This window comes from Amblyomma americanum, chromosome 5 (genome assembly GCF_052857255.1).
Source record: "Amblyomma americanum isolate KBUSLIRL-KWMA chromosome 5, ASM5285725v1, whole genome shotgun sequence".
Classification (NCBI taxonomy): domain Eukaryota; kingdom Metazoa; phylum Arthropoda; class Arachnida; order Ixodida; family Ixodidae; genus Amblyomma; species Amblyomma americanum.
The window spans coordinates 147,471,465-147,615,643 of NC_135501.1; the positions used below are offsets into that span (position 1 = coordinate 147,471,465).

At 46.0% G+C, this 144,179-nt stretch overlaps 1 long non-coding RNA gene across 1 annotated transcript; it reads left to right on the forward strand.

Annotated features, from left to right (window-relative positions):
- The first annotated feature begins 19,058 nt into the window (after positions 1–19,058).
- On the forward strand, positions 19,059–79,418 carry LOC144135139 (uncharacterized). The gene is made up of 4 exons (XR_013315388.1): positions 19,059–19,184; positions 51,391–51,490; positions 59,683–59,743; positions 79,034–79,418. It is a non-coding gene; the product is annotated as an uncharacterized LOC144135139 (long non-coding RNA).
- The last annotated feature ends 64,761 nt before the right edge of the window (positions 79,419–144,179 follow it).

The window sequence follows — 144,179 nt, forward strand, 5'->3', positions numbered from 1 at the left end:
AACACGTCTTGGGTGCTGAGATGTTGCCTGAAGCCATACATCGTCTCCGGCATCTGATCCGTTTCTTCGAGGTGCTTCTGCAGCCGGCGAAGGACCATGCGCTCCATCACGTTCCCCACGCAGTACGTGAGGGAGATGGGCCGCATGTTGTCTATCGTGAGAGCCTTGCCGGGCTTTGGAATGAAGCAGACCTCGGCGTCCTTCCATGCCTTCGGCAACCGTAAACTCTCCCATGCTTCGTTGATGTGCTCGACGAGGCCGCGGGACGCGGTACCGCTCATGTTACCGAGTAGTTTGTAAGTTATGGCGTCCGTGCCGGATGCACTTCTCTCTTTAATGTCATCTATCGCTGTCCACAGTTCTGTCATGGTAAACGACCAGTCCAGCTCTTCGTTGTCGGGTCCTTCGTACCTCTCGAGCACCGGGTACTGGCCTTTCTCTGCCTTTAGGTACTTCGCCTTCAGGTCTTCCAGGAGCCTGCGGCCGTCTGCCTTGTACGTGTTCAATACTTTGGTGAGGCTGCGATTGGTCGCAGTTTTGCTACTCAGCGGGTCGATCAGATGCCTCAAAAGACACGCCTTCCCCGTCGAGAGCTTGCCCTGAAGGCCCTCACAGGTCTTCAGCCAATTTTCCCTACATAGTTTGGCCGCATACTCGGCGATCTGTTTGCTCAAGACTACTATACGCTTGGCCAGCTTTCTGTTGTGTCTCTGACGTTTCCAAACGCCGCATGAACCATTGCCGGGCCCCCCAAATGTGGGTCAGTCTGGCGCCCACGTACGGTGCCTGCGAGGCCGTTGCGATTTCTTGGGTAAATTTTTGGAGAGCCTTCTTCTGGTCCATCGCCCATTCGGTGTATTTGTGTTGTGTTTCAACTTGTCCTGATTCTTCCCCGGACGCCTCTTCTTGTTCCTGGGTAAACTTTCTCATCTTGTCCGAATCCGTGATCCGTGGCATCCCAACACAGCCCGATATTAGAAGCCTCGGATCGTGAAGCCCATCACGCTGTGGTGAGACCCCAGATCCACTTCTTTGCTTTCCAGGAGTCATCTTGTGTGCCCGATAACCACAAGTCTGGCGTGGTGTCCCTCGCGACACTGTTGCCTCTTCTGGTGGTTACGTCCGACTCGTTCAGATGGGCCATCTCGTGATCCTCCATTTCTTTGGCCAGTGCTTTTCCTCTCTTGCACTGGAATGGATAACCCCACGTTGTGTGAGGGGCATTAAAGTCGCCGAGGATCACGAGCGGCCTGGTCGCCGCAACAATTTCACCGGGCTCACGATGCGGTCAAATTCGTATAGGTGTTGGGACGGGCGGCAGTACACGCTCGCTAAAAATAAATTGCCCGAGCTGCCAATTTCTCTCGCATGAATTTTGACCAGTGTATGCTCGCATCCGCCCGACGCGGGGACATGTTGAGTTGCCGCCACGTTGCTGCGGACGAGCACAGCCGTTCCGTTCTCCGTGGGGTCCGAGTAAGTGACGTACCCCGGAAGTCTTTGTTTCCCGTTTGTCTCCTGTAGACCAACTACATTGGGCTTGTTTTCTTGCCCGTCAATGTATAACATTAGTTCCGCTTCTTTGTTGTGAATCCCGCGGCAGTTCCATTGGTAAATTATGGTGGTGTCCACCCCAGTCTTGTTCTTGTGCTTCTTACTTGGCTTCTGCATCATACTTTCCGAGCGTCTTCCGTCGACGGCGCCTTTTCGCAATCGCGTCAGATTTTTTCCGCCCGTTCCTTTTTCAGGGACGCGAAGCGGTTCCTCACCGATCTTGAGGGTACTTTTGGCGCTAGGCGCTTGTGCTCACCGATGGCGTTTGAGGCTGACTTTCGACAGCTTCGAGGCGGTCGTCCATTTTGACTAGCCTTTCGTTAATATGGGAAATTGCGGCCAAAATGGCCGTCAGCTCTCCTTCTCGCGGGATCTGTGCCATTGCCGTGGTCGTGATCTGTGCGGTCGCCGCTGCCTCCCCGCTCACGGGGCTCTCTTCAGCATCCATCGCCTCTTGATTACTTGATGCACGTTGCGTGGCCTCAGCCTCTCCCTCTGCCCGCCCTAAGCGGGGCGAAAGGGGTCCTTCCGCGGCACCCTGCGCAAGCCTGCGGTGTTTGCCGCCGTGCGGTTGTTTGGGGTCTTTCATTTGCCGAGCTGCTGTTACACGCCAGCGTTTCGATCTTATTCATTAGCACCCGTATTTAGGCGGTCTGCTCCTGAATCTGAGCGTTTTGGCGCTCTATGATCCTCTTGAGCTCTATCACTTCGCTACTGTCCTTTTGCAGATTCGCTTGTGAGTTAAAGGGTTGGGAGGGGGTGAGGGGTGGGAATTCGGTGTCGCTGGTTGAAGCGACGGGAGCCCTGTTGGTCCAGCCCACCTTTTTCTCAGCGATCCCTCGGCGTCCTGTTCACTCGCTCGGGACCTCGAACTGGCCCCGGATCCCGAACTGGCCCGGAAGTGCGAGCCGCGGTTGCCGCCACCGTTGCTGCCCCCGGATGGTGTCTTCGATCGGGAGCGACTCTGGCGGCCGTTTCAGCCGCCTCTGTTGTTGCTGCTGCGGCCTGGTGTGTGTGACCTGCCCTGATGTTTGGAGGCGCTATGGTGGGGTCCGCCTGCAGGACCTGGACCTCTCTTGTCTCGGTTCCTTCTCCCGGCGTCTTCTTTCTCCGCTCGGCTCCGTTCCAAGCACTGCCGGTGGACGACGTAGGGCGTATTGAGGCGGGATTTGCAGGCCTTGTCCGCGGTCAGGTGTTTGCCTCCGCACAGGCCACACTTCGGGACACATCCGTGGTCTTCGGCGGGTTTGGAGATTCCGCACCCTCGGCAGATCGTGTTCGAAGGATGCGGGCACACGTCCATTCTGTGGCCTACTCTTCCGCACGCATAGCATACGTCAATTTATTTTCTGTGCAACGTGCACTCCGTGAGCAGGTTGGCGTTTCTCACGTAAATGGGTACCTTCTGTCCTTCGAAGGCAATGAAGACTGATCGAGTCTTACCGATTCGGTTGCGTTGGGTTATGCTTATGCTCAACATTGTCCTGAATCTCCTGGGCCGTATCGTCGAGCGGGATGCCCCTTATGAAGCCCTTCGCCGTGCCGTGGGGGGCTGCTTCGTAGGTGCTTCGTGCGCCGTGCCGCGTATGCGCGTATGTCGATCCTTCCTACTGCAGCGTATCGGTCGGCGTGCTCTTTCTTGGAGGTGCTCACCACGACGATATTCTGCTAGAGGGTGGGGCACACGACGTCCTCGCTTGCTTCCTTGGAGGTGATCTGTGTCGCCGCCGCAATTGTACTACTTAGTTAAACGCGGGTCACGTCGCTCAGGGGGAGCCCGCCTCGTAGTCGTAACACGATCTTTATGTCGCCACCTGGCAAGACTAGGATGCGCGCGCAATTCAACAATTTGCCCTTGTTTACACGTTTTGCTCTTGAGTGACGTGTATCGCTGCCAGTGGCGCACCGCCGAGGTTGTTGCTCTGGCTCTACACATCAGCCGTGGCCTTGGCGCCATCTTGGCTCGTTTGAAGTACGGGATTTAGGCCTAGCTTTCCCATGCTTTTGTGCCTATCTCACTGGCAGTTTTCCAGCCTTGCGACCTTGTGCACTGGTCTGGCGAAATTTCGATGCCATCCACCTCTCATAGCGGTAGTCATCTTAGGTCAATGCTCACTTTCGTAACCACCGATCGTTCGATGTTCCGCTGGCGGCTTCACCGAGGCTCGTGCTAGGCCTACCGCTCCCCCGTCTAAGGCTGAGGTCGACATTAGGCCCAGCGTTAGACGCTCCTCTCGGCGCACAAAAGTCTTCTAAATTCGCAAAACGCGGTCCCCTACCTCGTGATTTGGGTTCCCAGCTGTCCACATAACTTCATGCATCCGGTCGATGCACTTTCATTAAGGTGCGACTCAAAAAAACCGGCAGTTCCAAGAAAATACACCGAGACCAGGTGAGATGAGTCCGCTCGCTCCACCGGAGCTCAAGGCGGACCACAAAAGTTATGTAAGCAACATAACTTACATAACTTACATAACATAACTTATATAACCTAATGTAAGCAACTGAACTGACATAAGCTTATATAACTAGACATTTCAAAATGTCTAGTTATGCTAGCAACTTTCGTTGTAAGGTTGATGGAAAAATACAGTCCGAGAGCGGAATGTAAAAGAATGCAAACTTTGTACCAGAATGTCCGCAGTGCCAATCGAGTGGCAACTGGGAGCATAATTCCCATGATAAAAAGTCAGCAAAGCGAGACTTATCGAGTGATCTATAAAAGTCTACTTATCCACTCTCGAAACTAGGAATGATGGCTTCGGATTCATAACCTAAAATAAAGTGAAAATGGTACCAGGAAAGTGTATTTCGCGCATAATTTTCCTCAATTTAAATAATAGAAATGAATAGCGGATACAAATTCGAAGGAAACATTCCGTCTTTCAGTGTGCACAAAATATAGGCCTAAACAAGAAAACCATATTTAGGATAATTTCACGAAAGAAAACAAATGAATCGCCAACAGTGGTGAAAGGCAACCTCATCACTTCTTTTTTACCGTTCAGCAAAAGGTTCCCTCTATTATTTATAGACAACGTTTCATCTCAAAACGTTAACATAGTCCGTTATGAATAAAAAAGCGCAGATATGCTTTTTTAGTGTTTGCACAGGCTTAGTGGACATTTTGTTTCAACCGAAACAAAGTAAGAAAAGATGGTACAAATCTTCGATGCAGGCTTTTGAACCCTACATTTAAACCGCAGCAGCATCAGCGGCGAGAATAAACCACGAATAGCAATGGACAATTGAAATGGGCAAAAATCTAAATAGGCGAATGATCTTTCTAAGAAGAGAGTAAGCTTCTTTCTTTTTCCCCAACAACATGGGCCGTAAAGTTCGGCCAGCAATATGTTGCAATAAATGAATAAATAAAAACTGATGGCGGTCTGGCATGGCTAAACAAGAAAAATTGTGCGAAAGCTGGTATTTCAAATGGACACCACCGCCATTTGATGTTGCTGCGAAGGCCCAGGCGCGTTGTCCATGTGGAAACAGACTAAGCCGCACACGGATTATAATGCTCGTTTCATTATCTCCGCCGCGTTACTCGTCTCCTCTAAATGAACTGAGCCTCTTAGTTTTTTCCTCGTCATTTCCATTTAGTCAAGGAAAGCCGGCGAGCCATTGCTCAAGGGCAGCGTTTTCGGAACAATGTTGTCAACGCCAACGCATTTTGCTTCAGTGTCGCGTTTCTGCCAACGCATGCAGGGCACTCCTTTCTCTCACTATGGCAGCGCAGCTCAAAGCGCGTGTGAGGTGTCCACTGACCCCGGGAGTCAGTGACGCGCGGTTCCTTTCCTTTCGTGACCATCTCAGAGGCTTCACATATACCTGCGGATTTTGCGGGGTAGGAGGCTAATGTGGTGCTTTTTGCACTGGGGTGGAAGTTGATGGAGACCTCGTGGAATTGCACATCGCGGAAGTGTGACAGTTTAACACGATGTGTGAACATTTGTGGCCATAGTATAATTCTCTCGTGCAGTGGCCGGCGAAGCTGATTTGTGCAGTGGCCAGCGAAGCGCGTTCGAAACCCAGTAGGGACAATATTTATTTTATTCCTGCAGGCATTTGAGAGGCTTCAGACAAATATCGCCTTTTTCAGGATTACTAGGCTTGGCAGCACCCCAACCATGACGACCGCTACTCACCTTCGACGCTTGTTCTTGCTGCAGGTGTCCATCTGCCTTTTACGGTGCGACGCCCACTGCGACGACTGGAAGGATGCCGGAAGGCTCTCATGGATGCCGGCCTGGACGCCGGAACGGCGCGGTGCCCAACATGTGCGGCAGCACTGCATCACGCCCGCCACCCCCACGTCAGCGACAGCGTTGCGCCAGTGCCCGGCACCACCACCGGATGGAAACGCCCCCTGTCTATCACCGCTACTTCCGATGATGATTCGCCAGCGATCAACCTCCTCCCCACCTGACCGATGTATAAACGCGACACTAGCCACCGCCGCGCTCTATGGGCTTGGCAGCACCCCAACCATGACGACCGCTTCTCACCTTCGACGCTTGTTCTTGCTGCAGGTAAATTCTCAATACTGCTTATTTGCGCGACGCACGCGGTATGCTGGTTTACTGGTGCTGCCAAGCCCAATGTGTTGCATTCATATTGCCTCTGATTGTTACCATGTCATAAAGCAGTTACTAATCTTATCAGGCGATATTGAGCTAAACCCCGGTCCCCCCACCCTTCGTTCCGGTGAAAATGGCATTTTCGAAGCACTGGACGAAATCCGAGCCGGCCAAGCCTCACTTCTCGCAGAAATGAAGGCTATCCGCGTCAGGCTTTCCCAAAGTGACAAAGCATTTGAAGAAATTAAAAACCGACTGGCAAAAATTGAAGCCGACTGTTCATCGATAACAGCTGTAAAGAAACAAGTGAACGAAGTACAGGCGCTCTCCGAACAGAACTCTGAGCAGGTTGCTGCTATTAAAAGCAGACTTGATGATTCGGACGACAGGTCGCGCAGATCAAACCTGGTTTTTTTTGGCCATAAAGATGACGAACGGGAAACGTGGGCGCAGTCAGAGGCCCTTATTATCCAACACTGCAGCGAGCAGTTAGACACCACTCTTGCTTCCCTAGATATCGAGAGAGCTCACAGGCTAGGAAAGTTTGGGGCGGACCGAAACCGACCAATAATTGTTAAATTTGCGCATTTTAAGGTTAAAGAAAAGGTTCTTTCATGTGCCAAAAAACTGAAAGGCACAAGTTACAGTATTTCTGAGGACTACTGCCCAAGTACTCTTGCCGCTAGAAAGCGCCTTGTGGAATTCGCGAAGGCACAGGAAGAAACTAAATTCAAACTCAGACATGACAAACTAACCATCGGAAAGAAAACTTACACTTTCGACCGCAGTAATCAGATGGTTGTCCCCCACCCTTTACACACGTAGGAAACACTTGTCTGAAACCTAGCCGTTCTTACTTATCCTTTATATATACTAATATCAGAAGCCTTTTGCCTAAACTTGATCCTCTCAGCAATATAATTCACACAACAGAGTCTAACCTTGTTGTTCTTACCGAGACGTGGCTCACATCATCAATCACCGACTCTGAAATTCTCTCGCTTTCTTCCGACTTAAATATTTTCCGGCGGGATCGAACCGACAAGCGTGGGGGTGGCGTACTGATAGCAGCCCACCGAAATCTCCAATGCATCGAATTAAAAATATCATCGCCCCTAGAAATTATATTTGTTATTTCCAATGCCTCTTACCCGCCTATAATAATCGGCGCCTGTTATCGCCCCCCCGACGCCAACGCTTCTTTTGTCGCCGAATTCCACGCAGTTCTTCAATGCGTAACTGCAACGCACCGTCAGTCACCTATTCTGCTGTTCGGAGACTTTAACTTTCCTGCTATTACCTGGTCTAATCTCGCCAAAACACTATCAAAGAATAACATTGAAAGTGACTTCGTAAACACGTGGCCAACCTTTGGACTAACGCAAGTAGTCGCCCAACGAACACGTCATAGCAGCAATTCGTCTATAATACACTCGATCTGATCCTTACCTCTGACTCCGATAAGCTCTCTTCGCTCACATCTTTACCAGGTCTTAGTGACCATTCCATCATGCACGGTTCGTTTCATTGCCATCTACCGGGTACGACAACAATAATGAAAACAATAACATTATATGACAAAGGAAACTATTCCGCAATCAATCCGCAATCACTTGAGGAATTTTCCGTCTGGCTTCTTGAGGACCTTTCTAAACGTTCCGCTGAGACTAACCGGTTACTTTTCAAGGATAAAATGCATGAGCTGATAAAGACGTACATACCCACTATCACTGTAACCGATAAACAATCACCGCCATGGTTCAACCGCACGCTGAAACGTCTCAACAACATAAAGAAAAGACTCTTTTGCACTGCTAAACGAATTAACAACGAATGCTCATGGAAAAAATATTACACTGCGGAAAAGGAGTTTGAGTCACTTGCTAACAAAACAAAGCGTATTTTCTATTCATCAGTTTTGCCAACCATGTTAAAAAATGACCTTAAAAAAATTTTGGACCACTATAAACCCTAAACGCTCGCAACCATTACAATTACACGATCACTGCAATCGCCCGATTCCTGCAAGTCAAACAGCCGAAGAGCTAAACCGTGCATTCACTTCTGTTTTCACACAAGAACCTGCTAACAATTTACCGGATTTTCCCCATTACGATCACACTGTTAGGCCTGAGATCACTTTTAATCCTCCCGGTATTGTGAAAATCATTGACTCATTAAGGCTTTCATCTTCTGCAGGTGTCGATGGCATTAACACCAAGGTACTAAAACATACGAAAAACACTGTCAGTGTGATTTTATGCCATATTTTCCAGCAATCATTGTCATCAGGAGTGGTGCCGGAAGATTGGAGAGTAGGCAAGGTTGTTCCAGTCCCGAAAAAAGGTCCTCCATCTTTATGTTCTAGTTATCGTCCCATTTCACTAACTAGCGTTTGTTCAAAACTAATGGAGCATGTGCTTTACTCTCACATAGTAAAATTCCTGATATCTGTCACTTTTTTTCATCCTAATCAGCATGGGTTTCGCAAAGGGCTATCATGTGATACTCAACTCGCTTTATTCATTAACGACATAAGCTCTAATCTCGATTTAAACATCCCGGTGGAAGCTCTCTTTTAGGATTTTGAAAAGGCATTCGACAAGGTTCCCCATCAAAGACTTCTACTTAAACTTTCAAGCTTACACATTAACCCCCTTGTATTAGATTGGTTTGATCATAGAAGGTTGTGGCCAAGTACTACACCAGGGTGGCCAAATCCTGCTCTGGTGAGAGAGTGCGTTGTCGGTTCTGGTCACCGAGATAAGGCCGCACTCCAGGCCTGGGTATGCAATTCCATCGACACGCGGATTTTTCTTTTTTTTTTTAAACCCGGTGGAGAATTGCGCGGCACCAGGATTTGAACCCCGGTCCTCTTGCACGCGAGGCGGATGTTCTACCTCTACGCCATCGCTGCCAACTAGCCACCCTGTATACGCAATGCCTTATGACCTCGACTGCACCAGAAGCTTGGAAGAATGCAAACATTATCTTAATTCATAAGAAGGGAGACGCCAAGGACTTCAATATTACAGGCCGATCAGCTTACTATCCGTTGCCTACAAAGTATTTACTAAGGTAATCGCTAATAGAGTCAGGGCAACGTTAGACTTTAATCAACCAAATGATCAGGCAGGCTTTCGTAAAGGATATTCCACAATAGATCATATTCACACTATCAATCAGGTGATAGAGAAATGCGCAAAATATAACCAACCTCTATATATAGCTTTCATTGATTACGAGAAAGCATTCGACTCAGTGGAAACCTCAGCAGTCATACAGGCATTGCGTAATCAGGGGTAGAAGAGCCTTATGTCAAAATACTGGAAGATATATATAGCAACTGCACAGCTACTATAGTCCTCCATAAAGTCAGCAATAAAATTCCAATAAGGAAGGGCGTCAGGCAAGGAGACACGATATCGCCAATGCTGTTCACCGCATGTTTGCAGGAGGTATTTCGAGGCCTGAATTGGGAACAGTTGGGAATAAGAATAAATGGAGAATACCTAAATAATCTGAGATTTGCTGATGACATTGCCTTGCTGAGTCACTCAGGAGGTGAACTGCAAATCATGATTAACGAGTTAGACAGGCAGAGCAGATCGATGGGTCTAAAAATTAACATGCAGAAAACCAAGGTAATGTTCAACAGTCTAGCAAGGGAACAACAGCTCACAATTGGCAGCGAGAGCCTGGAAATTGTGCCGGAATACGTCTACTTAGGGCAGGTAGTGACAGCTGATCCGGATCATGAGAGGGAGATAACTAGAAGGATAAGAATGGGGTGGAGCGCATATGGCAAATTCTCGCAGATCATGAGTGGCAGTTTACCAATTTCCCTCAAGAGGAAAGTGTACAACAGCATAATCTTACCGGTACTCACCTACGGGGCAGAAACGTGGAGGCTAACGAAAAGAGTTCAGCTTAAGTTAAGGACAACGCAGCGAGCCATGGAAAGAAAAATGATAGGTGTAACGTTAAGAGATCGGAAGCGGGCAGAGTGGGTGAGGGAACAAACACGGGTTAATGACATCCTAGTCGAAATCAAGAGAAAGAAATGGGCTTGGGCAGGGCATGTGATCCGAAGGCAAGATAACCGCTGGTCTTTAAGGGTAACGGAGTGGGTTCCAAGAGAAAGTAAGCGTAGCAGGGGGCGGCAGAAGGTTAGATGGGCGGATGAGATTAAGAAGTTTGCAGGCAAAGGGTGGATGCAGCTGGCAAAGGATAGGGTTGATTGGAGAGACATGGGAGAGGCCTTTGCCCTGCAGTGGGTGTAGTAAGGCTGATGATGATGATGATGATGATGATGATTAGATTGGATACGCAATTTTCTCACTAACCGGAAACAATTTGTGTATGCTAATAAATTTCGTCATCTTGCTCCCCGGTCCTTTCCGGTGTCCCCCAAGGCACTGTGCTTGGGCCTTTCCTTTTTCTAATCTATATTAACGACCTGCCTAATAATATCACTTCTCATATCCGCCTATTTGCAGACGACTGTGTAATCTACCGCCCCATCCATAACACCTCGGACTCTCGCTTACTTCAAGACGACCTTAAACGTGTTGAAGCCTGGTGCAACACTTGGTTAGTGTCCTTAAACACTAACAAAACGTCATTGCTTTCTTTCCATCGGCGTCAAAACTATCAACCCTTCAAGTACGAAATTAGTGCATCTGAAATAGCATCTGTTCAATCGTATAAATATCTCGGCATCACATTTTCTAACACACTTAATTGGTCAGCGCACATAACAAACATAACAAACGAAGCCAATCGCACTCTTGGCTTCCTCCGTAGGAACTTGCGACTCGCTTCTGCTTCTATTAAAACGTTAACATACCTCACATTTGTCCGGCCGAAGTTGGAGTACGCATGCTCAGTCTGGGACCCTCATCAATCTAACCTTTCAAACACCCTCGAATCAGTTCAGAATCGCGCAGCTAGATTTATTTTTTCGGACTACTCGTATCACACCAGCGTCACTGCACTTAAATCTGAGGCTAATCTTACTAATCTCGAGTCCAGACGTTGCATCTTTCGGCTCTGCCTCTTTCATAAATTTTATCACAGCCAACTTGATGTTTCAGCTATCCTGCCAGCTCATCGCTTATCAAGCCGCACCAACCATCCCAAAACAGTCTACCCTCCCCCAGCACAGACTACAGCTCATCTTCGCTCATTCTTCGTGCAAACTGCTCGAGACTGGAACGGCCTGCCATTCGACTCCGTGCACCACTCCGATCCACTGCACTTCAAGGCTGCCATCCAATCTCCCATTAGTGACACACTCAGCCCATCCCTCATGTAATACCCCATCCCTGGGGCATTTGAGGCATTGATAATAAATAAAAATAAAAATGCTTTCGCACTAAAACTATTAGCCATCGCGGTGGCTCAGTGCTTATGGCGCACGGCTGCTGACCCAAAAGACGTGGGTTCGATTCCGGCAGCGGTGGTAGAATTTCGATGGAGACGAAATTCTAGAGGTCCGCGTACTGTGCGATGTCATTGCACGTTAAAAAACTCCAGGTAGTCGAAATTTCCGGAGCCCTTCACTACGGCGTCCCTCATAGCCTGAGTCTCTTTGGGGCGTTAAACACTCATGAACCAAACCAAACTAAAACTAAGGTGATCCTCCGTAGACCGTTCGAATGCAATAGCATTATCGGTTCCTGCTCATTCTGTCGCAGTTCTAACTTAAGAGTGCGGCGCGAAAGCGTTAGTGTATTAATGTCCCATATAAGCGCAGTTGGTCATTCTGTACTTCCCATGCACAGATCACAGCGACTCCTGTTTCTCCTGAGCGAAATAGAATTGATGAATGCCTGCAATCACAGGAAGTTCTGGCACGTGATATTAATTTCCTAGGGTGTTTCAGTGAAGACTAAGTAATTCTCTAGAATTGATTTTTTTTCAGGCAAGAATATTTCTTTGTCAGCATAGGATAAGCAGTGTTGGCGGACACAAGAAAACCGATGAATCGCTTAAGCAGTAGGACAGTTAACTAAGTTTTAATAATTACCCCTTTAACTACTAAAGTGAGACGCCTAGCTGTTATTAGAGATTTGTAGCCGGGCATTAGTAATAGCCATATCAGTTTTTAACCTGTCGAGAACCCGATTATCCTCGGCACTGTGGCTAGCAAAATTTTGACATTTGACGAGTTACATGTACTCGAAACGTTGCTCTGCCTGCATGCTTTTCGAATGCGCATGTATTTTGGCACTATGCAACCTAGATTTTCAAGCCGCAGCGCAGGGCAGAAGCGCGCTTTCAAAATGGTAGAACCTGGTTTGGCAATCACTAACGACCGGCTTTATATCTCTAATTGAAACAGACGCCTAACTCAAATACATAAAAAGTTAATTATTAAAAATTAGTTAAAAAGCTCACTACTGGAAACGATTTGATTTACCTGTTTTCTGGTGCCTGCCAAAACTGGCGATACTACTCCGCAAAAGTCACATTTTATCCCCAAAATTCTATTTTTGTAAATTACTTAAGGTAGTGTTCCCTGAAACGCCGTGTATATTGCACGCCTCAGGGCATCCCAATTCCGTGAACGAGAGTGTATCCTACACGCAATTTCCCAGATCTTTGTGGGAACAAATCTTTTTTAAATGCGAAGGAACTGAAGGGGGAAAATCTGGCCGTCAACCGCTATCAGCCAAGCAAAAATGTCAAACAGCGATTCAGGCAATATTTTTTGAGCATACTTGAGCTATTTTTAAGAAAAGGTTCAGGCTGCTTTTGCCCGCTTGAGATACAAGTGCTGGCTTCGCTGCTTTCCTGCACAGCGTACTTGAAATGTCGCTGCCTTTCATGTACATCTAAAGATATAAAATTCTTGCAGTATAAAACTTGTGATGAGGTCATGAAGAAGAAAAATACTCAAAAAGTCACATCACTTACCCCCTATGACACAAGAAATACTTCAGTGAGCTTCGCTAGACCAGCTGAAGACATTGTCCTGTCGTGTGCCTTGCCGAATCAAACACCTGCTCTCCATTTTTAGCTGAGTTTCTCCGTCTAAGCCTGCCTTTTCTAAACTACGGCCTACAGCTGCGTTCTTGGTTGCGCCTGCCACTCCGTCTTGCACGTGTTCGCAGTCGACTGAGGCAGCGCGTTGCATATAAAAACCGAGTGCCTTTGCTGAAGCTGCTACGAGACGATAGAGAGTAAGGTTGGTGCATTCCACTGTGTCTTTTGCGCAGACACCTTCGGTATGCTTTGCGCTCAACCCGGTTGACGGCGGTCAACGGTCTCCGCTGGTGGGGACAGCCACCGTGATTTCTTAGAATTTCACAGTGCTTTTTATTTCTTAGCATTTTGAAGGGGAAGTTAACGGAGCGAAGGTGAAGAAAAACACTTCAAGAGCAGCAAGCCGCAACAATAAATCGCAAAATATATCGGTATAAATCACTATTCTTTCAAAGCTGCCCATGATGTAGGTGAGCAGTACACGCTACAAGGATTCTGATCAAGGCTCGAATGCCGAAGAACTTCAGACATTATGCAACTTTCTGAGTTTCTGAACTCGCGGAGGCCAACTTTATGCCACACAGTTTTTTAGTATTTTAAAATATAGACTAATGTTCCAAGCAACGGGACGCGCTGTATATTTGGTTGCCACGCGAGAGGCGACCAGACTGCTCTGGAATAATTGTACCCGCCAGAAACTGTCTCTTCAGTGTTCAAGATTGGTTTGTTTATTGGGCGTCTTATCTTAATCATCGCCAATTTCTGTTATCACCGCCAGCGACATATTCCGAATTGCGAGCCGCAGTGCACCAAGTAAATGCTTTCAGTAAATGCTTTCACACCAAACAGAGTAGGACGCGGCCGTACTTTCTAATAATTTCCCCCTGAGTACCGATTCCTATTGGACTGCACAGAATTGCGAAAGGAGGCATCATCCAACCCACGCTTTGACGTATTATGATTAGATATCTTTTGGCTCGAGAAAATTAATGTAGACAAAGGTTACGCTAGCACGGGCGCATACGTTGTAGCAGGCAGTTCACATCAGTGTACACGACCGCGTTTTTGCACAGATCAAAGTCAACACGTGCTCTTAACACAATTAATATAACACTACGCTACAAGTCGCACTGACACGTCCCAGTCGCGTGGAGCTCTTTATCGTGGCGGTCATATTGTGCTGCTGTAGGAGTCGATCAATAGTGAGGTCTGCTCGCTGGGTGGCTGTCGTTGTCAAAAATTCGCGTGCCAGAGCGCAGAATCATCCAAGGGTAAGTAAGTTTGGTGCGATACAGCAGCTGCCAATTACAAGCACTGGCGACAAGTGAGAAGGCCTTTATCAGGCCAAAGCACACCTGGGCACTCCCACTCGTACCCACCTTTCATACCCTCAACCCGTGCAGGTCATTGTCGACTCGTTCTGTACCTGCCATCTTCATTCTCTTATTTTCTTCCCGCACGGAGCCGCTGTGGAACACTGCACGTGCTGTGTCTAATCACATGCCTCGATCTGCCACCGGGGAACGGATTGGATATTTCTGTACTTATCAGTTACCCGCAGCCTTGAGCAGCGCCTACTTTTACCCGCTCCCCAGGCAACACCAGAGATATGATTCGTAAAGTTCAACCGTGTGGCCTTGTTCTACCAACATGCACGACTTTGTAAAATGTGATAAGTGTTCTTTGTTTCCGTTATGCTAACGGCAGAATGGTATGGAAAGCAGGCCTTGCGCAAAAGACCTGGTAAACATTCGAAATGAAGCTACTGGAAGTGCTCAATAGGTTTAATGGCGAAAAAATTGGTCGAGATACTCCTGTATTCTCATTCTAACCCTAGCACACAACTAGGAACGGTTCGAGACCGTTTTTGCAAATTGCCAGAAAAACTTCTCGGATCAACAAAAAACAAGCATGTCATAGGACCCTGAGCAAACTGACACACCAATACAACCATACGTCTCGAGGCACATCAGTCCACTAAGAAACAATGCCAAGGAGCGGCGACACCTTGCGCAATATTGCACAGAAAAGTTTCCGTGCAAAGCTTTGACGACAGCTTCCACCGCCAGCGCACCCTCATATGTAGAGTTCTTCAAAGGCGGGTTCACTTGACAAACCTTAGTAGTCTTTCAACATCCCTCAGGCGAGCGCTCCGGCATAAAAAGCATCAAGGCATGACCTATTTTGGCTCGGTTCAAAGCCAAATGTGCCCGATCAGCAGTTGCCGGGAGCCTTACCTACCGTGATTGCAACGCCACGGTCCCGCTTGGCTAAAATGAGAACGATGATTAACCTCCATGAAGTCCGACTCTTGGAGGGCTTCCAAACACCGTCAACATTATTAAGTGTGGTGAGGCCTTCTCCGTGAACCGAAGGATGCGTATTCTTGGCTATTCTTCTGATGTCATTGGACGTCGCTTCACAAAATGACCGCGTGAGATTAACAGAACCTATACCGATCAGAATAAATGTGGAACCGTCTCACATGCGCACTATCATTTTCCGCATCACACTTTGTGTCACCAGGCTGCAGATACCCCGGTGTCTTGCGAGCAAGATCCCACAATCCCTTGGCCTAACTGAAAATAGCAGCCTGTAGGCCTGGTGCTTCTTTGCGGAGAAATGTAGAATATTCCCAAGCGGAGATGATCCCATGCAATCACATTCTTGGCATGTCGGAATACACAGCAAAACAAAAGTCATACCTCTCAAAACTGCGAAGACTATGTGCGAGATTCGCGAATCGAATAACCGAACCAATATCAAGACTGAAGTGCTACTGGAGAACAAGAGCCTGCGCCCTGGACATGGCAAAGCCTGCGCCCTTGACATCCACTGCCATAGAGTTGCTTCAGTGGAAGACAGCGGAACAGATGTGTTAAGTGCTACCTTTCTTGCAAAGTTGATGAAAGGGATACCCGTCGCGGAAGACCGGCAGATCCGTTCTAGTAGACGACACCTGGTAACTACGCGCAATGTTTTATAATTAAAGTCATGGTCTGTGTGCCAACATGGTCAAGGATATTCGTAGTTTTGCAACAGTCGTCGAGCAACGCCTTTAAAAATGGACTTTCAGTGTCAAAATACAACTCATTATCCTACTATAAAAGATAAATCGAGCCCTTTCCAGCGATCCAATCTTATTTAAAACACAAACGCACAATGTGATGACCTCAGTTTGTTTCAGGAACTTATTGTTCCAGAACGGTGAACCGGTAACATTTCCATAGGTGCCGGGTATGCTGACAACATAAAAGGCATTGTCAAGGAGAACGAAAAGCCAAACCTCGGCACTGCAAGACATCACCCGTATTCGCACTTCCCAAGCTGTAACGCTGATTACCGAATATAAAGAATAGCACAGCTAAATTAAGGCCATGCACACTCTCCGACAAAGTTTTTTTTTTATTGCGACAATATGCCTGCTGGTATAAAGTACTATTTACATATAGTTATACCTACTGAAATCTCAAAGGAAGTCCAGTATCTTGCGGTGGTGCGGGCCAAAAATCTGTCCACTGCTGGAGGACGGCCTGTGGACAGTCCGCACCGGAGCAGGTTTTGCTGCGGGATAGCACGAGAAGAGGGGCAAGTCCAAAGCAAGTCCTTAGTATCGGCCTCGCAGACAGGAGTGGGACAGAATGGACAGTAATCAGCGAAAGGGGCATGATGCTATGCCGGCCACGACCAGGTTACCGCTGGGCTGAGGGCGACATGGAGGCGAGAGCTTCGAAGCAATACCTTTTCCCAACTCGCAAGGCCGCCAGGGAGGGCGGTGCCGAACGGTAGGAGAAGTGGTCACATGGCACGCAGGAGGTTTTCTTTTCCTTGAAGGAGTACTGTCTCTGAAGAAGTTGGGGCCGTTTGAAGGGGACGTGGAGGAGCTGATTCGTGACTTTATTTACGCACCAAAGCTTGCGTTGGGAGGGCATCGCGACCAATGAATCGTACACAAGTTGGAAGGGTGATTTTTTAATTATATGCTGCATTAGCTGTGTCAATAAATCGGTGTTCGGAACACGCCACATACTACGGACAGCGCCTGAACAGTCTACATTCAACATTACGCTATAATGATACATTACAGTAGCATTTCGAGCCTTCAGCGTGGCTGCGTCACCAACGCTACGCGACGCGGAGCAGCTGGTGGTGGCGCGGCTGGTCACGTGGTTCATCACGTGGTGCGGAGCAGCTGCTGCTGCCGGCGGCGTGGCGCGTCGGCGAAACCGAGTTGCAACAGCTGTGCGCATGCGCCGTGCTAAGAGGGACGAAGATGGTGAAGGAATTCCAAGAGAAACGGAGCGGCGATAGTCTAACTGCAATTCAACTGAGCAAATCGAACTCTCCCAGCTGTAGCTATCGCGTTCACTCCAGGTTTAACAAGCGCTCATCCACCGCCAAATCATTTTTCTATTTTATCATCCCTTAAATGAAACCTGTATTTATGTACATCTGCACAAAAGTTTTTTGTACAACATGGGCTCCCGTTTGTAACCTTTATACTCGTGACCACTTTATATTGCCTAGAGTGCATACTAGACATAGCAAGAGACTTCGCTAATACTGAGTGCCAATAATTCTTGATCAAACACCTCAACAAGTATTTTTCCTTCATACTGGAAAAGAAATTATGTCATCATTATAAAGCGACGCTGTTTATATTAATATCTCGTTTTTTATCGTGTATTTGTTTTGCCTTCCACTCTTTTTACGAAGCGGCTTTTTGTCTTTTGTTGATCGTTTCTGCGGCGGTGCCTGTGTTTTCGTCATAGCATATGCCAGTTCTGTCACCTGCTGCCGTGCGCTGCAACTCAATCGTTTTGAATCTTCGGTAGGTTAGAATTTTTTTTGTGTACTGGAAATGAACAATAGGATTATTATTACCAGTATTATTCATTCTGGAGGGCAGATAGCTTTTTAATTTTTAATTAATTTTTAATGTCGCTTTCTTGTTACACTTTTGCGTAGCCTTCTATTGGATGGAATGCTTGTGGAGTGGAGAGGTAGGCAAATTGGTGGTGCGTGGTGTTTCTGGAGGGTGGAGGTTTCCCCCACCGATGTTTTACGCAGTGTAACTACTGAAAGGTACGTTAAACGCCCTCCTAACTTTTTGATATTTTTTTTCAATTCAAATAAAGCAATGTGCGGCCGGCATGAAAAAAAAACACTTTAGAATGATGGAAGCTTTGACAAAGAAATGATAAGGAGCCCTCTCTGCGGTATACCTCACTATCTTTTTCCAAATATAATATATTTTCAACGTGATGCGAAGAAATATCTTTATCGTATACTGCTGTGTTGTGTTTAGGCGCAGGATAAAGGCGAAATGCACTGCATGTGCTGCGCAGTTAGAATATGTGGGAGAAACGAAATTATTGTTAGGTGCACAGAGAAAATGGCTGCAGCTGCGGCCGCCAACCTTTTGGTGTAGCCACTAAAGGCAAAGTTTAAATGCCGAGTCACGCCCAAATATTTGTAGCTTTTTATTTGTTTCACGAAGAGCGCGCGGAGATACCTTGACATGCAGTAAGAAAGGACAGCTTCATTTCCATTGGCTTTCTTGGGAAAGGTTTATGTGATTGAACCACACTGCTTATACGGCTGAGGGAAATTACCAGTCAATGATCTCGCACACAGTGCATTCATGGTGTAGAAGCTTTTGCAAGTTGGTGTGAGATTGTTGTTTTTCTGCAGCAGTTTTTTTTTTCTTCAGCAGTGCTTTTTCCCTGTGCTGCTGAAAAATAGTGCATTCATTGAAATCTCCAAGTCCTCTTAGAAATAAGAAATTGTTTATTGCTAGCACACACGGAGATCTATGAGTGAAGCGATGAAATGTGCCAAAAAGTTCCATGTACACCAGAATACTTTATTCAACGTCATAATTTGTATGAGATCAAGAAGACTAGATGGCTTCGTGGGTTCTATATAAGGCGCTGCCCTCAGAATCGAATAAGCGTGCATTTTGTGACTGCACTGCTCTAGGTGGAGAGGCGTTCATATCAACAGAGCCACTGCTGCTTAAAGAATTGTGCACTGCTGGTGATTCCGAACCCCACTGTGAGTACATTCTTATCACATTAGAAATTTGAAATGGCACTCGACATTTCACACGTGTACAAGGCAGAAATGTTAAATCGGGTTTAATAAGGGCTTACTACGAGCAGCGAGCATTTTTCGCTGTGGTTTATGCGGGGAGTTCTATAGGCAAATTAAAACTCTTCAAGGCACCTTTTAGGGGCGTGCCAATATTACTGTAAACCAATCATTTTCAACGTTTCATTATTGTGGTACACTTTGTTTTTTGACTCCATAATTTTTTAGTGCAAGATTCCGGTTTCGACCGATAGCGCATATCAGGGCGAAGGCTGCAGATGCAGTTGTGATGGCATGTATAGAGTGGGCAATACCATGCTAGAAAGTAAGAGCTACTCTTCAATCCTCTACCGCGTTCGCTGTCAGCGCCACCTGTTCAATCGCCTTCAGTGTCCGATGCTGTTAACAAGACGCACAGATGATGTAGTAGGTAGAATTAACTGGTGCTGAGACCAAGTATAGGGCTAAGTTTTTGCTGACGTCATGCCGCGACCACCACGGCCATCCAGCTACATCAGCAGAGCAGCAGCCATAATATGTTTGCTCCAGGCTTGCGGAATGCTTCATCACCAAGGAGCACTTCGCCATGCGACCGGCCTGCTCAAGCTAAGTCCTGTAAAAGGAGTTTCCTTTTTTTCCCTTTCTCTGGGCGTGCTAAAGTCAGCGGAACGCGAGAGCCAGTATCTGTGATGGCCAATAACATTCACCGCAGGGTATCACGGGGCACCTTTGCGAAAATCATTGATCATTATGCTTAAAAACTGTCCATTATGCTTCCTCCTGAGCCTTTCTTCAGAGCAGCATCGTCGCGGTAGCTAATTTGTTATGGCGTTGCCCTAATGAGCTCGGTAACACGACAGTACATCGGGCACGCAGCATGCGCGTTTTCATACAGGCAAAATGCGTGAAGTCGTCCGTGTGCTTTCAAGAGCCAGTGATTGTGGTTGGTGCTTATCCGTAGTGGACTACGCCCGCCCTTTATATCTTGCTGTGCTTACTTCGCGGCTCGGGTGCATAATATGAGAAAGACAATGTACCTTTGTATTACTCATAGAACTTTTTTTAGCTGTCAGTAGTACTGAGTCCCCTGTTATGCAGCATCAGCAAGCACCTTGTGCGTTCGTAGCCCGCACAGTCTTCTTGGATTTTTAACCGTTGTGGGTTCTGTTTTGCAACGTGAGCTGTTACTCTGGCTTTCCTAATACAGCCTGCATTTGGTCAGTCAACTTTAATTTCAGCGCAGCCGCGAGCTACTAACGATCTTTCTTCGACTACCACCGAGCCTGCTTGCGCTATCACCGCCGCCTAATTTTGTGCAGTTTTTGGGGGCGCTACGGAACTAAGGGATCGCATCTGTGCAATAATATTAAGCCCACTTATCGGCTTATCGTAGACGGCGTTCGCACCATTACGTCACATCAGGCGGAGGTGCGGGGTTCAAAGCCGTTGTGACCCCAAGATGCATTCTGCCACTCAACCATCATCCTTTATTCTGCAGCAAAACCGAGACCCGACAACGTTGCAAAGCCTAAGGCAAATGTGTGGTTGGTCTTGCTAGCGTTATTGGGACTGGTCAGCTTTTGGAACGAGACAAAGCTATGGAACGAAGAAACGGCTTTGTCTGCCTTGAAGGCTGAGCACCTATAGGTCGCTTCAGTATGAAAGCGCACAAATTAGTGGGTTCAATTATTGATTACTCCGCAGTTATGCTTTGTAAGACGGCATCGTCCTGCTTTCTAACTAGTTTTCGTTTTGAGATATACTACCCAAAAATCACTTGCAATTTTAGTGCAGTAAGAGCAATAAATTCACCTTTTTTCGCCAATTCCTTGTTACTTTCACACTGTGGGGACCTGAACGTGGTATGAAAACTAAGAGACTTTCCTGATGGTCGGGGATGCGCTGAAGAAAGACTCCGTGAGGCCATACGCGTTCATCTTTCGTAAAAAAAGAGTGCTATTCTCCAGTCCCGCATACACAATCTTAATGGACCTTAATATGATGGCGTTAAAGAAACGATGCTACTGTTCTGACTTGGGGGTCCTGATATACATGAAGATAAAAAAATTCAACTATCTTATGAATATGCGACAGCTTATCTCGCGAAAAATACGCAACCCACCAAAACACGGTTTTTTCTGCCAAGGCATCCACCATTCGAGAAGGCCTTTGCTGCAGTAGCTCGGCATTGCCATCGAGAGATGGAGACCTGGTACACTTGCAAAACACCAGCCATGATTACTAGGAGCAATTCCTTACGTTCGAGGAAAACTGCGCAAACCTTCCCCATCTCCAACACAGGCTAATTTCGCGATGCTTGCGTGCACGGTTGGTGCGGTAATAAAGCACTTCGACGTCTCACTAACAAATGACGTCCGCAGCAGAACATCGTGCAATAGCCTATGCAGCGGCAGTATACGCAGTCCTCGCGTCTGATGAGACGTCTCAAGGCGTCGTCGACAAGCACCTGGTGCACTTGAACCACGCCCTTATGCCGTCTCTCGCTCAAGGTAGGAGTGACGCTCCTGATCTGTGAAATGCTGCAACAGTGGGTCCTCACACAACTTCCCACTGTGCTTCCATTGCGGTGAACCTGGACGCATTCTTATGCCATCGACGCAGCACTGTCATGAAGGCACTACCCGTGCATACCGAATACATTCGCCTTCAAGCTCAGGGTTCGCATCGCCGTCGGTATTTTTTCGTCATCGCTCCATGTCGCAGGTAGTTAATCAAAATCCCCAACTAGCCCAAATGTTTTCGTTAATTCGGTCATAGCTTATGCCAGCAACTCTTTTCCGAATGTAGATGGCAAATATTTAATGAAATAGAAAGAAGGCCTCGTGGTATTCTGAAGTGTATCAAAAATCAGGCCGTACCTATACATTTTGTCTTTCAAGATTGTAAATGGTCGTCAGAAAGGATGTGCAAATATTCCTAAATTTGAAATATCTAATTGATTATTTCCGTATTCGGTTATTCTAAAGAATCAAATATTACATATACAAAATAATTCGGAAGGAAGCTAATATGCCCTCAAATTTTCTAAAACTTTTCGAATGGTTGGCGAGAAGTTCGAATAAGACTTGTCCTATATTTCTTCCGTGACTAATCCAAAAATATAGACCATGAATGCCACGTTAACATTCTGCTAGGATCAGTACGGCGCGGAATACAGGGTTCAGCGAAATAGTAGAGTCTACCCGCGTGGCGGTGTTCGTAATCTTCGTACATGGCCTCAGAGATTAGACGACACGGCAGGGCGCAGGCATGTTCAGCAAACCCGGCCTTTATGCCTTACCTCGGAGGCCATGCTTCGTGCTTAAGCTCTCGCCCGTCTCTTGCACTGATATAAAGCGCAAGTTTATTATCTGACGTTATTAAAAGCAAGATGTATTTTTCCTATGAACATAACATGACAACGATAAAATAAATTCACTGACTTCACCTTGCAGCCCCCGAATAAAGATCACGTTGTGTGTTTTAACAAACACAGCTATATCTCTTCCTTACAACTGCGCATTTCATATTAGCACATGTAGGGAATACTCGTCAAAATATTCTATTCGTATTCGATTCGGCTCCCTCAGTATTCGATTCGTATTCGATACAATTTTCAGCTAAACTATTCGTATTCGGAACGGTCGGAATGCTAAACTATTCGTATTTCATTCGACTTGGAAAAATACTATTGGTAGACTCCTAGACATCACATGATGTGCTGGCGTGCCAGTTTGAAATGCAAATCCGGCCGCATCACTCTATGGAGCTTCTGACACGCCCAGGCATTTATCACAAGCTGGAAACCAGCGTTCACGGTGGAGCTGACGCAGCCAATCCTTCACTACTCTCAGACAAGGTAGCCAAGGAAAACTGTGCGTCATCCAGGTAGAAACGATATTACAGTGCCCTTGAACAAGGACATTGCAGACACGTCTGGTATGTATCTCAAAAGTGAAACAGAGAATATGCAATATCAACCTGGCCTGCGTGGTCTTCGCATACAAAAGCGCTGCAGGAAACAACGCAGGTGACATTCAAGCTTTTGCATGTCAGGGATGTCTCGATCACCCTTGGCACAATGCTGCTGAAGATCACCTACGAAGACAACCTCGACGTCTCCACCTACCTAGAGCGCGCTGAAGAATGACCCAGCTAACACCAGGGTCAAGGGGTCATTTTGAGCGGAGCAAGATCCTCTTCAACTATTACTTCTGAACTATGAAATATTTTCTCATGGAGCGACATCCCAGCGACGCCCCGAAGGCCAGGAAGTGGTGCAAAGCTTGCGCCTTAAAACTTATTGCAGGCGCTGATAAAACCTAGTATTTGCATTTTCAGTGGTTTTTTTGTGTAATTTATTTTTATTTACGACCTCGGTCGATGCTTAATTAAGGAGGCGGTAAAGGTGCGAAGATTTGTAAGTCTTCTTTCTGCTCCAAGACAACCGCAACTGTGCTTTTACGATGTTCGGGATCGTCGAGGGTGCTTTCGCTGCCTCATCTCAAAAGCTGCTCGTCAGCGTTAAACTGAATGCCACTGCGTAACAATCTTTTCCTTGACGACTGACAAGCACTTTTGTCCTAACACCACTTGCGAACTGTTTAATTCTCCGTGGTTGCAAGTCGGCCCAGTAAAGTAGCGGAGAGCGACGAGCGTCTGCTAACCGCCGAGCCAGCCCCTGCGCCTTTCCTTCGAAAATAACGTAACGAGACGACCCCAGAAGGCATAAACAACAAAAATAAATAATAAATAATAAATACCCGACGTATAAGAAACCCCCAAAACTTTGGACCCGTTGCGACCGTCAAAAACGCATGCCTTGGAAGGCGACGCCTAGTGCTGGAAGAAAGCGCAGTAAGATTTGAGTTGGCGGGTTTTGTACACAAGCCTGAACGGCAGCCACCGGTGGTCGCCGTTTGTGATCGGGAAGACCTGCAAGGAGCAGTGCATTGGAAGATACGTTCTCGTACGCTACGTGCACGACACAAAGGCCTGTATGACGACATTTTTTTATTGATTCGATTAGTGTCACGACGTATATGTTTAGAGGAGGCTTGGAGATGACAGGCGGCTTGTTGATTCTCACGATGACATTGCAAAAAACAAAAGTCGGAAGGTCCTGCACACGTGCACAATTGGTCATTGTGAACTTTACGTTCATAGATCACTGGGAGTCGTCGTACCACTCCTGACACACTGGCACATTTTTAGTTAGTCATTTCCTGGTTCTACGCTGCCGCCGATTCGCATAAGCTCAACCAGGACTCTCAGCCAAGGTTTCTGAAATTGAGCAGTATTCCGTTCGCGCTTTAGGACGAGTAATAGAAGAGTTGGAGAGATTGGAGGGACGGAATACTGTAGCCAATTTAGTATTCAGGATGGGCTACACCTCTCATCGCTGTTTCAAAAAATAATGGATCGCTTATGATCTAAAGTGACTTCCGAAGCCCAGTCAACCTTAACCCTCTGCCTACGAGCCAAGAATTGCTCGCGAAGTAGGGCAAAGGTCGCATTTCTTGAAGTTAGACTTTACGCAGCCATACCAACTGCTTCTGGTTGACGACGACACAGCAAAGGGCTCACGATAAACAGCGTGAAAGAGTTGTACAACCTAGTTCCAACGACGGTTGTTTCAACGAGTGATAGCCACAGCCCTCACAGGCCTACCGCAAGTAGTTGTGTACCTGGACCACATTCTGGTGCCCAGCGGGACAGCAGAAGAGCAATGCCGAGAGCTCGTAGAGGTCTTAGAACTGCTTGAAAGAACAACTTGCAATCAAATTGTGAATTTAATAAAATAAATCCTGGAATTTTTAGGCCACAGGATAGGCTCGCGGGTTATCTACACAAAGAAAGCTGCGGCAGAAGCAATTCGTCGAATGTATGCACCGAAACTGAAGAAAGAGCTTCAAACCTTTCTCCTTATGGTGAATTTTTCTAACCGTTTCTTGAAAGGCCGCCCAGAGGTCGGAGAAGTTTTATACAATCTATTGGAGAGTAACTTCACGTGGAAGTGGCGTGAAGGACACTAGGAAATGTTCGAAAGCCTGACGCAGCTCCTGAAGTCTGAGTCGCTGCTGTTACGTTTTCATCCTAGTGCTCCTTTAGTTCTCTAATGCTATGCTTCACCGGTGGGCGTGGGAGCAGTACTAGAGCACTGTGACTCTCAAAGACAAGAGAGATCTATGCGTATGCATAGTGTATGCGTCAAGAGCGTTAACAAAGGCCGAATGGAACTATGCAAGATGGATGATGGAGAGGCTTTACCCATTGTTATTGGCGTTCGTCATTTCCATCAGTATCATTGTGGAAGAACGGCTTAAGTTAAGGACAACGGAGCGAGCCATGGAAAGTAAAATGGTAGGTGTAACGTTAACAGAACGGAAGCGGGCAGAGTGGGCGAGGGAACAAACCCGGGTTAATGACATCCTAGTCGAAATCAAGAGAAAGAAATGGGCTTGGGCAGGGCATGTAATGCGAAGGCAAGATAACCGCTGGTCCTTAAGGGTAACGGAGTGGATTCCAAGAGAAAGTAAGCGTAGAAGGGGGCGGCAGAAGGTTAGGTGGGCGGATGAGATTAAAAATTTGCACGCAAAGGGTGGATGCAGCTGGCAAAGGATAGGGTTGATTGGAGAGACATGGGAGAGGCCTTTGCCCTGCAGTGGGTGTAGTAAGGCTGATAATGATGATGATGATGATGTCCCCATGTTGCTCCGTTGGACTTTAAGGCTGTCAGCTTACGCTTACGACCTGAGCTATAGAAACGCGCAAGATCATGCCAATGCAGACTGTTTAAGCAGATTACCAGCAAAGGAGACGCGAGGCGAAATCGAGGCGCCAGGCGACGTTCTTCTGCTAGATGCAATGGAATATCCCCCGATGACTGCACAAGTGGCATCCTCTACCAGGCAAGACCAACAGTTATCGAAAGTGATGGCATGGATCATCGGCGGCTGGCCTAAGCATGATATACTATCGCAGTATTCTTCCTACCATGTCAGAAGGGATGCATTATCCCTCCATCGCGACTCGTTCATATAGAAAACCGAGTAGTGCTTCCTGAACGACTATGGAAACACATTTTTGGCATGCTACATGCAAATCATCCAGGAATTACGGCCATGAAAGTTCTCTCAAGGTCGCCCAGGATTGAAGCGCAGAATATTGATCTCGTTCGGCGCTGCAACCCATGGGGTGCAAACAGGCAAAGCGATCCCAAGACGCAGGCACGTTTCTGAACAAAACCCTAAAGACCTTGGAGCAAGGTTCATGTCGATTTTGCGGGGCACTCGAAGGCTTTCTGTTTTCTTGTGGTAGTAGATGCGTTTCGAGCTGGGCTGAGATCGAGATAATGTCATCCCTTCAGTCGCCTGCAGTGATCGAAAAGCTGCGCAGGATGTTTGCCAATGCACGGAACACCAGATTTGACAGTGTCTGACAATGGCACTGCTTTTTCAAGCAAGGAAATGTATGAATTCTTTAAAGTGAATGGCATGCGGTTTATGTACACTGCGCCGTATTAGAACGTATGGTTCCTGAGCCCAACTGTGTACTCAAGAAGCCGTGGCAAGGCACTGTCGCTTTTAAAGTTTCTCGCTTCTTCCTCAAACAGCCCTCCACCCCTATGTTTGAGACCGCAAAAATACCAACAGATCTCATGCTGGGACGGAACTTCTACGGTGCCTTGTCAAGACTTCACCCCGACGTGGAAAGCGCGTATCTGTGTAAACGTATGCCGTAAATGTTTTCGAGTATAGAGATTCAGCATACTTGAGAAATTTTAGCCGAGAGCCTAAATGGCTAGCCGCTTGGGTGTTACGGCATCTTGGCCACGTAATGTTCTAAGCGCAGACGTCTGACGGAAATGTGCATAGACGTCACCGGGACCATCTGCGAAATACATGCGTGTCGGAACCGGCAACTGACACTAGTGTGACCGGTCGTTTCTTCAGATTACCAGGGACTCCAAGCGCGGAGCCCGAACCCACAAGCGCTGGAACACCGCTGGTTGTTCCACGGTATGCTCGCGAACGAAGACCTGTGCAACGCTGGCATTAACTAAGGGGGAAGGGCTGTGATAACATGCAGATATGGCCATTGTCTGTGCTTGAATGATAACGTGCCGATATGGTCATTGTGTGTACCATGTTGATGTCACTGCGCATGGTGTGCTGCACAACAGCCCATACGTGCGCAGCTTGCTTCGCAGGGTGTCCGGCCCGGGCATCATATTGCCGCCAGGTGTCCCCGGGCGGCGCCTTGACGAAAAAGAATTGCGATGCGCGTGTTCTTTGCAGCTGGAACACTACTTGATTCCTTGTGACCTGTGCCTAACCTTTTGATCCTGCAGCCCATTTGTGATATTTTGTGGTGGAGTGCGCTGGGTAAATCGCTCTGGAATATGTCGCACACCCCTCCGAACACCAAGGACCGTAGACCTATCCCTGCCGACACGCCAGTGCTCCGGGTCAGCAGCCGGAATCTTGGACTGCCCCCTGAGCACAGGCTATTGGAGACAACCTCGCCGCCTGGCCGGCTGCTTGCTGTGCTCAGGCCATTCGACTTTCTCTCGGCGCCCACCCCTCAACCGGTCATGCAAGGGGCTGCGTACTGCACCCTCCAGAACCCACGGCCACCAAAGTCCTTTCACGAGACTTAACTGGAGGACGTGGAAGATTGGCTCCTCCAATTTGAACGTGTCGCCGCATTTAACCAATGAGATAACGCCGCCAAGCTGAGGAACGTTTTCTTCAGACTGGAGGACGGTGCTCGTACGTGGTACGAAAACCGTGAGGACACTCTTTCATCATGGTCTGAGTTCCGACGTCAACTGCTTGCCGCGTATGTCAGCGCTGATCGTCGGGAGCGAGCTGAACGAGCCTTGCAGTCCCGTATGCACATGCCCAACGAAACGGTTACGATGTACGTCGAAGACATGACGCGGCTCTTCCGACGGGCTGACCCAGCCATGTAGGAAGCCAAAAAGCTGCGCCACCTAATGCGCTGTGTTAAAGAACAGCTTTTCGCCGGCCTCGTGCGCAGCCCCCCCCCCCCCCCGCACTGTTGCCGAGTTTCTAACGGAGACAGTTACGATGGAGCAGGTCCTCCGGCAGCGTTCCACCGCGTACGACCGGCCAGTCCTTGCTGCTTCTGTTACGGAGTCCCTCCTGGTTGTCAACAGCTAGACCGACTTTATCGGCGACATGATCTGCGCTGTTGTCTGTAAGGAGCTAGAGAAGTTTTGTGGTACGTCGCAGCCAGCGGCTAGCTCCCTTATGAGCGTTATCCGCGAAGAGGTGCAGCAAGCTATCAGGCCTCCGTTACTACCCGCTGAACCACAGCCTACCCAGACAGACTACTGCCGTCTGACATGCGCTGAAGCTCTGCGAAGCCCTGCCTCAAATTCACCGGCATTTCCACCACCCAACCAGACAGACAACTGCCGCACAGCCTACGCTGACGCGCTGCGACACCCTGCCCTGAATCCAGCGGCAGTTTCTCCCAACCATCAAGGCGTCCTGCTACCCTCCGTGCAGGCAGGGCAGCACCGCATCCCGAGTGATTGAGAATCCCTGCGCAGAGCGGACGTCTGGCGTGGCCCTGACCGCCGGCGTTTTTGCTTCCACTGTGGGGAGCCCGGTCACCTGTTCCGCCGGTTTCCATATCGATAGATTGGCCTGCAGTGTTTTTCCCCCGATCTGCCAAGGCCCCTGTTTGGCCAGCTGGCTCGTGAGATTGAAGAGTAAGTGACCGAGCAACCCCGGTGGTCCATGGCGCGCCGTCAGTCCAGATCGCCGTCACCTCACCGATCATCGTTTTCACCGCATGAGCAGGACTCCTCGCGGGCGACAGCGGACCTCTCGCCCAGTCCTCGGCGAGAAAACTGAGGACAGCGACCTCCGGGGGCGTAGTCTCTGGATATCGACGCTGTAAAGACCCCCTGACGATGCAGACGACGCAGACATCCAATGATAGAGCTTTGGCGACGTCGATGACAGCAGCTGAACTAAAGGAGCGCTTCTCCCTCGACATAGCCGTGCTTCTCGATGGTCACAGCATTAGCGCGTTGGTGGACACAGGAACGGAGTTTTCAATTATCAGTGGCAAATTGGCAGCGCTTCTAAAGAAAGTTACAACCCCTTGCTCTGGCGTGCAGATACGGACGGCGGGGGGCCATATCATTACTCCGCATTGACAGTACACGGCTAGGGTCCAGATCAGTCCAGTTCATAGCTCAAAGGGTCCAGTTCATAGCTCAAAGGGTCCAGTTCATAGTTAGCTGCCTGGTGCTCCGCGACGGTTCTCGTGACCTGATTTTGGGCGTAGATTTTCTCCGTGAGAATGGTGCTGTTATTGACCTGCGGCACAGAACCGTTACGTTTTCGACAGCAAAAGCGGACGACACCTCCGATGTTTGACAACGTAGCTCCGCCCTTCGTATTGCCACTGAAAGTGTCTTGATCCCGCCGTGCTCCAGTGTTTTTGCAAGCGTCGAATGCGATGATGAGCTTCGTGATGGACCTGCAGTCGCCGAGGGCAACCTTTCCTTGCTGCTGACACATGGCATTTGCGAGGCCCGAAGTGTTGTCCTCCTCCGTGGCGGTCAGAACTCCTGATTACTAATTTTACGAGTGAACCTCGTCGCCTTTTCCGAGCTACTGCCGTCGCATGGGCCGTCCATTGGCCAATGTTACTGAGTGCTTTGCGTCCAAGGCTATGGACCGTCTAGAGACATCCCTGGATCGCATCGATATTAGCTCCGGGCTCTCAGCGACTCAACAGCGCGACGTCCGCGCCAAACTGCTCTAGTGCAAAACCTGCTTCGCATCCTCCTCAAAAGTGTGGCAAACGACGATCACGAAGCATTGGATCATCACTTCCGATGACGCTCGCCCCATGCGACAGCAGCCGTACCGCATTTCCTCGAAGGAACGCGACGCTATCCAAACGCAGGTGAAGGAGATGCTTACAGACGGCATTCATCATCATCATCATCATCATCAGCCTTACTACACCCACTGCAGGGCAAAGGCCTCTCCCATGTCTCTCCAATTAACCCTATCCTTTGCCAGCTGCATCCACCCTTTGCCTGCAAACTTCTTAATCTCATCCGCCCATCTAACCTTCTGCCGCCCCCTGCTACGCTTACTTTCTCTTGGAACCCACTCCGTTACCCTTAAGGACCAGCGGTTATCTTGCCTTCGCATCACATGCCCTGCCCAAGCCCATTTCTTTCTCTTGATTTCGACTAGGATGTCATTAACCCGTGTTTGTTCCCTCACCCACTCTGCCCGCTTCCGATCTCTTAACGTTACACCTATCATTTTTCTTTCCATGGCTCGCTGCGTTGTCCTTAACTTAAGCTGAACTCTTTTCGTTAGCCTCCACGTTTCTGCCCCGTAGGTGAGTACCGGTAAGATTATGCTGTTGTACACTTTCCTCTTGAGGGAAATTGGTAAACTGCCACTCATGATCTGCGAGAATTTGCCATATGCGCTCCACCCCATTCTTATCCTTCTAGTTATCTCCCTCTCATGATCCGGATCAGCTGTCACTACCTGCCCTAAGTAGACGTATTCCGGCACAATTTCTAGGCTCTCGCTGCCAATTGTGAACTGTTGTTCCCTTGCTAGACTGTTGAACATTACCTTGGTTTTCTGCATGTTAATTTTTAGACCCATCGATCTGCTCTGCCTGTCTAACTCGTTGATCATGATTTGCAGTTCACCTCCTGAGTGACTCAGCAAGGCAATGTCATCAGCAAATCTCAGATTATTTAGGTATTCTCCATTTATTCTTATTCCCAACTGTTCCCAATTCAGGCCTCGAAATACCTCCTGCAAACATGCGGTGAACAGCATTGGCGATATCGTGTCTCCTTGCCTGACGCCCTTCCTTATTGGAATTTTATTGCTGACTTTATGGAGGACTATAGTAGCTGTGCAGTTGCTATATATATCTTCCAGTATTTTGACATAAGGCTCTTCTACCCCCTGATTACGCAATGCCTGTATGACTGCTGAGGTTTCCACTGAGTCGAATGCTTTCTCGTAGTCAATGAAAGCTATATATAGAGGTTGGTTATATTCTGCGCACTTCTCTATCACCTGATTGATAGTGTGAATATGATCTATTGTGGAATATCCTTTACGAAAGCCTGCCTGATCATTTGGTTGATTAAAGTCTAAAGTTGCCCTGACTCTATTAGCGATTACCTTAGTAAATACTTTGTAGGCAACGGATAGTAAGCTGATCGGCCTGTAATTTTTCAAGTCCTTGGCGTCTCCCTTCTTATGAATTAAGATAATGTTTGCATTCTTCCAAGCTTCTGGTACAGTCGAGGTCATAAGGCACTGCGTATACAGGGTGGCTAGTTTTTCTAGCACGATGTCCCCTCCATCCTTCAACAGATCTGCTGTTACCTGATCCTCCCCAGCTGCTTTTCCCCTTTTCATTGCTTCTAAGGCTTTCTTTACTTCATCTTTCGTTACTGGCGGGATGACGCATTGTTGTGCACTGCTGTCTTTCTCATTGGCGCTCTGATTACATTGGCTACTGTACAGCTCTGTGTAGAACTCTTCGGCTACGTTAACTATCTTATCCATATTGCTAATGGCATTGCCCTGCTTGTCTCTTAATGCATACATCTGGTTTTTACCTATGCCTAGTTTCCTGTTCACTGTTTTTAGGCTACCTCCGTTCTTTATAGCATGCTCGATTCTCTCCATATTAAACTTCCTTATGTCGGCTACCTTGCGCTTATTTATTAACTTTGATAGCTCCGTTAGTTCTATTCTATCGGTAGTGTTAGATGCCTTCATGTTTTGGCGCTTCTTAATCAGATCTTTCGTCACCTGAGATAGCTTCCCGGTATCTTTTCGAACTGTCCTACCGCCTACTTCTACTGCGCACTCCGTAATTATTGATGTCAGGTTATCGTGCATTGAATGAACATCAAGATCATCTTCCTCAGTTAAAGCCGAGTATCTGTTTTGCAGCGCTATCCTAAACTCCTGTGCTTTCCCTCTTACGGCTAACTCGTTAATAGCCTTCTTCTTCGCTAGCTTCTTCCGTTCCCTCTTCAAGTCTAAGCTAATTCTAGACCTTACCATTCTATGGTCGCTGCAACGCACCCTTCCGAGGACGGCCACATCCTGAATGATGCCAGGTTTAGCGCATAGTATGAAGTCGATTTCATTTTTAATCTCACCATTGGGGCTCTTCCAGGTCCACTTCCTGTTTTCTCGTTTGCGGAAGAAGGTATTCATGATCCGTAAATTATTTCTATCCGCGAATTCGACTAATAACTCTCCCCTGCTATTTCTAGAGCCTATCCCATAGTCACCTACCGCGTGGTCGTCAGCCTGCTTCTTGCCCACCTTCGCATTGAAGTCGCCCATCAGTACAGTGTACTGCGATTTTACTCTATTCATTGCTGATTCTACGTCCTCATAGAAGCTTTCAACGGTCTGGTCATCATGGCTGGATGTGGGTGCGTAGGCCTGCACCACTTTCAGCTTGTACCTCCTATTCAGCCTAATTACTATTGCTGCTACCCTCTCGTTAATACTGTAGAACTCCTCTACGTTGCCAGCTATATCCTTATTAATGAGGAAACCCACACCTAGTTCTCGTCTATCCTTTAACCCGCGATAGCACAGTATGTGTCCGTCCTTTAGTACTGTATACGCCTCACCTGTCCTCCTAACTTCGCTAAGCCCTATCACATCCCATTTAATTCCCGCTAGTTCCTCGAACAGCACTGCTAGGCTAGCCTCACTAGCTAAAGTTCTAGCGTTAAACGTTGCCAGGTTCAGATTCCAATGGCGGCCTGTCCGGAGCCAGAGATTCTTAGCACCCTCCGCTGCGTCACAGGTCTGACCGCCGCCGTGGTCAGTTGCTCTGCAGCCGCTGGGGACTGAGGGCCGAGGGTTAATTGGTTTGATCATAGAAGGTTGTGGCCAAGTACTACACCAGGGTGGCCAAATCCTGCTCTGGTGAGAGAGTGCGTTGTCGGTTCTGGTCCCCGAGATAAGGCCGCACTCCAGGCCTGGTTATGCAATTCCATCGACACGCGGATTTTTCTTTTTTTTTTTTTAAACCGGCATTATTATTTAAGACGGCATTATTCAGCCCTATAAGAGCCTGTGGTCGTCGCCCGTGGTGCTTGTTAATAAGAAGGATGGGACACTGCGCTTTTGCTTGGATTTATTTATTTATTTATTTCATAAATACTGCCGACTGCCCTTTCGCGGTCAAGGCAGGAGTGCACAAAGGAAAAAAAAATTACAAAGTGGTAACAACAAAATAACAGCGACAAAGGGCGAATACAGTACGAGGACAAAATTCAATAAGACCAACGGGAAGCAAAAAAAAAGTACAGGCAAATCATTTGACGTCAAACAGACTAAGTGAACAGAATAAAAACAAGGAAACCGTAATACACTGTGTACTAGACGCGCTACTGCGATACATGAGGCGAAACAGCAGACAAGAAGGATTCTGAAGATACCAGGTTGGTGATATCGCTTGGCAGTCGGTTCCATTCGGAAATGGTGCGTGGAAAGAAGGAACAAGAATATGCTTTTGTTTGGCATCGTGGCATCAAGATAGTCCTCTCGTGTTTGTTACGGTTGGGGCGTGTTGTGTTGTATTGCATGTAACTCTGAAAATTCAGTTTTGTTTTATTATGTATGATATTGAATAACATTTTTAGTCGGTGCTGCTTGCGACGGGATTCAAGAGTGGGAAGCCCAGATCTGTTGAGCAAATCAGACACCGAAACCTGCCGACAATAAGCGTGGTAAATAAACCGGAGTGCTTTCCTCTGGCCGCCTTCAAGATTTTTTATATCCGTTTTGTGTGCGGATCCCATACAGCGTCGGCGTATTCGAGCACTGGACGCACAAGTGATGTGTATGCTGTCAGTTTAGTTTTGCTCGTGCAATGCTTTAGGCGGTGCTTTAATAATCGAAGTTTTTTGGACGCTGCTGAGACAATGGACTGGATGTGTACGCTCCAGTTCAGGTTGGATGTCATGGTTACCCCAAGATATTTCACCTGAGTCACTGAGTTGATCGGAAGGCCATTGATTTTGTATGTGCATTGGAGCGGTTGTTTCTTTCGTGTTACTGTCATTTTTCCGCATTTTGAACTGTTTATACCCATTTGCCAAGAACAACACCAGCTGGAAACTGCTGTTAAGTATTCGGCTAGGAGTGTCTGGTCTTCGACTGATGTGATACTATGGTATACAACACAGTCGTCGGCGAAGAACCTACAGCGTATGTGTGAGTTGAAGGACAGGTCGTTCAAATAAATAAGGAAGAGAAGCGGCCCAAGGACTGAGCCCTGGGAAACTCCTGAAAGTACCGGCGCTTTTGTGGAGTGAGATTCAGATATCTGGACAAACTGATGCCGCTGTGTAAGGTAGAAATCTAACCATTGTACTACTTGCCGATTATTTAACCACCACCTTATTTTTAACAAAAGATTGCCATGCGATACCCGGTCAAACGCTTTTTCGAAGTCAATGAAAATTAAATCTACCTGTCCATTATTGTCTAGTGACATCATAATTTCATTTGTGATATGAATAAGTTGCGTCACTGTCGACAAGCCTTGCCGAAACCCGTGCTGGTTTTCAATAAAAAAACTGCTTCCCTCTAGGAATGAACTTATGTGCTTGAAAATAAAATGTTCTAACACCTTACTGGACGTACATAACAAAGAAATTGGCCTGCAATTCTTCACGCAAAGCTTGTCTCCTGATTTGTGAATGGGTATCACCTTTGCTGTTTTCCAATCGTTTGGAATTTCTCCTGTCCTGAGACTTTCAGTAAAAATAATGAAAAGGTATTTAGCGCACCACTCAGCATATCTGTACAGAAAAGCGTTAGGAAAATCGTCTGGTCCAGAGGATTTTTTTGTGTTTAACTGCAATAGAGCCGAAACAATACCCTCCTCGTTAATAATTAGGTCTGGCAGATTGAAATGGCTAGTTCGAGATTCGGAGACTGAGTTGCTGTTACTCAGGAATACAGAAGAAAAGTGCTCATTGAAGGCAGTCGCTAAGCAGAGGGAGTCGGTAACAACTGTGCTGTTAAGGAGAAGTTTGTTAACCGGGTCTTTTTTCTGTGACAGATGCCTCCAGAACTTTTGGGGGTCAGTTTTTAGAAAATTGTGCATCTTGACATTAAAAAAGTGGTACCGTGAAGATTTTATTTTTGAACGCAGTTCAGCCCAAAGAGCCGGCAAAGCACCACCAACTTTATTGCTTGACCTTGATAAGCGCTTCACGCGACGTTTTAACTGTATGATCTCGCGTGTTATCCAGGGACACGCCATTTTCAGCTTCTTATGTTTAAGCGGCACGTACTTGTTGATACAGTGATGAACCGTACTTTTGAATTCTAACCACAAGTCGTTCACACTTGTACGCCCATCAGTGTATTTTTTAGCAAAGGATTCATACGTCAGTTCAAGCTGATCTAGAACGCTTTCATCCTGAGCATTATAAAGTCGCGAAACGCTTTTCCTTCCTGAAGAACAAGTACTGGTCGCATCAATCCGCTTTTAAAGAGCACCGCTTCATGGTCTGATATTCCGGGAAAGACATCTGTGGAAAAGCCCAATCGACTAACAGTGTCTGATATAAATACCAGGTCAAGAAGAGAACTCGTATTTGCTGTAATGCGCGTAGGTTTCTGAACAACCTGGTTTAAGTTATAATTAAAAGCTATGCTGAGCAAAGCATCCGAGTTAGCACAAAGTTTTAGCGCACAGAGAATCCCAGTTGATGTTTGGCAAGTTAAAATCGCCGCATACGATAACATGGCTATAGCGCTTTGTATGTTCATTTAAAAAGTCGTGCAAGTTGTCCAGTACAGAAGTATCAGCATTCGGTGGTCGATAAATAACACCTAATTAAAGACTAAGCTGAAAAAGACGGAGAACAACCCGGACCATTTCAGTGTTGGTGTGATGCGGTATCAGCGTATGCCTTTCTTTATTAGAATAGCGACACCGCCCCCTCTTGAAGTGCGGTCGCGACGAACGATTTCGTATTGCTCGGATGTGATAACTGCATCATTCGGAATTGCATCAGGAAGCCATGTTTCTGTTAGAACAGCGGCGTCAGGATCGTGTGTGAAGAGGAGGCTTTCAAGTTCGTCGAATTTATTTACTATGCTTCTAGTATTAATATTAAGCATTGAAAAGGAATTCAAAGATGGCTGTGCTCTTAGTGCTCCTGAGCTCTGTGTGTTACTCTGTGCGGTCACGGGTTTGGAAACAGACCATCACTTTGAAGCGCAGGGAACTCTTTCATTGCAGGCGTCGTCCCATCGATACAGTTTGCCATTTATTTTAATTTTGTAAAACTTGAGCATGACCTTCTCTTCTTTCAACCTTTGCTCTTTCGCACTTTCCCAAAGCTTCTTTCGTATTGATTGAACGCGAGGGGAGAAGTCCTCGGATATACTATAGCCAGTGTTTTTCAGATTTTTACAGCTTTTGAGAATTCTCTCGACCCTCCCGTCAACTAGCTTAAAGATAACCGGTCTGCATTTGTCCTCAGCCGGCTTTCCTATTCTGTGGATACGTTCAATAGCCACATACGAAATTTTCAACCGGTTCGGAAGAACATCTTTGCAGACCGTGTTCTCAAGGTCTTGGGGCGTTTCGTCCTCGGTTTCCTTAACGCCAAACACAATTAGGTTGTTCCGCCTGCTTCTATTTTCTAGGTAGGCTACTTTCATAAGTAGACTGTCGACAGTTTTTTCCAGTGATTCTACTTTAGAGGTGTAGTCATAACCGTTGCGGAAATATCGTCTAGCTTCTTTTCGATAGCAGACAGTCTGGTGTTAGTAGAGCTTGTATTTTGTTTCAGCTGTTTAAGATCTTACATTATTGTGCAGCATTTCCTGTGTAGAAGGACCTGGGTTTGGTTCTATGTCACCACACATAGCAAGCACGTCAACAAAACAATGATACATGGCTGTAAAGAGCGTAACTAACGACCGTGGGCACGGCAAAAGCAGTAGGCACACATTGTCACTGCGGTAAGAGTAAACAGGCTGTTTGTCTCTTACCTGGACAAAAAACAGGAACGGATTTGTTAACCGCATGGTTCCAACGCCTCCGCCGTGCCCACTGGTCGCGAACCGGGCAGAAGCTTCTCTTTTAAGCGCTGTGACTGGTGACGTAGTCGTTGGTGGCGTGCGTTGCGCAGGCAGTAGTGGTGTCCAGTTGCGCAGTCCTATCACTTTGGTCTTCGCGATGCATTCCGATGAAGAAATCACGCCGGAAACACGATGGTCGGTCCAATTTACAGGGCTGTCGTAGTACGCCCCCTGTGATGTGGGTTCCACGTTCACGAAAAACACGGCCTGGACAAAAAACACGAACGGATTTGTTAACCGCATGCTTCCGACGCCTCCGCCGTGCCCACTGGTCGCGAACCGGGCAGAAGCTTCTCTTTTATGCGCGGTGACTGGTGACGTAGTCGATGGTGGCGTGCGATGCGCAGGCAGTAGTGGTGTCCAGTAGCGCAGTCCTATCACTTTGGTCTTCGCGATGCATTCCGATGAAGAAATCACGCCGGAAACACGATGGTCGGTCCAATTTCCAGGGCTGTCGTAGTACGCCCCCTGTGATGTGGGCTCCACGTTCACGAAAAACACGGCCTGGACAAAAAAACAGGAACGGATTTGTTAACCGCATGGTTCCAACGCCTCCGCCGTGCCCACCGTAAGCTGAACGCCATCGACGACTCGCTCGACAGACTTCGCCGCGCCAACTACTTTTTCTTCTATCGACCTAAAGACCGGATATTGGCAGATTGAGGTTGATGAACGTGACCGCGAAAAAACGGCTTTATTCACACCCGACGGCCTATATGAATATAAGGTGTTGCCCTTCGGCCTTTGCTCTGCGCCAGCGACGTTTCAGCGCATGATGGATACTGTGCTGGCTGGCCTCAAATGTCAAACCTGTTTAGTTTACCTAGATGCCGCGGTGGTGCTCTCAGAAACCTTCGACCAACGCCTTGAATGCCTGCGGACCGTGTTGCCGACCCGATCCCGAGAAAACTGCCGCCGTAGCCAAGTTTCTCCGTCCTACTACAAAGAAAACGCTCAAGCGCTTCTTGGGTTTGTGCGCCTACTACCGTCGTTTTATCGTCGACATCTCCAAGATCGCTGAACCACTCACCCGTTTAACACGTGACGATACACCGTTCGTCTGGACTGCAGAGCAACAGGCTGCTTTCACAGAGCTGCGCCAACGGCTGCGCACTACCCTGTGCTGGATCACTTCAATAAGGAGGCTGCTACCGAGATAAACGCCGACGCTAGCAACATCGGGCTTGGTGCCGTCCTCGTTCAACATCAAGATGGCGTGGAACGTGTGATCACGTATGCGAGTCGCACTCTCGCGCGCCCCGAAATCAACTACTCCACCTCGGAAAAGTAGTGCCTCGCTGTCGTCTGGGCCACGATGAAATTTCGGCCTTATGTCTATGGTCGTCATTTTAAAGTGATTACCGACCACCATTCGTTGTGCTGGCTTACCAATCTCCGGGACCTGTCTGACCGCCTAGCACGCTGGAGCCTTCGCCTTCAAGAATTCAAGAATTTGATTGCACAATTGCCAATAAGTCCGGACGTAAACACGAAGACGCCGACACGCTCTCACGCGCACCCGTCGAGCAAGCGGATGATAGCGCAGAGGATGACAATCGTTTCCTAAGTGTGATCAGCAGTTCGGACTTAGTGGCAAAGCAGCATGCTGACGCTTACCTGCGGCCTGTCATGGTACACCTGGAGGGCCATGCTTCCAACGTACCTCGACACTTTTCCCGCCACTTGACCTCTTTTTGCATTCGAAATGGCGTACTGTTTAAGAAAATCTCCAGCAACGGTGACCGGCCCTACCTCCTAATCGTGCCATCAGACCTACGCGACGACATCCTTTCGGCGTGTCTTGATGAGCCCACCTCTGGCCATTTGGGATCTGTACGCACGCTCGCTCGAGTGTGTCAGGGTTATTTTTGGCCTAAACTTGCCAAGACCATCCACCTCTACGTCAGAGGTTGCCGTGAGTGCCAGCGTCGTAAGTCACCACCGCTCAAGCCCGCAGGTTTGCTCCGGCCAATTGCGCCACCTCGCACACTTTTGGCCAAGTCGGCATTGATTTTCTGGGCCCATTCCTGGTGTCGTCTTCTGGCATTAGGTGGATTAGAGTTGCGACTGATTATTTTACGCGCTATGCGGAAACCCAGGCGCTGCCACGCAATACATCCACTGAAACCCCGCGCTTTTTCATACGCGACATTGTTCTACGACATGGCGCCCCGTCCACCGTCATCACCGATAGGGGCACCGCGTTTACAGCGCAGCTCATGCACGAGGTGTTCCAGCTGAGTCCCACGAACCACCGCAAGACTACTGCATACCACCCGCAGTCAAACGGGCTCACGGAGCGCCTCAACAAAACCTTAGCAGACATGCTCACAATGTACGTCGACGTACAGTACTAGACTTGGGACGAGATCCTCTCATATGTGACGTTTGCCTACAACACGGCGATTCAGGAAACGACTCGATTTATGCCGTTTCGCCTCGTCGGCGGGCGTGATGTCCAAACGATGCTCGACGCCAAGCTTCCGTGCCCCCCTGACGACCAGGCGCTCACGCCAGACGACGAGGAATTTACCCGGTACGCAGAGGAAGCCCGCCAACTGGTTCGTATGCACATCCGCCGGCAGCAGGCAACGGATGCAGAACGCTACAACCAACGACATCGCCACGTCGAGTACCACCCCGACGACAAAGTGTTGGTATGGACCCCAGTACGTCTCCCCGGCCTGTCGGAGAAGCTCCTGAGCCGCTACTTTGTACCCTACAGAGTGCTGCACCGCATCACGGATGTGACGTATGAAGTCCTTCACTATGGCACTCTGCCCAGTTCGCGCCGTCGACCGCAGCCTGAGGTCGCACAAGTACTGCATATGAAGCCATACTTTACGCAGTAACAGGCACCTCGTTCGCCCCAAGTGCGCCCACGTTTTTGCTTCCTTTTTTTGGATGTGGAGGGGGAATAGTGCCACCAGGTGTCCCCGGGCGGCGCCTTGAGGAAAAAGAAGTGAAACGCGCGTGTTTTTTCCAGCTGGAACACTGCTTGATTCTTTGCGGCCTGTGCCTTGCCTTTTGATTCTGCAACCCATTTGTGACAATATTAGGCAGTCTTATTTTCACGTACGTACAGAGTTCACTTGCGCAAACGTCGGAGATCTACATAGCATACGCGCATTTCATTTGAAACAATTTTAATTGCACGTACGAGACAGACGCCGCGCGTTGTTCCTAGCGCTATCTACTGACAGATGCAGACACTGCTGTAGGCACTCTAATACGAGTCAAAACCAAGCCAGTCGAACTGTGTCGCAGCGCTGCCTCGTTAGGCTTAACAGCTGGGAAATCGCCTTTGTATCTGAAAATCAAAACCTATTTGTCGCTTGAAACTTTGTGCAAAAGGTAAGAAGGGGGAAATTGAAGGCGAAGACAGCAGATCAGAGCACGATATCGCGACGAGGGATTAGCGGCAAAGCTGTTATCGCTGCGAGGCGGGCGGGCAGGGCGCCGCTATGTTGTGAACGCTACGTACGCAAGTAACACAAAGATCGCAACGTAATAATCCGAATCTCATGTAGGTCAGTCAGAACCACGCAGACTCTGCCTTCTGCGCATGCGCACTGGTCACCCGTAAGAGCTCTACGTGCGTGAAGCTTCTACATACGTGAAATTAAAACTATTACTTGCTGCGCCTTTTTCTCACGTGTCTGTGTGTGCCCTGATCTAAGTTTCACCGAATAAACAGTTTCACTCCGGCTTCTGTTTCGCCAGCTTCGATCATTACACCCCCCATTTTTCTTCTTCAGCGTACTCAATATACCGACAACGCAATATTACGGGCTGCATATAACGTCTTACGCATTATGTACAAATCATATGGGAGCCGTTCAAAAGCAGTTTAGAAAGGATATAAGAAACGTAATTAACTCTTAGAAATTTTTTAATAGTTTTCATATCTTTAGGTTTTCTTTTTAAAGATTCCACATGACGACTAATATCGAAAATTCCAATAGGGTTATCATGGCGTCGTCGTGATGCTTTGAACGTGTATTGCTCAGGGCATTTGCTTATATAATTCCGTAACCGACTTTATCACTTTCTTCCTTACCAGCAACAGGGAATATTAGTTGCTGGAGGAAATAATCCTTTTCCTTAATATCCGCTCTGCTGTTATCTGTGTATGTCAAGGGCACGCTGTCACTGCATAATCCCTAATTTCCTCTCACGCCATTTTCATATATGCAGACCTAACTTAAGTTCCTTTTGTGTTATCTAGCCTGTTATACGAACAGAGCGCTAGATGTTCAGCGCGGAGCTACGAAAGACACTGGAAGGGAGACAAAACAGTGATTGTTTTGTTCTCCTTCCATTGTCTTTTGTCCCTCCGCGCTGAATTTTCTGCCGAAATGAGACACAGACAGACAGACAGATAGAGACAGACAGATAGGCAGAGAGACAGACAGACAGACAGACAGACAGACAGATAGATAGATAGATAGATAGATAGATAGATAGATAGATAGATAGATAGATAGATAGATAGATAGATAGATAGATAGATAGATAGATAGATAGATAGATAGATAGATAGATAGATAGATAGATAGATAGATAGATAGATAGATAGATAGATGGATAGATAGATGGATGGATAGATGGATGGATAGATAGATAGATAGATAGATAGATAGATAGATAGATAGATAGATAGATAGATAGATAGATAGATAGATAGATAGATAGATAGATAGATAGATAGATAGATAGATAGATATAGATAGATAGATAGATAGATAGATAGATAGATAGATAGATAGATAGATAGATAGATAGATAGATAGATAGATAGATAGATAGATAGATAGATAGATAGATATAGATAGATAGATAGATAGATAGATAGATAGATAGATAGATAGATAGATATAGATAGATAGATAGATAGATAGATAGATAGATAGATATAGATAGATAGATAGATAGATAGATAGGTAGATAGATAGATAGATAGATAGATAGATAGATAGATAGATAGATAGATAGATAGATAGATAGATAGATAGATAGATAGATAGATAGATAGATAGATAGATAGACACAGACAGATATAGATAGATAGATAGATAGATAGATAGATAGATAGATAGATAGATAGATAGATAGATAGATAGATAGATAGATAGATAGATAGATAGATAGATAGATAGATAGATAGATAGATAGATAGATAGATAGATAGATAGATAGATAGATAGATAGATAGATAGATAGATAGATAGATAGATAGATAGATAGATAGATAGATAGATAGATAGATAGATAGATAGATAGATAGATAGATAGATAGATAGATAGATAGATAGATAGACAGACAGACAGACAGACAGACAGACAGACAGACAGACAGACAGACAGACAGACAGACAGACAGACAGACAGACAGACAGACAGACAGCCAGACAGCCAGACAGACAGACAGACAGACAGACAGACAGACAGACAGACAGACAGACAGACAGACAGACAGACAGACAGACAGACGGACAGACAGACGGACGGACAAACGGACGGACGGACGGACGGACGGACGGACGGACGGACGGACGGACAGACAGACAAACACGGAAAAGAATTAACCATAATATTAACCAGATATAACCATCAGACAGACAAAATTTGTTGCTGCAGGTGCAAAGGGAATAAAATTAATATTGACCACATAGAGAGACAGACAAGTTTGTTTTGGCAGGTGAAAAAATAAATATAACGTGGCACTGATACACAGAAGAGAAGATAGACGGACGGACGGCAGTTATGCAGCCGGCCAGGCACGCAGCTAGGTAAGTAGATTGGAAGCCAGACAGGTAGGCAGGTAGTCGGCCAGGCATGTAGGTAAGTAGGTTGGTGGCGAGGCAGGTAGGAAGGTATGTAGGGGGCCAGGCAGGTAGATTAGTAGTTAGGTGGCCAGACAGGTAGTTAAGGTAGGTAGGGGGCCAGGGAGGTAGGTAGGCAGGCGGCCAGGCAGGTAGGTATACAGGTGGCCACGCGAGTAGGTATAAAAATCGACAAAGAAGTGCCTTGTGGGCAGGCAGATACGTGGGAATATAGGTAAAGAGGCGTATAGACAGATATTTATATAAACGATTCGCTAGATAGATAGGCAGCTCGATAGATAGGCTAGTAGGCAGGAAGGCACATACATAGATAGGAAGGTAGTTGGAGAGATAGGTTGGAAGGTAATCAGACATGTATATAGGTAAAGACATAAATAGGTAGAAAGATATGGAGTAAGATAGCTTTATATATACAGAGGTATATGGGTACGTAGAGAGGTATATTGATTCGCAGTTTTTGTGTCTTTCCACAGCCGACTAAGCGAAAACGAGTTCAAATTAATTCATGGATTAGTGCCAGTAATTGACACTCAGAAATGGGAGCATGAGTACATTGTACGGGCGAAAAAGAATGACTTTCAATGACAGCACAAAGCAGGAAAGTAAAAAAAGGTCAAAAAATACAGAATGTACAGAAAAAAATAGCCACGCTTAGCTTGGTTAAGCCAAGAATGCGTTGCATATCTCGATGGAGTTTCGTGCTGCTCCGTTGACTCGATAGGCTATTGACTCGATCGCCATTGAAACTGCCCGTGTAGCAGCGCTCGATCGCCTTTGAGTCGATAGACTATCGGTTCGAGGGCCCTCGAAATGCCCGTGTGACAGGGGTATAAGACTGTCCCGGCGAAGGAGCGCAGCTCTTTTATACATATGCCGTGACGTCATAGCGCAGCGCCCCTAGCGGGAGGAGCGGGATTCAGGTGGTGGCTGCGGAGCGCGCGACCGCGCCAGTTGGGGCCCACCTTTTCCTCCGTGACGTCACGCGCCGGCGCAGCGCCCCTAGCGGGAGGAGCGGGAGTCAGGTGGTAGCTGCGGCCGCGCGTGACCGTGCGAGTTGGGGCCCAGCTTTTCCATTCCATTCCATTCCAAAAACCTTTATTTCCACCAGAGAAGAGGCTCCCCTACTCCCCATCTCTGGCACTCAGGCCTAGGGGTGGGGGCCGGGAGCCTCGCATCTAAAGGCAGGCATAGAGTTATTGGTCTCTTGCGGCCTCCAGTGCCAGGTGAATGACTTTTTACTGCACGGCGGGGTCCGCGCTTTGCAGAAGGGTTTCCCAGGCTTCCTTGCTATTTATTCCTTCTTTAATCCCTGGGGAGTGTGTACATTCCCAAATGATGTGATCTAGGGTCCCCCTATTCTCACATTTTTTGCATTTTTCCTCTATTTCCTTTTCCCTAAATACGTGTGATGCCCACACCGGGTTTATGAAGTTCCCAGCTTGTAGTCTACGCCATGTTGTAGCTTCTTTATTCCCTAGTGTTTTGTCCGGCGGAGGGAAAATCCTCCTTTGACTTCTATAGCTCTCTATTATTTCTGCATAGCTGATCAGTCTCTCATCCAGGTCCTTGCAGTCGGGCGGCTCTCCCCTGGCTCGGAAGTAGAGGTCTCGAGCCAGGGTGTTTGCCGCCTCGTTTCCAGGGATGGATGCGTGAGCTGGTACCCACACGATGCGTACGTCCCTCCCAATTTCCTTCTTTTTTAGAATTTGTGCTGCTTCTAAGGCAATCCTCCCTCTGCCATAATTGTAGACTGCAGTTTTGCTGTCACTAGCTATAATTTTGGCCTGCGTTCCTACGCATGCGAGCGCTATTGCGACTTCTTCCGCCGTTTCCGGGTTGCGGCTTCGAATGGATGCTGCTATCTCAGGTTCCCCCTTTCCGTTGACCACTGAGGCCACGGCTGCTCCGAGCTTCCCACTTGCTGCATCTGTGTATGCCACTGCTTTCTTATCTAGACTGTCCAGTCCTCTGGCCATGGCTTCTGCCCTCTTTTCCCTTCTTTCCTTGTTGAATTCTGGGTGCATATGCTAGGGAAATGTGCTAGGGAAAAGATCAGAGTAGACCCAGCTTTTCCTCCGGCTCTCGTGACGTCACGTCACGTGGTTTGGTGGCTGCCCGGCCGCGCCCAAGGGCTGAAGTGAGTGATTGCAATATGCAACGCATAAAAATATCGCAATTTGAGAAAGCTTAATTATGGGAGCATTGTTAACCAGTCGTTTTACAATTGGCGTGCATGTTGGGCAAAAAATGTACCTAAATACCTGAATTTTGAAAAACTTTGAATGGTTTGGAAATGCTCAGCCCCAGGTAACAATTTATGTTCGGTTTATGTTCGTCTTCATGTTCAGATTTGCATTGGGCCTAGCGCACCCTGACGTTTTCGGACTATATTTTGCTGAACTGGTGAGAGTGCAGCAAAAAGCATTTCATGCTGAAAAGCACTGCATAAGTTGGAGCTCAGTCGTTCTCTTAATTCAACTTCCTACTGACTCAAGATGAAAAAAATGCTCAGTGAGAATTCCTGCTGCCCACTTATACTCGACCGCTACAGGGGCATTTATATATTCAACGCCTAAATTCACTAGGCAATTGGGCTTCACGGACACCTTCAATTCAAAAAGGAGGCTGATAACTGGCCTCTCTAAACGTTTTCGAAGTACATACTCAGGGATGTAGACCGCACAGTTGAGTTATAGTTATCGAAGTGCCATTCTCCAGGACCGTGATGGTATGCGTCAAATATCGACTAAATGTTTTGAAAACTAATGGCTAACTCAATGTGGTTTGCGCAAGGTTGTGGGTGATATCCTTGTTAAACCCTATCGCCTGAGCGTAAAAGAAGAATAAAGTCAACAAAAATTGCACGAAATGCCAAGCAACTCAGCTCGCATTCTGAAGTGAGTTTTTGGTGCTGCACGTGGGTGATTTACAGCGAGGCTACAAAATCTCTATCGAAAACTTAAGCACTGTCTCAAAGCAATGGCGGTGATGGGTTAATGCCCATATATGCGGAATTCTACTTTATATTCATAGATCTCTGGGAGCCTCACAACTCTCCTGGCGTAGTGTTGCCGCTGTTGAGCGATGCGCCACTTCCCTGCGATGGCAGACGCTGTCACCGGTGGCATTTGTACTACCGAGATTGCTCTTCCCGAGTAGCCTCTCGCAAACACTCATTATTTCATTTCCCACCTGCCAAGGTGGTCCGTTTGGTCACAGTTCGTTGGGCAGGTTGTGATGACACCACAAGGTCACGTGGCTAAGGTAGCCTTCCTAGGTAGCCTAAGCAGCCGATTGCTCCGCCCGCTACGGCGCGAAACTTCAAACGGCAGCCAACGGTGACTCCGGGAAACTTTTTACGGCGGAATCACTGCTTAACACTGTTCCAACCCAGAATCGTGTGTGAAGCCTCGGAGTAATGCGGGTAATCTTGGATTAGTTCGGAGAAGCGTCGCGCAAGCTGCAGCCAGTTGGAGGGAGCTCGGTAAGACCGGAGGAACGACGCATCAGCTGTAGCGAATGGGAGGGTGACCTTGAGGATGGCATTGGTACCCTCAAGGTTCCTTACTTTCGCTCCTTTCAAGCAAGGGTATGAAGCACCCCTTCGTTTCGCACGTCAACTCGATTTAACTACGTTAAAATCCTACCGCTGTTGCGGCAGGGGGGGGGGGGTGTACTAACGCTCTCGCGTTAAAATTTTTGTTTGGGCGTACCGCTGATTGAAATTAATTTATATTTTTTTTAAAATGAGGGAACCAATTACAAAGCAACCAGGACGCGGCAGGGAGCTTCTCTGAAACCTAGGGAGCAGTAAACTTGAGCAAATGACGTTGGAAAGTCATTAACAGTGAGTGCTAAACGACCATAAAACTCTTTTTTTTCCTGCATGTTGTAAAAAAACTAGTGTGTATTCCTAGAAATGGATGCCACAGTGAAGCCGCAGCTACATGACAGCCGCACTACGCTTGTTGGGTAGTGGCTCTTCCACGATCATGACATGAAAATAGCAACTCTGAAATTGACAGATGATCAAATTGAGCTTTCTCTTCGCATAAAAAGCATTGCATATACTTACTGAGAATGGTAATGGCATCGGAACAGCAGATCATAAAAGTACTGACCGTAATGCTCAAAAAGAGATACTTCTCTATTTATCGCAATTTTCTGCTAGTAAACAGCAGGCGTTCTTTTTTACGGGCATTAAACTCTCAGCAGCAGCCGGCTATTATTGTAGGCTAGTTATTTTTTACCGCGGCAGCATTCAGGCTCCTGTTCAGCTGAAAATACGGCGTCGTCCTGCGGCGTCTGCACGATAAGTTCACCTCACGTGTGACGTATGCCTTGATGTCTGGAGCGAAAACAGTTGCAAAGAGGACTTGTAATGTTCGTAAAAGGTCAGCAGCTTGTCTCATATGGCTTAAATTTATAATGTATTTGATTTTACGAGAAAAAAAAAGATTTACGTAAGCACCAGAAAGAATTCGATCCCACAACCATTTGGAAGCCCGCCATGCACGCCACTTACGCCGGTACTTAGATATTTTTATAAGTATTTATTGCGCTTAAATTATGTTGTTTAGATAAAATATTTACAAATACGCCGTTCGTGGCATAAACGATACACAAATACGCCGTTCGTGGCATAAACTATATACACCGTTCATGCAGTTTCCTAGACCTCATAGGCACGTTTGTTTAGCTGAGATGGAAGGGGGTGCTGTCTAAGCGGTTATAGCTTAATTTGAAGCTTACTATTGTGATAATGAGGGGAGTGACTTTGAGATGTTTTCATTATTGAGATACTATTTACCACTAGATAATAAGCATAAACTGCATAGTTGCAGAGTTCAGGGGCAAAAATGAGGAGGCTTCGTTGTGACCATTGGAATAAATGCACGGATATGAACAAGAACAGTGATTGTGCGCGAAGAGAATTAGCTGAAAAGAAGCAATAACGCTGTCACGTCATACCCTTAAAAAAGAAGCTTAAGAGCCGCTTATTTTTAATAACAGAACGTGTGACATGCAAAGACAATTTACAAACACATTTCAACAGGAAACGATCTGGCCACAGGCTGGTGTCAAATGCAGAATACTTAGGGTGAAAATAAGACATGCTATAGCTAAAAAGATCTATAGGCGTTTTAGAGAACGATAATGGTATCGTTAGTAGTCCGAGAATTTTTTTGATAAGAAGACTCATGCGCTGTTGGATGCAAAAGCTGTTTTTCGCTGAACATCCTTACTTGGATATGAGAGTATCCAACACCACGCAGATCGAGCAACACTTTCTACAACGAGCTCTCGAAAAAGAACTATGCTTTTGAAGAGGGCTTAGTTTCGGAGAGCGTACCGACTAGAGATAGAAGCGACTTTAATTTATTAACTCAAAAATACAAAAAATAATTAGTTGTAGTTTTCACGTTTTCTATTATTTCCTGTTTTTGGGGTAAGCTAAACAAATTGGCGACCGGTAACGCCATGAATGATCAAGTTTTAAACAAGAAAACACTTATTGAGCCAATAAAAAGTGTTCTATATCCCACGGCTCACCGCACTTCTCCTCCTTGAAAAGTATTTTCATATATTTTCATCGCCAAACAAGCACATTTCTTTACGAATCAGCTTTGTATCTTGCTTAGCCTCTCCAATGTCCAAGGAGCCATACTCACTGCCCATTCCCCACGGACAAAATGTTTTGGAGAACATTAGGGCCAGCGAATCAGTGATATGCATAAAAATTTAAACGTCTGTGTCATCCAAGGCCACTCACCGGCTTTGCTGTTTATAAAAGACTATGTATTAAGGATGAAACAAACATCCTGATTCATAGATTTTGCAGCATGTTGTGCGAAGAGCTCGTGAAGCAGCGCTGCATTCTTTGTAAGATAAGATGCAGAAGATGATATGATGCCTCCGTGCAGAATGTGATACGGAACTGAACCACTGGGATACACACACAAAAAAAAAGATTAGTTTGACATAAGGCAAAATGTGATTGAGGATATCAATGTTCCGTGTTCGAAAAAGGTAATCAATGCCTATAGTTCTCCCCAGTGGTGCCAAGAAAGGGCAGATTGTGTAGTTACATTGCAACCCAAAAGGCTTCAAGAAACCGCACATAGAATCCAGAGGCATTTGCGCTCATCTCGCTCAATCTAAACTATCACACGTCTCCACAAAAACAAATTATCTAGTAAGTAGCTTGCACATAGGGAAGCTGAAAAATTAATTATGCCTTGAAATGCTTTCATAAATAGGAAAATGATTTCTTCAGCAGTGTGTGATTTGTTAAAAAGAAATACTCATGCTAATCCTGTCGCTAGCAGAGAGCTAAAGCCGTTGAACGAATTGCATTTCTGGTGGTGGTGGATGCGATAGTGAAATAATTTTTATAACGCTTTTCAATATCAGTTCTTTATGATAGAATGTTCTGTCGCCTATGTTAGGAATGCAACAGACACGATAAAAGACTTAAATGAACCTTTGTTGAGGCCGTTCTCAATAAATTGAAACTGAATTCTTTTTTGATTTTATACCGCAGGTGGGAAATAAATTTCTCTTTCTGCCACTTTGAATTTTTTCACGAAACTGCTTCGCCGACGGGACATGCACATCAAAGAGAAGACGACAAGGCGCTAGAGTGCAGAAATTTTTACAGTGTTTAATTAAGCTGCGGGTATAGCTTGAACAAAAAGCTGCCGATAACATTCGTTCATTCTGCATACTCTGCACATATGCTGTGTAGTTAAGTTTCGGATTTACAGATAAGCGCACGATGACATCTAAGCCAACCAGCGCCTTCGAAACCTTCCCCAGAGGATTCCCAAAATTCTTTGGGCTATCAGTTTGTTTTACATTGAAACCCTAAAAGTTATGGAGTTTATGTGGACTATGCGGACAACGCGCATGGAGTCGAAATTAAGCCGTACTCTTTTTGACCTCGTATTGGTAATATATAAATCATAAGTAAATAATATAGAAAGAGTTTAGAAACCATACCGGACCCGCATCGAAAGCTTATAGGTTTCTTTCTATTCTCTCCATCATATCGTCTCCCTAATCCCACAACTTCATATCAATCATTTTAGAAGAGTGACCGTAGCATTGGTGTGGCGGGTCTATCATGTATAGCAGGAAGCTTTTGCTCATCTATTGCCGCCACCAATGTCCTCACCATCCTCCTTAGCCGCAAAGCCAATACTAGCTGCTGGACGACAACGATCAATTTCACTCATGTTCTTATCTATTTTCGACGTTTGCCGCTATCACGCTTTCGCCGCATGTTCCCAGTTTCTACTCCTCTCCCTTGGTGCTTCTTTAGAACCTATGGTCTCCTTAACTTAACGTTATGTATGTACCTGCTATGCCGGTAAACTGCTGGTTATCTTTTCCGGGCATAACATTCTCCGCGCAAATTCATTTTTTGGCATAATTTGAGCACGGATACAAGCTGGGCCTTCATGCCTAGTCAGTGCTGACTTTGTTTAATAACCGTAAACATTTTTTTTATCTGTACTGCATTGTACCAAGTTTAATAAATAGCTGCTCCTTTACCCTTCACTCCTTAGTGAAAGAGCGCATACTGGCAAGGTACACCGGTCACCACAATTACTTTAAGAAAGTTTTGCTAATCTCTGGTTCTCAAATACAGATTGCTTGCCGAATACAGTCGTACACATTGTTGTTCTCTGCATATCTTTTTTACTGTACGCATGACATCCTAGCCGAAATCAAGAAGAAATGGGCGTGCAATGCGAAGGCAAGATAACCAATATCATTAAGGGTCATGAAGTGGATTCCAAGGGAAGGCAAGCGTAGCAGGGGGCGGCAGAAAGTTAGGTGGGCGGATGAGGTTAAGACGCTTTCGAGGACAAGATATCTGCGATTGACACTGAATAGGGTTGGTTGGATATATATTGGAGATGCCCTTTTCCTGCAGTTGGCGCAGTCAAAATGATGGAGATGATCATGATGAATCGGCCTTCGCAATGCGTGAGGAGCTCATACCTTATGCATGGCGAGCTGTTGATCGAATTGAACCAGCATAATCTCGGCTAAAACATTTTATTTTTTGTGCTGGCTGGTGATTTCGTGCAACTGAGAGCAGTAGCGTTCGCATATTTTGCATTGTTTCAGAGCAAGGAGCGAGTTAGCAACCACTGAAAAGACAAACTATGCGCCGTCATCTGATGTGGGCAGTCATCTTTCTTCTCTGCGTGCACAGCCTAATGAAAAGGTATGTAGTTTGGAAGCTCCTAACCTGATTCCTTGTGCATGTATATTGCGACGGATGTTGGTATACATTCGTAGTGGTAGGGAAGCTTCTAATGGCACATAGCAGACTACTCCACAGAACGCTCCCTATATCTTGCAGTTTAGCTGTCTCGACTTTTGCGTACATAGCCGGTGGCCAAAAAGAAAAATGTCACGAGGGATCTCACACCCGTGCCGAGAACTGTGCAACAAACACTTGTTCTATGTAATAAACAGATAAGATGCAAACGCCGTTGTTTTATTTCGCTGTTTTGGTCCGGAAAGAATAAGGTGTATGCATAGCCGCCGGGGATAGGTTGTGAAAGGTAGTAGTCCCTTAAAAATTCAGTATAATAACCGTCTTCGTATGGATAATCCAACACTTGTAAGCAGCCAAATTCAGAACATGCATAAGAATTGCATACACATACAATTAATTCCCATTAAATACATGCTCGAAAAAAAAAAGAATTTATATTTATTCACCGAATTCATTAGCCGGAATTCAGAATCCAACCCCCTCGCCGAACTCCGCGAGCGCGCCGACGACCGAATTGTATTCGAGAAGGTGAGCGTCTTGGCCGTGGAGCTAAACCTGTTAAAGAGCCGACATGTGGAGCCATGGCACATCCGGCTCACAAAAACGGCGATGAATACGCCCCAGTTACGCTCCCCTCCTCGTACATTAGTGGACTGCGCCAAGTGCTAACAAAGGAAGAGCAAAGGCAGCAAACCGCTACTGCTGCTGGCACACTTTAGCCACCCCTGAACAAGGGACCGAGTTGGTCCCGAAATGTTGGGCAAAAATAAAATATTGGTTGGCGTCAGTTTTCGCTCAGTTACTACTTTTCCACTTCTCTGCCTTACGCCCTGTCCAAGCGTGACGGTTCATCACATGTGGCATTCCGTTTTAATGCGAAAGCATTCAATGGCTATGTTTGCGCTTTCATGCCATCACGATTACGTTCGAACGAATTGAGTTATAAGAAAAGAATGGTTGCATTAGAAAGATCATCAAAAATATCAGAGGGGAAATCATGAGGTGCATGTAGGATAATTAGTTAATTAATTGGAGCCAAAAATGTCCAAAAAGTGGTCGGGCCCAGAGAAAAAGTGGCGACAAATTTTAAAACACCGGAAGTCGGTGGAGCCAAGCGTAGCGCGAAATTTAAAAACAAAGCGCGCGCCATGTTTGAAAACTCAAAACGGGCATTTTATGGAAGATAGGGAAATAGGGGTGAGGAGGCGTAAATGCTTTCGCACTTATCTAATGCCGGTTACCGCAGTGATCTCGAACGTTTTTTTCTAATCTCTGCCTAATTACAGGGCCTGTAGGAAAGAAATTAATTGTGAGAAAAAGGTGCCTCTGCACAAGCGCCGGTTGCTGTGGCGCCAACGATCAAAACAGTGTACTACGCAGGTGGATGCGAGTACGACAGTGGCGCTACAGAACGGGCATGAGTGCTGCAAAAGAAACACAGCACTTATGTGCACTATTTGCAGGCGCGTACCTTACTCCTGGACCATGAATGATAGGCGCTTCGGTGTGAAGTGGGAGATGAGTACTTCGGAACGAAGGTGACTGTCGAGGACAACGTTTTTAAAACGCCATTCGCGCTTCTTCATTTTTCCCGCCAGGAGCCTGCCGTCAGGGGGTTTATAATCTGCCCCCAGTCTTATAAATCCCGAAAAGGCAATAATCATTGATATGGGCGCTACGAAGGGTTTTGTGCGTGACTTTACAGCCAACGCTGAGCAATGATATTCTATAAGAGTCTGCGAAGTAGGTTGGGGTACAAAAGATCATACCAAAGCAATGCAAACCTGACAGGACTTTAAAATAAATGGAGGCCTTACGACCGCATTCATCCTAAATAGCATCATAAGCCTGACCACTCCCATTGCATGGCAATCGCCTCTGCCATGTCTCTCCAATTCTGTCTTTTACCACCTGTGCCCAATTTATGCCCCCAAACTTCTTAATCTCATCCTCCCCTCTAACCTTCTGCCGCCCCCTGCTACGCTTCCTTTCTCTTGGAATCCATGCCGTTACCCTCAAGGACCAGCGGTTATTTTCCTTCCGCATTACATGCCCTGCCCAAGCCCATTTCTTTCTCTTGATTTCGACTAGGATGTCATTAAACCGTGTTTTTTCCCTCACCCACTCTGCCCGCTTCCGATCTCTTGACGTTACACCTATCATTTTTCTTTCCATAGCTCGCTTCGTTTTCCTTGAGCTGACCCCTTTTCGTTAGCCTCCATGTTCCAGCACCGTTGGTCAATGCTGCTAAGATAAACTATTGTAGACTTTTCTTTTTAGGGATTATGCTAAACTACCACTCATGAACTGAGGGAACCTGCCATATGCGCTCTCCCAATTCTTATCTTTCTAGTTATTTCCATCTCATGATCCGGATCAGCGCTCACTACCTGCCCTAAGAAGATGTATTCTCTTACCAGTTCCAGCACCTCACTACCAATTGTTTATTGTTGTTCCGTTGGTAGACTGCTGAACATTACTTTGGTTTTCTGCATGTTAATTTCTAAACCAACCCTTCTGCTCGGCCTGTCTAACTAATTGATCATGCTTTGCAGTCCATCTCCTTAGTGAATCAGCAAGATAATGTCATCAGTGAATCGCAGATTACTCTTAACTCTTAACTCTTATTAACTCTTATTCCCAACTGTTCCAAGTTCAGACCTCGGAATACCTCCTGTAAAATGGCGGTGAATAAAATTGGAAACATCATGTGCCCCTGTCTGACGCCTTTGTTCACTGGAATTTTATCACTGACTTTATGAACGAGTATGGTAGCTGTGCGTAAAGAATGAAGGCTATTTATAGGGGTTTGTTATATTCTGCGCATTTCCCTATCACAAGATTGATAGTGTGAATATATATTATGTGGTCTATTGGGGAATATCCTTCACGAAAGCCTGCCTGATCCTTTTATTGATTCGACTCTAAGGTTGCCCTGACTTTATCAGCGATTACCTCAGTAAATACCTCTTTAGGCAACGGACAGTAAGCTGACTGGCCTCCAATTTTTCAAGTCATTTGCGTCTCCTTTCTTATGGATTAAGATAATGTTAGCGTTCTTCCATGTTTCTGGTACAATCTAGGTCAAAGTGCATTCCGTATACAGGGTGGCTGTTTTTCGAAATCTCCCCTCCGTCCTTCAACAGATCTGTCGTTAGCTTATTCTCCGTAGCTGCCTTTTCCTGTTGCATTGCTCCTAAAGCTTTATTTACTTCCTCTTTCGTTACTGACGGGATAACGTATTGCTGTTCGCTCCTGCCTCTTTCATTAACGCTCTCATTACATCATCTACTGAACAAACTCGTGTAGAACTCTTCGGCTACATTAACACGCTTATTCATATTGATAACGGCATTGCCCTTATTTTCGCTTAACGCATACATCTGGTTTTCACATCTGCCTAGTTTCCTCTTCGCCGCTTTTAGGCTACCTCTGTTCTTAAAGCATGCTAGAGTCTCGTGTTAAACTTCCTTACGTCGACCGCCCTGCGCTTATTTATTACCGCCAATAGATCAGCTAGTTCGGTTCTGTCTGTAGGTTAAGACGCCCTCATACTTTAGCATTTCTTTATCACATTTTTTGTCTCCTGAGGTACCTTGCCGGTATCCTGTCCAACCGTCCTATCGCCTACTTCTACTGCGCACTCAGTAATGATAACTGTCAGATTATTCTGGATTGCATGAGCATTAGGATCATCTTCCTCTGTAAAAGCCGAATATCTTTTTTGTAGCGAAATCTTGAAATCCTCTACGTTCCTTTACCGCTAAATCGTCAATGGGCTTCCGCTTCACTAGTTTCTTCCGTTCCCTCATCAAATCTGGTTAATTTGAGACCTTACTATTCTGTGGCCGCTGAAACACACCTTTCCGAGGACCTCCACATCCTGCACGATGCCACGTTGAGCGCATAGTATGAAGTCGATTTCATTTTCAGTTTTACCCTTAGGGCTCTTCCAAGCACAATTCCTGTTCTCTCTTTGACGGAGGAAGGTATTCATGATCCGTTAATTATTTCGACTGTTCGAAGAATTCGAAGGAAGAGGACGTGTTTGTATTTCCAATGTACAAATCTTACTACATGAATCGCCAGGAAAGAGGGGTGGTGTCGTAGCAATAATAATATCAAACTCAATAGATTCTGAACTTATGTTCGAATTTTGCTTCATCACCCCTTTTTACGAAACGCTTGCTATTAGATGTGGTACTTATGTTTTTGTGTTTCTTGCCACCATCCCTCAAATAATCTTCTTGTGTTCTTTTCTTTTTTAGACTCTCTTTTAGAATATGTGAGTGAAAGAAAATACGCACTTATTAGAGGTGGTGACTTCAACATCAACATGTTAGCTGATACCAGTGCTAAGACCAAGCTAGAATCATTACTAAAGTATCATTCCTGTCAAAAATACATAAAGTCGCTGACGCGAATCACCCCACAATCATCAACACTTCTGTGAACTGTTTATAAGCAATTCAGATCTTTCCCTTGTTAGAGCTGGCACTTTAATTAACAATATTAGCGACCACTGGCCTATAATTTTATTCGTCAGTCAAGCTCATAATATACCTAAACAACTGCGTTCGGAATATTCCTAGACTCATAACTCCTGAAACGTTATCTGCTTTTAGAGACTGCTTTATCAAAATAAACTGGACTGCTATGTTTACGGAGAGTGACCCCAACTTAGCATACGATTTATTTATTGAAAAGTTCTCTGAAACATACATTGTGTTTCCCGATCAAGGCGTTTAAACAATGCAAAAAAGTCGGAAACCATGGGTAAATAAAGAAATCCTTAAGCTTATGAAACATCGGGATAAAGTTTTCAAGAGATTTATAGTCAGTAAATCTCCCGAAGCGCTCAAGGAATTCAAGAAGTACAGAAATGTTTTCACTAAACACCTTGGTGATACAAAAAAGCAATATTATTCTAACCTGATCAATTCAACACAAAGACGCACAGACAATGTATGGAAGGCACTTAAGGCTGTAATTAATAATGCATCAGAAGCGGTGACTAATATAGTTAAGAATAGGACTGAGATTCAAGGCACTGAATTAGCCAATGCATTCAATGACTTCTTTCTGTCAGTTGGCGGCCCTAGCACTAGCACTTCTGACCTAAAATATATGAATGATTGAAGTAATCCAACCATATTTCTAGAGCAAGTCTCAGACAGTGAGGTTGTAGCCACTTTTTTAGCCTTGAGCAATAGCAGGACCGCGGATGCCGGCAATATTCAAATGAAGCCTGCAAAACACGCAATTGATTTACTGGTTCCTTGCTTTACCCATATTTTCATTACTAGTTTGTCGACGGCGAATTTTTCTCCGAAGCATGCAAATTGCGAAAGTGAAAGTTCCAGTTAAAAAGGTTAAAAGAAATGATTTGTCAAATTATCGTACAATATCGGTTTTACCTGTGTTTTTCAATTGTTTGGAGAAAATCTTTTTGAAACACCTGACTTCTTTCACTGACCGCTTTAAGTTGATAAGCTCCTCACAGTACGGTTTTCGCAAAAACAGATCTACTGAGGTCGCACTACTTGCCCAAAATGAATTCTTTTTAGGAAAATTTGAATGCAGAAATACGGTACTTGGGCTTTTTCTAGATTTTTCAAAAGCCTTCGACTTAATTAATCATGACCTTCTGCTACAAAAGCTTGATCATTATGGCATAAGAGGCATCGCAATCAAATTAATTATGTCCTACTTGCAATACCGTTCTTAATTTGTCGTCATTGAAGGAGAACATTCCTCGATAATATCTATTAAAGCAGCATTATCTATGCTGGTGGCACGAGTTTGTTCTTTTTCGGTGAATCATGTTCAGATTTAGCTAGTCGAGCAAATAGCGCACTGTCCAAAATTAATGCATGGGCACAAATGAACTGCCTTAAAGTTAACAGTAATAAAACGAAGGCTGTTTTATTTCACCGCTGCCATACGCATGTGCAGTTGTCTCCTATTTTGTTAAATAACACTGAAATTGAAGTGGTCAAAGACTTTAAATCACTGGGCGTATACTTTTCAGAAAACATGACATGGGATCATCACATGAACAATATTATTAGCACACTATGCAGAACAACCGGCATTATGCGCCGTCACTGCTACTCCTTCCCTACGTCTGTTAAAATGCTCATATATAATTATTTATTTTCTTCTTTATTAAGTTACGCGTTTCTTGTGTGATCAACAACAACCGCTGGAAATATTAGTAAACTTTCCGTCTTACAAAAAAGAGCTTTACGCCTGGCCTGTAAAGTCCCGTATCGCGCTCACACTGCAGGTTTATTCAAGAAGCACCACATAATTCACGTTACATCATTGTATGACTACAAGCTATGTCGTTTGTATAAACTCTGTTTACGGAAAATTAATGATGCCATAACAAGCTTAGCACGGCTAGCGGAAAACTCCCCTGTTTATAATGTTCGCCCTCCCGAAGTGTGGTTCGTCGCCAAATGCAGAGCCAGTTATGGACAACAAATGCCGAAGTTTCTACTTCCCACACTTCTAAATCGCGTAATAAAAAAACTATCATTGGCATATCTGGTATATCATTAAAATAACTGCGTGAAATGTTTGTGTAATGATCTCATACACTGAACTTTATTTTTCCCCTCTTTTCCTGGTGCTTTCATCTTGGAATATTTTGCCTAACTCATGTATATGTTTTGTCCAATTGTTCTTCCTTAGCCGCCCGCTTCTATGCTGCCCCTTTTGCTAGGGGGTCAGGGCTCCTCAGGCTGTTTCGCAGAGCTTTCACCTGCTCTCCTCGTAACTTTTTGTTGCGGAATAAAATTTGATTTGAAATGATTTGATTTGAACTCTCCCTGCTATTCCTAGAACCTATCCCATAGTCACCTACCGTCTTGTCGCCAGCCTACTTGTTGCATACCTTCGCATTGAAGTCGACCATCAGTACAGTGTATTGTGTTTTCATTGCCGACTCCATGTCATCATGGGCGCTTTCAATGATCTCGTCATCATGACTGGATATAGGCGCGTAGGCCTGCAGCACCATCTCATTAATACCGTTAAACTCCTCTATATTGGCAGCTATATCCATACTGATGAGGAATCCCACACCTGGTTCTTGTCTATCCTCTAATCCGCGATAGCATAATATGTGCCCGTCCTTTAATACTGTATGTGCCTCGCCTGTTCTGCTAATCTCACTCAGACCTATGCCATCCCATTGAATACCTGCTAGTTCATCGAACAGCGCTACTAGACTAGCCTCATTGAATGAGGTTCTAGCGTTAAACGTTACCATGTTCAGATTCCAATGGCGGCCTGTCTGGAGCCAGAGATTCTTAGCACCCTTCGCAGCGTCACAGGTTTGACCACCGCCTCGATCAGTTGCTCCGCAGCCCCTGGGCACTGAGGCCAGAGGGTTAATTGGTTCCTTCATTAAGGTCGTGGACAAGTACTACACCAGGATGGCCAAATCCTGTTCTGGTGAGGGAGTGCTTTGCCGGATCTGATCACAGAGAGCAGGCTGCGCCACAGGTCTGGTTATGCAATTCCATCGACACGTGGAGTCTTTTTTTTTTCACACCGGGTTGAGAATTTTGCGGCACTGGAATTCAAACTGCGGTCCTCTTGCCGCTAGGTGGACGCTCTACCTCTACACCAACACTGCTTCTCTCAGTCTATGTGAGCCTGCTTAAACATGTTTTTCCTTCCTGCCTGTCAAAAATCTCTTTTTATAAAGCTCAAAAATAAATGCCATAGCTCCAGCTCACTTCACATTCGAGATCAGATCTTTTTGCAGTATTTAGTAAGAATGTGTTAATTACCGTTAGTATCACTTGAAGAAAGTCCATCAATTTTTATCTGATGATGATCTGAACCTTTTTAATTTAGGTCTACCCACCATAGGACAATCTCGTCTGGAAAGTAGCAGAAACATTGTTTTATATTGGGTCATTAAGATACTAGATGTTTCCTTTAATTATTTGTAAATTAAAATAAGCATTTTTGTGGCATGCTTCCAAAGCTATTTACAGAGTCCTGTTGCACCCAGACTGTTAAGGCATTCTAGAATTCGCGGATGTCTGCTGTGTAAGCAGAAAATTGCGATGTTATAAAGATGAAGGTTATAAAGCCTTACTTTGTACTTCATTTAGCGTGGACGCCTGCGACCCGACGAAAAGAAAAAAAGTTCGTGGAAAGCCTTGTGTAGGGATGGTAAGCTACTAGCCCCCATATCCTCCTGATTGTTTACCCGTCAGCTGCTGTAGCCGAGGTTTTGCAGCTGACGTTATTCCGCGGTTACGTGTTGAATGTTTTATGCTTTTACTTGTTACAAAGCCTACAAACGTGTAGCCCATGTGTTGAAAAGATTTGTCATGTTAATTGAAGACAATATGAATGGAACGAGTGAGGGCAAACAGTAAATAGCCTATGCCGTTGACTACTTACTAACCGCTGCCATTTCCAAAGAGGCTGCATTTCGTGAAATAAATATACCTCAGATGCAAGGCAGGCGAACTCAGCGTCGGCTGCTGCAGAAAGTAGATTAGAGCGACACGAATTCAATTTTAAGGCGAAAGCCTGCATAGGCACATAGCTCGGCAGCGGGGATAATCGCAGAAATGTGTTACATTAAAGCTGTAAATCAAACTGACGACGTCATCGAGATAAGGCACCAAAATAACTTCAACCGTCTGAAACATGAAGAAGCAGTTGCCCGCAGCCACGATCAATCGCGATAAATCTGGTGGCATCGCAAAGAAAATGATAACGCTGTGTGGTTGACAACCGTGTAAGGTCATTGAGAGGCGCCACCATCGTTCGTGAGGACCGCTCCCCAGACAATCTTGCCAGACGCCCCCTGAACGCTCTTTGTAGTCTTTAATCAACATCTTCATCACACATCAGCGACACAAGCAGCAACACCGCGCTAAAAGCTTTCGCCTCACCGCACTTTAGGTCAACAAAGTGCCGCGTCGAATTTTTTTGTGTGTTAAAAGAGAAAATAATTAAGGATTGCGTAATTGAAAACTGAACTACTTTTTGCATCCCTCTCATTCGTGTAGTTGCAGTGCCAATATAGTGCAGTTTCTTACAGAACGAAGAGGGAATAATAAAATTGACCGGCCATTACGCTTCTCGGTATTGGGATTTTTAAGCACGACTGCTGCGATATTTCAACCATATTGAGACCACGGACCGACATGCTTCAGCGGCGCGCACGGCGTTCGGCCGCCGCTGAACTTGTGAGCTGAGCCTCTTCTCAGAGAGTCCTGCCAGGAAACATTTCCAGTTGTCATTGCAGCTTTAGTCACGTGATCACGACGGAGGCAAGGATTTCAACTCGGGCTAATGACAGTCGTCGGAAATCACATTATTGTCGCCGCCTGACAGAGTGCTAATGCCGTTGCTCTGAATTTTATGTGCTCTGTAGCACAATTCAGTGCCTTATTCGCCGTATCCCCTGTTCTCCTTGAGATTATTTTATTTAAATTTATTGATCATCAATCGCCTGCGAAGCTGCTCATGTAAAACATCAGTTACTAACTTTTCCTCTGACGCTTCACCATTTAAAGTAAAACGTCACACATCACTTTTTGAGTAAAAACGATCACAAACGGGAGCACGATTCCGCACAAGCTAACTAAAACGGCGCGTGGAAAATGACACGGGGAACGGAAGGCACATTTGCCCTTCAACGTTATATTTTCTTAAAGAGTCTATTCAGAAAAAGTGGGGAAAGAAGGGCGAGATGATAATGACATGCCGAATGTGGCAGCGCATCATCAGGCCGTCTACGCGTGAGTACGATCCGTATAGCGCAATCAAAAAGAAAGCTTTGGAATCGGGTGGCGGCGTCGAGAAGGGAGTAGGCGCCACTGCTCGCGTCAAGATGCGTCTGCTTCCATCTGACTTCTTGAGAAGGATAAAACCACCCCGAACCGTAGGTTCGCGCACTCCGCTATAGTCCAAGGTTGGGGAAGCAGGACCCGCGCCGTGAGCATAGGTGCGCTACACGTAACTCGAGCCTTCAAACCTGCTCGACAATAATATTTTTCTACTTCTTTTTTTTTTGCCGTGGGTCGCCGCCGCGTGACCTGCTTCTGCGCCCTGCTTTCGTTCTCTTTTATCACCGATGCTCTCATTCAGTCGGTCACGGGCGCCTAAAACCTGTGCTTTAATACGAAACTTGGATAACTAAAGGAAGCAAACACAATATATTCGACGTGCTCATCAACGTTAAAAGTCTTTTAACTTTCGGGATGTATATATTTTCCAACTTTACAATTTTTGGTATGAAAACGACTTTTTCTGCCAAACTGGCATTCACGATGTCACAAAATGCCCATTCGTAGCACATTACCAACGCAAACTGATCGAAATATGGACAGTGTTCTCTTAATGTCTTACAGTGATTTGTCAGGAGTAAAGCTTAGGGGACGGGGGTGTGCGGGAAAAAAAATTACTTTCCGTATTCCCGCAAGGTAATCATTTGAAATACCTGCAAGTGTAAATGCGCGGGAATATTTAGCTTGCTTGCATAAAAACCTGCCTTAAACGTGGCTGTTTCGCAGACTTCGAATCACGTACGAGCATAAAGCAGCTGAAGATGATATTACAGATGAACGATGTGCGCACAACATTAACAAGCTATGTACACGGGAGAAACACAAGGACAGGTGCAACACTAAATACTACTTTATTCTTCTAAACCAATGCAAATATATACCTTTTACCACACCTGCGTAAAAGTAGACATTTACCAGTATTTTTTACAGCGAAAACGCGTAGGCAATACTTACTTTTCAGAACGATTATCAGCAAGTCTGCCTGTTGGCAGCACTGCGTAAGGCAATTCTTGCAGAAGAATGTGAATTTGTTAGCGGTGAGCGACCCGTTCCGAAGCAAACTATCACATGATGTTGTGCAGTTAATGCACAACAATGAAAATATTGGTTATGTTTTTTCAGTAGATATAGAAGATTTGTTCTATTCAGTGCCACAGGGTGAAATTTTGAGTACCGTAAAATCATGCACTGAATAAAACGATATCATTACGTTCCGGAATGCTGCCGGACTTTCTGTGAGGAATGTTGAATCTTTTGGAAAACTACCTTGAGGTGAATTTTTTTTTAACGACCAGCCATTTGTGCAGAGGAATGGCATTTGTATTGGTTCATGTGTTTTTTCGGTTCTCTGCGATATGTTTCTGGTTGTACTGACCATTCCTTAGACCATGTTTTTGAAGCAGGGATGATTTTTGAACATTTTTAGGTGCATTGTCGAATATTTTTATTGATTTTAAAGACTGACCTCTTCCTGCCTGGATATGATTAATGAAGTTTTAGATGATTTAAAGCAGCACGGAAAAATCCTTGTTTTTCCCCAAAATCTACCCCACAAGAACTTTTTGGAGTTTTTGAACGTTAAGCTCGAGGTCTGTGAACGCCATGTATGCCGGGAATACCACCCACGAGCAAAGAAGGAACTCTTGCCCTCAAAAAATCATGTGTGCATAAATTACAAGCAAGTTTGACAACCAGGTGCGCAGGTTTTTTTGCAGCAGGTTACCTTTTGTCGCTTTGGCAGCTGTGGCTGAGGCCCTGATCCTGATCCTGAACCTAGAGGCCGAGTCTGAAACGCACAGGCCAGTGGTGATGCCTTACCTAATAAGCTCTCACACCACCTCAAGAGAATGGCAAGCAGACATGCAGTCCCTCTCGCGTTTTCTGCGCCGAACAAACTTTCTGAGCTATGCTCCCGCACGTGCGGTGATGGAAGGCATGGCTGCCAAATCAGGCATGGGACAACCTTTGTCCCATGCTCCACCGGACTTGTGTATGCTTTCCCACTCTCATGTGGAAAGACGTACATTGGGCAAACAGGGCGCTGCATAAATGAGCGAGTCAGAGAGCATGCGTTAAATGTAAGGAACGAAATTGACAAAGGTGCGCATCTTGTGTCCCACATTATTGACTGGAGCAATTGAGCACCACTATTCGAAGAGAGGACGATTCCGGGCACAAGCAGAAATGAACACGCGCGGCTGGGTCTCGAAGCATTTTGTATTAAGGAAAAAGCTGAAGGATGCATCAGCGATACTTCCATATCTCTATACTCAGCCGAGTTTAAGTTTCTGTGCTCGCGTCGTTGCCTCTAATTTCAGACGACTTGAGTTTTTGTTCGCTTGCGCAGGTTTGGCAACACACCTATATATATATATGTGTTGGTTTAAGCACAATAAAGAAGTTGTTAGTGTTGCGCCTCCCCTGTTTCTCTCGTGTACGTGGACTGTCTAATATTTTGCGCACATCGATCTTCTCTAGTATTATCATGCACCAACTAGGCCCAACATAAGTGTAATTGAAGTTCCAACTCTTAGAGCTTTCAAATGCGTAGTTTTGAAGTTCGATGTTTTGGAACACACCGCCGACTATGAAAATTTAAAAACACAGCTTAGCTTCTGTGATGACGGCCATCAGTTTCGCTATATAATCTTGTCCCCTAAAATAAAAATAAAATATTTTTAGTTATATACATTTAGTTGATACTTTATATATTTATCAACACTAGGTATTCTCATATTTATAGATGATGTATTGTCGAGAACATTAACATTCACCTCAGCAACACAGTGGTTTCGCAATAGCAGCATGACTGCTCAGGTTTCGCCGAAAGTCAAATGCTTTCTCTCTATGGTGGCTATATACAGGGGATGGTCTTATTGGCTGCAGGTCTCTATGACCTCAGAAACAGTGTGACTATGGAGTATCGTTGAGTGGCAGTAATGAACACCAGACTACTGTCTTGGCTGACTGAAGTCTAAGGTAGTCCTGATTGTATTGCGGCAACCTTTATAAATACCTAGCAGGATACATGGAGTAAGCTTACCAGCCTGTATATTCTGAAGTTCTTGATGTCCCCTACCTTATAGATTAACATAGAATAACAGTTCTTCCAAGATATCGGTACTTATGAGGTGGCGAAGTTTTGCATACACAGCGTGGACAATTATTTCAGGAGAACTCCCCCCGTCCTTTGACCGTATTGACAGTTACATGCTCCTGAGCAGCTTTACTCTCTTTGCATTGCTTGTAAGAAATTCTTTACTGCCTCTATCGTTGAAAGCGAGATGTTCAATTACTCTGTAGTGCTTCTTGCGCATACGTGTGATATTTGCCCCTGGCGAGTTTTCTTTTGACCATTTCTGTGGCTAATTTCTTTCTCATGAGTATGTTCAATTGTCCGCATATTATACTTTCTTGAGTCTTAAAATTATGCCTATTTATATTGATAGCTCTGCCAGTTCCTTTTTATTTCTCGTGTTGCAGGCTTTCTTCCTTGCATTTTCTTAACCAAATCTTTTATTTTCTGAAAGTGCTTACCGGTATGCTGCCTTGATATTCTACCCATACTTCTTATGTACACATAGATATGAATTCAGTCAGTTTATCATTTACTGGTACAAATCCAAGATTATCGTCTGCCCTCAAAATGGAATATCAGGTGTGCAGCGATGTCCAGCATTCCTGTACTTTCGCTCTTACCGCTAACTTATTGAGTGGCTTCATTACTAGCTTTTCCGGCTTCCTATTTGTTTATTTATTATACATACTTTCAAGGCACGTAAGCACAACAGAAAGGAACGCTTAAGTTATAACATTTGCAGTAAAGAGTCGGAAAGAAGTTGGAGTAATAGATAGATAGATAGATAGATAGATAGATAGATAGATAGATAGATAGATAGATAGATAGATAGATAGATAGATAGATAGATAGATAGATAGATAGATAGATAGATAGATAGATAGATAGATAGATAGATAGATAGATAGATAGATAGATAGATAGATAGATAGATAGATAGATAGATAGATAGATAGATAGATAGATAGATAGATAGATAGATAGATAGATAGATAGATAGATAGATAGATAGATAGATAGATAGATAGATAGATAGATAGATAGATAGATAGATAGATAGATAGATAGATAGATAGATAGATAGATAGATAGATAGATAGATAGATAGATAGATAGATAGATAGATAGATAGATAGATAGATAGATAGATAGATAGATAGATAGATAGATAGATAGATAGATAGATAGATAGATAGATAGATAGATAGATAGATAGATAGATAGATAGATAGATAGATAGATAGATAGATAGATAGATAGATAGATAGATAGATAGATAGATAGATAGATAGATAGATAGATAGATAGATAGATAGATAGATAGATAGATAGATAGATAGATAGATAGATAGATAGATAGATAGATAGATAGATAGATAGATAGATAGATAGATAGATAGATAGATAGATAGATAGATAGATAGATAGATAGATAGATAGATAGATAGATAGATAGATAGATAGATAGATAGATAGATAGATAGATAGATAGATAGATAGATAGATAGATAGATAGATAGATAGATAGATAGATAGATAGATAGATAGATAGATAGATAGATAGATAGATAGATAGATAGATAGATAGATAGATAGATAGATAGATAGATAGATAGATAGATAGATAGATAGATAGATAGATAGATAGATAGATAGATAGATAGATAGATAGATAGATAGATAGATAGATAGATAGATAGATAGATAGATAGATAGATAGATAGATAGATAGATAGATAGATAGATAGATAGATAGATAGATAGATAGATAGATAGATAGATAGATAGATAGATAGATAGATAGATAGATAGATAGATAGATAGATAGATAGATAGATAGATAGATAGATAGATAGATAGATAGATAGATAGATAGATAGATAGATAGATAGATAGATAGATAGATAGATAGATAGATAGATAGATAGATAGATAGATAGATAGATAGATAGATAGATGTGTTTATTTGTGTGTGCCTCAACAACCAAGTGGCCTAAACGAGCGCACACTAGGTCAGATACATCAAAAACACCACTTCAAAAGATTTAAAAGAAGGCACGAAAACAACAATTAGGCAAATATGTCCATGTCATTAAACGTTTTGTTATATAAGATTTGTAAACGAGTCATTCGACAGATGGCGTGCAAATCGGGATAAAATGTGTCGAAACATTTTGCAGCTTTTGCATGCGGCACACGAAAATTCAGCGACATCAGTAAGGTCCCACAGTTAATGTAACCGCGCACGACGTTTTGCAGAAACTGCATGTCACGTATGCGTCGCCTGTCGCCAAGGGTAGACATATTGAGGTCTGCCAAGAGAGAATCATAGTCGTAGAAACGACGGCGACCAATATATCGATCATAATAGATGCGTATGAACTTACGCTGGACATTTTCAATTTTCGTGCAATAGGCGACAGATGCGCTATTCCCGGCTACTGACGCGAACTAAAGACGCGGTCTCACAAGGGCACAGTATAGAGTGCGTAGACATTCGTGCCGTCGAAATTTTTTTGTTAATCTAGAGATAAGACCAATATGCCTCAATGCGCGTAACACAATTGAATTTACATGCAGTCTAAAATCAAGCTTTGAATCAACAACAACACCAAGGTCTCGTACATGAGCCACGCGAGAAATCTCACCCGCCAAAAGTGTGTAATCAAACGTAACTGTGTCGCGTTTCCTAGTTAGAGACAGAACGGAAGTGTTCTTAATATTCAGTTTTAAGCGATTCATCAAACACCAATTCTCAACGTTGTTAATGTCAGCTTGCAATTGGCGGCAGTCCTCAATATCTCCAATATTACGGAATAATTTGAAATCATCTGCGAAGAGCAATATTCTCGAGTTCTTGACATGTAACGGCAAATCATTAATAAACACTAAAAACAACAGCGGTCCTAAGTTGGAGCCCTGAGGCACTCCCGAAGATGACAGAAATTCGTTGGAAACACAGCCGGAAAATCGTACCATGTTACGGCGGCTGCCAAGGTAGCTTTTGAGCCACCTGCAGTATATGGGGCAAAGTCCGTATCTTTCCATCTTCATCAGAAGTACCTCATGGGAAACCAGATCGAAAGCTTTAGTCATGTCAAAGTAGACTGCATCTACCTGACCACGATTAAATACATGTGGCCCAGTATAATCAAGAAAGCTGCATAAATTCGTTTCCACAGAGCGACCTTTCAAAAAACCGTGCTGCAGAATCGAGATCTTCTGTTTGAAGTATGAGCCCATGCGTTCGCACATAATCATTTCAAAAACTTTCGCAAAAGAACAAATTAGTGACACAGGACGAAAGTTGTTTACATCACAAGCATCGCCAGACTTGAATACAGGAACAACTACTGACAACTTCCAATGACGAGGGAAAACACCAGTTCGCAACGATAAGTTGAACAAATGCGCCAAAACAGGGCCGAAAATGTCAGCGCATCCTTTGATTATGAAGCTGGGAATTTCATCAATTCCTGTTGAAAGTTTGGGCTTAAGTTTCTGAATCGCCGAAAGAACCTCATGCTCGGTGACAATATCATAAGCTAAAGAGTCAGCGCTGTCTTCAAGAGTGATAACAGCAGTTGTGTTATCATGGCGCACAAAACAAGAGCTGAAGTGATCAGCAAAAGCTTGGCACACATCTTGATGTTTAAAGCGCTTCTAACGGCAATCACGGTGAAATTATTTCATTAATTTCAGTTCAGCAAAATAACAAAGCGATAAGACCCTTCAAGGCCTCATTGAAGTTAGTGGTCTCAGAAATGGAGGCTGGAGGCATGATGCAGTGGCATTCTGTGGTGGTTCCTGGTAAGAAGGAATAATGGTACATATGAGTACAAGATGGCACACCGCAATTTTGCACATGTTCCATGCGAGATAAAATGTGTAGTGATAAGGGTGTAGTGAAAAAGATGTTACGTCAGCAAATGATTAAATTAATATAATTTTTGAAACACACAGGAAAGAACAATTTTGCCACATTGAAAAGGCAGGCAGATCTACCGGCTTTTTTTCAAGATGGGGTGCTAGAATCATATGAATAATTAACGACAGTGAAATAGGCAGCGCAGTTCTTAATGCTTTTAAGGGAAGTTAGGACATTAGTATGGAGCAGCGTCCCATAAGACACAAGCATATTCCAGTTTTGAACGAACGAGTCTTTTGTGTACAGTAAGCTTATGTGGCATGGGTGCTGATGCAAAGTGCTGTCTTATGTACCCCTGCATTGGGTTAGCGTTGACTTTAGATCACATGTGTTTAGCTCATACAGTTAATGCCTATTTAACTCACATGTACAATGAAATAATGCAAGTAATATGCAGGCCACGATATTTATAGGAGTTAATTACAAGCAGAACAGCAGCAATAACTGATTCATTGAAGAAATTTTTAGCGCTAAACAACGACGCAGAAAGAAGTACACCTGACTGGTACTGACTCCAAATATTTTTAATGATGCAGATACCTTCTACATTTATGCTAAATGAAGGACCAGAGCGTACGCGGGTGAAAAATTTCCGGTAGATTAGGGTAGATTTCCGGTAGACAAGTAACATTTCTGATGCGCTTGAAAGTTGAGTTCATTTGAGTGGTTGTAAACTACCGGTGGGATTAGCCTTGCAGTTGCTGCCAGCAATTGCTCCACCGTAGTGACACTTAAATAGAAATCACAGAAACACTGTCCGCAAAAACCCAAATAGACACACCTGAGGTCACCATGTGGAGGCCAAATCCGTGCCCTGCAGGTAAAGTAGAAGGCGAGAAGCATCCCTTCTACTCGACTGGCTCCCGCGCGGGAAAACAATGTCCTGAAGAGAACTGTGAGAAACTCCTGCCTTCTTGAGGGATCCGAATAACACAGCCCGTTCCGCGTTGTACAAAGTACAGCACAAGAGGTAATGTTCTGTCACCACACGCACCACACGTTGAACACAACGGAGACAACGCTAGGCCAGTCTTATACATCCACGCCGGCGTACGCCGGCGCTTGAAAATCTACCCACCCACTGCCGCTCCTGCAAAATGAGAACGATAAACAACTGTGAGCCACTACTTGAGCCGCTACGTGAGCCACTACTAATCAAAATTCTAGGCAGAAGCAAGGAGAGATTAGCATGCGAATTGTCCGAAGCGTTTTATTATCAAATAAACGGCGACACGTGTGTCAGCACCACATTAGTCTCCCTGCCAGGCAGCGAATACAGATTATTAAATAGAAGATAGGATGCAGTCTGCGCTTCCTAATATACCGAAAATTTCCTATCCGCATGTGCTCTGGTCGCCCATTGTGTATAAATGTAGAATATGTCTGCTTCATTAAATATAGTAGGAGTCAGCGCCAGTCCCTTGTACTTTTTTCTGTGCCTTGTAGTTTATGTAGCGCTGAAAAATTTCAAAAAACCAATCTTCATCAACTAGCCCTACAACGTGTTTTGTTAAGTGAACCAATACTTTAATAATAAAAGAAGGTGCAGCTGGAGGAAACGATCATACAATAGCGTTTAGTAGTGTCGAGCCGCATTGACCATTTTCTAAACCAGTTGGATTCATTTAAAAGGTGTTTTTCAAGCTTGTAGAAATCACTGAGGTTGGTGATTGTAATGCAGATGACAGTCCTACATGAACATCCTAATAGTTGAATTAGTCATACAGTCAGAAAGGTCTGATGTAGATTATATAATACAGGGAACCGGGTACCGATTATTGTGCTACACCAGAGGTCACTGAAGAAGGTCTAGATGTAAATTCATTGCAGTTACATACTCGGTACTGTTAACCTTTTAATAGCTAACCCCGATGTGTGCTCGTCATGGGAGATTGTACATATATTGCCAAAGACGAATCACACACGTCCGGCCCGATGCTGTGCTGCTACGACTGCCAAAGCCGCGTTATGGTCTGTAATTTTGTTGGTTGCAATTTTCTACGCTAGATGGCGGTAGGTGTCTATTAAAAAAAGCACGTCTCAGGCCTTTAGGGCGTTGTAAACGTGACTTGGCATTTTCGCAATAATCACCATTGAATTCGGCATTTGGCACGTTTTTGTGCAAATAATTTTGTGGTTAAAGGACGAACTGGTGGGCTAGTTCGTCCTACATAACAAATGATTCCCGGCGCACAAGAAAGAGACGAAGACTGACAGGAAGCAGACCACAAAGCGCCACTGGTACAACTCTTTGTGGTGTTTTCTGTCAGCCTTCGTCTCTGTCTTGAGCGCCGGGAATCATGGGGTTAAAGGGTTAAAGAGGATACCCCTGAGCCATGAGAACACTTTTCGGTCAGTATTAGAAGGGAAAGTTTGAAAATCAGTAAGACGTGAGAAGCAGAATGGAAAGACTGCGAGAAGTCGCGAAGGAAACGGTTGGCATCAAGTTATGAAATGCTTCAGTAAACAAAAATCATTCGCAAAAGAAACGAGTTGTTTCTCAAGCAACTAACAATCTAGAGCCATGTTCTGCATTCTTAAAGAAAGAATTTATCTCGAGAAAATGAATAATTTCTGCCTAGTTCTTATATGCTCTAACATTTTGCCAGGAATGCATGATAATTACATTGGGCGGTAATTATTGAGGAACAAATATCACCTGAATTATGAATCTGACCCACCATTTTTATCTCCCAGTCTTTTGGCAGGTCAAAAAGCTAGAATCTTTTCATGTGTAATCTTATTGGACACCTCGTAATCATGTAGTCACTACAGCTCTCCGACCGAGCACCTCCACATCTTGATAGGACCAGGATGAACGCACCATATCAACTCTATTAGTCTCGCAATTCGGGTCGCACGTCGACATCCAGTTCTCCCGCGTGCGGCAGTTGGGATGGTTGGGAGTGGGTTGGGATGTTCCTTAGGGCAAGTAAAATGATTTAATCTCAGCTATGCAATCTATTCGCTTCAAATGAGTGCAAGACTGAAGGATTCAGGACGCTTCGTCCGCTAGTGTCAAAACAGGCAAGCCAATCGTTTTTAGTACAAAGTAGTTCTTCTAACGAGGTAACGAATCCTGTGAAAGGTGTCGTTATTCTGTTAGTAGCTCTCTTTACTGCTTGATAAAACGGCGCAAGGGAACAGTACATAGACAGAGAGAACAGACACATCTCTTTTTAGCGCGAAGACTTGTGCTGAGCGCGTTGTCTGCTTTGAACCTCTTTTTGTGTGGCTGGCTACTCAAGAAGCGCCTGCGCCACCTTTGCTACGCATTTGAATAGCATTTTTCTGCTTGCGCTCCTGGTATGTTGAATTGAAGCCACGTCTCTAGGATCCATGCTATTTGCAGTTTCGCTATGGGTCTTCCTTCTAACCGAAGATCCAGGTTGATGGGCTCGTTATACCGGGCTTTTCGAATGCTGTCAGTATTCATTTTTTGGTGAAGCAGCGTATTCCGCATTCCGTGCTTTTAGGACTACAGCGTTGACTACTGCATGAAGCTTTAGAGTCTCTTCGCAAAGCATGCACTTAAGGATCCTAATAGCTAAATCATGTGCGTAAAACACATCTTTAATGATTTCTTTTTATGGCGTCTGGCCCCTTGGGAAGGCTGACCACAACAATCTTCCTTAGCAGGGGTGACACGGCTGAGCATTGCGGAGTGCCATTTGTTGAGTATCCTGAGGCGATCAGTTCTAAGGTCACTATTTGCGATCGTCGCCATACGGTCAGTCAAGAAACCGTGGGCGTATTTCTAGATTCTTCTTTCGAATCCCAAACTGTTAAGTCCTGCCAAGAATGCATCTCGCCTGACATTGTCGAAGGCAGCCTTTACGTGCGTCAATTTCCAGGACTACATTGTACAGTGGTGGCGACAACGCCGGTGATGGTGGACCAGCCTGAACTAGTTTCTAAGTGAACTATATATTGCACAAACTTCGGCCCACAAATAAGTGTGCAACTCGGTTTCTATAGAAGAGAGAGGGCAGATCATTGGGTTCTTTGTTGATCACTGGGTTCTTGATACGCACAACGTGAACAAGGGAGGGAAAACTCTCAGGGTGCTTGCCATTGTTTAGAGAACAACATTTGTCATCGCCTGGCAAAAGCTTTCCTGTCGCTGCAGGACGCACAACTTTTCAAGCCCACCTTCGCATATATCTCCATGCTCCACAACCCGGACTCCTTTCCGCTGAAATGGCGAATATCTATAGCTCTGTTTTGAAGATCAGCCTGTCGATCTTCTTTAGCCGGTATCGTACCTGGACAAGATTTTCAATCTTATGCTCCCCACCCTGACACCCTTCCCATATCACAAACTGCTCCCCCCCCCCCCCTCCCCCCCCCCCCGGGCCTTTCTCCTCAGAATGAAGGCCCTAAATAAACCCCGCCAATGATGAATGCTTGGTTCACATGAAGACAAGACCTCTTCTTTTCAACCTGAGGCTTTCCCCTCCATTGTTCACGTTTTTTGTGGCAACTCGGTGACGGCGATAGCAACAAACATGCTCGGTAGCTGTCGCAGAACATTTCGCATTGTTCTCGACCACACTCAATTTAAAGCTCAAAAAGCACTTTATAAATAAGTAGCCAGAGCCAACTAGCACAACCGCGAACAAGTAGACGCACTTGCGCGCTGCTGCGATTATCTCGAATAAATCTTACCGCATCTTTTCCGACAAAGTTATAAAGCCACGTGCCGGTGGTTTTGAACGGGAACAAACAGCAGCTCAAAGCTTTACGGCATTACTCCTCTTTCAAAGAAACATCACTCCGATGCTTTAAAACAAGGAGTGACTAAGAATAATAAAGGCAGACTGTACATAATAAACGCCGAGGATTAAAGACCGGGTACTTATGCGCGGCGCATCATACAAAAGATTCTGAGCGCTTAAGGTAGGCGTCAACATCGAGGTTGTCTTCGTCGGTGACGTTTAGCAGATGGGGTCGACTGTAGTTTTCAACTGCCTCCTGTGGACGAGACTAAATGATACTAACTGGATGGTCTCCTGCACTGCGGCGTTGTAGGCAAAGACAACATAGGGCAGCATATGGCATCCCAGGTATTGTGCTCTTCGTCGACGTACATAGACAGCATCTCCGATATTCTTGTTCAAGTTGTCCGTGAGGCTGTTTGCATGCTCATGGCATGCGGTTGTCATCTGGGTCTTGTGTGACTGTACCGCAGAATTACTTTGGTGAACTCAAAAGTAAGTGCAATTCCTCTCTCCGTGATGAAAATTTCCGGGGTGCCATGGCAAAGGAGGGTGTTTACTATTATTAATTTGGCAAAACAGGCTTTGCAGCCACGCTGTGGATCTTTTGTTTCCGCTGGTAGTCGGCGAGGGAAGGGACTTAGCAGTTCCATTCGCTGGTAGTTGAACTGGTTGTATAAATCCGGCTAGTCTTGTTGGCAGTTACAAGAACTCTCGAAGTTGTGTCTTACATCAGCGGACCGACGGGAGTGGTAACACTTGCACGAAATTCAAAGGAGAGTACGTCAAAAGCCGGAGTTCAAAGCTGTTCGCTCACCGTGCGAAGCTTGTAGAACTATCGACGAAGTTTTGTAGGGACGACAAGAAGGACGGCGTTTTCTTAAGCACAATTTTTTTGTTCTCTAGAACTCGTTGCTCAAGACAAAATGAGGCTTATCAACTGTTTGGCACTATGGGAGTGATCGCGACATGCCTTCTAGGTATACGCGGAGGCGCTGCAGCTAGTCTGAGCTTTGTTGTTGCGCGAAGTCGCTGGTGGTTATCAGTTACAAAAAAGGCGTCTTTATCATCCCATTCCGGCGGCGTTTCCACAGCGCCTCGCCATAGGCAATCTGTCCCGTTTTGCTGACGTGCAGACTTGCAGACGACGCTAATGTTGAGCATAAGGAGGCAGATGCTCATCGAGCGAGGCGACCGCATGCGTCTTTCAAACTGGCAAGCCGGAATAGCGCGAGGCGATAGATGGAGTGAAATGCTCATCTGTGCAGACAAGGACGGAATTTTGATTTAGCCCAGATGATGACGAGGCATTCCTTCTCGGTTGTAGAATAGTTAGCCTGGGAATTCGACAGAAGACAGCTGGCGCGTGCTATTATATTGACAAGACGGTCATTTATCTGAACAGGTATGGCGCCTAGGCCCACGCTGCTTCCTCCTTCCGTATGCGTATAAATGCCAGTCCCAGCGTCTTTGTCACAATTTCCTAAAACTTCAAGGGCGTCTAAACGACGCTGAACCTTCTTGAAGCATTCAGCTTGCGACGCTTCTTATTTGAATGGCAGGCTTCCTTCGAAAGCTTAGTCAGATGTTCGGCGATGCGTAAAAAGTTCTTGATTAAGCGTCTCTATAATGCACCTGAACCCAAAAATCTGCCGACGGCTTTCTTGTCATCAGGTTGCCGGAACTAACAGCTACTGGTAGGAAAACAGGCACCAATTCTATGCCTTTGAGATTAAATATTGAAAATTGCCGTCAGCCTGTGCCGTCAGTAGTGCCGTTAGCCTGTGCTGGGATTTGTCGAATTTCATCGTGTAGACTAAGGGGCCGTCACGATACCCAGGTAGGTTTGCAACTAGAGGCCAGCCAACACAATGTCTATTACGCGTTCAAATTTTGCTGGTCCTGAATAATTCTTGAATGGCATGTCTTTTAACTAGTATAGCCCACCCGGAGTGATGAAGGCTCTTTGATTGACGCTTGATGATCGCTTTATGCTCAGTAAAAAGTGCATGGCTAAGCTATCATCTCAAGAACAGTGCTGCGGCGTTACTAACACCACCGAATTGACAAGTCTGCTGATGGTCACTCGTTTGGTGCATCATGGCAATGGAGAAAAAAGGTGGCGTCCAGCGGTACGGACTCGCGACCCACCCCAAGTGGTAGTCACTTTCTTGAGCTGAGCCGCAAACGGTCAACTCCTGTTCCTAACAGCGCACTTACTGCGCAACCGTCGAATGCCACTAGAAAGTCGATGGTTTGTATCTTTGTGTTGCAAGTTGGCTTTGAAGTTCAGTCTCGGCTTTTGCGAGCGCAGTGATTATGGCTGGGGTACGCGCTACGATTTTATCTTCGGATGGCCGCGTCATTACAAAGTGAGGTCGAATCGTCATCGAACTTATCTTTGCATGCAGAGTTGGCGTAGTGAATTCGGCATCATCATAAGGCATGGTCCGTGGAGGATCTTCGGTGTTTCGATTGTAAGGAACCTAGCCTCTAAAGTTGCTCTCTTTAGTTTACCCCGCGCGGGCTGGAAGATTTCCTTACACTGTGACTGCGTAGCTGTGTCGTGGTCACGCGTATCGTGAGGCTGACGGCGATGGTTGGTGCGAAACGTGTATATATATACACTCGAGTGTATATATACACTCGAGGCACGCCGTCCTTTCGCGCGTTGAGCGGAGCATGGTGATGGTGCAGCCCAGACGGACATGTTGGTACATTGAGAGGCGAAGAACATGGCAGGAATCACAGCAGTGGAATAAGAGTGGGCGCTTGTCAGAAGCACTCCAGGCGTCCCGTTCACCGGAGTTTGAGGGTGGCTCGTAGGATGGGTGGGGGCGTGGGCAGTGGAGTAATGATTTCGAACACCTCTTTTACGTCGAAGTGCACTGTGGAGGTCTCGTTTGCCCGGGAACTGAAGGCTACATCGGCGTAGGTCATTAGTTCAATTTCTGTTGGAGCCGTCGGTGACACGGAGCCAAGCGCATGCTCCATTTCTCCGCAGACAATTTCTGACAGAGTGGCTACTTGAGGCTATTAGGAAGAAGGTAGGAGGCGACACAACTCCTGGACAGTGCTGTGTGTCGCATTCCACAGGTTGTATATGATATCGGTGCATTCCGAAATGACTGCCGTGGTGACATGGAGCTGTCGCGGGTAATGTCTTGTTATGATTCTGCTGTTTTCTCAATCGTGCCTTCTTTACTAACGAATTCAGCGACGAGCTTCGTGAATTGTGGGTAAGATCGGCAAAAAATGCCTTCTTAGCAAATAGCATCAAAATATCAACCTTAACCTCTTCCATGTAAGGATCAGCTCAAAGAAACAGGCAATTAATTTTTTCTACTTAGCCACTTACTTCTTCGTTCGGGGGCTCGATTCCTGAATGCAGAAGCAGCTGCACTCTTTCTTTCCAGACGACGCCTCTATAAGTCTTACAAATCTCGCTCCTGAATGATTCCCACGTCGCCGGAGGACCTTCGTGATCTTAGTACGAAATTATAGTTCTGCCTTCCAGGGCAAAGAAAACGTGCTTTACTTTCCTCTAGTCTTACCTATTGTTGAATACAGCCACACTCTAGAAGTGCTCCAGCCATTCTCCTGAATCCTCGCATGGGCAGTAGTCGAAGCTGTTGCAAAATAATTGCGGCTGGTGTCGTAGTGATAGGCGACGTCGGAGCTAGGCTGTCGTTCTGCGCTCAGGCGCGGTCCGAAAGCACTCCGTGTACTGGCGGAAACCTCTGAAGACGGTAGCTGTTTCGCAGTTTGTTTTCAATCGGGGTGGCCTCGGCCGGGTGGGGCGGGCGCGATGAGTATCCTCAACCTAGCACCTCCACTAAATGTAGCTGGTGGTGACAACGCCATGCACTAGGACCGGAAGACTGAATAGAATGGTCAATGGAGTCTTTATCAGGATAACTTGAACCCGAAAAAACTATTAGGCCGCGGCCAAATCAACAAACCTACACGAGGTTCATTGTGGTACAGAATCCTGCCTGCTCTCGGCTCCGCTCAGTTCAAAGCTGACAAGGAACCTTCGAGATAAGGAGCGAAAACCAACGACAAAAATTACCAACAATGCGGAAGCATTTGGATGTGGCTACGATTGTCAGAAATAAATCTGATCTCATCTCTTCTCACAAACAAAATGATAAAGCCTCGTGCCAGCGAGTTTGAGCGTGAACTAACAAACAGTACCTAGAGCAGGAAGGAATACAATACTCGCTTTCGACATTACTTAGGCATTTCATAACGTCACTTACCTACAAAATTTTGTATATTTTAAACGCCCTCAACCCAAGAGAACACAAATTTCAATTTGGCGCTGCTGTCTAAACAGAGAAACTAAATTGGATCCGTAACCTACACCGCATATTTTCCGCGTTGATATCACACCTCTAAACCACGCTAGGCAGCGGCGCAGACATAGAACGTACCAAACGAGAAGAGTTCATCCCTCAAGTTTCTGCCATCAGAGATTTTGGTTTCTTTATTCAAAATCATGACGAGAATTTCACAATCTCAGCTGAACTCAACAGTACGGTCTCACAAATACTTCGCCTCATTATACGTATCACCAATCGTCTTAAAGCGATAAAGGAAGTCTAACTCACGCGCACCCTCGAAGCCTTCGTAAACACCGTGATCTCGTAGAGTCTCCTATACCTCTTCCAATTCAAAGCGAGAAAGGAATAAAGAAGATACCCTCGTCCGCTCAGCCTAGAAATTGTTCTAGGTCTACCTCTATACTGGAACTCCAGCGGGACATTTCATCGCAAATGGACATGATAAGTTAGATAAGTTAGACGAATAGCGCTTGAGAGCACAGTACAAATGCTTTACGGACACCCCTACTGATCTTCACTTACCGCTGAGACATCACGTATGAAAAGATTTTCCCAGAAGAGGCTTCACCGCTCAGGCATATTCACAGTAGGCTATCCATCGCTCCGATACCCAAGAGCATGGATCCGACTCAATACACTGATTGGCTACAAGGGAGTGCCAGGGTTCTCCCCAGTAAACACCAGGATCGCCACTGAATATCTCAGCAGGCAACTTTAGCTAAGGGAGCTACATCCGCTACTGGCTGTCTCCTTGTGTCCGTGATGGTTCGAACTTGAACCCGGGAAGACGGGGAAGAATGTGCGTTAGCCATCATGCACATCACGTACTACTATTCTCAATGATTCTCAGTCTGCACAACGTAGTAGCTTTGCCAAAAGCCGGGTTACTCCGCTGCTCTTGTCATCCTTAGGATAGATCCAATCCATACTCACACCATTTCCATCATCTAGATCCGCGCTCAGACTGCACACGCACCTGGAAACAGGGTCACGCACGAAGCTTCCCGAAGTCTCAATTACCGAGCAAGGACTTTGGCCGACTCCCACTTGGAATTTTCCGCTAAGAACCACTTGATCACGTAGCACGTCATCATAATGCCTTATTGACACGTACGCTGGTTCACACTGAGCGGTAAATATTTTGGAAAATCTGAAGTGGTGCTTTGGCGACAGCTTCAAACGCTCTCTTTCCCTACGCCAACCCCGCATGCCGCCATATTTCTAGGTAGCTATAGTAGACTTAGCACCTTCTAGGGTCTACGTGCCGATAGACCCAACATCTTATGGACTTGCCCCGCTGATCTCCCTATATCAATGCTTTAACTGAGTACTTCTGAGCACTGAGAGGCGGCGCTGCTCAGATAGGCCGTCCGGGTGTCCAACGCCGGGCCCTCGAGCGAGCTGCTAATTTATCACGACGCAACGTCTTCTGATCATCAAGCAAAACCTCATGCTCTGGTTTCCTTTCTTTTGAGATAATAGTTTTTCCTCCTCCACCTGCGTGTTCAATTATTATTGTTTCGCAGAATTCTGTAACCAGAGAAATTTAGCTCTGCATTCATGAGCATAATGGTTTTATTTCCAGGACTGCGACAAAGGCACATGCAAGGCAAGAGGATGCACAGGCTGCACAGGTTCTAATCCATGGTGCGCTGGATACTGCACCTTGCAATGAAATACTGAAATTCATCACAGCAAGCGCGACTCTGCAATGACATCTGCGAATTTCTCTTTCAATGAGCTGGTAGTTTTTCTTCGTCTCATTTGTTTTCTGCCAGCACATTACCAATCTTCTGGGTAACGTAGTGGAAAAGCTTACTATTTTTAAGGTCTCAACACTGTCGAACGGCCTTTGCCTTAAGCTTAGTAAAAGCTCCTGAAGAGTGGAAGGAATCGGGAAACATCAAGTTCTTGAGAAGGTGCTGCTTGAACGATGCGGTTCACCAAGTCGAGTAAAGGTGGCATCCATATCTCTTGCCTAGTTATTGTGTTCACCGTACCGGCATGGTCGGAAATTTAAAGGCACATATAGTTTTGAAGGCTTCAAGTGACGCGTTTATTTCAGAGACCGCTCTTACTCCCTCTACAAAGCACTGCCCACGGCGACATACCATAAATTTCACGGCCTCAGAAAAACTGGACATTCGCCTAAAGACAAACGATTCCTAGCAGTGCATTAAGAAAAACGGAATGACGCCTCAAAGGAAAGGGAATGTATTCGCTCTATCTTGCTTCGTCAACGAGACAGCGCTTTTTATGGTCTTCGGCTGCTGATAAGTGGTCCTGAGGAAAAGAAAGACGCAGTGTCTGTCTTACTTCACGGTGGAACCTTCCACCGCGCCGTGAAAGATTAGGTGAAGAGGGAGTGAAATAAGAATGAATGAATGAAACCTTTATTACTAGGGAGGATCGGTTCTACGCCACTATTAGGGGATCAGGAGGAGTGAGGTTCCAGGTGCATATGCAGCTTTTAGTTTGTTATTTTCATAGCCAGTAGAGAGCTATGCTTCGTAAGTCAAAGACATACACTACTTGAAGTAGGCCCCTCTCCCTTCCCTATGGCGCAATGGCATGTTGTGCTGCAGTGCTTGGTCGTATTTGGTGTGCTAGTGTGGTCCAGACAAAATCATGAATTAGGCGCTGTATTGGAGGGCTGAAGAATAATTTCAATTAAAAGAAGTTCTTTAGCGTGTTTTGGTATTGCGCCGTACATGAGTGTCTTTAGAGGCTCGCCTGCGTTGGAACAGTACCTTTGCTAGCTTGAATGAATCGGCTGCAACTTACGTAACGAAAGGCTGCAACCCTGGCCAGCATGGCTGCATCTCTACAGAGGCGAAACGCTAAAGGCGACAGTGACAGCCTCAGCAGAGAGGAAGCTGTCACTTGGAGACAATTAGAGGCAAGTTCTTACTCAAACCCACACATACAAAAAATGCACCTTACGATATAGGCAGACCAATTTCCCTGGTGGGGCGAAAAAACCCACACTATATCACGTCACATGGGCCTGTTAAAAAAGAGACGTGGTCCCCAAAATACAAATCCCGAGTGTGCAGTAATAGGAGAAACTGCTGTCCAGCGACCGATGTGAATATCCACAAGGTTTGGTACAGCGAGCTCAACGGGCAGCAGTGGCCAGCGGAGCCCTGGACTAATGGCAACCGACCATTGATTAAAAGTGAATGAGGTCGACAGAGAAGACTCCTGGGAGTACTATCAAGGAGAGAACATCTCTGAAGATGCTCCAAAACAGCACAGTAGAATATATTTTTTCCTCCTCGTCGTCCTACGACATAGCAGTTCACGCTAAAAAATTGCGTCTTTCTCTGCAAGACCAATCACTGCGCTAGCAAGCAGTTAACCACACTTACGACTGTTTGGCTAGTTTACAAACCACTGCAAACGCCTTTCGTTAAACATTGCAAACAAGTTAGTTTTCTTTTTAAATTTCTTACTCTTTTTTTAGATTTTCAGTTTGGCATGAGGCCGATGTTACTGGTCGACACGCCGAGGTTTTACAAGCGAGCGCATGGTAGTTTTTTGTGATATCAGCAGAGGCGGAGTTTTTATATGTCATGGACCTTCTCTTCGCTTAGACCACCTGGGATGACGTCAGGGAAAGCTTAGCTGCCACTACTGCTGCCTTGCCCCACAGATTATCCTTTCCTCTATCCAGCAATAAACAAGGCACTCATCGTGGCAAGCAACCGCCCCTTTCTGCTAGCGGTGCTTAGAAAGCGACTGGGTTGTCGTCGGCATTTAATGTTTGCTTCGACTGGTCATGACCGTGAGTAAGCTTTGTGGAGTTTCTTGAGGAAGATTGCTGATAGCTTTGATTTCCTGGCTGTGCGCTTCTCTTTTCAATATTTATTCCACCTGTCAAGAAGGAAGATTAGAAGAGTACTGAAAGAATTTCTATTCTCTGTGCCCGTGCATTGGCAGCCTGACCTTGTTTTTATAGGTTCTAGCGCATTGAAGCGAGTTCAGCGGATGTAGATTCAATCAGCACCGTGATAGACTGTTTTTCTGAGAGATATTTCAGATGACAATAAAAATAGAGATTGAAATATCGCCTTACCCTATAAGGTTCTTGCCCGTCCTGGATGACTCCGGGATTCCGTGTGATCGGTTAATGCTGAGTGGACTGTCTCGCCAGCGGAAGAACCGCATGATAGATTGCCACGCGGAACCATCTCGTCTATCTTAGCCTCTATGCAATGAAGTGTGCCTTGGTGCCGGTGTATTATGCTGCGTAGGACCGGCCGCCTGAATGATTGCCGGTTCTTGACGCATGTGTATGTCTCCCGCAATATTGATGTGCAGGTGGAGTGCGGTGTACGAAGGCGTGAGAATGTGTGCCTACATTGGGGAACAGTATGTGTTTACGCAAGCATTTCATAGCTGAGCGGGATTTGTTTCCATGCAACAAAAAAATCATTCGCGAATATAAGGTTCCGTACTCGCTTCTAACAAGAAATTTCTGGCTTCCAATTCGCCTCTAGCAACTTCTTGTTCTAGTTCTTCTTTCTGTTTGTGCGACGCAGAAGGACCACACAGATATCGCTGAAATCGCTCAACGCGGCCTATAAGCCTAGCAAATTCAAAGCTGCTTCTTTCTCGGCCTCTTTTAATCGCTTGATAACGGGGTGATTGAGATGGTCACCTGGTTTGAAAGCTCTTAACTAGGCTCTCCTTTGCCCAAAACCGATTTTTATGCGGGTAGTTGCTAAATTAAGGCTACATGGTTTCTAAGGAAAGGAAATGGCGCAATAACTGCCTAACTTCTCGGTGCATACCTCATCCGCGTTCTGAGGGAAGGTAGGAAGGTGGAAGTTAAAGAGGAAAGAGAAAATTGAGGCGCTGGAGTGGAGGGCTCTTGAATAATTTCGACTACTTAGGGAATGGACACATCCACAACGACGTGAGGAAACGAATGCAGGAGGAATTGAAATAAGAACGAGGTGATAGGGTCTCGTAGTGAATAAATGGGAACAATTTTCGCCAAATGGTTTTCTTTAACATGCTTTGGCTTCGGAAAGGGTCCAGATGCCTGCATTTATTCTGCCGCAGGGGGATGAAGGGGAAACCATTGCAACATCAAGACGTTTGGTGAGTTGCTACACTACAGGTTCCTGAACATCCGTAGGACATCCCCGCAGGGGGATAATGTTGAGTAGTGGGCTACCACAGACCCGAGCACCCGCGCATAGCCGTGCATGGCAGCGCCGTGTCCGGGGAAAAGATGATCTTGGTGTTTGAGCCGATGCCGAGCGTTTGGACATTTAAGGCCCCTCGGCAGAGGCAACACACCACTTTGGTCCCCGTTTCCTGCAGACGGCACCTCCGGTCTGACCCGACCGGGGGAAATCGGCAGACATCTTTTCCTGTCGTCCTCTTCACCTTTCACTTTCCAATCTCTTCCTCACAACTCTCCTGTCTTCTTTTCGCTTCTTGAGCTGCGTCATATTTGGTTATAGCTGAGGTGTACAGCTGGTGTAGAGAGGAATTGCTTACAAGTTCCTGTTGCATCAATTCATGGGGCTCCGTGGTGGGTGGCTGGCACCACATTCGAACACTTCATATGATTTATGGTTCCTTGTTATCCACAGAAAGGTCACATTCACGAAAGAGGGCGGAATGAGGCAGGAGGTTTTTTTTTTCAGAAAAGAAGGTAACAATTCCTAAATATGATATTACACACATGAAAGTAGATGAAAAACCAGCTAGGATTTTTTTCCCTGTTCATGGTATCCGAAGACCTTTAGAGATGCCTTCGGCTCAGGTTGCAAATTAACGGAAATGACGGCTGGTGATTTGCTGCTTGAAATCCATAACCACGTACAGCGCTCAAATTTTCCGAACACTTTGGTCATATATGGGAAATCCCTGTTTCCATCACAGCACTCAGATCTCTTAACACAATCCATGGTGTCATATCTGAGAGCAACTTTCTTGATTTGAGAGAGGAGGAACTGCAGGAAGGGTTAAAAGACCAAGAAGTAATCAACGGGCACATAATTAAGATCCAGAAAGATGGCAAGGAAATCCCTACCAAGCACCTTATCCTGACGTTCAAATCCAGTACACTTCCTGAAGCAATACAAGTGGTGTACATCAAACTTCATCTACGCCCCTACACGGCAAATCCCAGGAGATGCTTCAAGTGTCAGAGATATGGTCATGGATCACTGAGGTGTCGAGGCCACAAAACACACGCAAAATGCTCATCAAAAGAGCGGCAAACAGACACTTGTGAAGCCGCATCATATTGATACGCGCCACTGTGGAAGAAGAAGGAAAAGCGCCTGCATACGTGGAGAAACAATATGTTGCTCTCTCCCGCTCGCGCGCTCGGACCTCTTAGAGACCACCACAGTTTTACGTTTCGTCTCCGGAGGTTCTCCTTCGAATTTCTCGTAACAATATTGTACAAGCTACCAAGGCAATCGCCCGGCATATTTCAGGGCATTGTCATCCTAAAAAAAGAAATCATATCTATAAAACCAAAGAAAACATATCATTCAAGAAGCACAAAGGCGATTCCGACTTTCACAAAACTCTTTCTCTTTCACTGCAGGAACAAATTTCGCTGATGTGGTGCGGAGAAGCGCTGCACCACAAAGCACTCCGGCACCTGCCGTGGCCACTCTAAGCGAAAGAGAGAGAGAAAAGGTTTGCTGACAGAAAAAGCAGAGATGTTGGCCGGAAAATGAATATCCGTCCTCCTACTCTGCACTGGGGAGCGGGAAGAGGAGAAAAAAAATGGAACCCAATGGGGGACGATGATGATGGGAGGTGGCAGAAGAAAAAAGAGATAGAAGACAAGGCACATTTTCTAACATCACAAATGCGAGTCTAGGACACGGTTCACGCACAAAAGTAAAAAAAACTGCACTAAAGTGGAAGAGCTGCAATTAAGGGAAGTTCGGTACCACCACTTCATCCACTTTCATCGAGCATATGGAACGGACAGCGAAGGCTTCTCTGCTATCTCCAAAGCACGGAAGGCCGAGCCGTGGGTCAGCTTCCCGTCGGGGAAGGTCTTAGATCGACACACCCGCGGCTTCCCCGCGGTACTCCAGTGCCTGTGGTGAGGTGATGCATGTAACTCCCAGTACGACTGCTTTGCAGCAGCGGAACGGCACTTATAATGGGCCTTATAACGGAACCAGAACATAAGTACGCCCCCTTTAATTCATTCCCAACATCCAATATAAACATGGCTTTTTAGTCCAGTGGAACTGTACAGAACTGTTGACGAATAACAGGAGCATAAGACATATTTTGGAGTCAATGTTCCCCGTAGCCTTATGTTTTCCGAAAACCAATCTCGGTTCATAACATGTGTGTATCCTGAAACATTATAACGTTTAGACACGATCGCGAGCAGGCAAATTGACTCTCGGTTGGCGCGGCGATTGTCGCTCAAAGCGGCGTCCCTGCCCAAGAAATCAATCCTAAAACAAAACTTGAGGCGGTTTCAGTCAGCATCGTTAGCTACAAAGCACCAAAAATTTGTTCTTTATGGCTAATGTATACGTCGGAGTTCCAAAAAACGTAATGGTAACATTATGTGTCTTTCAGAAACAGCACACTAATGTGCAAAAAACGTGGCAGCAGGTCGGAAAAATATATGGAAGCTACTCCCTATTCACACTTCCTCTGCTGAAAGACCCTTGTACACAGGGAAGTATTAAAGAATAATCAGACAGTTTGGGTCAACAATTTTCTGCATTTTCAAGTTCCTCACTCTACACACAAAATACAAAAACACAACAGAACAACAATGGTTCCCAAACAGGCAGCGCAAACTAGGTGATCCTAGACACCGGTTTTTGAACACCCTAGTGTCCGGCCATAATGGCGTCATGTCCCAAGCGTAGCACTGTCTCTCGCATATCTCTTAGTAACACCACCTGTTGGACCCGCCTGCCTGAGCTAAATATGCATTCCCTGTGCAGAACACTGTTTACCAATTGATATTCGAATGACGTATGATTCTTCTTTCTTTTCACTTTTTCTCCGACTCTCTCGAAGCAGGCATTCAAGCTCGGGTCTTCTCTTTGCCTAATTGCAATTTCGCCTGGTGTTACGCTGAGACACATCGTAACAGGTGTAGAGAGCGGACGTTGCGTTTCTCGGGTTGTCACCTGAGCTCTTGCCTCTACTGCCGACGAGAAACTGACTGCCTCATCACCCGTGTGAGCTGTCGTGGGCCTTTCCTGCTTTGGATGTTCTTCAAAATCGAGCATCCTCCACTCAGGATCGTGGTCTTCGACACAACTTGCACCCAAAATGTTTGCCAAGTTGAGGTCGTATATTCCCACAGTGGGGCGTCTGCAGCTTGCAGGCGCTGGTGAGTGGCGACACCACGGGTTTCCGAGCATCCGCAGGATCTCTGCAAGGGGATGATGGTGAAAAGTGCATCACAACGGACCCGAGCATCCACGCGTAGGCGTGCGTGGAATTGCCGTGACCGGGAAAAAGGGGATCCTGGTGGTTGAGCTGATGCCGAGCGTCTGGACCTGTAAGGCCCTCGGCAGAGTCAACACACTACTTTGGCCCCAGTTTCCTGTAGGCTGCACCTCCGGGCTGACCCGCCCGGGGGCAATCGGCAGTCGCCTTATCATACCCTCCTCTCCATCTTTCACTTTCCTATCTTTCTCACAACTCCCTATATCCTACTCACTTCTTGCTTTTTCCTTTTTTCCTGGCGGCCAGGGTTAACCTTGTGTGGCCAACCACCCTGAGTTGCGTCATATTTGGTTATAGTTAGTGTGTACAGCTGCCGTGGGCAGGACTTGCTGGCAAGTTCCTGTCCCGTCCCAAAGTTGGGCTCGATGGTGGGTGGCTGGCACCGTAGCCGAAAAACACATTTGTTCTATGGCTAACCTTCTCTAAGCAGCTGATCACCCTCACAAGAGAGGGTGGACCGAGGTAACCGAGAATTTCATAAAAAAAGAAACAAAGTTTCCCTCAGTTTCCGGGTTTCAGATGATTCATAGGGACCAAACTGATAAAACTGCTCCAATAATATCCCCATTCATTGTAGAAAAATGTTTGACCGGTGCTTTGGCCTTTGATTACAAGGTTAGAAAAATGGCCAGTGGAGACCTCTTACTGGAACTGCGAGATAGCGTCCAACACTCCAAAATTTTCCAACATTGTGTCCATGGGTGACATCCCTGCATCCATAACTGCCCATCGACGCCACAATACAGTCTGTGGTGTAAATTCAGAGAATGATTTTCTCCACCTTACTGAACAAGATATCAAAGAAGGGCTTGTTGAACAAAACGTTGTTGATGTCCACAGGATAAAATTAAGAAAAGAGGGCAATGAAATCTCAACAAATGCCATAGTCTTGACATTTGCACATAGTACTCTCCCAGACTCAAAATAAGTGGGTTATCTAAATATAAATGTGAGACCCTACATTCCTAACCCTCGACGATGCTTTAACTGCCAAAGGTTCGGCAACGGTTCAGTGAGTTGCCGCAGTCGAAAAACTTGAGCAAAATATGCTTCAAAAGATCAGTCTTCGGAGGACTGCGACGGCGCATCACGCTGCGCAAACTGTGAGGGAGACCATGCTGCATACTCCAGGGCGTGTCCGTCCTGGAAGAAAGAAAAAGTAATAATCACACTCAAAACTACTGAAAACAGTTATTTTAAGGAAGCAAGAAGGCGATGCACAAAAACAAGCACTTTCTCCTTCGCAGCAAAAACAAACCTCGCCGATGTGGTGCGTGGGCGCGCCGCACCACACCAGTCTTCGGCACCTGCCCAGGCCACTCGCAGTGAGCCTGTGGCGGGGCCATCCGCACCCCAGGTGGAGTAGGCAACACTACCCGCCAACCCAAAAAGAGGCCTCGCAGACCCTCGCGTCCATAGACCCAAGACCTCTTCCCACAGGTCGAGGTCCAGCTCTAACGTTCACGTGCCCTCTGCACGATCGTCCAGTGCCTCTGCAGAGGCGATGGACACTACCCAGGGCAGCCCCGCGCCATCCACATCGGGTGGCCGGCGGAGCTCTCTGGATCAGTAAAAAAAAAACAGGCCCCGAATCAAGGGGCCATAAATAACGTGATCTTAAATTTATCTACATAGCAAAACAAAATTAAGGTGGCTTTCATAATAGAATGGAACTGTAGAGTTCTTATAGATAACTACAGTGACATAAAAGATATCCCAGGAGCACACGCTCCGGTTGCGGTGTGTCTACAACAAGAAACAAATTTAGGGCCTCAAAACGGTAATTTTCTGAAGAATTATACTGTTTTCCGTCGCGACCGAGAACAGGCGAGCAGGCTGTCAGCAGGTGTGGCAACTATAGTGAATAACGGTGTCCCGGCGAGTAAGCTTAAACTAAAAACAAGACTTTGGGCTGTAGCAGCCACTCTGTTTGCGCATAATACCATTACAGTGTGCTATGTATATATTGAGCCACAGCTGAAAATAACACTCCTTGGCTTAGAGGGTCTTTTAAAGCAGCAACTAGAGCCATACCTGGTAGTTGGCGACATTAAGTCACATTCTCTTTTTGGGGGAAGCGAGAAAACGTACGCTAGAGGGCAGCTCATCGAGGATTTTATTCTATTCACTAATGTCTTTTGCTGAACTCGGGTAAACCCACATACTGTTCCCCATCCTCGGGAATAATTAGCGTTTCGGATTTGTCTTTTAGTTCACCGTCTGTTTTTAGCGATTTTAACTAGAGTGTTTTAGAATATCCATATGAATGCGATCAACTCCTTTTTATAATTGCTCTGTAATCCTCGCCAACAGTTATTCCAACAAAACCGTGGGGTTTAGCTGATTGTGCATTGTTTAAAGAAAAAGCCAGTTTACAGGATATAATTTTAGAAAACGTAGCTTATATGAGATAAATGAAATGTTCACAACATGCATTCTTTCTGCTGCACATGTATGAATTCCAAAATCCACAGCAGTGTGCGCCAGAACCACAAAGTTTGGTACACACGAGAGTGTAAGGAGGCAGAAAACTTCAGAATAAAGCTTGGGGAGTCTTTCGCAGATACCCAACTCATGAGAACCTTATTTGTTTCAAAAAGGCGAGAGCGCATGCGAGGGCTATCGGGCGCAAGGCCGAGAAAACATCATGGCAAACTTATGTATCTTCTATAAACAGCTCAACCACATCAAACAAAATGGGGAAGCAAGTTCTCAAATTAAATAGCCGCTACTCACCTTTTACAATTCCTCCTTTTAACAACACCTGGTACACAAACGAGTTTAAGGGAACAGTCAGACATATTAATGAGCACTTCGCTGTAGTTTCCAGTTCAACACATTATACGCAGTCATTTCTAAAACACAGAAATATAGCCGGAAAACAAAGGCTCCCAACAAGGTGAGGTGTTAATGAAAAATACAATAGCCTTATTACACTCCAAGAAATCAACACTGTACTGTCTGCCGGTAAGAAAACTGCTCCAGGACCCGACCAAATACACTATGAAATGCTTGCCCATCTTTTTAGGCCTGCTTTAGAGACACTTTTAAGATTATTTAACAAAGTATGGGTTTCGAGGAAAATACCTGAAGCCTGTAAAAAAGCTAATATTGTACCGTTCCTTAAACCTGAAAAACCCCCAACCTCTAATCGCAGTTATATACCCATAGCCCTGACTAGTTGCCTCGCAAAATCCTTTGAAAGTGTCCTTAATATAAGATTAACGTTTTTCCTTCAATCCTGTGAACTTCTTGATGCCCATCAGTGTGGCTTTAAAAAGAAATGCTGCACGACAGATCACCTAGTCGTGGTGAAAATACTGGTCGAGAAGCTTTCGTTCATAAGCAACACTGTCTGGCTGTATTTTTTATTTAGAAAGGGCATACGATACGGCCTGGCGGTTCGAGATTCTTCAAGACCTTGCCGAGCTTGGCATACGAGGAAGAATGTTGAACTGCCTACTGCCTAAAAGACTTCTTATCTAACCGTTCATTTCATGTCCGCCCGGGTACAATCCATTCGAGGAATTTCATTCAGGAAAACCGAGTACCTCAAGCGTGTATTTTAAGCACAACTCCCTTTGTTGTGGAAACGAACTCTCTTACGAAAATAATCCCAAGGTCCGTTATGTACTCAGTCTATACGGACGACCTTCAAATAGCTTTTATATCCTCCAATATATCAACATGTGAAAAACCAACACAACTTTCAATTTCAATTCAATTGTATTTGTATCTATACATGTACAGATGACGGGAGTACAGACAAAAGCCACATGAATTCGGCTTGACGGGGCTTTACCCCGTACAGAAATGGCACTGTGCAAAATAAAGAAAACACAAACAGAAAATACGGGATAAAGGAGAAAAATACGCATTAGTGAACATTGTATAACAAAAATACATACGGGTAAACAAAATCAACGATAGAATGCTGCTAGGAATTATATTCCTGAAAGCGAACAGTATAAAATGATACAAATAATACAGCCTTGAAACTCACATCCATAAATGATAAGTTATTTACAAGCAGAAAATATTGGTTAAGCATTCATGGCGTCAGTGTATACCAAAGCAAAAAAAAAAAGGAATCCTCAATGAGACCATTAAAAGACAGATAGGGGAGAATTGAGTTTCTAAAGAGTTTACCAAAGATTGCAGTGCGTGGCGTAACATTTGTTGACCGTAGTTAGTGCGCGCTTTAGGAACGTACTATGTTTCTCTGTGACGTGTGTTGTAAATGTTAGAAATCATTGTGAATAGAGATAAATGCTCAAAAAATTTCGTGTTCTGTTTTTTCGCAGTAGTGAAACGCTTGAGTAAAATACTAGGATATATGGAGGTGACCGGTTGTAAATTAAGGGCGCAGAAAAGAGGCTGCGTATGAGCGTCATATGAAGAATTGGCGATAGCACGCGCTGCTTTCTTCTGCAATAGAAGTTTTGTGATGTTAGACATCGTGGTGTTTCCCCAGACTAAATGACAGTAATTCATATGGGACAGGAAGAGAGAGTTATTAAGCAGTTTTTTGACGTTATAGGGAAGAAAAAATCGAAGTTTCGTTAGTATTCCCACAACACGAGCGATTTTGTTAGAAACTGAGTCTGTATAAAGATTCCAAAGTAAGTTTTCTTGAAATACGATCCCGAGGTATTTAATGAATGGCATAAAGTTGATAATCGAGGAACCCTGTAGAAAATGACCGTCAATGGTGACATTTTTGATTTTAGGTTGAAAAAGTACAGCCTTTTTATTTTTGTTATTTATAGACAATGAATTCATTGAACTCCATCAAATAAGTTCCCTTAAAGCAGGGTTCGCAAGAGCCAACAGGTCTCTTGCACAACCAGATGTAAAGAACAGACTAGTGTCATCAGCTATATATGATGAATCGGGCAGTGGTGTCAATATTAATTATGTAGTTACGTAAATATTAAATAACAAAGGTCCAAGAATGCTTCCTTGAGGTGCACCAGAATTAGTGGGTAAGTTATCGGAAATACAGTTATTGATTTAAATCCTCTGACACCTGAACTGCAGATAGCTTTTGATTAAGCCAAGGAATGGGCCCCTGAAACCGTAAATTTCAAGTCTCATTACCAGACTGGTGTGGTTAATTGTGTCATAGGCCTTTGAAAAATCTTTAAAAACGCCTAGTGTCAATAAATTTTGGTCAAATGCTTGTAATATTAGTTCCTTTTGCGTTAGTAGAGCTAACTCTGTCGAGCGACCCTTTCGGAAACCGAACTGACAGTCAGTTATATTATTGTGTTTTTCGCAGAAAGTGGTCATTCTGAGTGTTATTAGTTTTTCTAGGCATTTTGAAAATACAGGCAAAATGGATATTGGTTTGTAGTTAGGTTGTTTTTATCAGCGGCTTTGAAGAGGACTGTAAACTTTGCGAGCTGCATGCGCTTGGGAAATATACCGTTTATAAACACAAATTATACACATGCTCAAGAACTGGGCATAAAAAACCTGAAACGTGTTTTACGCGGCGTATTTGCAGGCCATCAATATCGCAGCTTTTACTATTTCGCAGAGCGAAGAACGTGAGATACATTTCTTCGGTGCTAGTTTGAAGTAAAAAAGCACTATCACATTTTCCGGAATTGAGGTACTCTGCGGAGCGTGGATCGTGAAATCTTTTTGCAAGGGACAAAAGATAATTATTAAAAGCGTTTGCTAAATGCGCGCCTGATGAACGTTGCCCGTTAATTACCAATTCTCGTACGCCCTCTGAATGCTGACGTCAAATGTTAAGCACTCTGCTAAGGTTTGTGCACGTGATATCCGTTCACTTAATAGATTCAAGATTAAACAACCTATGAATGTAATCTTTCTTGGCTTGTCTGAGAGTAGCAGTTAACTTATTTTGAAAATTTCTAAATTCGTATAAATGACACGTGTCTCTTGTGTCCAAAAACGTTTGAATAAAGCATATTTTTGTTTGATTAGTTTCAAAAGTGCATTGGTTATCCAAGGTTATCTGGCTTTTCTAGGCTTCAGTGTTTAAGGATAAAAAGATTCCGAGTAAGCCTTTTTGAAAAGACGCAGAAATGACTCGTACGCGGCATCTACGTCTGACTGATTGTGAACCTTGAGCCAATTTATTTTTTATATTTCTGCGCGGAACTCATCAAGTGTAGCCGGATTAATATCTTGTATAGTCAATGGGGGACACTGCTTTGGTTCTTTAGCCGAGACATACGATTCCAAGAGAAATACTGGCAAATGATCACTAATATGAGCGCTGATTACTCCGGAGTTAATAGTTCGAAATTCAATGTTTGTAATAAAAACTTTCACAGTCGTTGCTAATGCGAGTCGGAGCAGTAATTGTGTTAAAACATGCATTGGCTTCTACTAGTCGAGTGAAATGAGTACGTAGCTGTGTTTCGTTCAACATGTTATTATTTATATCGCCGCCCAGGATGAGTTCATAACTGTTTTCACTTATCCAGGATAAGAAGCTATTCATATATGCAAAAACTTTGCCACGTTCCCGCCTGGAGGGCGATATAAAACGTAAAATATGCATTTTATGAATGACAGTCAAAATTTCAAATTCTGGTGTGACCACCGTAAAGTCGTCGATTTTTTCACACTTAAAACTTTCTCTGGCCATGAAAAGTACTCCTCCACCGTTGTTGACTGAGCGATTTAAGTAGTCTCTTATGTAACCCCGGATCTGTATTACTTCGTGTTGGTGTCAGTAGCATGTTTCACAAAGCATAAAATCAATTGGAAAGCCAAAACATGAAACCAAGGAACACAGCTCATCAGAATTGTTCCGCGCTGACAGAGTGTTTAACAGGAAAAAAGATGTGCAGAGCTTCTTACAATCAATTTTAGTCACTTCCGTAAGGTTCAGCAGTCTACTAGCCATCGATGTGAATGGTGGTTGGAAAAATGCTCGCATTCCTAGATCCTCATTTCATCTTATCGATGTCCGCAACGCAAGATATGCGCAGTACATTAGAAGTGTCTGTTTTGCGAGCAAAAATTTTGCCGGCCTTTTGTCCACGCGTACTTACATTATTTTTCCTTCTTCCACTCAACAACTTGTCCAAGACGTTTCTTCAAGGCGGGGCAAAGGTGTTCATTAATAAATACCGGGGGAAGACTGGAACCACCAGCGCTCTCGTAACCAGAATCAGAGGTTAACATTGTGTTCTTCCTGGCCTTTTCAATCACCGCTTCCTGTTTCGCACGAGAGCGGAACTGCACGACAATGTTAGGACATCCTTTGTCTTTCCTTGGCACACGATGGCATATGTCAACATTGAAATCAGAAATGGGTTCACTTATGACGTCGCCAAGTTAAGTCAAGATTGAAGGCAGGTTCTCATCGACACTTACCGTAACACCTTTAATCTCAATGTTCCGGTTTCTTGAGTACTGTTCATGGTTTGTCATCCGGTCTTCAAGGTCAGATATTTGTTGTTTCAGTCCTTTGCATTCCTGTTATAGTGCGGCATTTTCTTTCTTTAGCGTTGTTTCCCTTTTCTAATTTTTCACTGCGCTCAGCTATAGTATCAAACTGTTCACAAAAGAAATCAAACGATTTTTTCAGATCTTTATATTTTTTCGAAGTTCTTTCTCTAGTGCGCTGCGCATATCTCGCATTTCTTGTTTAAAATCTTTCAACCGTTTTGTCACATCAGAAGGCGTTTCTAATTAGTCTTTAGCAAACACTTGTACAAAAGCTTGGCAGTAGCGGAAAAGATCAAAAAGAAAAAAAAAGGAAAAATTGGCTACAAATGATTGCACAAACCTGTGTATAAAATGCGCAGATTTTACGAACCAGTCGGTACAGCCGCTGCTGCCAGGCGAGAATCAGTGGTGTGGCACAGTTTCTTTTGTAGTCGGCGCCTCTTTCAGGCAGCCAATCCTGATCCACGGCTCGCTGACGTGACACTGGAGGCCACGGCAGTTTATAGATGAGCGGCGAAACGTGCGATAGTCGAAGAGATACGGCACGTGCAACGGTGATCCGCCGAAGATGCACACCCAAAGCCACCGGGAAAGGCGGTAGTGTCCTGTGTATAAAATGCGCAGATTTAGTGAACCGGTCGGCACAGCCGCTGTTGCCAGGTGAGTAGTAAAGTGAACAAAAAATAAACTGGCAACATGGGCAGACAAAAATGGTTTCCGGTTTTGCCCACAGAAATTGGTGGCAATTTTGTTCTCACTAAGACGAGGCATACATACAGATCCTATGCTACACCTGAACGAAATAGAGTTACCAGTAAAAAATGAGCATACATTTCTTTGTATAACATTTGATAGAATGCTCCCTTTGCTACCTTACATAAAGGCGTTGAAAAATAAATCTTCTCGATCTGTAAACATACTCAAAGTGCCGTCGAGAAAACACTGGGGAGCCAATAGGAGATGTCTCTTAAAAATTTACCGCTCTGTAGTACGCTCCACCCTGGATTACAGATGTATAGTGCATGGGTCAGCAAGGCCATCATACCTTACACGCCTAGATCCGGTACATAATTAAGGCTTGTGTCTTTCCACTGGTGCATACAGGATGTCGCCCGTGAATAGTCTTTATGTAAAAACGAACGTAGCATCACTTACAGACAGAAGAACGTTGCTCACGTGTTCCTACATTCTAAAATCCGTTCACTACCTAAAAACATCTGTCACCAAATAGTCACAAAGTGCCCATCCAGAATACTGTTTAAAAACAAACCGCAAAGTATCAGGTCACTGCTCTTGCGTTTTGAATAGATGTGCCAAAATCTCGGCGTACTGGACACATTGCCTGGCATTGCTAGAAGACGAGATCCACTACCGCCATGGTACAATTTCCTGGAAATCTTTGATCTCACTCTTACACATTTCGGCAAAAAACAAAATCCACCACAGCATATAATACAAGAATTTTTCGCACTCCAGGAAAAATACAGTACTTGCGCAGCTTTTCAACACATGGCTCAAAGCAGATTCTTACGTTGGAAGTGCAGTCGTACAAGGGAATCGCATTCATATAGTGAGGCTCCACAGTGTGCATCAAGTTTCACTGCCTAATGTTACGCCGTATCTGTAGCCATTGAACAAATAGTAATAGAGAACCTCACAAACAGTATTATTTACACAGACTCCCTAACTAAGAAAGGTGAAGGTTCGGGCTAGCGGGTAGTCAACATGAGGATCCATAGCGCACACAATTGATGGGACACAATACGAGCGCTAAACTTCCGCTGAATGAACTTTATTTGACGCTGGCAGCCTTACAAAGCTCACGTAAGGTACAGGTATAACCTACAACAATGATTATCTTGTCAAAGTCAAGATGTGTCAAAGGAAGAGATAAAAAAACAACAAAAACCACCAATCAGTGAGCAAGTTTAACACTATCGCCCACTCCTTGAATCTAAGAAAGCTATGTCTTTCCTTGATAATACCACCGAAGGATCACTGATACAATATTCCAATTCCTCTTTTTCCATAGCTACAGCTTCAGTTATTTCCCTTGTTTTCTTATCCCTATTTTTTCCTAATACTGAACACTCCTCGAAGTTAGGCATACATTTGTTACTACGGCAGTGACGAACCAAATTACCTGGCCCCTGATCTCTAACATATCTGTGGTGCTCGCTGAGTCGCTTATTCAGGCACCGGCCTGTCTGCCCTATATACATACAACTTGCCACATGAAAGCGGAAAGATGTATATAACGTTATCAGTGCAAGTTACAAAGGGGTTCTGATGACGTACAGAGCAGGCTTTCCTATCCTGCTTGCCTGGGAATGTGTTCATACACATGCGAGATAATTTTTCTGGAGCTGACATCCAAATTGTAACACCAATTTTCTCTGAAATCTTTTTGAGGCCGTGGGAAATCCTGTGAATATAAGGCATTACTTCAATTTTGCACAAAATAATTTCATTCAGCGGAAGTTTAGCGCTCATGTTGTGTCCCCTCAATTGCGTGCGCTATGGATCCTCATGTAGACTCCCTATGTTTACTTACTGCTCTCCAGTCTAGAAATGCCATCATCCCTATACTTGGTGATGTCATACACAACATATTAATAGCCACAGATAAAGTGCAAAACCTAAAACTCTTCTAGGTACCGAGGTGTATCGGAATTCGAGGCAACGAGACAGCACACTTCTGCGCTGCTCGACCACGTGACAAGTAAATCAAGAAAGTAAATATTCCACTAAACGATTGCATTAACTCGATACATCGTAGCATAAGACAGAAATGGCAGTCCGCGTGGGACATCGAAGTAACAAAGCAAGCTACACATTGTAAAAAGAGTTATAAGTGAATGGAAGTCCTGCCCACCAGGAACGTTTTAAGGAAGTGATTATTCTGCCGTCTTCGTATAGGACACACGCACCTCACACACAATTTTCTGCTGACAAAACAAGATGAACCTGTTTGCGAAGAATGCGGAGACAAAGTTACGATTAACCACGTTTTAATTTCTTGCATGAAATTGGAAAAACTAAGGAAAAAGTACTTTAATCAGTTTTATAACGAATACATTCCTTTTCATCCAGCACTGATTTTAGGAGATGATCCAATTGTTGATTTATCATGTGTTTTAGCGTTCTTAACGAAACGGGATTTTTCAAGGCTCGAAATTTTTTACCTACTGGTTTCTTTAAGTTTTAGTACACCTCAGCCACTTTATCATGCCTGAGAAGAAGGCTGAGGCTTTTGTTTCGATTGTTTGGGAGCCTCAATATCATTGCGCAGCCAAGGAAGGCCACTGAGGTCACTTAGTCCTCTTTAAAGCTTTTACTAGTAGCCATTTCTAAAAATTTCTGTATCTGTTCACTGGGTAGTATTAACGTTTGAGGCACTCTACGACAGGGAGGATTCTTACATTTTTATAATATTTAAGAGAAGACTTCTCCTACACCTTGTTCTTGGCGCATGATGGCCTCAGTTGCCTATGTGCCATAAAACCCAACACAATAAGATTGTAGATGGGTTGCTCTACGCATTTTGCCACTACCTGTCCAGTATATTATGGCGTGGAAACTAGAATCCTGGCTTCAGGAAGGTACCTTACTGTGCTATCTACAATAGTTACGGCAGACGCTTCCCCTCTAAGGCCCTCGTCCTTCACCAGGCTTCTCCGAAGGATAAATGTGTTGGCTCCGCTGCCTCTAAGAACCAAAAGGGGACGGTCCCATATTTGCCCAACCACCACCGGCATTGCTGCTTTCGGCTTGGGTGTTCCACTCTCCACCTTAATTTCCAGCGGCGTTTGCTCTCCTTTCAGCTGTGAAACTTCAAGTGGTGTGAAAAGTTCTGCCCTAGAGTCGACAACGCATCCGGCTCGGTCCTTCGTTCTGTATCGGCACTCATCCAGAGCATGACTCCTCCTCTTACAACCTTGACACACAACCTGTGTTTTTCGGGCAACGCTACTAGTCCGACTGTAAACTGCACGGTGTCCCACCTTGCCACAGAGAAAACACCTTACTGGCGCCATATGCTCTTGGGTTTGTCGAATCTGTCTCTAGGACCTTTTGTATTTCCTCTCTTGCCTTCCTTATATTTCTCAGGTCTCGATCCTCGAGGAATTGGTCTGCAGTGTCGGCGAACTCTTCTAGTGAACACAACTTTCTTCCTTCAGGAATAGCGCTAGCTTTGGGCTGCAACATGCTAAAAACTGCTCGGTCACTAGCATGGCACGCACCCCTTAATAACTCTTTTCTCTGTTTGATATGTCAAGCCACCTATCGAAATAGTTTATCAGCCTGCAGGAAACCTGCTAAGCGGTTTCAGAATCCTTCTGTTTCGCGGTGCGAAATCTCTCCCGAAAACCCTCCACCGTAACTCTGAATCTTTGAAGGAGTGCCTTCTCGACTCTCTCGTAGTGCATGGAATCGGCCGCAGGCATCCTCCCAAACACATTCAGTGCCTCCCCGACTACACACATGCTCAACGCCGTTGCTCATTCATTACGCTCCCAGCGTTTCCCTAAAGCTATCGAGTTGAATCGTTGCAGATATGCGTCCAGATCATCTCTTTTGTCAACAAAAGAAGCCATCAGCTTCCTTGGACAAACTCTGGCCGGTCAAGGAGATTCTCTACCCGCTAAGGAACGCTGATCACTGTCCGTGATTTCTTCATATGCTCCCGCGACATGCGCCTGTTTCCACAAAAGAAACTCCTTCTCCCCTTCTATCTTTCTTTTCACCTGTTCTGCCTCACGAGCGTCTGCGCGTGCTCTCTCTGCCTATCTGCCTTCTCTTTCTGCCCCTCTGCCTCCTCCTCATAGAGACGCATCGCCGCTTCCTTGTTTAACCTTAGCTTGAGCGCCAGTTCTACCCTAGTTGCCAAATCCATACTTTCTGTCGTCGAGAAATTGGAAAGATCCGAGACAAAGCAAAAAGAAAAAGAAAATGAATCCTGCAGGCTCGCCACTTAACTTTGCCACAGATCTCCCCGGGGAACACACGTATCGAAAGAATGAACTAAGCGACAGGTGTACCCACACGGACGCACATTTTATACACCCTACGTGACGCAAACGCTAGCACACAAAACTAACACAAAACACAAAGAATATAAATACACACGACCCGGACACACTGCTACCAGCATCTACTACTAGCGTTCTACTATTATCGGTCGGCGTTCGTGCTCATGGTTTGTTCGGTGTGGCTGTGGTGTTGTATGGATCCAGCAGAGGGCGTCGAGATGGCGTTTAACGAGCTCAGGCTGCCGTCGCTGGTAGCGTCGTGGGCTGCGTCGTACAAGCTCCCGGTCCAAGCGCCCATAGAGGTGTTGCCGGTGACGTTGCCATTGGGGGCATCACCCGGATGGGTGGAAAGAGCGCTGGAGACACCCCTGGCCGTACCAGGTGGTAGCGTATTCAGTTAACTGCCCGGAACGGGCTCTGGAATGGCAGGGAGTCCACTATGCGAAGCCGTAGAACGCGAGCTCACCGGAGCAGTAGCCGGCGTCGCGCTTTTCCACCCGAAGCGTCCCTGACCCACCGGAGCCTCCACTTCGGCCTGCTTTCCCCCTCCCGTGCCTCGCTCTCCCTCGCCCTTTTATAGCCTTGGCGTTAGTCCACGTAATCCTTGCCGTTGGCTTCTCCTTCTTCTCTTCTCCATCAATCGTCTCTTCCCACCTTACTGAATACTTCTTTTCATCTTCTTTAGTCTTCGGTTAATCCACGTCATCCTTATCACAATCCTCTTCTTCTTCTTCAAACCTCTTTCCTTCATACTTTTATTTAAGACTCCCTATTATATGTGACACTCGGCTCCCAATAACTTGATTACACTTCAAGAAACACAGATAGTACTCTCTACAGGTAACCAAACTGCACGAGGGCACGACGAAATTCACTAATAAATGCTGTCCCAGCTTTCTGAGCACTCTGTAGATGTTCTGTTAAATTTTAGACCAATATATGGGCACTTGAAAAATACCAGCGCCTTGGAAAAAGGCCATTATTGTTCCATTCCTTAAACCAGAAATCCAAAAACGTCCTGTTAGTTGCAGGCCTCTAAACCTTACAAGCTGTCTTGCCAAATGTTTGGAAAGTGTTATCAATGTTAGGTTAATATTTATTCTAGAATCTCGTGACCTTCTTGATTTCCACCAATGTGGTTTAAAAAATATGTTCCACACTTGACCATCTCGTCCGCCTGAAAAACACAGTCCGAGAGTATTTTAAGACAAAAAGCGCCAAAAAAACATACGGACGCCAAGAAAGATGAGGGACAAGCGCTTGGCCTTCGTCTTTGTTTGCGTCCGTGTGTATTTCCGCGCTTTTCTTCTTACAATGCATTACCAACTAGCCCGCACCCACACCTTACACTCCGAGATGCCTTTATACACAGACAATAGTGCCTTGCAGCCTTTTCGACATGGAGAAGGCATAAGACACGACCTGAAGGTTCAGGACTCTTAGGGACCTGGCAGAGCTTGGCGTCCGTTAGAGGATGCTGAAATATTTGAGCGACTTTCTGTCCAATCGTTCATTCCAAGTTCGTCTCGGTGCTATCTTCTCGAAGCATTTCACTCAGGAAAATGGAGTTCTTCAGGGATGCATTTTAAGCACTACATGTTTCATATTAAAAATGAATTCCTTAGCCACCATAATTTCAAAGTTCAGTATGCATTCAGTCTACGTCGCTGCCCTTCAAATTGCATGCACATCTTCTAGCTGATCAACTTGGCAACTTGCTCTGCATTTACAATGGGTGCCCTCTAACATAGGAGTGAGCGGCAATAACGTGGCAGACAGTCTCGCCCATAAAGCTTGTGGGAATCCCAGCCTTCTGCTCTTGCCTTTGCGCGGCTGTTGCCGGCGTTCCGCGTTGTTCTCGTCTTTCCCTTTCTCCCGCCTCACGCGGCGGAGGGGCGCCTGGGTGACTAATCACTGTCATTCGGCCGCAGCTCCGCCCCGGCTTCCCAATAGCCTTTGCCATTGGTGGCTTTTGGCGGGATTTCAGGACACACTTGGGCGGCCTCGAGCCGCGCGAACGTCCGAGCGGAGCCCAGAGAGCGAGACTCCTCCGATACTGCGAAAATTGCGTACGCTACTCTTTGTCCGGGCCGGCCTTTGCCATTCGGGCCAGTGCATCGACCTACGCATCCAGTGCATCGAGCCGTTCGGACCAGTGCATCGAGCCACGCCGGGTCCTCGACCTGCCGTGGCTCGAGCCTGCCGAGGGGTCCAGCGACTTCCGACCGGCGCACCTTGCGTTGACTGCCCACTCTCTTTCGCAAACAGCCCAACGGCCGACACTAGGGAGATCACAGCACTGCCGCGGGGACAGTCTCCTGCAGTGGTGTGCTAGTGGCGCGAATAGCTCTTATCGCTCCGAGCGCGCAACGGAGCTTTGCTCCTTGCGCGCCCCGGGACGGGTTGACTGTTGAGTCTGTGTACCACTGGAGGACGGCGTAAATAACCGTCTTCTTCGGGAACATGGAGGCCGGTGTCATTGCAGTGAGTTACTCTCCTCTCCGCAGACGTCGAGTGCTCCGCAGCGGTGCCAAAGGGTGCATGTGGTGACGGTTGATCGGGGCCATTGACTCGCGCGAAGCCCGAACCCGCGGTGGTTAGTGGCCTGTGCCCACTAAGAAACCCACAAGCTCTGTCAAAGAATCCATCAAAAAAGTACTTCAAGATGAAAAACGACTCTACGGGAAAACGGTGCTCGATCAATTCAGTACCCTGTGGAGTGCGCGCGAACAACCATGTGTGACCAAAGGACTGAGAAGATCCCAGGAGACTTTACTACATCGAATTCGCACGGCCTCTGCTCACACTCCAGTGTGGATGCATAAGATGGGCATGGTATTGTCTCCTCTATGTTCTTTATGTGGTGTGTGCGGGGATATCGAACATTATATCACGTACTGCCCAGAGCACAACGTGGAAAGGCATGTGATGTTCAGTTCAGGACATTGTCTACCCGAATGGAAATCAGACACGCAGAAGAGAGGCTGCACGAATTCTTGTAACATTTTTGCAGGACACTGATCTTGTTTCTAAATATTAACAGCAGGAACGGACTATGGTCTACTGCGATTGAATGTGTGCGTAGACGGTGTATTCTGAAGGGGACTGCGTTTTACTGTGAGTGAGTGTGTGTATGGATTGTGGCCCTGCAATGGACTATGTTCTACTGTGACTGAATATGTGTATAGATGGTGACTTCTGCAGTAAACTGTGATGTGTACAGTGTGGAGTGAATGTGTGCATAGATGGTTACAGCGGGAGTGAAATATGTGCTATTATAAGAGATTGTGCGCATAGGAGCGGTAGATCCCACAGGTTTTAGGACATTATTAACATAGAAGTGAAGCTACGGTGGAGCAATTGCCGACAGAATAAGCAAGGCTAATCCCACCTTCAGCATTCCGCACCTCATCTCAACTGTCAGCTTGTCACAGACATATACAACTCATAAACGAATTAACACTTTCGCAAGATAAAAATATATATCTGTTTTCGCCACAAAAAACAGTTTCTGTTCTTTTCTTGCTCTAAAAACGATCGACTACACATTGATCCCACCTTCCACTTGTATAAGACCGCACTTCCTGTATAACAAGCACAAAAAGTTTTAGGCCTAACTATTGACAAAACCTCACGTTCGTACCGCACATAAACTGTCGAAAAAAGCAACCCAATGCTTTATTATACTCAAAGAACTGTCACAAACGAGCGCTTGGTCCGATAGGGTGTGCGTATTGCAGATCTATCCCACAATAATACGCTCTTCCTTAGACTATGGATGCAAAGTGTACGAATCGGCGATGAAATTATATCCTAAAAGACTGGATCTAGTACGAAACTTCGGTTTGCGCCTTGCGCCTGGTGCTTACGGAACAACCCCCGTAAATAGCCTTCACGCAGAAGCAAATGAACCATTCCTCGCCGATAGGAGAACGATGATTAGACCGCCAGGTGGCTGCCGGAGGACAAGGACGCGTCTCAAGTCGGCTCCGGAGTTTTCTATTGTTTTCTGTGGTTTTTGGACTGTTCATGGACTGAAAGTGCTGCAAACGGTTCGCGAAGGTGTTATGCACCATTTTCGTCCAGTTTTCAGGACTTTCGAGCCGAAATTCACAAACTTGACACGGAGCGCCCTACGCTTCTCTGGGCCTCGCAATAGGCCGAGATGCAACCTGCCGCGCCTAGGCTAGGTTAGGACCAGCCTCACCGTGCGCACATGGCTTCGCCAAACGACAAGCCAGCCTGCAGCAGCAGAGTGTCCCCAGTCGGCGCAGAAGCAATCTCGCTTGAAAAATTCGCCACGGAGTCTAGATGGACCAGGGCCCTCACAGCCCGTACACTGGTGCACCCAGCACCGCTCCACGAGCCCGCCCCCTCGAGCTTGCCTCGCAAGCCACCGGACAGACCCGCAACACCGGCTCAGCCCAAGCAAGTCGTCTCTTCCACCAACTATAAAACATCAGGCTCCGCTGCCCAAGCTACCTACCTGAGGCCTAAAATCATCTACCGGCCAAGCGGGGGCCCAGATCTCCGCAAACACAATTGGGGCTACATCCTATCCCGCGTATGCACCGCCCTAGAACACCCCATAGAGGCAGTACTTCAACAAGACGCCATTCGCATAAATCCTCGAAACAACTCCGTCACCATCCGTACCTCACAGAGAAGAGTGCGGAACGCTACATTAGGCTACAGTCTCTTCAAATCTCCAACATGACCTACCCATTAAAAGCCTACATCACCCAGCCAGACAATGCCATCCCAGGCGTTCTCTACAACGCTATCAACGACCATACGCCTGAAGAAATAGTTCAGGAACATCGAACTTTCAACTTAAGTAGAACGTATTACGTACGCCGGACAGTTGGGCAAGACTAAGTTTATACTGGTCACTTTCGTCCACACAAAGTATGTTCCTAAGCAACTACGTTTTTACGGAGCCGCATACAACTGCTACCCCTTCCTGGCTAAAGCCGAGGCATGCCTCAACTGCCGGAAAGTCGGTCACATAAGCAACGTCTATTTCACACCCAAGCAAAATTTCTGCCAGCGCTGTGGAGAGACTCATTCACCAGTCGAGCCACCCACGTGCGCAGCCAAATGCATCCGCTTCAATGAATCCCATTTCACGGGCTCCAAGGACTGCAAGCAGCGTTTAAACCGACCGGGCAACAAAAGGCCGACACCCAAAGAAGATACGACAAAGAAAGCAGCCCTCCAGGAATCCCGCCGCAGGCAGCAATCAAGCTCGAGAAGCCGCGCCAACTCCCGTCACCGGTCTCTGTCCCGGTCCGAGTCCTTCCCACCCCTTAGCAGATAGCCCACGTCTGAGAAAGAAGGAAAGACCGGAGAGTCCACATGTGACAAACAGGTGTGTTGGGGTCCGCGATCTGCTTCCCTTGTCCTTGAGAATAATCAACTTAAAGCACAGCTGGAACAGCAGAGCAAGCAAATCCAACACCAGAGTCAAGAAATCGATAGCCTTGTAAGCAAATTCAATTGCTAGTACAAAGAATCGCACCAGAAGAGAAAATAGAAATCCCTCAAGATATCCTCTCTCCCATCCTGGCAGCTAGCACACCAAACTCACCCACCCAAAGCACACCTGCCCAGCACAGAGCAAAAGAAAACACTACTACTGAGGACATCACAACGTTGGAACCCTTATCAACGCGATCACTATTCTTGAACAGAAAATGAAAAAGAAATTCGAAGCCATGATTAAAGACATGTGCACATGGACCAGCAATCTCAACAACAAAATGATGACGCTCGAACATAGATCTAGCTCGCACGACGCCGTCGCTGCTCACGTGTAGAGCAAATAAGACCAAGTGTTTCCCGCCACTTCTATCGAATTCAACCCATTCGCCTTAATACCAGTGATTGATGGCAGCAAACCACAAGAAACTTAAAGTGTGGCAGTGGAATTTCAGAGGATATCGCTCAAATGGAAGCAATCTGCAACTCCACATTCAATCTCTGTCCGGCACAGAAGTCTCCACAGTCATCGCATTGAAGGAAGCTCAAGCGTCTGTCCTATTAGTCAGCTACATTCCCCACACGCCAATGAACTCACACAAAGGATAGCAACCCTAGTTCACATACCATACACCTCTACAGATCACCGCATGGAGGTTGAAGACAGATTGTCACCGAATAGAGCTCCTTCCGAAAACTATAAATAGCACTAGCCTATACATCCTCAACACATACAGAAGCCCGAAAGGCAAAGCAACCCCCTCCTCGCAGCCATACGCAAAGCGCTTCATATAAGCGCTGAACACCCACTTATAGTGCATGCAGACTTTAATTCCAGGCACGTCAGCTGGGGTTACAAATTCAACTGCAGGAAAGGAGCACAGCACTGGACACTAATTTAGGACGTGGGACTCACCCTCATAAATAATCCGCAGTAGCATACGCGCATCGGTAGCAGCGTGCAACACAACACCACCCCCGATCTCACACTGACAAGGAATATAACACCTGGTCAGTGGTCGCACCCCGAGACCTCCCCAGGTAGCGACCACTACATAATTCAAACCTCACTCTCGCTGAACTCAATCACCCCCTTCACGAAAAAAAAGTTCACAGAGTGGGACAAGTTTCGGAACCTCCGGAACTATTCTCCCACCCAGATCAAAAACCTTGCGAGATGGGTGGCAGAACTCACAAAGGACGTCGCTACAGCGCCGTCTGAGATCCCGAGCAATCATAAATCGGACGCGGTGGACAGCAGACTCCTCCACATGTGGGAGGCTCACTCCGGCCTGCAAAAACTAGAGCTTTGTAACAAACACAACAGATCACTCAAGTTAATGATATTAGCCTTGATCAAGGAAATAGAGACATGCGGCCAACTAACCCGTCAACAGTAGGAAAAGTTCTGCAACCACATGGAGGGCAATCTGGGCCTAAGAGACACGTAAATTTCTACGCTTCCTCTTAGAACCTCCCAACACGAAGAGCATCCAGCAGCGTAATGTAACGCGCTTCAATCACACACTAGGTATGGATGATGGTGTCCTGATCCAAAACCGCAAAGAAAGGTAAATCACGACCACTCCCAAATTACCCCACTTTTTCTACTTTGGCTTAGAAAACCCCGAAATCGACGCGGACATAACAACGTGGGAGGTTAAAGCAGCAATGTTAAAACCTCGCACAACGTCTCCACCAGGTGCAGGCAGGATCACGAACAAAACGATACGAAATTTGCACGAGGACACCATCCAAGCCCTATCTGAACTTTTCAACAAGCACTGGAAGGAAGGTACTCTTCCCTCCGAATGGACCCATGCGAGGTTCGATTTCATCCCCAAGCCGGAAAAACCGCTGGACCTGTTAAACCTCAGGCCAATCTATCTCACCTCGTGCTTGGGAAAGCTATTTGAGCACGTAATCCTAAACACATTGCAAAATTACATGCAAACAAAAGAGCTCTTTCCCCACACAATCAAGACAATACATAATGCTTCAAATCTAAGAACAAATCCTAGGCCCCACACATCGCAAACGCACACGAGCACTGCTGGCCTTAGACCTTACTAAGGTGTTTGACAATGTAAAATACACAGAAAAACTGGACGCCTTATTCAATATAGGAGTCGGGCCTCGAACACATACCTACATAGCACCTTTCCTACGAGCCGCAAAGCGAAAATCAAACTAAGCTCTATAGAGTACCCCTCGTTCCCTCTGGGCAGCAGGGGATACCACAGGGGTGAGTCTAATCTCCCCTGGTCTTCAATATCACTCATCCACATGGCTATCAAACTAGAGGGCATTCCAAACCTCTCCTCCTCCTTCTATGCAGACGACATTACCTTATGGACCACCATGGGCAATGTCGGGACTATTGAAGAAACCCTTCAATCAGGTGCCGACGTGGTAGTGGAGTGCGCAGCCTCTACAGGCCTCGCGTGCTCCTCTGCTAGGTCGGAACTATTCCTACTCCACCCTACCCCGAACTGCAACAGGAATAAAAACCCTTCCATGCACTTCGAGGACAAGGGTCTACCAGTGCAAGAGTAAGAAAAGATACCATCCTAGGCATTTTCTTACAAAACAATAGACGCGACATGGAGACCGTCACCAAGCTACCAATCACGACATATCAAACCACCCGAATGATTAGAAGAATAGCCAACGAGCAACGAGGCATGCTTGAACATGACCTGATGCGGCTGTGCAGGCTTTTGTGATTAGTTGGATGGTTTACTCCCTTGCCTACCTTACCTCACCAAGGCGGCAGAGGAGAAGGTAGAAGCACTAATAAGACAGGCATACAAGTAAGCCTTAAATCTCCCACCACGAGCTCCCACCACCCATGTCATACGCATGGGAGTACACAATACACTACAAGAGCTACCTGAAGCTCATCGCACGTCTCAGATTGACAAACTCTCCTCCAAAAATGCCGGTAGACACATTCTCGCCTCTAAAGATTCAGCCCGCCGGTCCACCCCCAACAACACCCACGCCATCCCAACACACATCAGGGACAGACTCGTAGTTCACCCTCTGCCCAAAGACCTACACCCAGCTCACAACCAGGCCAGACACGAAGCTCGTGCCAAGGCTTTGCATTAAGCATATGGAAACGACAAAGACGAGGTCTACGTGGACGCGGCAGAGTAGATACAAAGTTTGGCCTACACAATCACTGTAACATCGCATGACCTCAAACACATTACCTCGTGCTCGATCAAGACAACAACCTCACTTGAAGTCGAAGAAGCAGCCATAAAGCTTGTCATTTCCTTTTCCGCTGCTACACTCATTCTGAGAGACTCTAAGACAGGAATCACGACTTTTTCACCGGGACAGATTCATTCTACCACCCGAAAAAGTCTGAATTCTTGCTCCGCGGAATCCCGACAAATTCAAATAGTTTGGGTGCCAGACCACGCAGGCGACCCCGGCAACGAATTGGCCCAATCTCATGTTCGAGCGTACGTCAAATGAGCAGGGCACACCGTAGACCGGGGTAGCGCTAGGGGGCCGGCTCGTCACCAATAATGAAATAACCCTCCATTACAGGGAGCAAAGGCTCGTCTATCCCGCACCACACATCTCCCTATCGAAAGAACAACAAACTACCTGTTGACAGGTCCAGGCTCGCACATTCCATTCACTGGCTTTGTTAGTCCTTATCCACCCGGGCCAATACATACCAGAATGCTCTCTTTGTGGGGCTCCGAGAGCCAACTTTGACCACATTTTATATATCTGCCGAGAATTCCAACCACCATTTCGCTGGAACCTCACGGGCAAACAGGGTTGGTTGATCGCGGTCGCCAGCTACGAACCGGCCTCACAAAGGCGGCTGGTAAAGTGGGTTGGACAGATCGCCTCACGTCATGGACTGTTGTCCACCACCCGGGATCAATAGCGAGACCAACCCTGGGCAGTAGCTCATACATAAGGCTCATCAGTAAAATTTTCACCTACCTACCTTACCTCTGCCTATGTGTCAGGTGCGCAACAAATGTTCAGGCGACTTTCGAGTGTGGTGCGTGGACAGTGGTGCGTCGATAGTGCTGGGCTGCCCGTGCCAGCCCAGCGTGCGCGTGTGCACGTGCGAATGGTGTGCGAGGCGATGACGATGAAGAGCGCGGCGAGCACGAAGAGCGGAGAGCTGACGTGTAAGAAAACCGAGGTGTGAAGGGAGACAGCCCAGCGTAGGTCGGGTTATTCAAGCGTGGAGCTGCTGCACTTGCAAGGCAAGGAGTGCTTTATAATGGGTTTTCTGTTGGCTTGCTGCAGTCATCCGCTACTTTAGAGCAGTTTTTTTTCTTCCTTAGGCACTCGATGTTCAGTAAAATTGGTAAATGTTTTAATGCGTAATAAACGCATTTTTAATATTTGTCTGAATTATGGGCATTTTTTACAAAGTCTTATTTCTTCGAAGGTTTTATTGACCTAACCAGCCGTACAAGATTTATTGAACGAACTATTCGTGACGAAGTCCTTCAAGCTCATAAAATACATCCGGCATTTCAAGTTCTTCGTTATTGTAGGGTTAACCTGCACTGACATTGTAGAGTACACTTGCGCCATTCGCGTACACTTGCGCCATTGAAACGCTATCGTTGCGCTGGAGTTTTATGTCCTATCCTCAAATGCCAGAAAGTGAATATGAGGGATGGCAAGTGGCCGAACAAACTGAACTATCGTGTATGAGGAGCGTGGCTTCAGCGGAAGGATTGTCTAGCTGGCGTCGTCATTTTGCTTTACCTGCGCGACTCGTACGAAAGTACGTTTGTCGCGCTGTCGCTGCTCATCCGACTCAGGCACGCCTACAAAGGGATATCGTTGGTGGCATCCCAGTTCCCCTGAACAAGTGGCATGCCTGGCTGCTTATGAGCCCTTCCACCCACAATGCAAGCACTGTTGTGTGAAGCATGCCACTTATCTGCCACACCGGTCACTGATCTCGAAAAAGAGCAGTATCTTTCGAGAGCGACAGGTGATTCACGAACACGGGCACTCCATTGGTCTGCTCGTGCACTTTTCGCGGTATGGTCGCGCTGCTGTCACGGCACGGGGCTCGCGTTGGGGGCGCTGGTCAAATGACATGCTGCAACAAGGCCCACGCGGGAAAAGGCACGAAAGATCATGAATCGCTGAGCTGTAGAAGATCGAGAAATGAGGCATAGGAGGACAGGGGCAATGCCAGTAACAAAATTCTAATAAATTACCAATAAATAAGTGAGGTGAGTAATAAACTTCCTATAAGGAAGGTCTTCAGGCAAGGAAACACGATCTAGCCAATGCAATTGGCCGCCTGTCTACAGGAGATGTTCTGACGCTTGGATTGGGAACAGTTGGGCATAAGAGGTAATGAAGACCACCTAAATTATCTACGACTCTTTATTTATTTAACAATACTGTTAACCCTCAAGCGAGGGTCCTTACAGGGAGGGTATGAAAACTTCGTAGAAAATAGAATTATTCACAATCACTAAATACATCAGCAGAAGACAGTACATTCGTTCAAGCATCAAATAGCACTTTCAAGCAGATGGTCATCCAGAGATCGCTCAAATTCATGCAGATCATTCTGTTCCACAACACTCATAGACAAGTCATTCCACATTTCAATTACATGGGGGAAGAAGGAATTTCTGAAAGCTTGACTATGGGTTTAGTACGGCTGAATTATCCGACTATGATTTGTTCTAGAACTCCGTTTGCCTGGCGCTTGTATGTATGTTTCCTTTTGAATGTTTAGCTGTCCTTGGAGCATCTGGAATAGTAGCTTTAGGCGATTTTTTTCTCTAAATGACATTGCTTACATAAGTCACTAAGGAGATGAACTACAAAGCATGATGAATGAATTAGACAGGCAGTGAAGAACGGGCAGTCTAAAAATTAACATGCCGAAAACCAAAGTAATGTTGAACAGCCTAGCAAGGGAACAGCAGTTCACAATTCGAAGCGAGGTGCAGGAAGTGGTAAAGGAATTATGGAAACAATGAATAACTGCGCATAAAGGACGAGACAAGAGAGAAGAATCACACGAGACAAGCGCAGACTAACAACTGGTTTATTGCACCAATGCCTTTTTTGCGCAGTTGTTCATTGTTTCCATGTTGTCGTACCAACTGGCCCGTCACCGCATTCTTCCGGTAAAGGAATAGGTATACTTAGGGAATATAGCGACAACTGATACGGATCATGGGAGGGAAATAACTAGAACAATTTAAATGGTGTTGAGTGCATATGGCAGATCCTTTCAGATCATGAATGACATTTTACCAATATACCTTAGGAAAAAAGCATATGACATCTGTATCTACCCCGTGCTCACCTTTGGGGCTGAAATGTGGACGCTAACAAAAAGGGTTTAGCTCAAGTTAAGGACAACGCAGCGAGCCATGGAAAGAAAAAAATTATGTGCAACGCTAAGACCTGGAGCGGGCAGAGTGGTTGAGAGAACAAACGCGTGTTAATGACAACCTAGTCGAAATCAAGAGTAAGAAATGTGCTTGGGCAGGACATATAATGCGCACCCAAGATAACCGCTGGTCCTCAAGGGTAGCGAAGTGGATTCCAAGAGAAATGAACCGTAGCAGGGGGAAGGAGAAAATTAGGTGAGCGGATGAGATTAAAAAGTTTGCGGGCATACGGTGGCCGCCGCTGGCAAGAGACAGGGTTAATTTCAGAGACATGGGAGAGACCTTTGCCTTGCCGTGGGCGTAGTCAGGCTGATAATGATGACTTTTACATTATCTAGGACCGAAGACATTAAGTAAAAAGTAATTCCTGCAGTACATTTTGCAGGAAGATAATGTTGATGTTTTTGGGCCTGGGCAAGTCAAGCCCCGGCATCGTTTTCCCACTACTCTCCGGACGGCTCTGGTAAATCTGCGGCACGCTGCGAGAAGGGGCTAGATACGTCTTCAAGCACTTTTTTGCGCATTACACAGGTCAAAGCAACTAGAGCCCGACTGGCAGATCTGAAAAGCTCTGTTTCTCACAATCAACGAATCGGTTGTCGAATTTCGTCCGTGCGAGATGTTTGTCTGCGTCCCTTTCCCTGGTCAGACAAGAAAAAAAAGGACCGCTTAATAAACCTGTACATCTAAACAGAGTTCTTGGTATCATCTCGTCAACCAGTTTTGAACGACCTTTGAGACAGTCACTTGTCTGCGCTCAAAACTAAACAAATCAATTACACGCCGGTGCCCTCGAAATTTGTATGTAATTAATCTGCATTTTGTTAATAAACGATCAGTTCAAAGTCAGCGCTTGTGGTTGCCGTTCATTCTACGTCCATCGTCTCTCGCGATGTTTTTTTCCCAGTGGCCCTCGACGTATTTTCCCATCGAGCACACCACGAATACCCTATTCCTGACACACACAATTTTGAACGAAAAATAGTTTATGAGCGAAATGTTTTCATATACCGTAAAATTAGATACAACAGTCAATATATCATCACCTTAAATATTTATGCACGAGTGTCTAGCTGTTTTTAAATTTTCAAAAGTCTTGTCAAAGAATGTTTAGCATGTACATTTCACGAAGCCGTTCCCGCTTTTAGGCGCATATAGTTACAGCATAACCACCCAAAAAAAGAAAGCGACACCATAAAGGAGACGATCACGTGTAAATGTGGCATTGATCATATTAGTGCGGACGCGCTTCCTACGTGTGCCGCAGTGTGTCTCTGCCGAACTGCCATAGATACACACCTAAAGCAGTAGCGTCCGTGCATCATTTCTTCTAGAGGAGAATGCACTCTTCACAGGACATATGCTCCTCGCCGCCGACCAAAGCTAGACCGTGCTTTCCAGTGTCTACTAAAGAAAGGAACAAAAGACCACGCCGGTGGCATGAGGAGATGCGTGAACGATGGGTCGCTGTAAAAAAACTAAAGCTAAAGCTCATGGTGTCGAGAATGACAGGTCTTTTCAAGGCAGCTCGGCAGCCTAAAGCAGCCATACGACAAAAAGGAAAAAAAATACACATCATCGTGAACTGAGAAATAAAAATCTCACATTAAAAGCACAAGCCAAGTGCGCGCCCCATTTGCCATCAGACTAGAAGGCTTGGAGAGCGACTGAATATTGCAGTCCACATAGGCACTATGAAATCGGTCCCATTCACGCATCTTGATTGAACCGCCGCTGTGGCTCAGTCGTTATGGTGCTCGGGTGCTGGCCAGAAAGACGTGGTTTCTATCCCGGCCGCTGCGGTTGAATTTCGATGGAGGCGGAATTCTAGAGGCCCGTGTACTGTGCGATGTAAGTGCACCATAAAGAACTTCAGGTGGTCGAAATTTCCGGAGCCCTTCACTACGGCGTCCATCATAGCCCGAGTTGGTTTCGGACGTTAAACCCTCATATACCATAAACCATCTTGTAAGGCAACAACAACATTCCAACTTTTCGAGTTGTGTTAGACGTCGAAAGAACGATATAAATTCATCATCGCAGTCTCTGTCCTTCCTCACATCACGGCTTCTTTTAAGCGCTTGTTCCACTGGTTGAAAATTAAAAAAAAACTAACTATACAAATAAATAAAACAATTGACGCTATAACATGGTTTCTGAGTGGGAGCTAAGGTGTCCCCTGAATTTTGAAAATTGAAAAAAAAATTATTCTTGAGGCAGTAACTGCCTCACATATCTCAGTGGACACACAAACCGCGCCTTAAGGGAAGGGATAAATGACGGAGTGAAAAAAGAAAACGAACGAAAAGGGTGCCGTAGTGGAGGGCTCCGGAATAATTTCGACCACGTGGGGATCTTTAACGTGCACTGACACCGCACAGCTCACGGGCGTCCTTGCGTTTTGCCTCCATCGAAACAAGCGATTAAAGTGAAGCATAGCTCTGTCGAATGCAGGATCCTATATGTACAGTTATGAAACCCAGCTTTCACTAGTGCCTGAGGAGAGATATGGCTTGTTGTGGCGTTCTTGTTCGAAATGAAATAAATGCATCAGCTGATGCATTTGACGTTGCCGGCGCTGATGACCCCAGTGACTAGCGTGTGGAAGAGTGTGGGACATTTATCGTGCTCACAAAGTAAGCAACCAATGTCCTGTACGCTCTTGAGCATGAATGGTGATTCTTCCATTTTCGTCTGCGACCACTGCAACGTGAGATAGCCGTGCAGGGGTGTTTCTACCATAATTATTAGTTTGTCTCACGCCTTGTGTCACCCGGTGTGCAGAATTGCGACATAAATGTCGTCCGTATGCCAAACAACAAAGTAGGAAGGATGACTGACCAGGTCGACTCCATTGACATCGCCCCTAATTCTTCTCTTTGTTCTATGCGCTACCAGTTTAAAGAGCGCCGCCTGCCCAAAATATGATTCAAAACTAAACATTTTGACAGATTTGCCTGTCTGGTTGGGTTTGAAGACTTATAATAAGCTGCACATCTCCAACCAAAGAAATGCATAAGATAAATGCATCAAGATAAATGCATCAAATAAATTCATCAAGAAATCAATGCACAACGACCAACGCCACCACCTAAATACGTCACTTAACCTTATTTCGGAGGTGTCAGCGAGACCATCGCCCGAATCCTGAAAAAATCGGGTCTCCAGGTTGCGCACAAGCCCACAAACACTGTTGCGCTTTGCCTACCTGTTCCCAAAGACCGGCCGCCGAGAGAAAAAGCCCAAGGCATTGTCTACAAAATTCTATGCGCCGACTGCGACGCAAGCTACATCGCAGAAACCAAAAATATCAAAGAAAGAATTCGGCAACATAAAAACGACGTCCGCAAATTCGCAAGAGAACGCAATCCAGTAGCCGAACATTCCGAGAACTCCGACCATAGAATCAACTTGGACGAAACCCGCATCCTCGGAACCGAAACAAATTACCACAAAAGGCTCCTTCTGGAATCCATGCCTATCCAAACCACCCCGAACAATATCAAACGCACAAAAGGAAACCTGCCCCCAGTATACGCACAAGGACTTCGCTCTTCAACTCAACGAAAAAAAGTCGCCATTCACCACCTCCCTGCAGTGCGCCAGCGTGACTAGCCATTTAAACCCCCTCCCCCGCGCCTTTCGCGTCACCCCCCTCCTCTCCCCTCCATACTTAAAAGACGCGAGCTACTGCCCTCAGTCACCCCTGATGAAGAAGCCGAGTCGGCTTCGAAACGTTAGGGTTAAAGTTAAAATTTTTTGTTGGAGATGTGCAGTTTATTATAAAAATATGATTCGCAACAGCCTCAAAATTTGCACCACTCTTCTTTTTTAATTAACCTAGTATAGCTAAAATATACGATACACTAATTATGTATTTTCGACACCGATAGTTCGATAGGCTAGTTTTTGGCAAGCGGTATACGTGATACCAATAGAAAAAATGAATTAAAGGACAGTACTGAAGAAACATATCTTCAATACTGTCCACTCCTTAGTGTAGTGCGGTGGGGGTGGTGGTGTAAACTTTATTACATACAGGAGAGTTTAGGACGCACAGGTCCTTGGGCCCCGCACGGCCCCACTGCACTCAAACGTTCATGTCCCGGAGGCTCATGACGCTGGCAGCGCGGCCTGTGGCGATGGCTTGCTTGGCCGGGTCCTCGGAGCGCAGTAGGGTCTTCCAAGCCTCCCATGCGGTAAGATGCTCCAGGCCCCGCGGGGGAGGATCCGCCGGGCAGAGCAAAAGGATATAATCGAGAGTGGCTTTGGGGTGGTGGCAGAGGGTACAGGAGGAGCTTGTGTAGACTTGGTGATAGCGCGAACGTATATAAGGGGAGGGTTGTAGTGCGGCAAACACGGGGCCAGTGCAGTTGTTTGAACGCCCAAGCTTGTGGTCGAGTAATGTAGTTGCCCACGCATGCGAACACGTGAAGAATGGTGCTAACGAAAGTTAGTTTCTTTCTTTTGGGCCACATAACGTGCACATCTCGCCATGGAACACACTGCGTCTGTACTATAACGCGTTGAAAGGAGGGAAAGGCTAAAGACCTGTCACCGAAAGACGCACTGTGCGCGTAATATAATCATGAAATTGAATACCATTAATCATGAATCGGGGAAAATTATTGGCAGTCGTCGTATCATTATCCCGAGAGACAGCGTGTTAGCGCGTACATGACACGTCGTCTGCATACTATGTTGAGCCAAACTTCAATGGCTTTCTCCGCCTCTTGTGTTTTTTTTAATAGTCCTTGAGATCCGGGTGCTGCTTACCGCTAAGAATGATAGATATTGTACAGTGTAATTCAGTGCCTGAATGGAACATGGAACATCTCATAACTAAGAAGAGACGCTTCTCGTCGAATCAAATATGAACAGCGGGCGCAGCACAGGGGACACGTGCGGCCGCAGTAAGGGTTAGGCTTCAACACAGCTGCCTAAGCCGTGTTCAAGGCTAGATAAGCCGTGTTAAAGAAGTAAAAGGCAAGCCAGGGTGCGCGACAAGCGGCTTCCACATGCTGTAGCTTTAATGTCCCAGGGAACGAGGAATCCGGATATAAGCCTCACGAGTAGTAATGTCATATAGTGCCACGCACATCCTGCCTCGCGACGCATTGGCTGAGGTTCTGCAATTTGATACCGGGTCGAAAGAAGTCGAGCAGCAGACGACTGCCCCAAACAAGGCGATTTTGCTTTGGTTTGGACTCTCCGGCTAAGGCGAATTGGCATAGACCTCTTGTGCGACCTCCGCGAATCGTCATTGTGAACGCGCTTCAAGGCCGTTCTGGGAAAGGCTGAAACGCACTCCATCCGTTGGTTGACTCCTCCTACCTTCAGCGTTGATTTCAAAAAAGGTCGGGAGCCGGGATGTTTAATCCCATTTATGTTATGAAAATCGGGCACCCAGGTCCGTAATTCGAAGTTTCTAAGAATGCTCGGAACGTGTAGATCGAGTGGCCGCGGTAAAAATACGAGTTCAGATTCCTCGCTTGTGGACCTTTAACAGCAACAGCCAACAAATATTTACAGTATCCTAGAGTAGAATAGCCTTTCAAACTAGATGTGTTATAGTAATGTGCATGCATGTCTGAACAAAGTAATTCTTACTCACTCGAACTACATCCCTCCATACATGGACAAAATTATGCATATCACGCGGTATGCATGTACTTTTCTGCTGCTGTTGTGGTTTGATGCATGTCCTGTTTCGCAATGTTTCGCATTTCATTGGCAGCCGCCGCGGCCAACACGCTGAACAAGTGTCAGGGCACGCGTCAAAATATCTACGAGAAAACGTTACTAAGGATGCTGAAGTCAACATAGCCTGCCCCTTTTTTAAAACAGTATTTTTGTGAACAGGGGCTTCGTATGGGACCCGAAAGGTCATTTTAGTTTCTGACATAGTCGGTAACCCAATATTCATGTTAAGGAATGCTTCAATGTTATCTTAAGGGAGCTTGGAAGTCTCACACTCTATTAGAGCACAAATGCAAGATGAAAACCGAGGCAGCGCGTGCACAATGACCGAATAGTACAATTACAATAGATAAAGATACAAACAACACCGAACAGAATGGCGACAAAGGAGAAGTACAAGAAATAGCGACTGGCACATTCCGTTGCAAGCAAATAAACAAAATCAGCTTTCAGCTCGGCTTACGAAATGTATTCAGAGGGAGGTATAGCAAATTAGTTGGGCGCAAGCTCGTGTTATTCAGAACATCATGTGTCAGGAACTCAAGGCTGTTTTGCAAAATTTGTGCCAGTGTAGTAAGAACTGAGATAAGGAAAAAGTAATAGAATATACAAACCGGTAATCAGGGAAGACATTGACAAAGAGAATTTTTAGCTGCTGAACATATTTTGCTCTGCAGATAGTTTAAATGACTCCCGCAAAAAGAATAAAAAAATGGCAGTAGTTAATATGTGACTGGAAACAATGAATAATTGACAATTATTTGAACATAGAGAGTAATGAGATTGACAAGCAAGGAAGGAGCCTCTCGGTATAATTTTTTCTGTGAATGCGTGTGAATATGCTTAGTCCACTTCATGCAAGGGTCTAAAAGAACTCGATGTTCCAAATATGTCCAGTATTTGGACTGCCTAGCCGGAAACTAGAAGAGGTTAGTTTAAATTGATCTGAAAGTGTGCAGCGCAAAAAATGCACTTTAGGCTTGGTATTCAGGGCCAGACTGTTACACTAAAACTAAATATGTTGCGCTCGGACCACACTTCGCTTAACTAAAGAGTTAAGTCTAGGGCAAGCCTTCTTGTCTCTGTTGTAAATAGATAGCTGCAAAAATTTTCAATTTTTTTCAATTTATTCAACTAGAGTCCTCATTCTCTTTCTGTTTGCTACGCAAGTCGCGGACTGACGACGGCACATACGTCGTAAAGGTTTGTTACAAAACTAATGGGACGCAACATTGTGCGTGAACCGAAAACGATGCTGTCGCCCCTTCACATGGTAGTTTGGGTGAATTGTGCTCATGACTGAGCACTTGTTCGAACTTGCTGCAGTTGCACAAGGGTGTTAAGAGCGTCTGCAGTGAAGTTGTACGTGTCAGAAGCGTTATGAATGCGGACCGGCAAAAGTATCAAAAGCGTTGCACCATCAAATTTTGTGTGAAACTTACAGAAAGCGCCAGTGTGACCTATGAGAACATGAAAGAGGCTTATGGAAGACATTCCCTATTCAGGGCAGAAGGTTTCAGATGGCACAAGTGCTTTTGAGCAGGCTGAGAAGTTGATGACGAAGCTCGTGCGGAATGCCCTTCAACTTCAGGAACGGATGACAGTGTGGAAGGAGTGAAGTGTCTTGTGAAGGCAGATCGCCGATTGACGCTGGGAATGACGATTCACGAGTTGAACTTGAACGTTTTTACTGTCTGTTAAATCTGAACACAAGAGTTAGATGTGCGAAAAATATGCGCAAAGGTGGTTCCAAAGAACCCCACGAAAAACAAAAGAAAAGATGTGTGTCTTGGTCATCCAGAGTGCCTTAAAAGGGAGCCAGCTAGAATTCTTCAGTCACCTTAAAATAGGCGATGAATTGTTGATTTTTGAGTACAATTCGGAGAAAAAACGCTAAAATCATGAGTGGCGTACTACAAACTCTCTCCGTCCAAGGAAAGAGAGAAGGAGGAAATCAAATTAAATCAATGCTTTTTTTATTTGAGATTTGGAGGATTGTCGCGCGGGCGGAAGGGAAGGGGGAGTTAAGCCCATAACAAGTTGCCGAAACTTATACCAAGGATTTGTGGCGTTCAAACCCCCGGCTGCAGGATAAATCATCAGACAGCCTACGTGCGCTTCGTGGAAAAAGTGATATACGAGATAACCCTGTCCTGTGGGGTGTCATATACAGGGCAAACGGGGTGATGCATCAACCAGCGCCTTAGAGAGCATGGCAGAAATCTATAAATTGTTCAAGCTACATTTGCTAGTTTGGTCGTACATGTTAGAACGTGTAGGTGCTAAAAAATAAAGAAAAAACAGCGCTGCGTGTAGGCGATGCTACGACCAACTTATACGCGGCAGAGTTTCAATTTCTATGCAAACACGAGAATGCGTGGCAATAAATGACAGCAACAATAGGCACAGAAAGTGTGAAAGCGGGGGTACTTCGGTGTTATAAGTTCATGTTCTTCTAATTTTGAGACAATACATTATGCCAGCAGGCACACTGTCGCAATAAAAAAAAAATACAAAACCAACTAGACCACCAACGTACGTTACTGGGCGATCGTCCACATAGAATTTGTGCCTCCAGGACAAACTGTCTAACTTCTTCTTGTGCAGTCCTTGAAAGATTCAAGAAACAGGAGGCACGTGCGCGACAACCCATGTCGTGCACATGAATGCGCCACCACGACAATGCACCCTTTCACACGGCAATGTCCATCTTTGATATTTTGAAAGGAAATGGTAATGCAGTGAGAATTCAGCCTCTCTATTCACCGGATATCAGTCTTTGCGAATTCTTTTTATTCTCTCGACTCAAAACCTACTAGAAAAGGCCTAACTTTTGCACTCTGGATAATATCCGGAAGAGCGTAACAGACGAGCTCAAACGTATTCCAGCAGAAGTCTTCCAGATTCACTACGAAGACTGAAAACAACGTCTGCATCGCTGTGTATATGCAGAAAGGAACTATTCTGAAAGAACCAACCTAGATACTTAAAAGAATAAAATTATTATTTACAAAAAATCTGTCTGATTACTTTTCTAACACACCTTTTATTCTTAGGTTGCGCCTCCCAAAATATTCGACAATTCTGTCTGCATTTCAGGGGCTTTAACTCATAATTTTGCTGTCATTTTTCAATGAGTGCAGCTGAGAACAGCGGCTTTCTGCTTTGCCATGACCGCTGAGTGCAGTTGTCGCTCTCCCCGCCACCAAGTGGTTCTATAGTTTGTGATAAAGGCTCGCCAAATGAACAGTTCTTTTGTTCGCGACGGCGGCCTGTCTGTTAGTTCTCAAGTCAGTGCCCTTTCCTTTTGTCACTTCTATGTGAATTATGTTTTTGAAGCTAACAACCGTTTATTCTGGTCGCTAACTATCTTGCCTGCTGCTAAGCAGTAAAAGTTTAGTGACCAAGTCATGAAGCCTTCACTTTGTTTTCTAAAGAGCTAAGGAAATATTACTGCATTGTAATAAGATGAAAGGCGGCCGTGCGCTTATGATTTTTTGACGCACCAGAGCATAACATATTGCGCTCACGAAAATAACAAAGCGCACTTTTGAAATTCTGGATTCACAACTTTAATACCAGAATGCACACAAATATGACTTTTAATTTTTTTCTCCTCGTCTCATCGCCTCATTCGTATTGCCTGAAGTGCGGAATACCTATCAAATATATATGTACCAAGACCCATAAACATGTATCAGACATTATATGCAGGAAACCGTGTCTCTCTCCGCCAATCATGAAAGATTACTTGACTCGAGGCTGTTTCACGCTGCAGCCATATTGCGATTTCGCCTGTCCTCTGCAACAGGCACATCCCGCTGTTTTGCTTCGTAATTCAAAACGATGTCCTTAATTCAGAAATACACGGACGCTATCGGTGCACTCCATATTGTTCACAATATCCGGGGCCTTACCGGGCGTCTAATAATTCATTACAGGTCATATATGTCGCATATATCTTCCTAAACAAACTAGGTTCACTTACAAAAACTCTTGGAGCGGTAAAAAACGTCGACCACGCCCTGCCTTACCAAATTCAAAGGAACGATCAAGCTCATCTTTTTTATAATGCCATATTTAAAACCCTAACCTCTAAACAAAACGTGCATGGTTGGAAATCAGGCTCTTCTAAATGCGTAGGCTCTGGCATCCATTAAGTCACTGTTACTGAAATAGTGCAGTTTCAGCTGAGCATGATATCTTTGCGGCTATGTTGCTCTCGCATTCACCATTGGAACGGTATAATCAGGACGTTTTCCTTAAGTGTGCTTAAAGAATATGGTCCGTACTGCTTAATGGAAGCGTTTACCTTAAACACCTTTTACCTAAATGCTTTACCCGGCAGCCATATACCAAAAAGACAATCATCCCAAAGGCTTTACCTTAAACCATTTACCAGAAAGGCCTATGGGTAAAAAATCGACCGAAGCATTATGCTGGGTGAAAGACTAAAGGCTTCCATAAAGTTAAAGGCCTGTTAGGAATACACACTTGGCAAGTTGCCGAAAACGTCGTAGGCAGATTGTCCTAAGTGGAGATGCGTAAAACAGGCATCTTGTAAACTTTTGCTGCCGAGATTACGTGTGAATATGGCTATGTGAACAGCGCTAATTTCTATAAAAATTCGCGAATTTACCAGATCACATGTGATAAAATTAATAGTTCATAATGGCAACTTTCGCTCATGCTCTACCGGGAATGGGAACTAGCATGAAAGTCGTGGGAACTTATCGCTTTAGGGATAAAACAGTAACTTCCAAAGTATGCATTCCTAGTGTACGCAACAAACATCCTGCGACTAAAAGTGTACTGAAAAGAGGCGTAATTAAATCACTTTCTTCGCTAGCTACCAATTTACCTCACTGTTGTCCTAGTCATTTAGAGAGCACTGTTAACTACCATAAAAGGTAGATACGGAGCTGCCCTGCATCGCCTGCTTGAAAGCCGTCGCGGTCAGCGGTACACCACCGCTGCTTTGCCCGGAATGTCTAAGTTATACGCCATTCAGTGAGATAGTACATCGTAATGCCAGTAGCCGGCACGACGGTGGAAGCATATCTGTCCCCGTCATCCGCTAAAGTCTCAGTCATTTTATAACCGAAGGGCTTCAGTGCTGCCTGAAGCTTCATCTCTCGGGGAATAACGTTGATAGCGCAAAAATATTAATGCAGACGCTTCGAAATACCGATCTGAGACACCTGCCTCCTGCTTCATGGATACGTCGATTGTGACCAGCCTAGACAATAGGCTGGTGCCACCTTCACTACATGAAATCGCGCTCCATAAAAACGCCTATACTACTGTGCAGTTGTGTTCACTGCTTTTAGGTGAATCAGAGTTTGCTGGCAAGGTGGTAGGCCTATATGACACCGTTTATATTAAGAAAGCCTGCGCTGGAGTCTCCCCACATACCACTAGCGCCTCCAAGCGGTCATCGCCGCACTGTGATGTAGGTCGAAGGTAGCTACCGCGGCTAGAAGTGAGGAATGGCGACCGAAAAAAGCGCCAGCACGATAGACATAGTGCTACGCTTCCAAGTAACGCACTGATGAGGGCTTCGATAGAAGCTCCGTATCTACCTTTTATGGTAGTTAACAGTGCTCTCTAAATGACTAGGACAACGGTGAGGTAAATTGGGTGTTTAACGCCCCGAAGCGCCTCTGGCTGTGACAGACGCCATAGCGAAGAAGTCCGGAAATTTCGACCACCTGGGGTTCTTTAACGTGCACTGACATTGCACAGTACGCGGGCCTCCAGTATGTCGCCTCAATCGAAATTTGACCACCGCGGCCGGGAGCGAACCGCGTCTTTCGGGTCAGCAGCCGAGTTCAACAACCACTGAGCCACCACGGCGGCTCGCGTCGATAGTCGTGTTTTCCCTGTTTTCTTCGTGGCCGCGCGATTCGCGCGAATTGTACGAGTGCAAGTATACGCACGCGGCTCCTTTCTACATTTCTAAGCACCTTTTTTGTGCAAATGTTAATCTGCATAGCCCAATGCGGCTTCAGCAGTCGTGGCGCAAATAAGGTAATATGTTTACGCACTCATGTGTAGCATTCTAGGAAAACAAAATTTTCGCGAACTGAAAAATTTTCATAGTGTTACGGAAACATTCACGATAATAGGCTATTCTTCTAACCTGTAGCAAAGCGTTTATTTTAAAGTGTTTCCATCGATCGCGTCGAACAGTTAAGACTACCATGAAAAATAGACCGGGAACGCTAATGATCATAGCTAAACCATTAATATAAAAAAATGTAAGGCTTATGTGAGGTGAGCTGCTGATATATTGATTCTTATAGTGAAGTCTTACGTCTTATGTAAACTTCGCGTTCATAAGCGATTTCCCGCTCAAAAATAATTTGTTCAAAATTGTTGAATATGAGCCAAGCGAAGTAATGCACCATCTGACATTTTTCTCACAATTTTCCCCGCAGGAAGCCACTGCGAGGCTCCTACAGTGACTCATTAGGGATGGTTGAGAGGCATAAGTAAATTGTACACTCAAAAAACAATTCAACGGATAGGGTTGCTCGCTGTATACAGAAACTAAAGTTCACTTCACTTCAACACCACTCACAGCGATTTTGTTTTTTAGTTGCTTCAGTGTAATCGCTTGCTTGCGTATGCAGCACGAAAACTCTCCTGCAGTACATGTTTGTTTCAGGATACATGATAATCTCTAGTGATTAGACCGCTTTATTCGTTTAGATCGAACGCAAAAATGTTTCTGAATTTAAATGTACCGCTGCAGGCCACGCGTCACGGTGCCACTTCGCTTTATTCGGGTAGCTATGACCACACGCGAACTCTGACCACACAGCGCTAGAGAACCTAATTCGGATTACGCCTAACTACGCTAATCGACGGTATTTTTTTTTCTGTTGTCGCTCGTGTTCTCTGCGCTGATTTTTTGCCGTAGCACGTGAGCCAAAGGGGCACGGGAAGGCATGCTGAAACCGTCACAGACCTTGACACACCATCGTCGACAATCACGGCAGTGGCGTCTTAGTGGCGTAATGCGTGCAGTGCCCTCAAAAAAGGCTTACATGTGCATGTTATATATGGTGCACATCTCTAAAGCGTAAAGAGTGGGAACCTCGATGAAACCTATGTAGCAACAGTCTTACACAATCGTAAGCAAGAACGCATGTATAGAGACGCAAGGACAAGGAATTTTTTTCTCTGCCTGGCATGTTTTCATCGGTTTTCTCGCGCTCACAATGCAAGCTTTATAAAATACGACGCGCGAAGCACAACGAAAGTAGACAATCTTTTAGCAGCCTGAAACAGTGGCGCATTTTTTCGAAGGCACAAGAAACAAATTTTGATTAGATTTGGTGCGTTGCTCTTGTAATGCGTTGAATTTCGTTTCAATGATAACCCTTTGCATTGACACGAACCTTTCTTGCTCGAGAGCGTTTCCATACAGGCGTGAACATAATTTGTTGTGCAAATTCTTCCGTCGTTTTCATGATAACCGGAGCGAGAAAGAAAAAAACTCTAAACGGGAGTTTTACTTTGAAACCCGTAGTACAGCATCACCGGAAGCATGTTTCCCGCAGGGCTGCGACCGCACAGCCGCTATCGCCGTTGTCAGGCACCTGCGGCGATCATGTCGTGTTGCTAAACTAATATCGAAAGGTTCTTGTTGTTCGGAACAGTTTAGCTTATGCAGAATGTCTACGCACGCAACAGAAAGCTGACGAGCCAGCGAACACGCCAGCGACGCTCCAACGGCTCTTTTGCACCGTTGTACTTTGTGTTTAAAGATTTTAAAAGCAGTTGGAGCTGCGTGTCAGATTTAGGTAGGTTGCCTCGATGGGCCAGCGCCGCTTTCAGTGTGAAGACACCGCTCCCGGCTAGGGCATGTTGGGTCTCACTCTCCCGTTCAGCACCATTGAGCCCAATGCGGCGGCGCGCCTATTCGAAGAGAAAACTTGGTCTGCCGCGTGGGATTCAAGACATCTGGTATTCCACCGAAACAGAGTGGTACCAGAGATTGTTTGAACAGTGAATCAGAGGTAGTTGCTCTAAAGTGCACTATCTTTCGCAGCTAATCTGCGAGAAAGTCGGTAAACACATGCGTGTTGGTTCTCTCCTGTAGCTTTCATATTGCGCTGTGTTGCTTCATAATAGCATTCGTACAATATGCGCAGCACACTCCAGTGCGATCTCTTTACCCGGATTTTCTACATTTCCATTACTTTTCAAACAATCAGGATTGCTTACTTCCAGTTGCAGTTGCATATTGGCCAGACTGCCATTCAGGCAGCTTCTCGTTTTATGGCTGCTAATTTAAATAATTATGAGGATGCAAAGATAAGATGTCCGTTATTCCTCCGTCCCCAGCAGAAATTGCTCCGGTTGTAGTAATGGTGGTTGATTATAATAATAATAAAAAGGAAGGATAAGCTTTTTCTAGCTCAGGCATTGGCCATCAATACTGAAGCACTGGAGCTGCGGCAGCGAAAATAAAGGGTAGTTGGCAGAATGAAGAAATGAAATGAAATAGGTGAGGAGAAAACAAGCGTTTCGCATGCCTTAACTCTCATACTCAGGGGTTAACGGTTGGTCAGGCCGTCTGGTTTGGAACTGCGAGTGGCACTTTTTTTGGCGCGCTTTCAAAAGCAAAGCCAAGCATCCTCTGCACTTTGATACTCTGGGCAGAACACCCGGGAACAAAACAGTCCCTCATAACTTGCTGTCTGACTGCTGCATCACACACACTACGAGCCCACTTCAAACAGAGAGGCGCGGTCCGTTTTCGCCTCGGTTTTGCAAGTTTCGTGCGTTCTCCGCCGCCTTTCTTCTTCCAATTAGAGGCACCTCCTTGTAGTTACGCGTCGCAGCCTTTCTTCTCCCGATTAAAGCCGCCTCGGTGCCCATCGCACGTTCTGCACCACACTATACGAAGTTGCATGTTTTGTCCGGCAGACAACAAGCGCTTGCACTGATGACGCAGGCCAAGAAAAGTGAAAGGCGAGATTTAAAACCTGCTAGGCTATATGAAAATTTGCCAAGCGGCTTCTTCAGAACCTGATCACAAAGGCGTTTCTCAGTAAGACAGCCGTAATATTTTGGCGCTCTTGCGGGTAAGCGAGTACGTGAAGCTCTCGTCGCAGCGTTTTGTTCAGTTTATTATTTGTTGTATCTTAATGCCACTAGGGCATCATTACCTCTCCCTCTTCCTCTCTCCTCCACTATGGATATCCTGGCGCCAAACCTATCTTCTTTGAGTCAGTAAGCAAAGAAGCCGTGGCTGCGTGACGCAAACGAATGGCGGCTATTTTCCCAATTAATGGCTTATTTTCCTTCATTTTCGTATTGCCTTCAAAGAAACCACAACTAGGAGAAAAGAGCTCTTTTCCTTGCCGTCAAACAGCCATGTCAGTAAAATTCGTCGCACGTGTTTTTGGGCAACCATATCCTCTAGATTACTTTTTTACCTCTTTCGGTGACAGTAGCAGCAGGAATAAAAGCTTGTCGGTTGTGTTCACTAGCCCGCATCTTCCTGCGTTCTTTACCTCAAACGTGGTTTTCTAACTAGCCCAGACTCATTCCTTAATGAGAGATCTATTGCCTTGCCCGATGATTAAAGAGTGAGGCAGCAAGCAAGCGTCTCTTAGCAGCTGGAGCACACGGTTCCGCAGAAGCGAGTAAGGGGTTCGTTCCCTACTGCGGCGGTCGGGTTTCGATGGAGGCGAAATGCAAAGACGCCAGTGTGCTGTGCGGTGTCAGTGAATGTTAAATATCTACAGATGGCGGAAGTGTTTCCGGAGCCCTCCACTACGTCACCTCTTTCTCTCTTTGTTCTTTTACTCCCACCTTCCCCCTTCGCTTACTGCGCGGTTCGCGCGTCCACCGCGATATGTGAGGCAATACCTGGCCATTTCGTTTCCTCAAAAAACAATTTTCAATTTTTTCCTGTGTCTCCGGCTCCTCTTTCTTAATTTATCCTGGCAGGGACAATGGTATTGGTAATAAGTAGTTATCAGAACTGGGTTTTTAAGAACTCTTTGCGGATCAGTCGCTTTTGATGATTTTTCTTTGTGTTTTGAAGGGAAAATAAATTGCAAAGCTAAATTTCTCCTCGAATAGAGCGACTTAATCACTACGAATTAGGAAAACGTCATCGCATCGCATCATCAGTATACGTGTAGTCAACACGATTGAAAAGGAAACGTAAACAAATTATTTTGCTGCGGAACAAGCCACTAAGGAAAGCAGTTCACCAAATATGACCACTTGGTTTCAAATGTGTCCTCAGCCTTTCACTCCAGAGCAATGAGGCGACAGACTGCTTGGAAGAGAAATATGACATTATTAAGATTGAATTTTTCACATACGGTGCAGCAACAAGACAAAGGCACTTCTGTAAGTGTTGGAAGCTGATGTTGACTACGCAAAAATATTATATTTGGCAGGTCAAAAATGCTCCGCGCTGCTTGTATACAAGAGAAACTTGGGGCATTCTGAACAGTCTTTACGTTCAAAACAACAAAAATAGCCTTATTGTATGGAATTCGGTGACTCTATAGAGTCCATATTATCATCGGCTAATATCACAAATAAAAGCTGTTCTTTTAAAGTGCAGCCGGTTACTGGGAAACACAGCAGTCCGTCATAAATTTTCGATTATCGTGTAGTCGGAGCGAGTGCATCATGCATAAAAGACGCTCAAAACTGCAAAACATTACTGCCACGAGGAAAACAAATAGGTACTGTCTATTTCCAGATCAGTTGCATTAATACAATCGCCATGCCACCCCACAGAAACCGCGCAAGACGAATAGCCCACTGCACGCAACTGACGCGTGGGACCCAACATGGCACTGCGAGGGGAAAACGGCGGCACGTGGTAGTACAAAACATAGAGTTTCTTAGTATTAACTGGAGGGAAAGCTGGCGGCACTGCACCTGTACCTCCATGGGCGCACAAAGCATCATGGGGCGATGAGCTACTTGGTGCAGGACATTAGGTTTTTTTCAGGAACACAGAGTGGCGTTACAGAGATGTCCCATTCCGTATCCACGGCGCGCTGCGCCGTGGATACGGCTTCTTTCACGACTTCGGCGTGAAAGCAGTGCTAAAAACCATAGTATTGAGAACGCAACAGTACACGACGCCAATAAAAGGTTTTTGTTTTCCGAAATGCTGTGGAAAAAACCTTTTAAATTGTTGAAGTGACAACATTTCTTTCAAAAACATATTTCTTTTTAAAAGCGCGTCTGTTAAGAACTAAATATTGGCTTTTGTGGTCGGCAATGCTTGGCCAATAGGAGAAAAAGCCATTGCTTATTTTGAGCAAACATTGCATTTCCGTGCTTTTCTGCTCGCTTGGTAGAATTTATAGACAGGATATTGAATGATAGGACATTCTTGATTATGGGAAAACGTTTGTTTTTTATTATTTTTGGCCAAAAGTTGTAGTTCTGCAGTCGGTAGCTGGTGGTACAGGTGGTCTCGGTGGTGGTACAGGTGGTCTCGAGGAAGCTCCATGCAAACTTCCATAGGCGGGACGCCAGCTTTCCCTCTGGTTAATAGTAAGAAACTCTATGGTGCAAAGGATGTCCCCACCCTGTAAGCGGAGGATAGCGTAGAGGTGTGCGCCGAAATGTCGGCGCGCCGCCGCCGACTGCCCTCGCTGCGCCGCCACCGCCGTCGCAAACTGATCGGTGCACCGCCGCCGCCGCCGCCGCCGCCATTTCCTCTTGGCGCGATGGCGCACCCCCTAAATATGAATATCTTTTTCCCCGCAATTCAAGCTGCGTTTGAGATTTGGTTTTGTCTTGTTTAATTTTTTCCTGCCTCAGGCATATAATCACGTCAAGGAGTCAACATGTCAAATGTGTTGCAATGAATGACCACAAAACAAACAAAAGCAACCGTGCTTTCGGCGCGTCTACGCATGCGTATCGTCACCATACAACGCAACGTGGCATTCCGAAACTTCGTCGAAAGCGCAACATGGCACAAAGAGCAGAAACAAGGGTTTCCGAACGTCTGAATGACGACTTGAGGGTCGCGGGCACTGTGGCTGCGGGTGGAATCAGCGATATGTCCCAAAACGGCGTCAAAGCATAGTAACATATCTCAGCTAGAAAAATGTTCACCTGCTGAAAAACAAAGTATTTTTTTATTCCAGGAAAAGGCCCTTATAAGAACGGTTACTTTAAACAAATTGTGATTAATATTCAGAAGAAGTGATCTCAGAAAACTTTGTATTGTAACATCTACTGATTGGTTGACAGGTAAAGGGCTGAACCAAGCAAAAGTTGGCCATAGAGGAAGTATGTTTTTTTACGTAAAGAATAATGTATAACCACAATCTCATTTAGAACAAGTGTAAGTAAAACGATTAACATATCAAGTGTCACGTGCGTCGGTGCCGGCTTAACAATTCAAGGCGAACTCGCTGACTCTGCGCAATGGAAAAATACCTTTAGGCTGTATAACCGAAGGGCAAACAAAAAAAAAACAATTGTGACCACTACGCAGAAAACAAGGAAAGTTCTGCACGTTCGTAAGCATGAAATCTATAAACACAATCAGCATACGCGCTTGTGCCGTGTGCTTATTTTTTTTTAATGTGGCTCCTAAAAAACAAGTTTTATCGAAAGTTTTGCATTTCTCTCACCCTTAAACCCCTCTGTATTCTGTGTTCTCAGGCTTTTGCACGAAAAGCCCTAAAATTTCAACCAGTTTAGCAAAGAGGGCTCCAGGGAAATAGCGTTCTAAATTTGTGGTTTAGCCTTCCACGCCACCGGCGCCGCCGCCGCCGTCGAAAAATGGCCTTGCGCCGCCCCCGATCCATACCAGGCGCCGCGCCACCGACGCCGCCGACTAGAAACAGCCGCCACGCCGCCGCCGTTCGAAACCGACATGCGCACACCTCTAGGCGAGCGGGCATCCAGGCACCTTAAGCGGCGCAGTTGTTCGCACCATCTGTCGGCGCTCTTTAGAAGCAGAGCTTTACCTCGGTGTGCCCTGCGCCGCCGCCCTCGCACCCCAGCTACTTCTTACACTTTGATGAAGACCTTACAGTAAACGCATGGAGAGCACAATTGAAGTCAGAGGAACTGTTGCTAAAAGGGTAAAAAACTACATGGGCCTATCAAAAGAGCTTAGAAGAACGCTCGATCACGGAGGCGCGCACTATTCCTCCTGTGCCGCAGGGCCTACTGAGAGGTACTCAGACACTACGTAATCCCATCATTAAAAGAAAAGTTTTACAGGAAAGACCCCGACGAAGGGATGTGCCGTCGCTGCCGTAGTCCGGCGACCGCAATGCACATCGTCTGGGAATGCCATGAAATAGCATTTTATGAAACGTAATGCGAAGAAACGAGGACACACAAGAGGGCAGACACACGACGTGAGCGCTGAATATAAAATGCCATAAATATTCAGAGCTTCGTAGATGGAAGCCCGCAGAAGTTCCTGCTTGCCCTCAGCCTGGCCACGTACGGTGATTGGGTCCTGATAGTCACCCACGACAGCAGAGCGTCTCTCTCCTCTGAGCAAAGCTCGAGGAATTTGTGGCAGAAGGCCCTAGCACCAAGCTTTATGGAAGTCGGCGACGACTGAATCGCCACCCGTCTGGCCGCCATGACAACTGTGCGGCCACATACCCGACGAGACAGCGCGGTAATTGTGCACGTGAGAGCCTTTGATAAAGAACGTTTTTCAGTCAATATAAAAATCGGATAATGTGTGGCAGAAACTGGAAAGAAGAAAAGGAGTAATCATGAACCACGATTGCAAGCTACTACGAACGAATTAGGCCAAGGAAAAATAGTGTTTCCTTGACAGAAAAATCTTCACCCTAGACTTTTTTTTAGAGGAAGGCTCAAGGCCTTAAGGCAGCATGCAGGGCCAAAATATAAAGTTCTGCTAGCGATAGAGTGCTTGTCAGATTACATAATTTGAAAGCCTCAGAGATCAACCAAAAGCAGAAAAACAAAGTCAGTTAAAATAAAAATTGCGATAATATTTTAAAGTTACTGTCATCTAGTAATGTTGTTGCCGAACGTTTCCTAATGACACATTCATACGAAGGGGTATAGGCAGGGTTTTACGGTCGTGATAGCCAGCCTTCTCAAGGATCAGATAAAAAATTTCTGTCCTTTTTCTCCAAGTTTCAAATTGAAATTAGTGGCGGCAAAACCTCCATCCAAGAATAAAGCAACACAAAAATGACTTTCGGTTAATTAATTCCGAACCAAACCCCCTCGCGGAACATTGCGAGCGCACCGACCACCGCATAGCCTTCGAGGAGATGAGCGTCTTGGCCGTGGAGCCAAACCTGTTCAAGAAGCGAAATGTTTAGTCATGGCACATCCGGTAGACAAAGACGGCGATGAATAGGACTCCACGAACGCTCCCCTCCGCCTGAATTAGTGGACCGCGCCACGTGCTAACAAAGGGAGAGCGGAGGCAGCACCCCCCTGCTGCTAGCACACTTTAGTAACCCATGAAAAAGGGACCGTGTTCGTTCCGAAACGTTTGGCAAAGTTAATATATTGGCTGGCGGCAGTTTTCTCTCAACTAGCTTAATATATTGCACAGAACTCGACTTTTAAAGAAAGGGAAATACAAAACATCTACACTTTCTCATTGGCGTTTTGACGCCCCGGGGAGGACTTTGCAGAGCTAATATTTCCACTAACTCGGCAGCCTGCACTGCATCTATTTTAATACTAAACGTCGTTTTGTACTCAGCAGAAAGTGTCACGCATATGTGGAAAACTTTGTTACATTTCACACACAAATAACAAAATGGTTGTGGCTGTCGAGTAGGCTCGCCGCTGCTGCTATCTCTGTTTCACTTTCTTAACTCGATGGGTGAGTTGTTACCAAAACCCTTAAACAAAGATAAATAAGCAGTGCCTCTAGGGAACTTCAAACGCTTAAAAACGTGGCGCTACCATTCCATCATTTTAGCTTAGGTAGATTTAATCCGTCTCCATGTTTACTTGTTGTAATTTCGTTGTATTCACAAAAATTTGATTTACATAGCCCTGTCACTTTGTTGAAAAGTACGCTTTAAAGCGGGGGCTACATGGGGCGTTTTTCTCCTGCGATTATCGCGCGTAAAAAAAAAAAAGGCGCCGGCGGGACGCCGGCCAGGCTACATGAGGCGTACGAGCGGCGAACGCCTCTGCAGTCTGGCCAGACAAGGTAAAAACGTTTTGGCCACCATGAAATGAGCGAACAATGCTTATATGCTGTCCCACAATATGGGACGCTTTTGTATCGCGCCTGTAAGTTTGTCGTTAAATTCCACGTGCGATGCTTTTGCCGACGTCGCCATGGTGCTGACCAGAGCACGCGCCCCTACCCAGAGACACTAATATACCAACTCGAATCTATACAGAACCGTGCGGCCCGTTTCATTCTCTCGAATTATCACCGTAACTCTAGTCTCAGTGCCATGAAATCAAGCTTATCACTCCCACTACTGTCGCAGCGTAGAAATATATACCGCCTTTGTCTATTCCATAAGATTTACTACGATAACTCCATCCTTAAGAGAAAATTTATAACGCCACCTTGCTACGTTTCAGCTCGGATCGATCATCGTCATAAAGTTGGTATTCTTTCATGTCAAACAAACCACTTTTACAACTCATTCATCCCCAGCACATCGGCACAATGGAATCACCTTCCCCGATCGGTCGTCGAAATAAGTGACCATTCTGTGTTTAAATCGGCTTTAACTAACTTGATGATAACATAGTACATGTAATTCTTGCGCCCTGCCGTTTATTCTTTCCAGCTTATGTGGTAGTTAAAACAGACCTGGTCTGCGTGGTATGCTTGTTTGCGTGGTATGCTTACTTTTATGCTTACTTTTATTCTTTGCTCATAATTTCGTGTTAAATGACTGTTAATTTGTTTGATTGTATTTGCTGTAACCTACTGATTTGCGCGAGCCATATTCTTGTTCACATTTTTGTGTTACTTGTGACTGCTGTTCCATTGCTATTTTGTCTATTGTACCCCACTCCCCTCTGTAATGCCCTCGGGCCCTGAGGGTACTGAAATAAATAAATAAATAAATTGTCACGGGGGGTTTGTTACGAGGTACTGGGGCGACGGGAACGGCAACGGCAGCAGTCTGGGATCAGATCGGCAAAAGACACACAAGCGTAGCGCTGGCAAAAACTCTCGAGAGCACTGTCACCTCGTCTTCGTCTTTTCAAATCATCAGACGCATCTTCTTCTTTAGCCTTACAATCACCCCGGGGACAAGAGGAGCCATCCTGGCGACTTAGGATGATGGCAAGACGGCGGGGTCGTAGTAGGGCTTGAGGCGCTGGACATGAACGGTCTCCCGTCCTCGGCGGCGGAGATCAGGAGACGGCGTGAGGGGTTCCACGATATAATTAACCGGAGAGGTGCGCTCCAGCACACGGTAGGGACCATGGTACTTCGCAAGAAATTTTGAGGAGAGACCGGGAGTTCCTGAAGGGATCCAGAGCCACACAAGTGCACCAGAAGTGTAGTTCGGTGGGGTTTGGTCTTGGTCGAGGCGGGAGCGCTGGCGATGCTGGGTGTCAGTGGTGAGTGACCGGGCAATTTGGCGGCAGGCTTCGGCGTGTTGCGCGGCGTCGGAAACAGGCCGATATTCGGATTCATCAGGGCGGTAAGGGAGGATAGTGTCGATAGTAGCAGAGTGTTGGCGGCCGTAAAGTAGGAAGAAAGGAGAGAATCCGGTGGTAGACTGCGTAGCGGTATTGTACGCATAAGTAACGTACGGAAGGACGAGATCCCAATTCGTGTGGTCAGAAGCGACGTACTTGGAGAGCATGCCTCCGAGTGTGCGGTTAAATCGCTCAGTGAGGCCATTGGTCTGCGGATGATAGGCGGTGGTAGTTCGGTGAATCGTGTTGCACTCTTTGAGAAGCGCCTTCACCACCTCAGATAAGAACACGCGGCCTCGGTCACTGAGCAGTTCACGAGGTGCACCGTGGCGAAGGATGAATCGGTGCAAAATGAAGGAGGCGACGTCCGTCGCTGTGGCAGCCGGAAGGGCAGCAGTTTCGGCATATCGTGTAAGGTGATCCACCGCTACTATAGCCCAACGGTTGCCGTCTGCAGTGTATGGAAGCGGACCGTATAAATCAATGCCAACGCGGTCGAACGGGCGTGGAGGGCATGGTAACGGCTGCAGCTCAGCAGCAGAACGATGGGGAGGTGTCTTGCGACGTTGGCAGGGAATGCATGCGCGCACGTACTTCATGATAAAGGTGTACATTCCGCGCCAGTAGTAGCGCAGCCGTATGCGGGTGTAGGTCTTGAAAACGCCCGCGTGACCGCTGTGGGGGGCAGCATGGAAGTATGCGCATATCTCCGAGCGTAAGTGACGTGGAATAACGAGCAGCCACTTGCGACCTTCGGAGTTGTAGTTACGGCGATAAAGTAGGGTGTCACGGATCGCAAAATGGGCAGCTTGGCGGCGGAGCGCACGTGACGGTGAAGCAGCCGTCGGGTTGGCGAGAAAGTCGAGAAGGGAAGCGATCCAGGGATCCATGCGTTGCGCAGAAGGCATGTCGCTGAGGCTAAGCAAGGGCAGAGAAGCGTCGGAGGTGGAAAGGCTGGCGATCTCGGCTGGAAGGGGGCAGCGTGACAGTGCATCGGCGTCTTGATGCTTGCGGCCGGTGCGATACTCGACGCGGATATCATATTCCTGCAAGCGAAGGGCCCACCTAGCGAGGCGGCCGGAGGGGTCTTTCAGGTTGCAAAGCCAACAGAGCGCATGGTGGTCGGTCACAACGTCAAAAGGGCGCCCATAAATGTACGGTCGAAACTTCGCGAGGGCCCATACAATTGCCAAACACTCTTTTTCAGTTACGGAGTAGTTGCGTTCTGCTGGTGTGAGTGTGCGGCTAGCATACGCAACGACGTATTCGTCAAAGCCAGGTTTTCGTTGGGCGAGGACAGCGCCGAGGCCAACACCGCTGGCGTCCGTGTGAACTTCGGTAGGAGCGGCCGAGTCGAAATGGCGCAAAATGGGCGGCGCCGTGAGGAGACGGCGCAAGGTGGTGTATGCGTCGTCGCACGCTGGAGACCACAGTGATAAATCCGCACTTCCAGACAGCAGTTGAGTCAAAGGCGCAGCAATGGACGCAAAGTTGCGAATAAACCGGCGGAAATATGAGCACAAACCCAGGAAGCTGCGCAGGTCTTTGATGGAGGTAGGTTTGGGAAAGTCAACCACAGCACGAAGTTTCGCTGGGTCGGGACTGACGCCCTGCTTAGAGACAACATGACCTAAGATGGTTAATTGACGAGCGGCAAAACGGCATTTTTTTAAGTTCAGCTGCAGGCCGGCGTCAGAGAGGCAGGTCAAGACGTGCTTCAAACGGGAGAGGTGGGTGTCAAAGTCCGGGGAAAAGACCACAAAGTCGTCGAGGTAGCAAAGGCATGTCTTCCACTTAAGTCCGCGCAAAATGGTGTCCATCATCCTCTCAAAAGTCGCGGGGGCGTTACAAAGCCCGAAGGGCATCTCCGTAAATTCATACAAGCCATCCGGTGTCACAAAGGCGGTTTTGGGGCGATCGGCTTCTTTCATAGGAACTTGCCAGTACCCGGAACGCAAATCAAGAGATGAAAAGAGTTCGGCCCCTTGCAAAGAGTCCAGAGCGTCGTCTATGCGCGGGAGGGGATCGACATCTTTGCGCGTAATCTTATTAAGGCGGCGGTAATCTGCACAGAAGCGTATGGAGCCATCCTTCTTTTTGACGAGCACCACAGGCGACGCCCATGGGCTGCTTGAGGGCTGAATGACGCCGCTCTGGAGCATCTTGTCGACTTGGTCTTCAATAACTTGGCGCTCGGCGACAGACACACGATAGGGACGTTGTCGCAGCGGTGCGTGGTCACCTGTGTCGATGGCATGGGTGACAGTGGAAGTTTGGCCCAAGGAACTTTGATGTGAGTCAAATGATGAGCGAAACTGATTAAGTAAAGTGAGAAGCTGTGCCCTTTGCGGCGCTGGAAGGTTGTCGTCGATGGAGCGAAGGAATGCTTCGGTTGAGGAGGGATCGGGTGCAGCAGTAGGTGGGCTGAGTGCGGCTATGGAGAGGTGCGGCGCGTCGTCCGTCTCTTCGCGGATGAGCAGAGACGCGAATGGTTGTACCGTGCCGAGACATTCACCTAGGCGCAAGGCGTTGGGGAACGAGAATGGGTTAGACACGAACAGTACGGAGAGGCCAGCGGATATAGTCAGTACAGCGTATGGCAGAGGCAGACACTTGCGGTGCAGAAAGATAGGGGACGGAGTGAAGAGGACAGTGTCGTCGCGAAGAGGGCCGCAAGAGAGGGGTACGAGGACTGAAGAGCAGGGAGGCAGGTCAATGTCTTCGGCAACTAGGGCCTTAACACAGGCACCAGGAGGGGCAGTGTCCAAGACAGCTTCGGGCAGGTGAGAGAACTCGACTTCAGCTCGAGCACAATCGATGATAGCAGCATGGCGCGATAGGAAATCCCAGCCCAGGATAACAGCATGAGAACAGCAGGGCAGTACGACGAATTCGACGGCATAAATGGTCCCCTGGATTACAACGCGAGCGGTACACGCTGCTGACGGCTGGATGTTCTGAGCGCTGGCGGTGCGCAGTGAGAGTCCAGCAATTGGCGTCCTTACTTTTCTTAGAGAACTACACAGCTTTGCGTCCATGACGGAAACGGCAGCACCAGTGTCGACAAGCGCCATGACAGAAACGCCGTCGACGGAAATTTCAATGAGGTTAGCGGCTGACGGATGAGGCCTTTCGAAGTTCGTTGTGGACGCAGTTCTCGCCTCAGGAACTGCGGCGCCTAGTTTTCCTCCTGGTTAGCGGTGGGGCGACGTCGCATAGGCGAAATAGACCGGCGTCGTGGAGAAGAGGGCCGGCGGCTGGAGAGGGTAGAACGGTCCGGCGAGGAAGTACGACTTTGCGGCGGTGCAGCTGGTACAGAGTACTGACTCGGTGGGGGCTAGTACCCAGGAGCTTGGGGAGGAATTTCCGCGTCCGGGAGGCGACGGCGGCAATGCCGAGCTACATGACCTGGGAGACCACAAAAGAAACAAATCGGCCGATTGTCCGTTGTGCGCCAGGAATCGCTGACCCTTGGAGTAGGTCGTCGGTAAGCCACTGGCCCTCGCAAATGCGCCGGAGGCGCACTATAGATTGGCGGCTGCGGTCTTGCTACGACATCGGCATATGTCACTGGAGCCGCGACAGGAGGCGGTCTCGCGACGGCTTCGGCATATGTGAGCGGAGCCGCCACAGGTTGTGGTCTGGCGACAACGTCAGCGTATGTCAGCGGAACCGTGACAGGTGGTGACGGATGAGCCGGTGGAAGAGCCTCAGCAACTTGCTCTTGAATTGTATGTCGGAGCGCTGGAGTCAGATATGATGGTCGGTCGTGAGCGCTCGGCAGAAAGGAAAGTTGACGTGCCACTTCTTCCCGCACGAAGTCTTTAATCTGCTGTAGCAGCGAGGGGTCAGGAGCAGGCGTGAGCCCAGCGAGCGACTCAACCTGCTGTGGCCGCTGGCGTGTCAGAATCCGCTGCTTGCGCAACTGCTCAAAGCTTTGACACAGCGTGACGACTTCAGCAACGGTACGCAAGTCGCGCGCTAGAAGCATCTGAAAAGCGTCGTCATCGATGCCTTTCAAGATGTGTTGGATCTTGTCGGCTTCCGACATACGAGCGTTGACCCGCTTGCACAAGTCGACGACATCTTCAATGTAGCTAGTGAAGCTTTCACTAGCCTGCTGAGATCGTTCACGCAATCGCTGTTCGGCTCGCAGCTGCCTGACAGCCGGTCGACCAAATACGTCTGCAAATTTAGTCTTAAAAATGGACCAGGTTTGAATATCTGCCTCATGGTTGCGATACCAGAGGTTAGCCACACCGGCGAGATAAAAGATGACGTTATTTAGCTTCGTCACATCGTCCCATTTGTTGTATACGCTCACCCGCTCGTACGATGTGAGCCAATCTTCCACATCGTTCTCGTCAGTCCCGCTGAAAATGGTCGGGTCCCGTTGACGAAGAGAGCCGGCACAGATGACAGCCTGGCCCACTTGTACGGCCTGGTGTTGGACGTCCTCAGGCATCGTGCGCGCCGGGAGAGCACGACTACGGAGCTCCAGGGCCGATGTTTTTACCCCGGCACCTCCACCAAATGTAACGGGGGGTTTGTTACGAGGTACTGGGGCGACGGGAACGGCAACGGCAGCAGTCTGGGATCAGATCGGCAAAAGACACACAAGCGTAGCGCTGGCAAAAACTCTCGAGAGCACTGTCACCTCGTCTTCGTCTTTTCAAATCATCAGACGCATCTTCTTCTTTAGCCTTACAAAATAAATAAATAAATAAATAAATAAATAAAAATAAATAAATAAATAAATAAATAAATAAATAAATAAATAAGTGGTCAAGGGACGGTGAGACGGCTGGCCGCTGCCGCCGAAGACAGACGGAAGTGAGTCCGGCAGGCACTTCCGGTAGCGTCACACGCGCGCGCGCCGCGTCAAATCTAGCCGCTCCTGATCGGCGGCGGCGGGCGTTTTTCTCGACGCCGGGTGTCACATCTGCGCCGTCGGGAGAAAATCGCCTCAAAAACGCTTCGTGTATTCCGGGCTTAAAACCTTCTCGTGTGAACAGTTATTTCGTCTTCGTAACCTACGAAAGGCGACATTTCGCCGAAGTGAAATTGGTTCGTATTTGAGAAAAGGATATGGCGCAGTAACTGTCTCACATATCTCGGCAGTCACGCGACCCGCGCCGTAAGAGAAGGAATAAAGGAGGGAGAGAAAGAAAAGGAGGTACCGTAGTGGAGAACTTCGGATTAATTTCGACCACCTGGGGATCTTTAACGTGCACTGACCGCACAAAACAGTGGCACCTTAGCGTTTCGCCTCCATCGAAACGCGGCCGCCGCGGTCGGGTTCGAACCCGGGTATTCCGGCTCAGTAGACGAACGCCTTAGCCATTGAACAGTTACCAATTTCTGCCAAAGGCTCATTGTCTCCGTTGGGAGCAGTCTCTAGAGAGAAGTATTTATGCGAACGTTTGTTATTTATATTATTTTTTCTCGAGACCTAAGCTCTCACTCTCTCTTTCTGTTTGCTATTCTAGTCGTGGCAAGACGACAGAGGAACGATTTTATTCATAGGTTGACCGCTTCTAAATTGTTCGAGACTTTCGTAGGTGTTTTAAGGGCTTTGTCAAGAAATGCCGCTGTCATCTTTTCATGAGCGCTGCCGAGAGCAGCGCGCGTATTCCTGTGCCCCGACCACCAAGCGCCGCTGTTGCTTTCGCCGCCACTGACTGGTTTTATGGCTTGTGAGATAGTAGGTTTACGAAATAACGAGTTAACTTGAGTGCCTCGCCAGCTTATTAATGAGTTCTCAACAACATCGCCTCTAGCTGTTGTAAAAGTGGTGGTAAATATGGCATCTTTAAAGAAAAGGACAGAGGCATCACTAACCGCCGACACCACTTGCCGGATGCAAAACTGTTGACTTCAAACGAATGAAGCCAGTAGGCATTGTAACCTTTTCAAATGTTGCTGGAAATCTCAATGCACGGTTGTAAGAGGAAAATTGTTCTGCGCATTTCGCTTTTGTAGGAGAGTTCTCTGAAACTGCTCAACATGACACGTACTACTCAAGAAAACAAAAAAAAAATTCAGCTTGGCATTCGGGACGCATGACTTTATTTTGAGGAACCCACGTGCATATATATTAATTTTTTTGTCATCCCATGATCGCATTCGTATCCTCAGAAGAGTTCAGTATATATGAGGCATGTCAGTTCCGCCATTTATGCATGATTGCTTCAACTCTTTTGACGCATCGCACTGGCGCTCAGTTAGTGATGGCGCACCTCCCAAAGACCCCGCCTTTCACAAAGCTTTAAAAAAAAACTGATGTTTGTGCGCACATCACACGAACTCTCGCCACAACATTCGCACCAGAACCACAAAATAAATATTCAGCGCAATAATCAAGTCACCTCGAGCAAACGACGAATGAAAATGAGAAATGCACAAGTGCGAAATAACCACACGTTTTTCGGATAAAACCATTAAACAACAAGTCTGACTGGTCAGTAATTAAACACTGACAAATTAGCAAAAACTCTACCTAAACAATATCAAATCCACTAAAGTGTGTACCATAAAACAAAAATGCATACCTTCACAAACAGTGCTCACAGCGCTCATGAACCCTTGAAAGCGAGAAGAAAGTAAGACAACAAAGGCAAACTACATTGGACGTACAAGCAAAATTCGAATGGGAGCAATAAACATGGTGTTAAACCTGTGTAAAAAGCTTAGCTACACCAGATGTTTCACAGAAGCCCGCGATTGATTTTTAAAAGTAAGCCTTTTGAGTTATAAATATGGCGTCTGTAGCAGAATAATGCCAGTGAGCCACTTAAGTAATTTGATATAATTAACTTTTGAACTCTTTACTATTATAAAGTTGATTGCAAATAAAGACTTGTAGCTGGACGTTACTAATAGCCATACCAGGTTTTATTATTTCCAAAAAGCCATTACCATCGACGATGTGGCTCAAAAAAATTTGACTATGTCGACTAGCTACGTGCATTAGAGGCGTTGGTTTGCCTGCATGCCTTTCGAAAGCATATGAATTTAGGCACTATGTAGACAAAAGGTGTCAGGCCACAGCGCCGAGGGTTAATCGCGTTTTCGAATTCCTAAAAACTGCTGCAATAATTACTGACAACCAGCTACAAACATCTCATTTCTACGTCTTTTCTTCTTGTGATATTTAAAAAATTGGTTATCAGAATTGAGTCAACCGGCTAGCTTGATAACTTTATTCACTTTTTTTCTGATGTTCGTTGACGCTGGCAATATTCTGCCGCCTGCCGACGTCTTAATAACTCAAAAAACGTAAGTTCTAGAAATTAGCGGCGGGCTTCTTTGAAGCACATTACATAATTCCTCAGTCGCTTCACAGATCAACAAAGGAGCGTGCGCCTAGTCGTAGAGTTGGGCCAGCATGGTGAGTATGCATTGGAAAAAATGACTCGCTCGACGGTTACCCCTGACTTACTCGACATTCAGCGTCAGCTGTCGTGGTCTTTTCATTTACCGATATATCCACGAAAAGACTTTTCAGAGACTTTCATATATGTGTAGCTGCAGCTCTGAGGTTTCTAGTTATTACCACACAGACATTCTTCGACAAACAGTATGCTCCAGCTTACCCCAGGCTCATGGCGCCACTGTTCCTGAGCCTGTCCTCAGGCAAGCCGTTTTCCAGCAGCCGCCGCACACGAAGCTTCCTCTTTCCGTGGTTACAACCCTCCGGATGGTTCCAGTGCCCACCACCCCGCGTTTAAGCGTTTATTTACTTTTGGAATTCCTTCGTCCTTCCACGCCAACAAACTCCGAGTTGTTCCCAAGACAACAGCCATCCTGTTATGTACTACTACTACAATGGAGCGAAACACTGGCATCACGCGCTCGAAAGGTGTCGCTATAAAAACGAGGGTAAACATTGTTTACCGGCATGCAGGAAGCAAACGTGAAGCATTTTGATGGCATTGTCCGACGAGCTCTTGCCGAAGCAAGTGAAGTAAGCGTTGATTTTGGGGTGGCGTTATGAGCCGTCGATAAGGTGGGGTGGGGGGGCAGCCTATCGAATGCGGAAAAATGGCGAGCAGTTTGGGGATCGCGGAGCTGGGGCTCCGGGCCTTAGCGGAGGTCAGATGTCGCTTGATCCAGAACAGCAGACGAGAGAAGAAGCTGACACCAGGCGTCCGCGGTGTCGCGAATTCACACACGTGCAGCCCAGAGCGCAGTTGGAGGTCGAACTGGGAGACGCATGTCCCGCAGTTGTCGCGGCTGGAGGCTCGAGTTGCCGGAAACCCAGCAAATACAAAGCTTCCTCAAAACCCAGTGTCACGACCGCTGCATTAACAGTGCGTTTTGTCCAATGGTAGTAGTTCGTATTTTGGGTCTTTGGGCGTTGCCAGCCAGCTAGTTCTCTGCCCATTTTTAATTGCGTCTAGAAGGTGCAGCGGTAAAAGCCAACACTCGGCTGAGAACCACGCTTTGACGCCGGATCTGATCGGCACAGGCAGCACTTTATTGAGTCACCTGACGCTCTAGTGAGGCTATCATTGGCGGCCTCGACTTGAATCATATAGTACGCAAACGGTTTTGTCCTTGACAATTTGTTTGTAATCAAGGCACTTTCTTTCTTTCTGCATGCAATTCAGTGAAATTCGCTTTGTAGAGTGGTGTTGGTTTCATTTCCTCACTATGCTCTTTCAATAAAAAAAACACCATAGTTTCGATTTTCACAGTTACGCATTAAATCTTTGAAGGTCATTTTCGCGACAGAAAAAAAAATTAAAAATGAAGCTAGACTGTTTGCTCCAGCTATGATTGGTGATTAGCGCGCTGGGCTTTTTTTCCAAGCTCGCCGCGGACATATTCTTGGTGTGCCTCTTGTTCAAGATAAAACAAGTGAGATTTGTTGTATTTTTTCAGTTGCTCAATCCACGTCTGTATTTCTTGAATTCTGGCCTTTATTATGCTTTCGTCTTCCCGGCTGTCTCTGCGTTTATCCGGTATCTGCAGCTCTTGACGCTGAGCGTTAAGTTTTATACTTCTTACTGCCTTTCAATCAGGCCGACAGCCCTTCTTGTGAACCTCACGGGGCGATCGAGAATCAAAATTTTATAATGCGCGATAGCGTAAAGAGCTCGTTTTGCGAATATTCGGCGCCGGCTGCTGTTCTGTGTCAGTCGGCAAAATTCCTGAATATAGAAAAATCAAAATGTGGAAGTAAATAACCAAAAACAGCCGCTATTGTGACTCGAACCGATGACATCTAAGTGCCAGGGAGGCACGCAAGTCATAAGCCACGAAGACTTTCTTTTTCAAAGATGGTATTTACTACAGAGGTTATATATGTACCGAAAAGGGATATATACAGATTATTTACAAAGCACACAGATAGTGACGGCACTCCGCTAGCTAGACAAAAAACACGACAGCTAAAAGGGCGGCAAAATTAGACATCGCATCACCAGCGGAAACCAGTCCTGTAGAAAGTTCCTCTCATCATAAATGTCCCTGAGTTGGAGCATCATTCGACTCAAATGGCTTCTGGATGAAAAAAGAGGTTCAGCGTTGCGGTCCTGCATGCGCGTTTTCCACCGCCGATTAAGGCTAATCAAGAAAAACATGTCATGTCGTTCGTATTCAGCTTCAGTAGCCACGAGGCAACAAACGGTGTAGGAATTTAAAACAAAGTTTTTTTTAGCATCCTCTGCAACACATCCCAAAACAAAATAGCATCCTTCCAGTTAACAAAACACTGTTCAATGGTTTCAGGTGAACAGAAGGCACAAAAACGTTTTTCCTATGGATCCACGTGCTAACAGGTAGAGGTTAGGTGTGTAATTTGTATAAGAACGTTTCTGTGAAAGGAGTGATCGTCATCTTGCACACTAGCGTCAACACATCATGTCCCTTGAGGCCAATGTACACAGAACGATAAGACCGCGGCGGTAAGAGCATCGCTATCATACCATTTTGCAGGCTCTTACGCAAAACGGAAAATAAGCACTCGTTAGAAAATCGTACTCTCAAGAAACCCACAGAAGCACAAACTTCCAGCATAAATCCAAGTAAATAAGGGCGCTTGGTAAAATTTTAAGAAACATCTAAATTTGAAAACTGGCCCATGAAATTAATCTGCAGGAATGTTCTAATGATCAGATGAGAACAATCGCGAAAGAAAGAAAAAACGGGCAACTCTCTCACATACGGGTGAACTAAGCCCAATCTTCCTGCACAAACAGGCCTGAAAAGATAATCACATATCATCGCCTCGAAAATGAATACCCATATAAAAACCACTAATATTAGAAGAAAACTCAGGATGTAACGACCAGCGCACTGCAAGACCCGGAGCACGTAATAAATTTTTGTTGGCGGAAATGTGCTGCGGGCCTGAGCACGACAGAAAATTGAAACTCGATGTGGGACAAAACTTTGAGGATAACGCTCGATGACCGGAACCCGCACCTTTCAATAATGTGCACTAGAAATTAATGCATGATGTGCAACGCCGAGATATTTAGGCGGCACACACGACCATTCTGGTCTGGCATAACGGAGTGGATTGAGCCCCATAAACCAAACCAGAGGCCGGATATTTTGGAGCGATTCATTTCAGCGCCAGAGACGATGCCAAATTTATATATTCTCGATACAACTTAATCAATGCTGTGCTTGACAAGACAGAAAAAAGCAAGATTGTCAGCATATGCAACCACTTTGATTTATTTACCCTTAACAGAGAAGCCACGAATATTACTGTTACTCACAAGACCTAAATAAAGCGAATCCAGGTAAAGGGAAAAAGCAGAGGAGACATCGGACAGCCTTCTCTCAGAAAACAGCGCATTGGCACAGGGATTTAAAAGTGACCATTTACAATTAAGCGAGCCGAACAATTGCTGTTGCGAAGCTGCACCCCTTTAAGTACAATAGACCCAACATTTTCTCGCTCTAAAAGGAAAAACTGGAATAAATCTCGAACACGGTCAAACGCCTTCGCAAGATCGATCTGAAGCAAAAGAAGCTGATCATTAGAGCAGGAGCAAGTTTCGAGAATTGTACGCGCAATGTGTACACTATTTTGAATTGAGCAGCCTCTCAAACCGCCTGTTTGATGAGTGCTAATAAGAACCGACATGGCGAATTGTAGGCGATTTGACAAAATTCTAGAAAAATTTTCGAAAGTCGTGGTCCTTTAGCCCTCCACTGAAAGTAGTTTTTCGCCCTCAGTACTTTTTGAATTACACAACGAAGACTGGTTGGTTCGAATGAAATAAAAGTGGACGTAATGAATGTGCTCTGATCTTTGAAATCACGAAGAGTATTTGTGCACTGATGCATACATGAGTGATACCTTCGCAGCGCTACAACACGCTTTCACGTTCCCCTTTTAAAGGCGAATTTTAAGCGTCCTCCAATTTTTCAGAAAAGTTTCAAGCAGCTTTTATTCGCTGTAAGATAAAAGTGCTGACTCCGATATTTTCGTGCACAGCGTACCATGAAATGTCGATGCATTTCATACACTACTAATGCTCCAAAAGATTTGCAATATAACATTTTG